Here is a 129337-nt window from a genome sequence, read left to right as displayed (position 1 = left end):
CCCGCGGCATGAAGACAGATGGCTGCAGATATGTTGAAAGTTGACCTTTTCCCTCAACTCTATAATATTTTTATTTGGGTTTCAGTAAAAATTTTATGCAGAGACACCTCTAATTCCTTGTAGTTATTAACCTGTTGGCGTAATGAAACCATTTCATTTTTCAATATACGAATCTGGTTTCTTAGGCTCTCGTTCTCCATAAGTATTGACGATGGTATTGCTTTATTCCTTCAATAAAAATATTTTGCTTGTATTAAGTATTTACTAAGATCACGGGAAACTTAAGGAATGTACCGAAAAGAAACTGCACACTTTCTTTCTACTATAACTTTCATGTTTTTGATTCGATTTCAATTTTTCTTTTTGTTTTTATAGCAAAACTTAAACTTTCAATTTTTATAAACAGAATTTAAAAAAAATTAACTTCTTAAGTTAAGTTAAGTTAAGCGAACTTTTCGCTTAACTCCTCTCATCAGGTTCTGCACACCCTCCTTGGTGACCTTGCCGGCTGCACGCATCCAGTTTTTTTTCATTTCTTTGTTATTTTGGGAGAGACTACCATTTTTTATTAAATTTCGCTTAACGATGGCCCAATATCTCTCAATGGGACGCAGCTCTGGGCAATTTGGTGGGTTCTCCTTTTTTGAAACAAACTTGATGTTCTCCGCCTCAAGGAGCGCCAATGTTGACCGGGCATAGTGCGCTGACGCTAAGTCTGGCCAAAATATTGTCGACACGTTGTGCTTTCTATAAAACGGTATTAAACGTTTTTTAATGCACTCTTTTTGGTAAACCTCTGCGTTTATTGTGCCATTTGTGAAAAATGGGCTGGTTTTTGGGCCACATGTGCAAATTGCCTGCCATATCAGGACTTTCTCCCCAAATTTGTCCACTTCTATTTTGGTGACCGAGTCGCTAATTGTTTCACCTTTGGCTTTTGTGTAAAATTGGGGGCCTGGTAATGTTTTTGAGTCCAATTTTACATATGTTTCGTCGTCCATTACGACGCATTCCACTGCATCAGTGAGCAAGCGATCATAAAGCTTGCGTACTCTCGTTTTGCCGACTTCTTGTTGGCGCAAACTTTTTTTTGGCACTTTTTGTTTTTTATAAGTCTTTAGGCCATGCCGTTGTTTTATGCGCTGCACCATACTTACACTCGTTCGCGCTTTTTCGGCCAAATCTCGAACTGACGTCGTGGGATTTTTCTCAATTAAAGCTAGCACCTTCTTATCGACGCTGGCATCCCTTGGACCTTTTTTTCTGCCAGTTTTTGGCAAATCTTTTAGAGAACATGTCTTCCCAAATTTGATAATAATATTCTTAACACTATTAACGCTTACTTTATAGCGTTTGGCTAAGTTTCGGTACGAAACACCGTTTTCTGTGCAGTAATTGTGCACAATTTTTTGACGGACGTGTTCTTCAATACGAGGCATTGCGAAATGTGCAAAACAAATAGTGAAAAGAGAACATGCAAACAACGCAGAATTAATAGAGCTTTCTAACGGTGCACCGCATGGCATGATCGAAAGCTCCCACTGAGAGCTTTTCACAATTGAAAGTGTGCAGTTTCTTTTCGGTACATTCCTTACTCTGTCTGCGAGCTTGCGTTGGCGTAGCCTAATCTTTCCACTGGTTCAGGCTTCTCCGGAACAGCATCACGGATCAGTCGCCTTCTTTTAGCAGGACTTTCTTCACTAGGTATCTTCCATTGTGAAGAATTAAAATGCGTATCACAAATTCTAGTATTTACATACTTCAAGCCTGCATTTAAGAATTTGCTCCCCCGTCTTTCGCCGAAATTCACATTTAGGAGTTCTTATCAAGTTTGCTTTAACGTTTGTGCCACAAAAATTTCAGTAAGACATATTATTTTATTTTTTTACTAACTCAGATTGACAGGAATAAAATGTGTACACACAATCTACTCAACCCATTGAGTTCATCTCAATGAATAAACACGAGCTGTCAAAATAAGCCCTAAAACTCGAACATTTGCGACCCGAAGAGACTACCTTGTATAATTCTATCATGTATATGATATAGTTGTCCGATTTTCATAAAATTTATACCAAAATTCTGAAATAATAAAATAAGCTTATATCTCAGAGTAGATGAAAATACGTTGAAAAACAGCCAAGTTATATTATCAGGAAGCTCAAGCAGGACTAAAACATGTTATAGCCAACACTTTTGCCCTGTTGTCCTGTGATGGACTTCGCTTCCAAATTATATATATAGATTTGTCAAAGTGTACACATCTAACCTTTCATCTAATTGTCGAAAAATTGTAGAAAACTTTAAAATTTTAAAGGTGGAAAAAAATTTGATGGCCGTTGTGGCAGACGGCAATTTAGTCAATTAGACGTTAACTGCCCATATCCCAAATGTCCCTCTCCTATGGGACGCTTTGGATTGCAAAGCAGTTTTGGAGAAACAATTCCCTAATCATTTAATTAAACTAAATTACCTGTTCAATAAAATGTACTCAACATTCAGCAGATCAAGTTTTATTGATGAAATTCTAAAACTTAAAACTGAAGTGAGAAATTTCTGCCCTTCAAGCCTTGAAGACACACTCATAAGTGAGATATCAAAAATTGAGTTAATTGGTGAAAAGTATTTTACTTTTTGTCCAGAAGACAATATGCTCGATATAAGATTTGCGAAGAACGATGCTCTTGAGGCAACAGGGCAAAAATGGCGTGATGCGTTGCGCGAGCCCATAAAGGCATTCCCGAGGCAAATGCAAAAATCGGAAGAATTCTTTGCCTACATCCTCGGAGTATTGGCCAGTCTCACGTTCCGTGAGTTATACTCTTCTAACAAGTGGAATAGGCCTCCTGGGGAAACCACTAAAAAAAAAACGCGCCAAATCTCTCACGTTTATTGCAGAAAGCAACGATTTCTTGCGAGCAACCCTGGAGGAGTACTTGTGCCGCAGAATGGTTTGTCGGATTGTTTCGTGCGAAACAACAAGGTCACACTCTTCCTGAAGCTCATGGGCAAGAGCAAAGACAATACAATTTAACTCTATTGTCTTTGGCAAGAGTTCTCATCGAAATTTGAGGATTTTGGAACACCTTTCGCATAATTATCCGGTCTGCTCGTTCTCCAATCTTTTTGCGGTGATGATTATAGAAAATCAGCTGGGTGGTCTCGAAGGTCAATCTTTTGCCAGGCATTCTATAAATGTTTTAATGCTACTTTTTGACGCTCACGTTGGCCTATTTCGCAACCAAATGAAAGAGAATGCCAAAATGACGCTACCTACTAGAGTTGTGAAAAAATCGATTCTCAGCGAATCGATTTTTTTCGATTTTATAGAAAACCGACCAAAAAGAAAGAATCGATTTAATCGATGTTGACATCGATTTTTTCCAAGCTCTAATATACATTCATTAAATCAATAACAGTGTATTCATACCTGTAACGAAGTTGCATTATTAATTTTCTTATATTAGGAGCACTTTAATTTTTTTCTCAAACGCATATCCCAATGTAAATCGTTATCCAAAGGGATATGCGTGATTTCATCCTTGAAAATTTCAATTTCAATATCTGGCGGTATAATTTTCTATTTGAGAGAATTAATGGTGGTTATCAATTCATTTAACAATTTTGAAGATTCCGACTGTTCGCTTTGAAATATCTTGTTGAGCTTTTGCATATCGCTTAAAATTGGCTTTAAGAATAGGAAATATAGCAAAGTTACGTCATCGGAATATAGCTCATGTAATAATTTAGCCTTTAGTAATTTTAGCCAATTACTGTAACCCTTACTTTCCAAACTATGTGTGTTTTTGTTGTCGACTTTGGAGACTAAATTACTGTCAGCTTCAGTCAAGATGCTGTGCGATTTACGTATGTATTTCTTGTTCTGGTTGGGGTTGTTGCAAATATTTTTGCATTCCCAAGGTAAGTATTATAAAAATTACGTAGCCACAGCGAAAAAATCAGTCATTTTATTAAATATTTTATTAAAATCCCTGGATTTTTAGCCTACTAAAATACATTTAGGTATATTTGTGTTATTTTTAATGCTACGACTCTGGGCACACTTACATAACTGTAGCTTCGTTTGCTTTTGCGTGTTTGACAAGTACAGTCGAAAAGTGAAGTGAAAAAAAGGAAAGCGGAAAAAAGTGAAAAAAGATATGAGTGATTACGATGACGACGACAATAAACTTAAGAGATTGCTTGACATGTGGGACTTTGGTGACATATTGCCCTTATTTCTTGGTAAGTAGTAAACTGTCCAATTTCAACCGAATAAGATCTGCAAACATTGACTTTAAAGCCTAGTACTCTGTTTATTTGGCTCGATAACCAGTGTTACCAAAAAAATTAAGGAAAAGCTGTGAAACGCCATGAAAAGGGTAATACTAAGCAGCTGTTTGCTGTTTGTAATAGACGTCTGCATGAAACCACTCACAACATAAAGACAAAGGAACATGGACGAAAACCAAGGCAGGAAAAGAAGCCGACGAATCTGTATGTATTTGTAGTCTGCCTTATATTTATTTTGTTTTAGTTTAATGTTGTTTTAATTTTTATATAATTATAACAATTTGTTTTTTTTTCGTGCGTAGATATTAACATGCGTTTAGTATTAACCAACGTGACCTGTCCATAAGTGTTTTTTGTGTTATATTTTTCAGAGTTAATTTAATTTGTTTGAAAAATATAGGTTGTGCAAAGCGCGGTGGATGTTAAAGAGGAAATTAAAAGTGGTATGTACAATCTTGATAGAAAAAAGAGAGGCAAAAGCGAAGTTTGGAAATTTTTCTCCAAAATTAAAAACTAAAATGGAGAAGAATTGGTCGATCTTGTAGCTTGTAAGATGTGCTACACTGTTGTAACAGAATGGGTACTTAAGAATTCAGTCCACTTAAAATTATTGACGACTCTGGCATTAAAATGTTTTAATAGTTTTTAATTAATGTTGGAGCAACATATGGTGCAAATGTTGACGTTAATAAGCTGTTACCACATTGAAATTGAAAGATAGAAAGCCTTTGGGTACGCTATAACGAGTGACATATGGACGGCCAACTATTTAAAATCTTCATATTTGTCGTGCACTGTACATTATATAAGGGAGGGAGTTTTGGTTGTTCGCCTTATGGCCATGAACTCAATGAAGGGCTCGCCCAGCACAGGTTTGTTAACCCCAACTTTATGTGTACAAGTATAATTCCAATTTATTCTTTATCAAGGTGTCATATACGGACAAAAATAGAGGCAATATTGAAGGATTTTGGATGTGACCTCGATCTTGACAAACCCGTAGTCGTAACTGTTCGTGGGTCGAACATGATTAAAGCTTTTTCGGACTCGGAGAAAATTCATTGCGTCAACCACTTGCTCAACAACGCTGTTGAAAAAGCTATTAATGATATTCCTGAGATGAAAAATATTGCCTCAAGTTGCAGCAAGTTGGTAAAATATTTTTAAAAATCTGGAAATAATTCATCGTTAGGAGTGTCTTTAAAGGACTTTTGTCCAACTCGGTGGAATACCGTCTACTACTTGGTAAAGTCAATTGGGTAGTGCTAAGAGATATTTTAAAAGAAAAAAATCAGGCCTGCAGAGGTGAGGGCATTAACATTAATTGTTTAGGTTTTTAAAAAAGTGTCGAAAAAACTTCTAAACGCCCAACTATTCATGTCATTTTGCCAAAATTAAATACCACACCGCTCAATAAGTTCCCGGCTTAAGAAGGAAAAACACATTTTTTCTGAAAATTTAGTTTTATTCATCAATGTAGTTTCCATCTATGGCTACACACTCAGTCCAGCGCTTCTCCAACCTTTTGATGCTATTTTTGTAGAAGGCTGAACTTTTGCCCTCGAAATAGGCCTCAGTATCGGCAATCACCTCCTCATTTTTCGATATCTCTTGCCTTGGAGGTGCTTTTTGAGATCTGAAAAAAGCCAGTAGTCGCTGGGGGCCAAATCTGGAGAATAGGGTGGGGTCGGCAGTAGTTCGAATCTCAATTCGCTCAATTTTAACATTGTTGCTACAGACTTGTGGCGCGGTGCATTATCCTGTGAAACAGCGGTTTCTTCTTTGCCATATGTGGACGTTTTTTCTTGATAGCTTGGTCCAGTCGATCCAGCAGCTTTATATAATATTCGCTGTTGATTGTTTTACCTTTCTCCAGGTAGTCTATAAACAAAATCCCATATGCATCCGAAAATACGGACGCCATAACCTTACCCACCAATATTTGACTTTTGGGACGCTTCGGGCGGCTTTCACCGGCTACCACCCACTCAAAAGACTGACGACTGGATTCTGGAGTATAGTGGTGTATCCATGTTTCGTCCATTGTTACGTAACGGCGAAAAAATCGGTCCTACAGCGCTTTAACATGCTTAAAAACGTCTCGGAATCATCAATTCGTTGTTGCTTTTGGTCCGGTGTTAGCAATCGCGGCACCCACTTTGAGCATAGCTTTCTCATATTCAAATGTTCATGGAATATCGGAAACACACTGCCTTCTGATATCTTTGCTGCATTAGCTATTTCCTTTAATTTCAATTTGCGTTCGGCCAATACCATTTTTCGGATTTTGGCGATATTTTCTGGCGTAACTGCTGTTTTTGGGCGACCGCTACGGTCAGCGTCTTCGGTGTCCACATGACCACGTTTAAATTCATTGTACCATTGATTTTCCTGGAGAAGAATCCGGGTAATGCTTATCAAGCCAAATTTTGGCTTCTACCGTATTTTTTCCAATCAAAAACCGTGTTTATGTAGACACGAAATTCTTTTTTTTTTTCCATATTGTAGAAAAACTCAAAGGTTGTTTCACTTTAAAATTTATAACTTGAAAGCACGTGGTCGCAGAGTTGTAAAATATTTACACAAAGCTTATGATAAAAGACACTATCAATAAAAAAATATCGATGTTTGGTTAGTGGAGTGGTGTAGTAAGCTAAAGAAAGCCTGCAAGATTGAATACTATGACATATACATAGGGTAAGGTGGGGTAAAGCCGACCTAGTAAATGGTTTTGGCTATAACATGCTTATTTTACATCGGATCAAGTCGTTATATATACCAAATTAAAGGTTAGACTTCTGCGCAACTTTCTATGCATAGCATTTTATTCATACCTTTGAAAAGTTTTGAGATACAAGCGTTTTACGAAAAAGTTCATTTTTGCTATGTTCAAAAATGATGGGGTAAACCCGACCGCCTATGTTTTTGGTTGATTTAGTACAGATATAACCTAAATATAGGTTTTGCAATGATAAATCAATCAATGTTATATTATATAATGGTAATAAAAGATAATAGAATTAAAAAATTGAAAATTGCAAAATAATTAATCAGTATCATCTGATTCGCTGCTCAAATAGCTTGCTGGCGTTTTTTGGTTCGAGTTGAACGTCTGGTTGGCTGCGATGTTGATGGGTTTGGTGTGATTGTGGTTTTTTTTTGGATTTTTTGCGTCAGGATTTACCCCACTATTTAGAGGTCGGATTTGCCCCACCACGTAATTTTTCATAAAAACGCAATTAAAAAAGAAATTATGAAAAAAAATGAACCAAACTTATATGCACTTTGTAGGACTTTATTCAAAGAATCTAAATCCACTTACCTTTTCATGCGATAACTTTGACAAAAAGAAATATCCTGCAGTTAATTATGCACAAAAATGAAATTCAAAATTGTGAAAACAAACTTGTTGTCGTTTGACCATCTCAATGTTGACTAATAAAATGCTGTCATACCACCATTTTCATTGTTTTCGATGCTCTACACGACAACACTAATATTAGTTTGCGTAGTGCTTCCGATTTTGGAAAACAGAGGGAGGTCGGGTTTACCCACACTGTCGGCTTTACCCCACCTTACCCTAATTAAAAGACTATAGTTGGAACTCAATAGCCAAATTTTAACAACTGTAACTCCAAATTTGTCAAAATACCACAACATAGCCTTGTTCCTTTTTCCCCCAACAAACAAACTTATACAATTTACACCGACTGAAAGAGCAGAATTAACGATTGCAAAGTTATTATGAATCACTTTCTCCAAAATAATTGCGAGATTAACAATAACGAATCCCAGTTGGTAGACGATGAATTTGCTGATTACTTAGAGGTCCCCAAATGTGAGACAATACAAGACAAGGTGGAACAAGAGATTGCTGGATATATGAATATCAATGTTGCATACACGATGGACTTTTGTGCTTTAGCTTGGTGGCATCTGAACAAGCAATTTTATTCGCTGTTGCACTAGACAAGCTGCAAAATATTTTGCATTCCAGAGAGCAGCGCGGCTTCGGAACGCACATTCTCAAACGCGAGAAATTTAATTACCGAAAAGCGTTTCCAAATAGCCAGCAACTAGGATAATATTACAAAATAATGTTTTTGCATTCAAATTAATGTTAGGTAAATTGTTAATTTGAAAATAAGTTTAAGAAAAACTATAAATTTATATTTGAATTAGTTAAATTATTGATAATTTAGAAATTTCTTTAAGAGAAAACCATGAAATTATTAATTTAATTTTTTGCCACTCATGCAGACGTCTAGTTTGTAAAAAAATAAAGATGAATTCAAACGGATTGGATTATGGCGTTTTCTTAATGTATTTCGCCGCTAAAGAGCTGAAGGCCTGAAGGCTCCATCTGAGGCCTGTAAGAATAAATCAAATTAATTCTGTTTACATCATGATATCAGCTGTTTACTCTCTTGATCTGGCAACGCCATTCAATTTTCGCAAGCATCATATTCGTCGTAAGAGTACCTGTAAAATAGACGAGGCACAAATTTCCGCTTCCTCCTTTTTTCACACCGTTTTTTTTATATGGAGCTTGGCCGCTTTAACACGTGTTACAGCGAATTTTCGTCGTCAGAATACTAGGCTTATACTGTCTTCCCACACAGCGCATCTGTGAGGAACGTTTGGGATTTTTCGCAGATGCGAAACTCGTGTTCCCACAGAGCTGCATCCAAGTGCATCTGCATCCGAACAGCTGATCGATCAGCTGTGGCTCATGAAAACGTAAACAAAGGCGGTCGAATTGGCAGTTGCAAATTTGAAATGGAGCATTTACCAACTATTTTGGCTGTTGTACAACAGCAAAAGGCACAGATTGCGTCAGAATTTATCCGCAATAAATTTAAATAAATTAAATGACAAGGAATTTTAGTTTTTCTAATGATTTTTCTCTAACAAAGAGCAAATTCCCCGAAGAGTGTCTATAGGTGGTATAGGCATCCAAAATCTTTAAAATAAGGTAGAGGTAGGCGGTTTATATTAAATAGTAACAATTGGGGACATATTGGGGCAAGAATATACAGAAAAAACGCCAACATCTATTTTGGGCATGCTTGTAGCTTTGGCGCCACGTTTTAAATTCCATATCTCATTTGTTTCTCGCCAAGTGTGTATACACTTTCGTAGTGATGGTCAAATTTTCAGAGTTGCACCGAAGAACTATCGCCAAACAAACGGTCGTTACATTTAGATGCGCTTTGATGCAGGGCCAATTGGGAAAATTCGGAACGGCAAAACCTTATGGACCGTTTGTTCAACGGATGCCAGATGCGCTTTGACGGTGTGTGGGAAGACCCTATTAACGTAAAATAACTGTTCTAATATTTTGCACTGCGAATCAAAAATTGGTTTATTGTATTAGTCATTCAATTGAACATTTTACACAAAACCTGTAAACCTGTAAAAATGGCATTCTCATAAGTTTGCGTACAGCAAAGAAGATCGTCATTTTTTTACAGATTAGTAACTTGTTGGGTAGCCCTTAGTTCTCAAAACCTCCCTCAGACGATTAGGGATCGATTACACTAGTTTTCTTGTATCCTCTGCTGTTATTTTCTGCCAGTCCTCTAAGATTACAGCCTTTAGCATAGGGTTGGATGTAATGATGCATTCCGTATACGACGCCAAAAGATCCCACAAATGTTCGATTGGATTCAAGTCTTGTGATTGTGGAAGAGTTCGCAACTGTTTTTTTGTATTATACAGAAGCCAAAGCTTGACATTGTAGGCAGTGTGTTTCGGGTCATTATCTTGTCCCCTTCCAGACCTAACCGTCTAACACTTTTAACCAAATTAGCCTTCAGTATGTCAATATAGGCCCTATGGTCCATAATTGAGTCTGCAAAGGAAAGATTTCCCACGCCGTTGGCCCCATACATCCCCATATCATAACTCCGCCTCCTCCATGTTTTACGGTAGGCATTAAGTTTTGCTTTCCAAGGCAGTACCACTCTTCCGCCACACCATTTTTTCCTCTTAATGCTGAAAATGCAGAACTTGCTTTCGTCCGAAATAATGACTTTATTCCAAAACTCGGATGGCTTCGTTATGTGGTCATTTGCAAAATCCAATCGCTTTTCCTATTAGAAATAAATGGTTTCCTTCTGGCCACGCGGCTTTTGTATCCACCTTGTTTTATTGCCCTTCGTATGGTATTATCTGATACGGAGAAAAAAACCGTTCCTCAACTTACAGTTTAAGCTCGTGCGCTGTTAATTTTTGATTGTTCTGGACTAGTTGGAGAATTTTTGATTTTTCTCTTTTCGTTAACTTGCTTGGGCGGCCAGATCTGGAAAAAAGAAAATGTAAGTAATATGTTTTGACTGTTTTCTATAATTTAAATAAATAAAATCAAAACATTTGATTTAGGAACTTAGTAGCCTAGGTAACAGTGCCATAAGTCCACCAACTGTGGATTTATACAATTTAGACAGTGGAAAGGACCTATTTATGAGTATCGTTTTATATTACACAGGTCGACAGCTTTTTGGAACCATGAACCGGAATACACTTTTCCGATTGTAGGGAAGTCTATATGATAAATACTATAATACTATTAAGCGATTAAAGAAGAGCGGCGAACGATTGTCTTCTTTCGATTGTTTAGTAGTCCAGGATAAGGATACAGGCCTGCTCCGGTAATCGAAAACGGCAAGATTTTTTCGTTTTCGTTTTTGAAAACGAGAAATTGGTGCTCCGGTAATCGAAAACGAAATATTTTTTCGATTTGAAAAACGGGCACCTTTTTCTGGCCGGAATGAAAAGTAAATGGTTTTTTTTATATGAAATCATATCTTATACTGTCTTCCCACACAGCGCATCTGTGAGGAACGTTTGGGATTTTTCGCAGATGCGAAACTCGTGTTCCCACAGAGCGTCAAAGTGCATCTGGCATCCGAACAGCTGATCGATCAGCTGTGCGCTCATGAAAACGTAAACAAAGACTGTCGAATTGGCAGTTGCAAATTTGAAATGGAGCATTTACCAACTATTTTGGCTGTTGTACAACAGGAAAAGGCACAGATTGCGTCAGAATTTATCCGCACTAAATTTAAATGAATTAAATGACAAGGAATTTTAGTTTTTCTAATGATTTTTCTCTAACAAAGAGCAAATTCTCCGAAGTGTGTCTATAGGTGGTATAGGCATCCAAAATCTTCAAAATAAGGTAGAGGCAGGCGGTTTATATTAAATAGTAACAATTGGGGACATATTGGGGCAAGAATATACAGAAAAAACGCCAACAACTATTTTGGGCATGCTTGTAGCTTTGGCGCCACATTTTAAATTCCAAATCTCATTTGTTTCTCGCCAAGTGTGTATACACTTTCGTAGTGTTGGTCAAATTTTCAGAGTTGCACCGAAAAACTATCGCCTAACTATCGCCAAACAAACGGTCGTTACATTTAGATGCGCTTTGATGCAGGGCCAATTGAGAAAATTCGGAACGGCAAAACCTTATGAACCGTTTATTCAACGGATGCCAGATGCGCTTTGACGGTGTGTGGGAAGACCCTATTATTTACAAAAGGAAAAAAATAGTTTACTCAGTGGTCTATTGATGTTCCACACCACCACAACATCATTCTGGCAGGTAGTTATTTCTTTTTAAATTTATTTCTGACCGACCCCTCCTCAGATTTGACAACAAACTTTTTGCCGTGTTCAACTAGTTTTCTCGTTTTGGGGATAGGTCGATAAGTCCATCGCAAAAAGTTATCGCCATGGTTGCCATATTGTTGGTGGAAACAGCCAGTTAAAAATACTTGTAAAATATAAATGAATACATTAATAACTTTAAAGGTCCGCCAAAATGGTTGTTTATAATTAATGCTATTTAATTCTTAAATGGTCCAAATTAACCAAGTAATTATTTGAGACCACTGGAATTAAAACTGTGAAAAGTGTGGCAGCATCTTAAATGCCTAGATTTACTTAACTCTAGCATTTTTTGCATTTTTCTGGCTTATAAAAAGCGCAATTGTAAATATAATATGCAATACTTTACGTTGTTTGCTTATTACCAGAAACACAAGTTAGCTGCTGAGCAGTGAGAAACGATGAGAAAACGAAACATTCCGATAGCAGAAATTTGCCGAAAACCGGAGCAGCTAAAAACGAAAACGGTTCGTTTTCGCCCAAAACGAAATCGAAAAAATTTTACGATTACCGGAGCAGGCCTGATTTAGTATGGCCTCCTTTGGTAGCCAGAACGTCCTGCAATCGCGTTTTCATCGAATTGACCATCTTCTCCCATTCCTCCAGTATCACTTTTTTTATGTCATTCTTGTTTTTTGGGCTTCGTTTGGCCACTTTCTTCTTTAAAATTGCCCAAACATTTTCAATTGGGCTTAAGTCTAGACTCTGGGCAGGTGTGTCCAGCACTTTTTGGCAATTGTATAACAACCACAGTCTCACGAAATTCGCCTTGTGCTTAGGGTCGTTATCTTGGTAAAATTTGAATTTCAGCTTGTTTTCTTCAATAAATCAAAATTTTGCCGCACTGCTCTGCAGATTGTCTTTTAAAATGTCCAGATACTGCTTGGAATCCATTGTTGTTTCGATGAAGGCCAATTTCCACACTCCTTTGCTCGAAATACAGCCCCACACCATTATAGAAAGTTATCCAAACTTAACAGTCGGAATAATGTGTTAAGCCTGTAATGCTGTTAATAGTTTTCGCCAGACTCGGAAAGGGTTGTCATTGTAGTACAACATCATCTTTGTTTATTCTAACGGGATCTGTTCTAAAGCCTAGTACTTAAGGGGTTATATACAGTTGTACCGCGCAAAAAAATGACATCATAAAAAATATTTATGAAAAATGTTTTGCCGACGTTGTTTAGTACATGTTTCTGGGTACTTTATAAAATTTTTTCATAAAAAAATATTAAATATTAAAAATGTTATGGCCGAATTCCAAGATCGTCTTTTTTTCGATGGTGAATTGCGGTGGACATCATATCCCGAGAACGGTTCATCCGAAATCAAAAATTCAAAAAAATTTCGTTAGTATATTGTATTGCCTAGTCCTCTGGACCATGGATTTGTAAAAATTTTGATTTAAAAAAAAAAATGGCGACGGTTTTAACAAAAAATTTACTTTTTCAAGGTATAAGATTTTCAATTTTTATTCTCTAAAAAAAAAAGTATTAAAAAAAAATTAAAAATTCTTCGTTAGAGTAGCTAGTCCTCTAGTCCTCCTCTTGTTATAATAAATAAGTGGTCAAAATTTCGTGTTGATCGGATAGTTTTTTAGTAATCGTGTCCACCGCAAAGGTAATTTCGAAAAAACAAGGTTCTGAGATAATCGCGTTTAAAGTTTCAAGTTTGTTCAAGCCGATGTGCAGGTCGTGCACTATAAATAGCTACAACTTCGGTTCTAATGCTCCGATCGTTATGAATTTTTGTGAAAATATTCTCAACAGTATATACTTGAAGAATATGCAATAAAAAAGGTCGATTTTATAAGGCTTTATTTACCGCTGATGTCAAAACACTTTCTTGACAGTATAAATTCTGAATGTTATACTGTCTTCCCACACAGCACATTTGTTAGGAACGTTTAGGATTTTTAACAAATGTGAAACTCGTGTTCCCACACAACATCAAAGCACATTCAACATCCGAACAGCTGATCGATCAGCTGTGGCTCATGAAAACGTAAACAAAGATTGTCGAATTGGCAGTTGCAAATTTGAAATGGAGCATTTACAAACTATTTTGGCTGTTGTACAACAGCAAAAGGCACAGATTGCGTCAGAATTTATCCGTACTAAATTTAAATGACACGAAATTTTAGTTTTTCTAATGATTTTTCTCTAACAAAGAGAAAATTCCCCGAAGAGTGTCTATAGGTGGTATAGGCATCCAAAATCTTTAAAATAAGGTAGAGGCAGGCGGTTTATATTGAATATTAACAATTGGGGACATATTGGGGCAAGAATATACAGAAAAAACGCCAACAACTATGTTGGGCAAGCTTGTAGCTTTGGCGCCACGTTTTAAATTCCATTTTTCTTTGTTACTCGCCAAGTTTGTTTACATTTTCGTGGTGAATGGTCAAATTAAGAAGAAGAATCAGAGTTGCACCGAAAAACTATCGCCTAACTTTCGCCAAACAAACCGTGTTTAGATTTTAATGTTGATCTAACGACGGCCCATTTGGAAAAATACGGAACGGCAAAACCTTATGGACCGTTTGTTCAACGGATGTTGAATGTGCTTTAATGTTGTGTGGGAAGACCCAATTACTTGTTTTTTTTAACAGTTACCAAATGAAATGTTGTTATTTTTTCTCATTAATTAGAACTTACTTAACTACAAAATCAAAATAAAATTTTTAAATTTTTTAAAACGCTGATTACTTTCTTTTTTTGACATGTAAACATAAAAAACCAAAACAGTTTTCCTTGTCAAAACACTTTCTTGACATACTGTATTGGGTTTTGACCATTTGAGTAATAAAATTAAAAAGCATTATTTATAAACAATCATTTATCGCTCCTTTTAAGATATTAATGTATTCATTTATATTTTAAAAGTATTTTTAACTGGCTGCTTCCTTCCACCAACAATATGGCAACCTTGGCGATAATTTTTCGCGGTGAACTTATCGACCTATCGCCAAAACGAGAATACTTGTTGAACACGGCAAAAATTGTGTTGTCAAATCTGAGATGGGGTCAGAAATATATTTATTATAAAACCACTACCTGCCAATATGATCTTGTTGTGGTGTGAAATAAATAAGATCAGATTTTGTATAAAAAAGGCCATTTACTTTTCCGGCCAGAAAAAAGGTGCCCGTTTTTCAAATCGTGAAAGTCTTTCGTTTTCGGAAGCCGGAGCACCGCACACTGTGCGGCTTGTATGGGGAGAGCGGCCAAAAATACTTCTAGTTGAGGTAGGGACTTGAAACTTGGCACAACATTTTTTTATATTTATCCTAAAATAATATGTAAAAATCAGCCAGGTCGGGCAACTGTATCATATAGCTGCTATATGAACAATCGGTATGATATTCAGTTTTTATATGAAAAACTATTGTTTTTTATTTTGATGCAACAATACTTTGAAAATTTTCGTATATAACCTAGAAAACTTCAGTAAAAATCTAGATACTATAGGTTAAAGCTGACATAGAATCAATTAGTGTAAAACGAGTTTTCGCCCGGAAACTATTTCGCATTAAAATAATAATGACAGAAATTATAAATGTAATTAACAAAAACGAACATAAAATAAATCAAATTTTTTTCATTTATATGCTTTTCTTATCATTTTTACAATTCGACAAATGAATGTAAAAAAAAAATCATATTTTACATAGTTTTGTCCAGTAAAACAATAGCTGATTTAAGTAGCTTGGATTTTGGTTTGCATTGAAGTTTTCTTTGGCCCGCAATAAAAGGTTCAGAACTTAAAAGTAATCAGTTCAATAAATCGGTATTCGTCAGGACCCTTGACATTTTCCGCGTATTGTTTAGGCTGTAAAAATATCGATAGTGCCCCTACCACGCTCTTTCTTAATAAGTTATCTTTCTATTCTCTCGTTGTTACACCTTTACTCTTCATTTATTTCCATACTCGATAGACTTGGAGACTTGCAAATAGTCATTACATCTAGCATTTCAAAGTAATCTGCGACACGGCCTTCCTGACTATAACACGACCTCGTGTTAGTTCTACAAAAATAGGCCTCAAGCTTTATTGCAATAACTTCGCAATTATCATTACTTAGCTTCTTTACTCATACTGCTCAACTTAACTCTTCAAAACCAATTAGCTTACACTTCTAGTGTCTTCAAATGTTAGTTTGGCGGGATAATCTTTCGCAACCACAGAGTACAGGCTCTCTTCCGCACAAACTTAACAGTTTGGATATCAATTATGCATTCCATCAGACATTAACTTAGCAGGCTATTCCTTAACGCACCATTTAGAGTACACGCTCTCTTCCGCTCAAGTTCAATTGTCTGGCTACCACACGTACATACCACAGTACCGAACTCTTGCAAGGCTCTTGCTGCACACTTTGCAACGCTCACACGCACCTCTTGCGTCACGGCCTCTCTAGACCCATATAGCCCTATAAAGATTCCACCTACGAGTGCCTCAGTCGGCGTTCTCTCGCAGTGATTCCTACGAGTGCTTCAGTCGGCGATCTCTCGCATCGAGTCTATGGTACCTACGAGTGCCTCAGTCGGCGATCTCTCGCATCCGTCTGCATCTACCTCAACAGACATACCACGCAACTGCTCATGGGCATACTTAAAAGTTCGCTTACTTGACAGATATCTCAAAACACATCTGGTGGCAAGCTTTTCTATAATGACAAAGGGTCCTCTTTGTACCCAGCTCTGTTTGGTGCCGTTCTTCCTTTTCATTTTCCATCTTTATTTCCTTGTCTCTTTCTTTCTCATTTTTACCAATTATTTCCATTTTAAATCAATCTTACCTTATCAATATTAGTGCTCTTCCAACATAACTTTAAATTTTTCTTTGTCTATACTTTTCTCCCTGTCATGTGGTGGCACCAAGCCCAAAGGATGGGTCCGATTGCATCTGTTAAGGGCTTGCATTGGTTGCCCTACTAACTATGCAGTTCGCCGCAATTTTGTAGCGTGTTGCCTGGTTGGTGTTCTACGACAACATATTGGTAGTTTTCGACTGATCAGCGGCGGTGGGACCCATAAAACGGTAGCTGATTCCGGGTGGGGTAGGTTCTTGCTGACGTCTAAACTTGACACTACGAACTTTAAATTTAAGAGTCCCTCAACAAAACAATAAGCCTACTCATAAGCGAAAAAGGTGGAATCGAAATTACATTTAGTCTATGGAGATATGAGTAAGGTCTTCAACGAACTGTAAGGGGGTGGCGTTGATGGTAGATGCCACATGTGTTCTTAACCCTCCCGACCATGTCTTTCCCTAACTGGGGAAACCCAAATGTTTATGTCCCTTCTTTTTATTTAATTTATACCCCCATGTCTAAAATAAAACTTAGAAATTCATTGTTAATTCCATACTAAAAATGTTTGTTATATTCATTTTCATCATATTTTCTTTTTTTTTTTCAATTCATCTTTTCCTAAACATCCATTTTTACAATTCAAGCTTTCTGTTTCTTTTCATTAGGTTGTAATAATTTCCAAATTTATATGTCTTATTTATGTTTTAAATGGTTGAATAATATTTTTATATCTACATTTTGGCTTTTAATTAATAAAAATAAAAATTAAGATTTAAGTTTTAAATTGTAGAATAATATTTTTGTGGGATTGGAGTAAGTAGGAGTATTAGGGACAGCCTTAATAAACATGGAGTGTACACACTAATTCCTATTTCACCATAACCGCCACTATTTCATCAGCAAAGGAGTACAGTATTGTTGTCCCACTCCAAACTCTGATCTGCCATCACTCTTTCTTTCATAATTTCCATAACCCTAAATTCGTTGAGTCGAAAATCAGTCGCTGTAGAAAACTGAACGAGGCAAGTCGAGTGCGTCCATAGTGCGAAAGAAGAATTTTCCCTAAATAATTTAAACATTTATAATCTTGTGAACTTTACCCTAAAATAAAATAAACTTAATTTGTATTATCCCTACAAATTATTGGGGGCTCGTCCGGGATAAGTCCAAGAATAATTAAATAAATAATAATGCGTTAACGCAAACAGCAAATAAAAACTAGCTAAAACGACGGAAAATTGATCAAGACGGAGTCACCAAAATTTCGAAGCATTGAAGAAACGTTGAAGAAGCAAAACCATTAAAAAGAGTACTCGAAGAAGCATTTTTTAACTGAAAAGGTGTATTCCTGCATGTATTGGTAGACAGCGAAGTCACGTACGCACAAACGCTCACAACGCAGACGAAAACCTCATTGTAGTGTGTGTGTGAATTCTCGAGAGCGACGAAAAAGAAGAACTGGAGTACAGCAGAAACCGAATTCGACGAAACAAAACTGGAGGAACTGCTGCAAATATTTTTGGACGAAGTGATGGCAGATGACAAATAGACCCTGTGAATAGAAACCTATTGCAACGACGGCGTACTTGTGAAAATTTTTGGACACTTTGAAGACGTGTCTGAACAGGAATTTTCCGTGTTGGAAAACGAATGGATGAGCAGATGAAGAGCTGGTGAAATAGACGACGAATTTCACAGCAACAACAAATCGAGGAGAGCAACGACGAATAAAGAAGAGCAGCGACGAGTACGAGCTAGAGAGCAGCGACGAGTACGAGCTAGAGAGAAGCAGCGACGAGGTGCAGAAAAGTATACTATATAAAAGCAGAAAAGTATACTATATAAAAGCAGAAGAGACAACGGCTACGTGAGCAGCAGATCGACGACGTTAGACAAGCAGTAGCGACAACTACAGGAAGCAGACGACGTAAAGCAGTAGCGACAACTACAGAAAGCAGACAACGTAAAGGCGAGAGAGAGAGACGTGATCCATAACGTAAAGCTAATTGAGGTTGCGGAAAAGACGAATTTCGCAACGAAAGAGAGCTTTACTACGACAACATTGAAGAGACGAGAAGAGCGGCAGAAGAGAGTCGTAAGCACTGGCTCTGGGTGAGCTGGAAACGGAGTGTTCAACAAATTTGTTTTCTTGAAATTGTTTAACGTAATTGCATTGCTTGTTTACAATTATTGAATTCTATAATTTAACATATAAAAGTATTTTTAATCGGCTTACGTACTAAGTGCCAGTGCCTCTATTAAGAGCAAAATTATCCGAATTGGGTTTGGATACAAATGGAAGAAAGAGTGCTTTGCAGGATAGATTGTTTGATCACTTTGGCTTAGATGTGGGCGGAGAGGCGGATGAGGATGCAGTGAGTGTCTCAGGTTCACCAAATTATCAGGAGGCTAGTTTGAACGTAAGCTCGAGATTTACTCTACGCGATGTCCAAGACAGTATTTCATCTTTCTCTGGCTCCGAGCAGGAAGATGTCAATCATTGGTTGTCCGAGTTTGAGGATGTTGCAGTAACTGTAGGGTGGGACCATTTGCAAAGATTTATTTACGCCAAACAACTATTGATTGGAGCCGCCAAGCTTTATATCAAAAGTACAAACGAAGTTAGGGGTTGGGAAGAGTTAAAGAAAGCTTTAAAGGAAGAGTTCGGTAAAAAATTATGCTCAGCTGAGATTCATAAGATTCTTCGGCAGAAGCAAAGACAACCAAAAGAGACATGTATTGAATATTTGTACAGTATGATGGAGATCAGCAAATCGATTAATCTTGATGAGGAAAGTTTGGTTTCGTATGTTGTTGAGGGCATACCAGATGGCAAGATAAATAAAGCTGGATTATATCGCGCTAAAACTGTCAGAGAGCTGAAGGACGAAATTTCTATTTACGAAAAGATTAAAGGAAAGGGAAATAGTAAGGAAATTTTTAAGAAACAGGTAACAGTTAACAAAGCACATGGTAACACTCAGAGAAAATGTTTCAAGTGCAACAATGAAGGTCACATTGCCAGAGAGTGTAAAGGAGAGATAGTTTGTTATCATTGCAACCAGAAAGGGCACATCTCAAGGAACTGCACGCAGAAGAAAAACGATGTTGTCGTAAAGAGAGAACAGGCGAATGTTGTTGGAGTTAATACAGAAAAAGGGTCAATTTACAAAACAGTAGTAGCGGAAGGCTTGACATTTGTAGCTATGATAGATTCGGGGTGCGACTTATGCTTGATGAGGGAGGATATTTTCAGAAGTTTTGAAGATTTGAAACTCAAGCCTGTAGTTAAACATCTTAGAGGTATCGGAAAAGGCGAGCTTAAAACAATTGGATGCTTTGACCTTAACCTTCAGGCGGATGGCGTATGCTTCACGACAACTTTTCATGTAGTCAAACAGAATGAGTTGGAGTACGCAGCCATTGTAGGAAATGACGTGCTACAATCTATTGATGTAATGTTAAGCTCGAAAGGAGTTGTATTTAAGGCAAAAGAAAAAGAGTTCGCTTCGGCATTCAAAGGAATGCGTGTCACAGAGATAATCGATGAAACCTCAGTCCTCGATAAAATTGATTTATCTCACCTGGGAAATAGTCAGAAGCTAAAAGTAGAAAGTCTCGTTAAAAATTACAAGCCAGCAAAGTCTTTAGTGTCTCCGGTTAATATGAAGATCATATTGGAAGATGATGTTCCGGTTTATCAACGCCCGCGACGCACTTCGTACGAGAACAAATGTTTCATAGAAAAGCAGGTGCAGGAATGGCTTTCGGAGGGAATAATTTTACCAAGTTGCTCAGAGTACGCATCACCTGTAGTATTGGTCTCAAAAAAGGATGGATCGAAGAGATTTTGTTGCGACTATCGAAAACTCAACCAAAAAATCAAGAAAGACAACTTTCCAATGAGCCTGATTGACGATGTCCTGGATAGACTGCAAGGGTCGAAAATCTTTACCACCCTCGACATGATGAACGGTCTTTTCCATGTCCCAATTGACAAAGATTCGAGAAAATATACAGCTTTTGTGACTCATAACGGACAGTATGAATTTACGCATGTTCCATTTGGTATCTCAAACTCTCCGGCTGTGTTTTGTCGTTATGTTTCAGCAGTCTTGCGAGAACTTATTCAAAATCAGACGATCGTTGTATACATGGACGATATAATCGTGCCCAGCAAGGACGAAACAGATGGAATAAAGGCTTTGGAGATCGTATTAAACGCAGCATCGAAGGCAGGTTTACGAATTAAGTGGGAAAAAGCACAGATTTTGAAAGGCAGGATAAACTTTTTGGGTTATACGATTGAAAATGGAACCATATCCCCAACTGACAAGAAAATCAAAGCGGTCGTTAACTTTCCAGTTCCTCAAAGTAGGCAAGCTTTGCAGAGATACTTAGGTTTAACATCATATATGAGGCGCTTTATCAAAGACTATGCCTTGGTAGCAAAGCCTTTGAGCGACATGCTTCGGAAGGAATCAAATCAGAAAAACGATAGGACCATCGTGATGACTGAGCAGGGTGTCGTTTCCTTCAACCACTTAAAACAACTATTGGTATCAGCACCAGTACTCAAACTGTTTGATCCTTTGGCTGTAACGGAAGTGCATACAGATGCGAGCAAATACGGCTTTGGCGGCGTTTTGATGCAAAAGGACCCAGATGATCAGCAATTTCACCCGATCGAATTTATGAGCCGCAAAACAAATGCTTGTGAGGAAAAGTACAGTTCGTATGAGCTTGAGGTTTTAGCCATTGTGAACGCAATGAAAAAGTGGAGAGTGTACTTGTTAGGGAAACCCTTTACAGTAGTTACAGATTGCAACGCTTTTGCAATCACCATCAAAAAAGACGATCTACCCCCTAGAGTTGCAAGGTGGGCCATGTCTTTCCAGGAATTCGAGTTCAAAGTAGAACACCGAGCCGGAACGAAGATGAGGCATGTTGATGCGCTCAGCCGTTTGTCTTGCTTTCTTATTACGGATTCCACAAAATCACGTTTAATTGAAGCACAGAACAGAGACAATTGGATAAAAGCCGTTAAAGTAATATTGGTCAGCAACAAGGAGCACGAAGATTTTTATTTACAAAATAATATCCTTTACAAGGACCCAGTAAATGAACTGCTTGTCGTTCCCGATTCAATGGAAGATGAGATTATTTCCATGACACACAAGGAGGGTCACTTCGGAGTTAAAAAAACCAGAGACGTACTAGAGAAGTCTTACTTCATTCCAGGAATTCAGAGTAAAGTAGAAAGAGTTGTTAGAGGATGTGTAGAGTGCTTGATTATAGACTCAAAGCGCGGGAAAAAAGAGGGATTACTATCGCCGATCGACAAAGCTCAGGAACCACTCGGAACCTACCACATCGACCACGTCGGTCCACTTACCGACACGAAGAAGAAGTATAACCACATACTGGCGGTTGTGGATGGATTTTCAAAATTTGTCTGGCTTTATCCGACAAAATCGATAGGAACAGAAGAGGTTATAGAAAAACTTCAGAAGCAAGCAGCAGTTTTTGGGAATCCTCGCAGGATAGTCACAGACAGGGGAACAGCATTCACTTCAGGATCTTTCACAGAGTACTGCAATCGCGAAGGCATTCAGCTACTTCACATCACAACAGGTTTACCCAGAGGCAATGGACAAGTCGAACGAATTCATAAGATCGTAATTCCGATGTTAGGGAAAATGTGTCAGGAAAACCCTGTAAACTGGTATCGCCACGTAGAAAGAGTCCAACAGATAATAAACAATACTCCTCCTCGAACAACTAAGTATAGTCCGTTTACAATTTTGACAGGATTGAAGATGAGAATTAAAATAGATGATATAAAAGAGCTGCTAGAAGAATTAGAAATAGAAAAACAAAAAGATGAGAGGGATGAAATTCGAAAGAAAGCACAGGAAAATATAGAAAAGGTGCAGCAGGAGAACAGGAGAAACTTTAATGAGAAAAGAAAAGTCGAAACTGAGTATGAAGTAGGAGACTTGGTTGCTATAAAGAGAACTCAGTATGGAACAGGTATGAAACTTCGTCCAAAATTTTTCGGCCCGTATAAAATAACAAAAAAACTAAACCACGGTCGATATGAAGTTGAGAAAGAAGGGAACCAGGAAGGACCTAAAGTTACCACAACTGCAGCAGAATATGTTAAAAAATGGAGTTCATTCAGGGGCGAATGAATATTCAGGATGGCCGATTGTGGGATTGGAGTCAGTAGGAGTATTAGGGACAGCCTTAATAAACATGGAGTGTACACACTAATTCCTATTTCACCATAACCGCCACTATTTCATCAGCAAAGGAGTACAGTATTGTTGTCCCACTCCAAACTCTGATCTGCCATCACTCTTTCTTTCATAATGTCCATAACCCTAAATTCGTTGAGTCGAAAATCAGTCGCTGTAGAAAACTGAACGAGGCAAGTCGAGTGCGTCCATAGTGCGAAAGAAGAATTTTCCGTAAATAATTTAAACATTTATAATCTTGTGAACTTTACCCTAAAATAAAATAAACTTAATTTGTATTATCCCTACATTTTTATATCTACATGTTGGTTTTTAATTAATTATAATAAAAATTTAGAATTAAATTTTATAGTGTAAGAAATAATTGAACATCTTTGTTTTCTCAGTGTATGTGGTTTAGCTTCATTGTTTTCTTTTTACTCTATATTAACTTGTTTCTTTTATTCTCACAATCACATCAACAGGCCGTGCTTTGTTTAATTCATAATTAATTTCAACTATGCGAGAACATCAAATCATATATATTTGCTATCGGCCAAACCAATGTACACGAGCTTCCATTATCTCTCAACGAAACTGGATAATCAAAACAAAAGCTGCGCTTACGGCGGAATTTTTTTTTCACGACTTAAACGTCACAATTAAATTGGTTTGGATTATCACTTTGCACAAAATATTAATTATGATTTACATGTTCATTGGTTTGCTCGATCACTTCCACTTTTTTAATATGTTGCCGAATAAAAACTCACCCACTCTTGTTGCTTGATGAAGGCCTTCATGTTGCTCCAGAGGAGATGGTTAAAAAGCTGTGGGCTTAGAAGCTTTCAAATTATATGATTAAGGTTCTCCATAAGTACACTTAGAGAAATGTTGATCGGCGTGTTGTGATGGCGGATTTAAGTTAATTAATTTTAGTTTTAAGTTTTAATCTGTTTTGTCTTTTTTTTTTTTTTTTTTTTTGTATATAGGTTATTTAGGATTTTATTATTTTAAGGTGTTGTTGTATTGTTGTAATTTTTTTAACAATCCCACGTGGCCAGTTTTTCTGCTACAATTTTGCTTTTGTTGCATTTCTCTCCTTGATCCCTAAAGGCTTTTCCTTTTCTGATGGCAAGAACGTTGTTGCGAGAAACTAAAGAAATTTTTCTCAGTGAAAAGAGTATAAGCGACAGGTTATGGTAGGACTTACGTAAGTCGATTTTTCGGGTCTGCCCAATAACAAGGGTTTGCAACCAGGTTGGCAAAAAGAATTTGGCTACGGCCACGATCACGAGAACTGTTGGTCTTGGTGGATCCAGTGGCTATTAGAGGGTCAAAGGTTAGAATTTATATTTTCCAACATTTGCACAAAATAGTTACCGTATAAGTTTAACCAGCAACCGAAAGGTAAAATAAAGCTGACCGAACAGCGGAGCACTTTCCGTATCGCGAGATGCGAGCAGATTTGAATGCCTGGACTTTGAACTTTAAAGTCAAATTTTCTTGGCAGCGTGCAAAAATAATAATTAAATAAGAGCGATACGAACTGCTCGTAGCACGACTTAAAACGGAAAGACCAATTTCTGGGCTTATGAGCTTTTTATAGGTTCTCAAGCCGAAGAAGGGGTGCATTCTGATTATCACTTTTTTGTCATTCACAGGTAGTTGTCAAAAAAGATTAATAGTGGGTCCTACTATGGCGGGATATGACAAGATTTAAAAAAATCTAAGTCAAATAAAAAACTTTTCTTTCCCAACGTTCGTAGAGAAAAGAAAATATTTTGGCAACTAAGGCGACCACTACAAGTTGCACCTTGCCAAGAGCATCATGCCATCACCCCTGCGGTCTTGGTATCCACCCAGGTGACTACTTCCAGCTTTACACATTCCTTAAACATACTTTGTAATTTTGAAAATCCGATAATATTGGTAAATCTTGCTGAGTACCTTTCTTTCAACCAAAATACATATCCTTGCTTAATAACCGACCAACGAAATTTAAGGGACACTATTGGCAAACAACACCACCTCACATCTCCATGTATCTTTCAAAACCCATTTTCTTAGCTCAATTCAATTTTAATTATTTTATGTCAAGTTCACAAAATATATCAATAATTTCCAATCCTGACGTTGATCAGTCAGTCATTTAGGATTTCTGTTCCACACGCTTCTTCATCACCCCAGCTCTACTCACTGAAGTTGAATCCAGTCACGTCATTTCTGGGCAAAAATCCACAATCGCCTTGCGCTCTCCTTTCCTATACTTCATTCCACAATCACACGATTGCAAGTATGCTCATCGATGATGTACTTTAGTTCAATTTTTTTTGCAGTGATTACAATTACAATAGGTATAGACAACAAATTCTCATCTGAGCAAGTAATGCCGAAAATGTTAGACTTATTGTACGCCAGCCAAAATTTTCAATTCATATAAATGGTATTTGGACTCTACAAGGAATATAGTTTCACTAAAATACTCCACCAACATAAGGATCGCCATTCATCAAGTGTCCCAACATTGCACCATATCCACAAGAGCCTACCTCCGTATATAATTCTATCGCATGTTGCGAATCAACAAACGACGATCAAAGACTTACTTGCAACTATATTAAAAATGTTCGTTCTAATTTCTGAAAATCGTCATTCCATTTATAGATACTTGAAGTTTGAAGAATCTGATCTGAGAGAATAAAGACACAAATTTATAAAAATAAGACGCAAATTCAATAAATGGTCTTACGACGGTCCCTACTTATTCAGATTGAAAGGACGGATTTTTAACGTAAGGATTTTCGAGGAATTGGGTCTTATTTTTCCTAGTCTCGCACCTCATAGCCCAGATACTACGTATTAGGTTCGAGAAACCCACATTTGGCAATTAAATGATAACCCTGGTATAGTCAACACATGTAACACATTTTCAGTCTTTGAAAATCCTATTCTTCCAAATTTGCCATGATTAGAACGTCATCCATGTAAACTATTGCAAACAATTATGCTAAACCCCCAAACGCTTTAACAATTGCATGATGAAGATAGAAGATGCATTCTTCAGAACAAAAGGCATTGCTAAAAATTCTTATTGACCATCCGTGGGTAGAAATGCAGTTCTTTCTATCGAATCCAGATGAATAGGTACCTGATGAAGACCACTGGCCATATCCAAGTTTAAAAAAATGTTTTCCACCACGCAGGCGAACAATCTAATCTGAAATAAATGGCAAGGATATTCATCGGATACTTAATTTTTGTTTAGTTTGCTATAATCAATGCACAATCTTTCACTACTTCAATTTTTAACCATTAGCATTGGGCTAGCGAAAGGAGAAAAACAAGGTCTTATCACTTTTGCTTCCAAAATTTGCTGAATTTTCTCCCTTACTATTTGCTTTTCGTTCCCACTGAGGCGATACGGCGGCCTCTGAACCGTTTTTTTTTTTTTTTTTTATTTATGTACAGTTTGAGTTCTATAAATATCGAATTTGTTACTTTCTAACAAAAAAACCAAGTTGAAAAATATCTTGTCCAATTATTATTTCATATTTAAGACAATTTTCATCAACTACATACGTGAAACAATAATTCAAAGTTAAATCCTGAAATTTGTACGGTGGACAGAATTTTCAAATTGCTTTTGACAACGTTGTCGCCTATGCCTCTCAACACTACCAGATTATGGCATCTCTTTTCGGCAAGGTTCTCGCTGATGCTTTCTTTCACCAACGAGCATTCGGAACCCGAATCGAAGAAAAATGGAAAGCGCTCACCAAATTGTATTGCAGTTCCTTTAGGCTGAAGTACCGCACACATGTCCTCTCTCCTTTCGATGGTTATATTCGGTGATGCTGTCGTACACACTGATGCGATGTGACCAATGTTGCCACACCTATAACATGTCACGGCTTCTCTGCTGTTGCTAAGGGCTGTTCTCCTCCTGTTTCTTTCCTCTGCTTTCCTTTTGCGGCACTTCATTGCTTTGTGTCCGAGTTTTCCACAACTATGGCATCTTATTGGCGTTTGCGTTTTGAATCTCTTCTTTTCCGGGCTTTGCTGCTTTCCAGAGTATTTAGATATTCTGGCGAACTTATGAGCTTTTAATTGTTGTTGTAGCACCGCACGTGTTTTTAGATTTTTTGTAAACTCTAAACTCTGCAGTCTGGAATCAATTTGTGATGTATGAGCTAGTACCAATGATAAAGCCATTTTTTCGTGTGTCATTGCTTTCCACTTGGTCAAGAGTGATGTTACCAACCGGACAAGGATGCATCGTCTTGCGAATGTTCAGATAAAATCATGTTCGCCGTTTAGCACCATGGTGCTGCGTCTCCGTCGGCAGCTTCGGTGTCGAAAAATGGTAGCACTGCAGAAACGGCACGTGTGCCAGGCGTCGACGTGGAATGTGCAGCTTTTAAAAGTTCTGCAATCACTTTGCTTTGCGCTTCTAGAAGTGTGCGCCAGCCATTATCCGGGTTGCCTTGTAGGGGTGGCGATCCCACTTCTGATGTAGGAGATGGGGGGTCAGCGTTGTCGGCCATTGTCGCTTCCTCTACTTTTACGTAGCGCAGTGAGTCGCAATGAATTCTATAGTTCGTTCGTTCACTCCGTCAGTCTCGCTCAAACTGACTTGCACTTTCCTTTTTTCTACTTTTCTCGTTCTTCTCTACACGTCATTGCGCCACACTCAGTAAGGAGTACTCTCTTCTTCCCTACCACGCTCTTTCTTAATAGGTTCTCTTTCTATTCTCTCGTTGTTACTCCTTTACTCTTCATTTATTTCCATACTCGATAGACTTGGAGACTTACAAATAGTCATTACATCTAGCATTTCAAAGTAATCTCCGACACATACATATACGTACACTAATGAATTATATTGATTTACCTGCTTTTGTTGCCAAGAACTTGTCCATTTTTCACTTTTCATAGATTTTTCGTTCTTTCTGGAACCATGCTTCTACAACTAGTGATGTTAAATAAACGCGATACATAGATGGAGGAAAAAAAATCGAGGTATCGCGCAGCCCAGCCACTATCGATAATATCGATAGTACTATCGATGCTTTTACAGCTCTAGGTTTACCCTATATAATTTAACCCTCTAGTGCCCAAATTTTTTTTTTCAAAAAAAAAAATTATTTTTGGATTCAGTATGTATCAAAAGTGAATGTTTGTTTTGGAAAAAATTTTACTTTTGCTCGGATCGAGTTTTATAAGACTAAAACCTTGGACCGCATGAAGGCAGTTCTGGGAAGATAGGCCAACAAAAAATTAGGTAAAAATTTTTTTTTGTTTAAATGTTTATTATAAATGTCATTGAGACTGTCAGCAACACAGTACAATTTTTTTTCTAATTTATTTCCAATTTTTAAAAAAAGTATTTACATGTTTTATTTCCTACAAAATAATGAATGAAACGCAACGAACTTAATTTTTGGACTTTCCTGAATTAGAAAAAACGGAAAACCGTGTGAAAAGGAATGAAAATAATAAAATAACGGTGTTTTTAACATTGCCCGTCTAGAGGCGGTCTTGGGCACTAGAGGGTTAAGGGTCCATTCTGGTTAGTTGGGCCAAAAAATTGGCCATTTTCAGAAATTTTTTGTGGACAAAGGAAAAGACATAGAAAGTTCAAACTTTGCACGTTTATTTCTCATGGTTTAGAGATAATTTAGCATAGATTTTCAAAATTTTTAGAGCATGTTCTGAAGCAGGATACAGGACGACGTAAGCCTCTGCAAAAGAAAGGTACCCCTCTGGCGACCGTCCTGCAGGACGTAATAATCGACTGAAACAAAAAATTCAAAGATGTTCTTGTTTAGAATTAATGTGGTTATGTAATAGACTACAATTTTAAAAATTTAATAAAAAATAAAAAAAATGGAGGCGTTTTAAAATTTTTTTTCGTTTTTCTGAAAATTTTCTTCACTTTTTTGTTAATAAAAAATCCAATTTATAAGCTTCCAATATAATTGTAGTCTATTCCATGGACACGTTAATTACGCATATTAAAAAAAATAAAATCATTAAGATTCGTTAAAAATTGACTGAGATAGAACGGTCGCCAGCTCGAAAAACGTAGTTTTCCAGAAAACGCGTTTAAAGTTTTATGTTCGGTTTTTTCGATGTAAATGTTTATATCTGTATACTTACAGCTAATCAGCTATTCCAGGACCATATAGTAGACCCTCTGCTTCCTCAAAATTGATCTGATCCTGCAACCTTTCGGGCAGTTATTTTTTACACTGACTGATATGTCGATCGCCGCTCCGCGTCGGCGATACGCTCTTGGTCGCGAGAGCAAGCGAAATTGTGGGCATTTGGGCCGATGGTGATTCCCATGACGCTCATAATTTTTAGAATAGGTTGAAAACCTTCATTAAATATGCAGGTGGCAAGATATGCTGCAATGCACAGTAGCGCCTTTTCTCATTTAGCGTTGCAAAAATCATATCTTTTGAACCAAATAAGGTAATCGAATAATTTAAACGGCATTGGACAAGTAATTGTTGTAAAATATATATATGTGCTGCATAAAGTACCACGCCCACAAATACGCCTTTTTAAAGGGTATCAAAGTGAAAAAATAATTTTTTTTCAATGAAAACAATTTTTAAACAAAAATTTTTATTTAATTTTTTATGTTTATTTATATGTATTTGCTCAAATAAAAATAATTTGAAAACTGAAAAAAAAATTTTTTTTTAATTCGAAGTGTAACCGCCACGCGCTACAGTTAGTATATTTCTTGAAATGTATGAAATTGTGTCGGTATTTTGGTATATTTTACCCTGAGTTGTTTTGGTTTTTTGCGTCGCATTTCCGCAGACGCAGCTCGACGCAGCCGATGAAAGTTAATTCTGGTCCAGGAAAGATCCACGTAACTTGTAGACATAGTGTAGTCAGTGGCTTTCATTGGCGTCAGAAGATATAGACTACTTTAGGCAGAAAAAGGTGAAAAAAATGGACACCTGGCAGGTAGCGATTTACCTGTAGAAGCCCAAATAAAAGTGTCGTTTTTTTAGGTTCTTTAATAGTTTATGAATGTATCTATCATTTAAAGTAAAAACCATGACCATTGGTTTTATGGTTTTTGTGTAATATTACCTGAAAGTCGACCAATTTACACATTTTTTTTTGTATGATGCAAAAAACGAAACAAAGTTCAACTTTAAATGCTCATAACTTCTACAAAAAAAATCTTAAAATTGATTTTATTGCAGATTCTGAATCCTTGTTAAATTTCCTGTCGAATAAGTATGGTTAAAATCGTTTTTGCGAACATGACTTTTTTGATTTTTGCAACGCTAATTGTTCGAGAGGCGCTACTGTGCGTCGGCGATACGCTCTTGGTCGCGAGAGCAAGCGAAATTGTGGGCATTTGGGCCGATGGTGATTCCCATGACGCTTATAATTTTTAGAATAGGTTGAAAACCTTCATTAAATATGCAGGTGGCAAGATATGCTGCAATGGTTATAATGTTAGAGGAGCAAAAAAAGTGTTGTGACGTGTAACGCACAAGTAAATAAATAAATATTAAGAAATAAGAATAAGAGACAACACATGAAGACACAAAATATCTATTAAGAAATAAAGATAAGAGACAACACATGAAGGATAATAAAAACAAAGAACAACAAACCAAAATAAAATGAAGTCAAACGAGCGCCAGTTTAATTTAAATACGCGCGCGCGCCATGAGCAGAGACAAAGGGTCACACTGGCCCGCTAAGGGTCTGGCCACACTATTATGGCAAATTTCTTCGGGTGCGACAGCCACACTCGATCGCTCCAGAGCGCTATATAAGGCGAGCTCCAGTCCTTGGGAGACATTCAGTTTTTCGGCCAGCGATCGGCCAAATCCTCTACAGGAGCAAGGGTAAGCCAACAGGAAGGAGCCGCCTAAGGAGCAAGGACGAGTAAGGTATATTGGTAAAGTGGTAACTAATAGTCGGACCCCGACCATACCTTACGTATATAACTTGTGGAAGACCTTAGGGCCTCTCTGTACGTCTCAATATTGGAAGACCTAAGGGCCTCCCTATAAGTCTCTATATAGCTCGGTAGACCTTAGGGCCTCCGTGTACGTCTCAATATTGGAAGACCTAAGGGCCTCCCCATAAGTCTATATCTATCTCGGTAGACCTTAGGGCCTCCGTGCACGTCTCAATCTTAGAAGACCTAAGGGCCTCTAACAACTTCTCAATCTTGGAAGACCTAAGGGCCTCTAACCAACTTCTCGATCTTGGAAGACCTAAGGGCCTCTAACAACTTCTCAATCTTAGAAGACCTAAGGGCCTCTAACCAACTTCTCGATCTTGGAAGACCTAAGGGCCTCTAACAACTTCTCAATCTTAGAAGACCTAAGGGCCTCTAACAACTTCTCAATCTTAGAAGACCTAAGGGCCTCTAACAACTTCTCAATCTTAGAAGACCTAAGGGCCTCTAACAACTTCTCAATCTTAGAAGACCTAAGGGCCTCTAACAACTTCTCAATCTTAGAAGACCTAAGGGCCTCTAACCAACTTCTCGATCTTGGAAGACCTAAGGGCCTCTAACAACTTCTCAAGCTTAGAAGACCTGAGGGCCTCTACAACCTTCTCATCTTAGAAGACCTTAGGGCCTCTAACTAACTGCTCATCTTAGAAGACCTTAGGGCCTTTACCCACTGATCTCTTGGTGGAAGATCTCAGGGCCTCCGCATATTTCACTAACTTGAAAGACCTTAGGGCCTTCACTGATTACTCTCGCTCCTCTAGGAAGCTAGACCACTAGAAACCCCACCACGAACCCCAGGGCGACGGAACGCATCTCGAAAAGGACGAGCGGACGACGGACCACCGGGCGACGAAACGCATCCGAAGAAGGACGAGCCGGCGTACGGCGAACTGGAGCAGGTATTCTCAATTGCCAACACCAAAATCCCGTCTTACCTCTTTGTACCCTTACCTACAATAAATTGTTTAGTCCAAGTATAACCTAACTATCGGCCTTCTCCTCTGGAACCCGGATCGAGAACTTTCTTGCAGCAACCACCTCAGACAACAAATAAATATCTGAGACGAACCCTGGCCATCCTTGAGCCCCGAGGCATGACTAATCGTCACAGTGTTTTGGGCCGAACTGCCAAATAGTTTTGTTGAAACACTCGTTGTTGTTCTGAGTGAATCCCCCGCAGCAACGATTCAACAAATCTTGCGATGACAAATCTTCATAAATCGGTTTAATTAATTCCTGTACTTTCGAATCGAGAGGAGGAGGATGATTGTAGGACTGCAAAGTTCCAGCCGCTTCCGCTTGCCGCCACTTACACCATGAATTTGGTGCGCTTGGGCAATGATCATGCTGAGGAGTTTCGTTCGTCGATATTTTGTGATAAAATGTTGCCCATACGTCGTTGTTCATTTTTTCAACATCTTCTTCTGGATTTCTTATTGCAAGGCCATAATAGATAGTTAATTCATTAATTACCTTGTCTGTGAGCTTTCCAAGACCATGTCCACCGATTTTTTTGTTCTTTTTTTTTCACGTTACGTAAGCGCGAGCCCATCCTTTTCTGTACATGATTGATGCACTCCTTTTTTTGGATTCCCTGATGTTCTGCTAATAAAGCTTTAAACGTTTTCGTGTCTCCGTCTCCAATGTAATTCTGTTAATTCATTTTCATTATTTCCATTGGCAGCATTTTTTTCTTTTTCTTCACAACCTGCTTTTCTGATGATTTCTGTGAACACAGAACTTACAGCAATGAATATATTTTCAACGGCAGCGTAGTACATCGATATGTTAAATTTTTTCTCGAAATCCATCAGTCCGAGAAATGTATTAACACCGCTCAATCCAATGTCCAAAAGTCGCATAATAAATACAAATCGTCGATTTATTTCATAAGATCTGTTGTTAATTTTTTCACATGAATAAATACATTGCTCGTCGCACTTGCATAAAACAGAAAGAAAGGAACCCTAATCCTTGTTCATCTTTTTTTTCCAAGTTTTGACGTCTCCATTGCTTTTTTTGCACTTTAAAATGTTTGAAAGAGCGGAAAAAACTAGACTGAAATGTAATATCGCGTATACATTACTCGTAGATACGGGCGCTTCGAAGTCATCGCAACCGTCTAATTTCTTCGCCGAAGTGCTAGTGAATTCACTTTCGTTTTCATTTGTAGAGCGATTTCCACTAAATCTTTTCTTTGTTCGTTTCTTCCCAGGACGTTCTGAGCTGCTTTTTCCGCACTTTTTATCTGCATACATTGTTAAAACACTTAAACTTCAATTTTATAACCTGCAAGGCGAATAGCGTGGGAGACACCGAAAATAACATGTGTTTTTTGTTGAAACTGTTTTATTTCAATGCAGAAAGACTCCATCAAACGTCAAAATTAAAAAGCTTTTTGGTAAATGATATACCGACAGAAAGATCGATTGGCCATGTAAGTGCGCCGCTTGTCCCGTTCGACGTCCCCTACCAGCTCTGAGTTGGTCTAAACTATTACTTATTTCGATTTGTCCTTTTAGTGTGATATTCTAGGCACTTGTAGCTATCGATAAATGCAAAAATAAATCGATTTTTTTTCGCAACTAACCAGAATGGACCCTTAACGTCTTTATTTTTTGCCTCTGCAGCTTCCTCAGAAAGCTCTCCAATTGAAACTAAACCATTTTTAATTATGGCAGGACCATGTAATAATACTTTATGAACCGACGCAGGAAGGTAGGACCAAGGATATTTAATGAAAAGTAGTTTTGTTGTTTCTAATGCATACTCTCCGAATTTTGCAGAATTTATATTGTAGCCTAATGAAATGGCTTGCAAAATTGTTGAGCATCTTATTATTAAGTTCTCTTCAACACCTGTAATAATAGCAGACATATCAAGATTATTAAAAAATTCCATCGTTAGACGTTCCGCTTCCGCCTTGGCATTCATAAGTGGCTCCTAAGGAAATAATATGCATTTATTTTAAAGAAAAGAATATAAACAGAAAATATAACACAAAAATAACAACAAACGACAACACGAACCAACAAACGGCAACAAACAACAACACACAGCAGAAGCACGTGCTTTTTTTCAAATTGAGGTTAGGTTACCTTTTTGTATTGTGCAAGCCGCACGGCACCTTACGGCACTTGAACTAAACTTTCTTATATAATTAAAATGCTTAAGAATATTATACAAAAAGATTTGTGAATGCCAAAGACTGCCATCACAACTAAAACTCTAACCAAACACAGAAAAGACAAACTAAGAACGTCCACAATTATGTACTAAATACAACAGTGATTTACACAAAACACAACAAATACTATGTACATACATATACTTTTAATTGTAAAAAGAAAGTTAATACCTTTCTTTAAAATATTAATCACTTCCATGGCACAAACACTTGTTTTAAATATGTTTAACAAATTTTTTGTGGAGAGCTTCCCTTGCACGTTGCTTACGCTGCAATACACAATCGCGGACACAAATGCGGACAGACAGAGCAAAACAAAACGATGAATAAATTCAAATATAAATAATTATATATAATATATATAATATAATTATATATATATAATATAATTATAAATAAGAATTTGTACATTTAAAGTCAAAATTTGGACTTTGGTTTTTTTTATTTTTGGCCTAAGGGCTGGACCACTGTGCACCGTTTCGTTTTCAATTACCGGAGCAGGACTGATGTTGTAATTCCTCCAACTTTTGACTCGGCGTAATATGATCCCCTGTCACCCCTGAACACGCATGGGACCGTTTAAATAATGAAGTTCTTAGGTGGTAATAACACGGTCGAAGGAAGGGAGAGTCAATTATGGGCCAAGGTGCCTATATCAACATTTTGAAGGAAAACTTACAGAAGCACACGGCGCATAATACGAAGCTTTGGCTTCTACGTACACTAGTCGGCATAATTATTTTGACGAACAACAAATGATGCATATTTTTATGTAACTTTTCAATGGTTTAATATAACTCAATGATTGTTTTTTCTTTTTTACTTAGTGCTAATACAAACTTAAAAATAATGAATTGAATAATGAAAAAATATTTTAGTAAAATATGATATATAATTTCTTTTAGTTTCAATGACTTTGCAGACGTCACGGTACTGAATCAATTAAATTTCAGATGATCTCTGGAGATATTTCTTTCCAAAGGGAAGTGATCTCAGAAATGGTCTCCACTCTAGATGTATTCAACGATACTGTTCTTTTGCGTTATATAAGGGACCAGACGTTTTCAATTATATTTAAATCTGGACTTTGAGGTGGACAGTCGAAAGTGGTAACACCAACATCCACAAAAAATGTTGTAATAATCTTGGCTTTGTGGCGCGGATCGTTATCCTGTTGCAGTATAAAGGATTGTCCAATAAGCCTGTCTCCAGAAGTAAAGGCGTTATCATTTAGAACCGACAAATATTGGCGTTGGTTCATCGAGCCAGTGACAGGAACGAAGTCGTCACCCAGTCCATTATACGCCACACATCCCCAGAACATCACAGAGCCTCCACCGTGGCATACTTTCTGGCAAACGGGTCTCCTTTTTTGCCTTTGTAACATTGGCAATCTTACATAAAATTTATTTTTTGGTGAATTAAAATCAAAGAAGCTTTCATCTGTCCATAGAACGCTTCTCCAGAACTCCTTTGGCTTATGGAGATGTTCCTTTGCAAAAGCCAGTCTTTTAAACTTGTTTGCTTTTGTAATATATGGCACGTCCTTGGCTTTATAGGTCTTAAAATCACATTCGTTTAATCGTCGACGAACTGTGTGCTCACTAATTGGAGTCTTAGCAGTTAAATTAAATTGATGCTGCAGATTGAGGCTTCAGAAAAACATTTTTTTTACATTCTCGTACAAGGACTCGGTCTTCACTGAGATCTGTTTTGTGCTTAGCACCTGATTGTTTTAAATTACGCATGTCGTTATGGTTTTTAAACTTTTTAATTTGGTAGTGCACAGTTTGACGCGACACATTTTACTCATTGGCAATGTCTTTGACTGCTATTCCAGCGTTAAACTTTGCTACCATTGAAGATCTGGTCACCAAACTTAGCTCATCCGTTTTACCCATGTTATCTAATCATTTTCTATTTTAATACCAACGTTTAAGGGGGGACATCTGAGTAACTTTTTTAAAAATAGAAAAAATTTTTTTTTGCTTAACCCTTTCATGCCCACTGTTGCCTATAGGCAACATTGACTTTAAATTTCGGTTACGATTCAAAATTTGTGTGAACTTTTTTTTTATGGGGGATTCCCCTTATTAATGTTCTTTCATTTTTGGTAATTTTTGCGAATGCAGCTGCAGCGTGTTCTCAGTTATCACTAATTATTCGAAGCGACCACAGCTGCCGAAAAATTTTGCCTAAAAGTGTCCGTGAAAAAAGTGCGATTAACTAAAATTAGTGACAAATATTAAAAAAATAAGTACGTACACATCTTTAAAATTGGTAAGACTGTGATAAAGGTATAAAGTTGGGCTTGAAAATTGTTTTATAAAGAGTGTGGATGGACAAATGTTGCCTATAGGGAACATTGCAGTAAGGACATTCCAAAGGACTTAGAGTATCGAAAATCAAAATGAACGCTAATTGGGGCTCCTATTAATCATTTATGGCGTTAAATATTTTCTATGTCTTCCCAGTTTAATTTTGGCATGAAAGGGTTAAAAAATACTTCAGAGTCTTAAAAATAACATCAAAAGATAGAGTCCGGCAAAAGTTTCTAAGTGTCTAAATTTTCCATTCTTCGGCGATGCCTCACATGTAATCATATACGATTTTAAAATTTTAAACGCGTTTTTCTCAAAACCACTTTTTTTGAGTTGGCCGAAAACATAACTCGAACAAATCTTAACCGATCGATCTGAAATTTTGACAGTATATCCAAAATACCTATGGCTATCGACGCACGTAGGATTTTTTTTTTTGCTTACTTTTTTTTTATCAACAATTTTGTGACGTTTTTTTTTCATGAAAATTGAACATTTTATTTAATCACTCACCATTTTGCAAAATATGAAAATATCGAAAAAATCCTACGTGTGATATAGAAACTAACAAAATTTCATTTTTTTTTCTAAATCAAAAATTAAGGACGTTAGGTTTTCGGCAATTGACCCCCTTTAAAAAAAAATGGCCTACGAAGAAATGCTGCACAGCCGCCATTTTGTTTTCGATTTATTCCAAAAAACTGTATTTTGCACTTCACATATAACATTATTAAACCTACTTTAAAATTTTTCGATTGGCTTTTCATTTGGCCAAAAAAAATTCTAGAAAATCCGTTTTTTTTTTTGCCAGTTACTCAGATGTCCCCCCTTAATATTGATCAAAGTTAAACACAGAAGTTGTGTGAAAAAAAGTGTGAAAATATTCCCATAAAGATGCTGTCAATATACTTGTGCCACGCCAAAAACCGTTGTCTGCGTGTATTCTTATCAGCAGAAAGAGAATGCGTAAGGTGAACCAAAAAAAATTTGGCATACACATACATGTATCTAAAAATAGATTCTTTGTTTTGCGCCTCATTTTCGCACCGTTATTTGACGATTTCAAGCTACGCTAAATTCAATAGTCAAAAAGAGGTTTCATCAAAATAATTATGCCGACTAGTGTATATAATGCTAAAAATCAGCTGCGAACACCTCCACAGAGTCCTGACCTCAACCCATTTGAACATTTGTGGGATCAAGATCCGGAAACACACCATAACATCTAAAAAATGCTCAAGGATGCCATGGAGGAATGGGGCAAAATTACAGCCGAGGAGTCGAAAAAACTGATAGATTCCATGCCGAGGCGCCTTACGGAGGTGCTAATGGCAAATGGATACCCTTCTAAATATTAAAAGATGTAAGTAAGTAAGGCTTTAAGTAGTTTTTAGTTAGCTGTGCGCAGACTTTTGAGTGTACACTTTTTCCTAGCGTTAAGTTTAAAATTAAAAATAAATTATGACATTGTTAGAAATTTATTTAAAAAAAACGTAATTGAAGACAATTAAATGAAGTTCTGTTGAAAAGTTCACTTTTGCCAAGAGGTCGGTGTTTCCGTGATCTTTATAATCAATAAACAACTGGACCATTTTAAATAAAGTCTGTTACTTTATCGTCGTAAAACAATTTCGGTTTTAACAACTGCATTGTCCTTACCGCTTATGGCTGCATCGCTTGAGAAATTGTGCTAGCGTATTTTGTATGTGGACCACTGTCTAGACTTTTTCAGTTATCACTTCAGCATTCGTTTTTTTCCCGAAGTTTGGAAAGAATCTTTTATCATTCCCCTTCATAAAAAGGTCAGTAAATCTAATATTGAACACAATAGAGATATAGCAAAACTTAGTGCGATTCCCAAATTATTCAAATTTTTAATTTCTCAGCTTCAGCACCAATGTAGCTTAATAATGCCCCCCTCACAGCACGGCTTTATGAAACGCAGATCAACGTCTACAAAATAACATTTAAAAATGTTTTAAAATAATATTTGGGGCCCCGAAAGTTTTGTTAATCAGGTGAAATAGTTTTTTTTTAATATGTTACAAAACAACAAAAAATGTAAAAGTGCCAAAATGTCTCACTTTTGGCCCATAGTCCCTTGAAAGCAACTCTTCGACAAATAAGTAGAAAGCCACTTAAATAAAGTGACCGGGAAACCCAAAGACAAAGTTTTTTAAACAGTAACAGATTCCCCGAATCAAAGGTTTTGCTAAAATCTTAAAAAAAACATATGTATCTTAAAGAAAAAGCGTGAAAAAACTGTCGATCTTTGCAGTTGAATAACTTAACAATTGTGAATCAAATAAAAACAGTTTCATATGGTTAAAAAGTCATGGTAAGTCAAAAAAGTTATGAGCTGGATATTTTTGTTATATGTATGTATGTATGTGTGGTGTTGTCCAATATTTCAATGTGTTGTTGCTATCTTTTTATGTCCCAACTAAAAAATGTAGATGTGTGTTTCTTGGAATGAAACTTACAAGTTGACGAGGGTTAACGCAAGGTGGAAGCTGAAACTTAACAACTAATATTATCTGAACACAATAAAGCTCTCTTGCTCCTTTTGTTCCATTTTGCAATAATTTGATATAAGTTGCACTTGAGTTAACGTTGCTTGATGTATGGAATGACAATAACCGGCAACAAGCTCCAGTATATACCTTTATAATGGAAAATATGGGCGAAATCGTTTTAAAGGATACTCAGTGAAAATTGATTTAAAAAAAAAACTGAAGCAACAGAAATGGAGACAGCTGCAAATCAAAACATCTACATTGGCTCGCGTCAAATTTAAAAATTGGTGTAATAGAAAAGGACGTGACCCATGATAATCCTGGTCGAAAATTGACGTTTGCTGAGGCAGGACCTAGACTAAAACGAAAATTAGCATCTGAATTGGCCAAAGAATTATTATTATTATTGTTGCATGCTGCTTCAGTCTCGGCAAAAAAAATCGATAGTGCACTTTCGCTACGAAACGAAAATACTAACGGAAATGTATAGAACACTAAGCAGAATGCTGTTATTAAAAGAGGTCCTGATAAGGCCTTAGCCTTTTTAATAGAAAATGGGCTAATAAAACAGCAATACATTAACATAAAAGCCATATCTAAGCAGCATGGATGCGATATCTATCCACCGTATTGTGCGCTTACTCAAATAAAATTAAAATGTAGACCCAAGCAAATTATTTATTCTGAAACAGAGGCAAAAGTATTGCTTCAAGATTTATTAAATAATAATGCTGACCGCATATTAGAAATTCAAGAAGAATTAATTGTTAATTACACATTACGCATTGTAAACTAATTGCCAGCTATGGCCTTGATGGGTCAAACGGGCAAAGTGTATATAAACAGCGATTTAGTGTAATTAACGATTATTTTAATTTTACAGGGGTATACACAAAATTAAATTTTAAAATATATTTGTGCAGCAATTAAAAATATGCTACGAAACTAGTCAAATTAAAATTGTTCTAAGTATCAGGTTGTTTGGTAATGACATACCGGTTTCTTTATTGATTTTTGACGACGATTTTAACATAATTAGCATTGTCCGATTTAAGTGCTTTATGTACCGTTGTCAAGTTTATTACGGTGCAACAAAGATTCGCAGATTGATACACGGTCGAAAAGGTTTTTTTGGGATAACTCATAAGGCACCCTTACATCGAGCTTTTTTGTTAAATTTTTCGACTTTAAATGCCTATGGACTGTTTCCGTGCTTAGTTGCAGCTCCTCTGCGATGGTTCTAATAGTCGATCTCGATCCACTATTTCCATGATTTTATCCGTATCAACGGTCACTGCACTATGTGGAATTTGACCCGTTTTTGTGGCCAAAATTAAAATTTTTTAAATTAACAAGATTTTTCACTTCAGGTTTCTTGTATAATGATAATTATGACTATAGGAAGGTATTTTAGAAAAGTGGGCGTGTCAACGCCCCCCCCCCTCTGCGCCCACAGAAATCGGAAAAAAGGGAAAATTTTAAGCAATTATAAAGTTATAGACTCCAATTTTGGAACACAGGATAAATGTCCTATTATAAATGTGTCCTGCAAATTTGGTCCAGATCGCATTATAAATATAGAAGTTATTTAATAAGACACATTTTTTTTTATTTTCAACATCAACTTCATTTTCGACTTCAATGTCTTCAATTTCATTATTATTATACAAAAAATAAGTATTGTCGCCTTCCCTTTCGTCGATATCATTTGCAGACTCATCTGCCGTTTCAACTGCACAAGCCAACAGCTGGATGACTGGCAAAGCAAGTCTCTTATGTTTTTGGATCCTATTTAAATTTAAGGATGATATTATGGGGTCGGAAGTATCCATTGCCCTGTTAAAAAGTCTGTAAGGTTGTGAATTCGGCTGTTTTTCCTTGCATGATGGAGTCTATCGGATTTGTATATTTTATTTCTGGACTCAGCTGCTTCATCACCAAAATAACCAACTGGAAGAACAGTGTTTTCCAATATAACTCTTGAGTGGACAAGAATCTTGTGAACCGTCGCTGTCATTGGTAGCCATGGATATTTGTCGATTATAAGGTGACCAGTTTGATGGCAAAGTTCTTCAAATTTTTCGGCATTTATTGGCAGCTGACAGGATAATGATATGAGTATATTCCTCATGTTAAAAATAAGCTGTGTATCGACGCAGGTTATTTCTGCAAAAGCTTCATATTTGCTGAATGCACGGCGTGCTGTATTCCCGACATTTGTGCTTCCAAATCCTCCTTGTTTTGGTTGGTCAACTTTGAGGGACAACTTTTCCCAAAACATTCGCTGAATATATTTTTTTTTTTTGCAACACAATGTTTTTGTCGTCTTGGCTTAAAATTCGCCATTTCTTCACATCCATTTTATACCCAGCATGAAGTACAAATTCAAAAAACCTAATCCAACAATGTAATGGACTTAACCCGTATTGAAATAATACGCTTAATTGTCACTCCCATGTTTCCCAGACCAATCACAAAAAAATTATATGTTTTCACTTTATGATGTTTGATATTTTAATTGATTATTGTTTTATTTCTTACGCACACACGACCAGCCACATTCAAGATCAAAAAGAAGAGAGAGAGATGTCAAGCCAGTGTGGCCGTACATTCCTCATTCAAAAATACTTTTATGGTAATTTTTGTTTAACATGGCATTAGGGGATTTTGCTATGTTATATCCAACAACCCGTATTTTAGGTTGTGCATAATGGGAACAAATTTATTGCACTTAAAATTTTTGTTACCTAAAAAATCTTTGGGTGTCGCAGTGCAGATTGGGCAAGCTTGGGAAGATTTTGTATCTGTTAGGGCATTCAGAACTTTGCCATCAATTACTGTCAAATACAAGCTAAATCTTACATACATGTATATGCATTGCCTTTCATTAAGCTTAACTTTAATAGCATTTAATGCACCGATTTCGCTTTCCATACGTTTATTTTCATTTTTAATTACTTCTATGGATTCTTTAAGAAACTCCAATTTTAAAGGTCTGCAAAAACGTATGCTCTGCGGAGTTTGATTGTTCCACAATATATTGCCGGACGAATCGATCAGACGAAGTGGTATAACTGTCGTGGCAAACAGTGAAGAGTCTGCATCTTGGGACTGGCCGTTAGTGTAAGCTTGATTATAGTTAGCTTGTCCCGTGCTGCCATCGAAGCTATAACTTAATATCAACTCGGCAGATAATAAGTCAGACTGCTGGATGTTCAGTGCCGTTGCAATAGCCTCTTTTTGATACTCCACTATTCGACATGTTGTGTGATTTAATAGGTCTTGCAAAGAAACTTTTGCTACGGTGTCCGTTACATCAATATTGGGTGGCCGGCAGTCCTTTTTCTTTTTACCTACATCATGATAATTTGGATATATATCAGCTTTCCTGCATTTTGCATCCTCTCGAATTGCGCAATATTGTTCCGTTGTGAAACCCTGATACAGAATCAAAGCCACCGCCTCTTCAGCGGAAGATCGCAAAGGGCGTACCACGGGCTTGCTTATCATTTTGCGAATAGTGAAGGCTTTTCCAGGGTTTAACGCGAGTGATCTTAATAGGACAGCAAGATCAACTAGCCCTTTCCTACGAGCAGCTATGCTTGCCGCTTGAGTTAGTAGTCTTGCGTTATGTTTTTGTCCCGCGGAGAGCTTAGCTGCTTGCCTTCTTTGAGTTCTTCTACCTTTCATATCGAATGTAGTTTTTGGACGTCCAACTGGTTTTTTAATTATTCCGCCTTTGGATTCCTTTCTAGTTAACTTAAGGCTCATATAACCTTCCATCCAATTGGAATATGTCTTTTTGAAAACATCCACCTTCCTACTGCATTTTTGCCAATTTCGACATAAATTTGCACAAAAAGTTCGGACTTTATCTTTTAAATACGGATGATTTTCTTCCAAAACGCTGCCATCAATTTTATCACTGAAGCCCATTTGTTTCCGCCACACTTCTAGCAGATCTGCATTGCTGATTAAGAGGTTGCTTCCTAAAAAATCAAATAACGCAAAAAACGGCAAAAAGCGCACAATGAGCTTAATAGTTCTGAGTTCAGAATTGACTACTCTACAACATGTATATGGACACTCACCGAAACAACTTGAATTTTGTTTTTAAACTCTTTGGAAAGTTAAACTTTCTTTCCAAAAATAACAAGGGGACATCACTTGCTAAATACACAAATTGTTAGAAAACTACGAACGAAACACGCAACATATTAGTATCAACACATAGTACTAACCTGAAGAATCAATATTCATTTTGAATAGGATTATTTATTGTCTTCTGGCCTGAGATATGCCAATTTGAAAATGCACCGCAAAGTTAACCTTAAATATAGCACGCGTTGTTTACATGCAGCAGCTGACTTTAACAGCTGTTATCTTAACACTAAACTGTTAAGTTAACATTTTAGGTATGTAACATAGCATTTTGATCATTTCTTAACATGGTAGTGTTGAAAAAACGAGAGTTTTAAAAAATGAGTTTTGGCCACAGAAACGGGTCAAATTCCACATAGTGCACTGGTCGTCAGGAAAGCTTCGGTGTTTCGGTATCAAAATTGCCACTTCGGAATCGCCTTAACCACTGTTCGACGATTTGGATCGAAAGATTGTTATCTCCTAAGACAGCAAAAATCTGTCGGCGAGATTCCGCAGCAGTTTTTCGCTGTGCGAAATAAATTTTCAAAATTGCCCGAATTTCTGCGTTTGTGAATTCCATTTCAATCGATTGTAACTTTTTTAAAAACCGGTATGTCATTACCAAACAACATAATATTATTGAAGACTATTTTAAATTATTTAAAATATATTGAAAGGGGCGTTACAAAAGGCGTGGTCAAACTAATATACAAAAATATATTGTAAATTCGATTACAATTAAATGTTGAAAGTTTTAATCGTGTATCTTAAATGCCTAAAAACCAAAGACTGTTTGCAAAAATCTTTAAGGGGGCGGAACGGACGGCGTGGTCAAACTGCAAAAAAAAACCGAAAATCTTTTAGGAATATCTGCAAAGTTTCAAGCCTCTATCTTCACATTCAAGCCTCTATCCAAAAAAAATCTGTTTCTTACCCATAGTGGAAAGGGTTCATTTTCAAACCTTGTTCACGTGATTTCTAGAGTTCCTCAAGGGAGCCACTATTTGGCATTTTTATAAATGATCTACTCTGATGATGTTAAACTATGGTTGCCTCTTGCGAATCCTGACTCTCCCAAGCTTTTGCAAGCTGATTTGAACAACATGTTGTCCTGGTGCACTCACAATTTGTTGTTTCTTAAAAACTCTAAATGATTTGATGAACCCTACACCACAAAACTTCTATACATATCTCTGGTTCGTCCCATTCTCGAATATTATATACATGGTTCAGACTGGGACCCACTTCGTCGCCTCCCTTCTTATGCCGATAGACTACGCCTTTTGGACCTGCCCTCTCTTAAGGATCGTCGGACCTGCCACGGCGTGGTGTTCCTTCATAAACTAATATTTTTTCCAGTCAGCTTCTGAGTCAAACACGTTTCTCAGTTCCTGCAAGGCCATCATGTTACTTTCGGCCTATAGCTTTGGATATTTGTAAAACAAATTTCGAGGCAGATAAATACAAAGATTCCGTCGAGGACACAATCGGCTATTGACAACATTTCTGTTTTGCTTTAATAAAAACAATTTAAAAATAACACAAAAAAAGTATCATTTATTGAAGCATTTTTGATATTGTTAAAGCTATTTATAGCACATTTTTTCAATCAATTTAGCTATTTAAGCCCATGCAATTCTGCCAACACTGCTTCTCTCTAGATAGTGATCGCACCTCTTCGATCATGCACGGTCGATAACAATATCGAGTGCACGTGTTCTTATAGATATTTACATTTGATAGTTTCGTAGAGTTACCTTATTATATATTATTTACTCTATTTACATAATATTAAGTTTCATTACATTTACGAATACCTATTATATTTAAAGCAGGCACCCAAATAATTATATTTGGACAACAACTTCAGAAATAAACTTTTGTATACGTTACAAATTGTATTATTTTTTACGTTTTTAAGGGGGTCTTCTCATTCAAAAGCCGTTTTTTGGACCCTTTTTAAAAAAATTCTTATTTGAAAACGCAAAGAATAATTGAAAACTTTTTTTATTTATTGTATTCAAAAATGTTCAAAGTAACTAAAAAAGTTGTTCTTGCCTCGATACGAGGGTTGTTCAAAGAGTAATGAGACTTCAAACTTGGTGGTCGAAAAAAAAGGTGTCGTCCTGGCGGCCACGATTCAGGGTCTCCAGAGCGTCCGAAATTAAAAATAAAAACGGGGTTATAATCAGAATTGATGTCATTTTCGGGTGACGGAACAGATTTTTTTTAAAATTTTTTTAAACAAAATGGCGGCCATTCAAAAAAAAATTTTGATTTCGGGCTTTTTTTTTGTAGTTTAGTGTAAAAAAAAAAATAGAAAAAAAAATTTTTAAAAAAATCTGTTCCGTCACCCGAGAATGGTGACAATTCTGCGTCGACTCCACTTTGTTTCATGAAAATCGGTTCAGTTGAACTGGAGATATCATGGCCGCCAGTTCGAAAAACGTGGTTTCGAGATAAACGCGTTTGAAGTTTGAAAAAAGCTCATTTTGCGAAGAACTTGCTTCACAAAAAAGGCTGTATCTTCTAAAGTATTTCGAATTTCTAAAAATCCTTTTGGGGACATATACACACCATCCCAAGCTATAAATAAATGCAAAAAAAAAAAAATCGAAAAAAAAAAGTTGCCCAATGAGAAGACCCCCTTAAATCAGTGTAACCGTACTCGAATTTAAAAACACATTTTTCTAGTGTACATAAATGTGTTTTTAAATATATAGTAGCAGCGTTCTGCTGATAAAAATGCCAGCAAGCAACGATTTTCGCAGCGGCATATATATTTTGTCATTGCGTGATTTAGTTGTTTCTAGGCAAGCTGAAAGTTTTGTTCAAGAAAATTATTACACGTTTTTATTAATTTTGCATAAAGTCGATTTTTTTTTAATATTTAAAATGGTTAAAAAATCTGAGCTGAGCACCAAAATTAGATCAGAAATTGTGATCAAACATAACTTGGGTGTTTCTGTAATAAACATCGCTAAGGAATACAATTTGTCTCGTCAGACGGTTTATTACCAAATCAATAAATATAAAAAATGTAACAAAATGTCAATGTTCGCCGTAAGGGCAGAAATCGAAAGACAGGAGCTGAAGCCGACCGTCTCATCGTCCGTGCTTTTAAGATGGACCCTCTAAAAACACCGAAGGCTGTGTTCTTGGAGTGGAATGCGACTTCATCCACTTCCATAAGTGAAAGAACCATACGCAGGCGTTTGATTGAAGCAAATATGAAAACATATATTGCAAAGCCAATACCATTTATCACCCCAAAAAATAAATTAAAGCATTTGGAGTTCGCGAAAAAGTATATCACCAAGTCCGCTTCATTTTGGCGTAATGTCCTGTGGACGGATGAGAGCAGTTTTGAATTCCACGCATCTCAGAAGAAAGTTTTTGTGAGAATGAACAAGACTTGTCGTAAAAAAATTGCTCCTGGGTGGAAGCGTAATGTTCTGGGGCGCAGTTTCATACAATGGTGTGGGAGACTTGGTTCCCATAGACGGATCCATGAACCAGAACCGTTATTTAGAAACCTTAAAGGATAATGCGTTTCCCTCCGGCGAAAGATTAATAGGAGAAGAATTTATTCTGCAACAGGACAACGCTCCATGCCATAAGGCCAGAATGATAACCAGTTTCTTAAGAGATGTTGGGGTGGAAACCCTCGATTGGCCACCACAAAGTCCGGACTTAAACATTATTGAAAATGTGTTGTCGCTAATAAAGCGAAATAGAAGTACTGATCTGATCAGGATAAAACCAGAGACCATCACTGAGGTCACAATAAGTTGGCAAGAGATTCCCTTAAAATATCTTAAAACTTTGGTCGATTCCGTGCCGAATCGTCTCCATATCCGTATTTTTCAAGATTCTAGTGAAACCTCAAGTTAATGAAAATTTAAGTTGCTACAAATTTTCATTCCTTATTGTGTTTAAATATGGTATGGGTCGGAAGTGTTATTTTATTCTTTGACATTTTTTTACATTCAACGTGGAAAGTAATGTTTCGGAGTGTAAAATTTGCCATTTAACGTTTCGTGGCAACTACGTATGTAACTTGAAGCAGCACTTAGAATAGAAACACAAAAATGAATATATGTATGTATGGAAGCGACCGAAAACAATGAATCCGAAGAACAGGAAGTCTGTATTGCCTGTATTGATCTTGTGACCGCCGCAAAAGTTCCGTTGGCAGTACTGGACTCCAAAGGTTTTAAATCGTTAACAGCTCAAATATTTATGGGATTGGATATGCCGACCGTAACGTCAAGAAATGTCATGAATTTAGTTACGGAAAAATATCTCAAAATTAAGAGCGAAAAAGTTAAGACATTAAAAAACAGAATCCTCTGCCTAAAAATCACGGAGTTTTGTGTGTAAATGTGCAGTTTATACATAAATGGTGAACTTTGTGTAAAAACTTTGGGCTTAATAGAGATAAAAAAAATCGCACACATCGCAATATATTTGCAATGAAGTAAAACCAATATTGAGTGATTCTACCATAAGCAAGAGACGAATTTATACCGTCACGAGTGATAATGGACGAAACATCAAGGTCAAGGCAGTGGAACAGAATAACATAACTGATGAAAGCTACGATGCTTGATCCTCGTTTAAAAAAATGTACTTCGATATGCCTCTTAAAGTAAAAAATGTCACTGATAAAATTATTAAGCAGATGGTTGAAAATAAACAAACAGAAACACTGCCTTCGTCTGAACGAGAAAATGGATTGCGGAGAAGAGGATATGATCGCTTTAAGCATACAGGAAAGTTTTCTAGATCTGCACAACAGAACTATAGAACTTCGAGACTCTGTAGTCAAGAGTTCCGAAAGAAAGGAAGCAGCTTTTCTTTAGTATGCCATTTTGTAGTTGGGAAACAAAGCCTATGGAATTCTGGATCTCACAAATGTCAACTATGCCCATGCTAGCGACGCACAGTAGCGCCTCTCGAACAATTAGCGTTGCAAAAATCGAAAAAGTCATAATCGCAAAATCGATTTAAACCATAAGAAATCGACAGAGAATTTCCCAAGGATTCCGAATCTGTAACCAAAATTTTCAGATTTTTTTTGAGGAAGATATGAGCATTCAAAGTCGAAATTGTTTTCCGTGTATGCGTCAACAAAAAATAGGTAAATTAGTCGACTTTCAGGTAATATTACACAAAAACTACATAACCAATTTTTTAAATGACAGGTATATGCATTACCTCTTATTCAAATTAAAAGAAAGGGTAGTTTCGTGTGGGCTTGTACAGGTAAATCGCTACCTGCCAGGTGTCCACTTTTTTCACCTTTTTCTGGCTAAAGTAGTCTATAACTTCTGAAGCTGCCCAGAGCCGGCGACTACACTATGACTACGCACTGCGTGTATCTTTCCTGAATCAGAATCCGTTTAGAAAGTCTGCGTCCAGCTGCGACTCTGGCATTGCGAAGCAAAACACTGAAACAACTCAGGGTAAAATATACCAAAATACCGACACAATTTCATACAAACCAACAAAAAATACTAACTGTAGCGCTCACGGTTCTGTGGCGGTTAAACATAGAACAAAAAAAAATTTTTTTTTCCAGTTTTCAAATTATTTTTATTTAAGCAAATACATTAAAATAAAGATAAAAAATTAAATAAAAGATATTTTTAAAAAATTGTCTTCATTGAGAAAAAAATATATTTTATTTCCAATACATATGTTAATTTTACAACAATTACCTATCAAATGGCGTTTAAATTATTTAGTTATCTTGTTTTGTTCAAAAGTTATGATTTTTGCAACGTAAAATGAGAAAAGGCGCTACTGTGCGACGGTGGCATTAAGTTGCCTGATCACTCCAGGTAGTTCGGTTTCATCTGAACGGTTTGCTTCTGTCATAAAGTGTGTTGTTTGTGACTGCCGTAGTCGTATGACAGACCAGCATGTAACCGAACGAGTTTTAAAAATCGATTTGTATTAAATAAAATTAAAAAATTTTCATTGTATTCTTTAATTTCGGTTTAAAGCATTTTCATGAGGACATTTTATTGGATTTATTAAACGAATAAAACCGTTTTTTTTGGTTTTATTATCTACTCCTATTTGCTGTCAAATTTCAAATAAGTCAAGGCAACCTATAGAATGCGAGTAAATATGTATCTTTTTTTATATAATATAAATTTAGATTTATATTAAATAAAAAGGTCTTCCGAAAATAACATTTTTAGACAGCTTAGTAGCCAGCGATAATCCTTACATATATAAGTTTAGTCAAAAAGAAAAAATGGCCCCAAAAGACTCGTGTAAGTCATCTCCAAACAATTTTTGCTATGTTTGCGGATTATTTATTTCAATCAAAAGAAGAAGACCAATAAATCAAACAATATACAAGAATTACAAGATTCTATTCAAAATGGAAATACAAAATCACGATAAAACCTGGGTTCCCAAGTCATGCTGTGACAAATGCAGACTTGATATGAAAGCAGCACGCAAAAATATTAGGCAGATGCCATTTTCAAGACCTTCAATATGGATAGAACCAAAAGACCACATCGAAGACTGCTTCTTTTGCTTGACCAACATTAACGGTTTCAATGAAAGTTCGAAAGCCCCCATTATTTATGCAAAGGTTCAGTCCCATTCGCGACCAGTTAAAGCCATGACGGTTAAGAGTGAGTCATCAAATGAATATCCGTCGAATTCAAATCTTATGGAAAATGACGACAGCTATGAACCAGAGGACTCGGCTCCCAAACTTATTGATCAACAGACGCTTAATGATCTAAAAAGGGATCTGGATTTAGCAAAAGAAAAAGGTGAACTGCTTGCCTCCAGACTTATGCACTGGAATTTGGTAGAATCGGAAGTCAAAATATCCACATATAGAAGCAGACATTTGATTTTTTAAGATGCATTTCCAAGGAAAGTGGAGTCCATCAATGTTGGCTGATTACTGCTGGGGATTATTAAGGGAATCTTATAATTTCTATTCACTTTTAAAATTAAAAATAGTCTATGATGTCTCAAATAGTTCTTATTTGTTGTTAATGGTTGATGAAATCAAATATAATGATTTTTAGGCTAAAAATTCACCCAACTTTTCAGAAACAGGAAATATTTACTAGTTTTGCTAAACATTAAAAAATATCAATAAAAATCGATATATCGATATTTTTTTACGACATTTTTAAATATCATCGAGTCATATTTTTTTTAAATATCATCAATACGATATTTTTTCCGTGAAATTCCTGTTGGCATGCGATGCAGTCACATGCAGCATTTACTTGGACCCAAGAATACATCAAGTAATATTGCAAAATCCTGTCGCGCTAATGCTCTCCAGGTCACAATTAAAACTGCTTTTTTTAAGCTATTTAATTTAAAGGAACCCGTTAGTATTTCTTTTTTATATAATTTATAAGTTTTTAATATACATATATATTTCAGACTAGTGCAATAGCGAAGATACCTTGAGCGCATCAACGTCGTTTGAATTTGAGGATCCATCGCAAAGCTCAAACACCTCTTCTGTGTTAGACGATTTCTTGCAATCCCTCGAAGTAGCTTCAGAAGATGAAACTGAAGAGCATCCAGATTACATAAAAAAAGGATTTCCTGAAATTGATGGCTATAGTGCAAAGACAACTTCCTCGACCTTCAATATTATCGAGTATTAGGAGGAAAAGAAATTTCAGTATCCAAACCTCTATCAGCTGGTCGAGTCAAAAAGTAACTTTTGCGACTAACTACTTAACAGAGCGCTGTCGAACGCCAAGTCCCTTTCCAAGGGTTGTGGGCCGCTTTATATAGGGCCTGGCGAGGATTAGTGTGCCCGCCGCTGGCAATTAATTTGCCCGTATAGTGTGGCCAGCACCCGTTCAGTCAAGGGACCCTCTGTTCACGATAGTTTTCGTGGACGCGTATTTAATTCAAATCCTTAAATTTCGCAAATTGTTCATATTATTTATCCAATTCATTATAAATATATATTTGTGCTCGTCATACATTTTGTATGAACAACTTTTTTTTGAAGATATATTAACCAAACTTACAATATTCTATGTATAATGCAGTATTAACATATCTACCAAATCTAGTTTAAATCATATAACTATACCTCATAGCGCACACCTGTTTTTGAATAAAGTCGACTGTTATAATGTTGTTATAGATTTTTGAGGTTTATAGGGAGTTATAGGGAATCTCACGAGTCGCCTCCAAAAAAAGTTGGTTTGCGGTGTACATCCTAACTGTCCACAGAATCATCCAATCTAAAATAATTATACCTCATTCGTTAAAGGATGAGTGTCCCGAGGTATTCACGAGGCGTTTTATTTTAAACAATTTTTCCCGATTTTTGATCAAAATTGGAAGTCAAAACCCCGATTTTTGACTAAAAAATTAAGTTAATTTGTTAAATAAAAAATATAATAAAATTCAAAATTAAAAAAAGGTCGACATGAGTACCTGTAAAATTATCTGAAGAAGTTACATATGTTCAAAGTAGATTGGTTCAGTAGATTTTGATTTATCGTGTACACCGATTTTCAAAATTGCATTTTTCAGGAGAGCGCTTTAAGGGGGTCTTCTCATTGGGCAACTTTTTTTTCGATTTTTTTTTTGCATTTATTTATAGCTTGGGATGTTGTGTATATGTCCCCAAAAGGATTTTTAGAAATTCGAAATACTTTAAAAGATACAGCCGTTTTTGTGAAGCAAGGTCTTCGCAAAATGAGCTTTTTTCAAACTTCAAACGCGTTTATCTCGAAACCACGTTTTTCGAGCTGGCGGCCATGATATCTCCAGTTCAACTGAACCGATTTTCATGAAACAAAGTGGAATCGACGCAGAATTGTCACCATTCTCGGGTGACCGAACAGATTTTTTTTAAAATTTTTTTCTATTTTTTTTTTACACTAAACTACAAAAAAAAAGCCCGAAATCGAATTTTTTTTTTTTTTTTGAGTAGATGGCATTTTGTTTAAAAAAATTTTTTTAAAAATCTGTTTCGTCACTCGAAAATGACATCTATTCTGATTATAACGCCGTTTTTTTTTCATTTCGGACACTCTGGAGACCCTGAATCGTGGCCGCCAGGACGACACCTTTTTTTTCCACCACCAAGTTTGAAGTCTCATTACTCTTTGAACAACCCTCGTATCGGGGCAAAAACAATTTTTTTATTTACTTCGAACATTTTTTAATACAATAAATAAAAATTCTCAGCTACAAAAAGCGTCTAAAGAAAACGATAAAATATAAGTCGGTTAAGGAAAATTAGAACAAGAAAGGAACCTAACTTCGGCACGCCGAATCGAATAAGAATCGATATAAAACTTGTATAAATATACATGCATAAATAAGTTGGTTTTGATAAAATTAAAAATAGGGTTTACCGTATAAAAGACCTTTATTTTAGATTTTTAATATAAATAAAAAAACATAGTACTATCAAGTTTCATTACATGTACCTATGTATACTTATTATATTTACAGTTTGACAGTTACCATTTTACTTTCGCAGCTTTACATTTTCCTCTACATCTGTTCGTTCCTGATGTTTTTTTTAGCGATGTTTTCCGATGTTTTTCGATGTTTTTGTTGATATATATGTTAACCGATGCATCGATGTTTGACAAAACATCGGTCTCTGATTCCACAATATTTAATATTTATTTATAAGTCTATGGATAACATGGGCCTATGGATAACATCTTACAAATTAAAAGACTGCTATAAAAGATTTGTTATATATATATATATATATATATATTTGTTATAATTGTTATATTTTTTTGCCTATATGCAGCTATATAATATATGCGTCTGATTTTCAAAAAAATAAAACTGAAATTCTGAATAAATAAAAAACACCCATATCTCAAAGAAAATAAAAAATATAAATATGTCGGAGACCTAGGAGGTGGTGTTGGAGACATCGGTTCATCTTCCATGATTCAGCAGTTTTTCTGAGTTTCGCACAGCAAGTCGCCTGGGTGTGTTCCTTGTCCGTTCTGAAGTGAATAGCCATTCACCTCCATTGCCATTCACCTGTCATAGGTCTCTTTTCCTATCTCACCACACCAGTCAATTATCTCACCATGCTTTCACAGCACACTACTCAGCTGAACACCCCAGGCGCCATGCTCACTTGAGTTACACTCAAATGATGCTCACTCAACTCATCAGAATATTACACACTTCTTTATTCTACATGGGGCTCATTATTTTGGTTACATTCGAATTTAGCGTAGTTAGATTTACGAATCTACGACACGGCCTTCCTGACATTTCACGCGTCCTCGCGTGTCGTGTCTTCTAATTACTCTAGACATGACAGTAATTTTAATTAGTTCTCATTTGTTTCTCCATTTGGTCTAAACTTAACACTTCATTTTATTCGTTTCTTTCTTATCAAATAAACATTACTTTCCTATCAAACATTGTATTTCAAATCAGTAATATCAAAATTATAAAATTGTTTAATTAATTTAATTATTTTAGCGTCCCGTGCCTTGCTCAAATTTCTTTATTTTTTTTTTGTTGTCTCTCTTTGCTTTCATTCTCTTCTCGTACCATGACTCTTACTCAACATCTCGTCAATTGGTACTCTCAGGCTCTTGCTGCACACCCGGCAACGCTCACACGCACTTTTCGCGTCACGGTCTCTCTCTCTGGACCCTCATAGCCCCCGCCATGTAGTTTCTGCGCAGCAACTACATGGTGCGGCTGCAGCCTATCAACATTCAACTTACGAGTGCCTCAGCCGGCGATCTCTCGTATTGATCTTCATCCACCTCAACAGGCATCACATTCATCTACATCCACCTCTGCAGGCATCGCTCGCAACTGCTCGTGGGCATACTTATAAATTCGCTTACTTGACAGAGATTTTAAGACATACCGGTCACCATCAAGCTTTTCTATTATCACAAAGGGTCCTTTAAACTTCGGATCCAGCTTTGTTTGGTTCCGTTCTTCGTTTTTGAGCAAGACATGGTCGCCCACCTTATAACTAACAATCTTAGCTTTATTTTTATCAAATCGTTGTTTTTCATATTCGGCATTTTTTTCTATATTTTGCAAGGCTCTCTCTCTACTACATTCAGTATCAATTTCTTCCTCCTCCACCAACGGCATCATCCCCATAGGCCTGGCCTCTTTGCCAATCAATAATTCTAATGGACTAATTTTTGTTACTCTATTGGCTGTGCAATTCATGGCCAACTGCACCTCTTTTAAAGCTTCTTGCCAAGACCTCTCACTCGTCTCTACCGCTGTCAACATTGCTTTCATTGTACTCATGACGCGCTCTACCTGACCATTCGCGCGGCTAGCACCTGTTGCTATCAGGTGTAAATCGATTTTTAGTGATGAACAAAACTGCTTAAAGTCATTACTAGCAAAGCTACGGCCTTGGTCGGCAATCACACGACTAGGTACTCCAAACATGCATATGGTAGACTTTAGTGCCTCAATGCAGCTATTTGTGTCAAGGCTAAGTGTGTGATGAAAATGAACATATTTTGTGAAGGCATCGATTTGCACTATCACATACTCTTTTATGTCACTTTTACCACTCAACTTGCCACTTATATCCATATGCACTGTATGCCATGGTATACAGACTTTTGGTATGGGATGGAGTTCTATTTGGGCCTTGCCCGAAGTTGATTTTGAAATTTTGCATGTAATGCAATTCTCAACAAACTTTCTCACGTATTTGGACATATTCGAAAACCAATACTGTGTATACACCTTGTCCAAGGTTTTCTCCCAGCCTAAGTGCATTATGGCCTCATGAACGTGATTGATTACTGACCATCTAAATGCTCGCGGTATCACCGGAAGACATCGATTTCGTCCATTTCTTTGTATCTTCCTATACAACATGCCAGATCGCAATTCATACGTTTTCGCGTCTTCATGATTCAGTTCGTTATTTTGCAACTTTGTTATTAATTCTGAAGTTTCCGAATCTCGATGCTGCTCTGCGAGTAACCAGTTATCTGTGATGTCTGCTAGTTCTACGCGCACCTCGGCTACTTTAGTGAAATTGGTGGCCTTATTATCCGGTAGTGGATTTCGGGAAAAAAAATCAACATGTGCCATGCTATTTCCCTTTCTATATTCAACCTCAAACTCAAAGGACTGTAAATATGCCCACCAACGATGAACCCTCGGCGTTAAATCTTTTTTATGTCGACTAGCTTTGAGTGAGTTGCAGTCTGTGAACACCACAAATGGGCGGCCATGTAAGTAATGGCGAAAATGCTTGACTGCATTATACACAGCCAGTGTTTCCAGTTCGTATGAATGGTATCTGGCCTCTGCTCCGGTTGTGCACTTGCTAAAATACTCTATGACTCTCGGTTTACCGTTAATCTTGTGCATCAATATGGCACCATAGCCGTCTGCACTAGCGTCAGTGTGAAGTTCGACTGGAAGCTGCGGGTCATAAATAATGAGAACGGAATCACCAACTAGCACGGATATTATTTCTTGACGCACCTGCTCGTGCTTATCGCGCCACTCAAATTTGCTGTTTTTCGACGTTAGCAAGTACAAAGGTTTCATTAGTTCGGAAAATCGGGGGACGAATTGTCGAAAATAAGATGACAAGCCAATAAATTGTCTCAGTTGAGTAACAGTTTGTGGTGGTGGCAATGCGGCCAATGCCTGAATCTTCCGCGAGTTTGGTCTTATTTCACCATTCTCAATTTTATACCCTAAGTACTCAACACTTGATTGTAGAAAGGAGCACTTGCCTATATTGTAAGAAAACCCAGCACTAGTCAGTCTTTGCAACACCTCCTGAAGTCTCGTAAAAGCCTCCTCTTTTGTAGTAGCAACAATTAGGACATCGTCAATGTAAACAATCGCATACGAATATGCCACTTCGCCCAATGCTCGCATTATAGATCGCTGAAACACTGACGATGCATTCTTCAAGCCAAAGGGCATGGCTACGAATTCGTATTGACCTTCTGTTGTAACAAATGCCGTGCGCTCAATCGAGTCGGGATGTATTGGTATCTGATAGAAACCGCTTGCCATGTCAAGACAGGAGAAATACTTGCCACCGCGCAATCTATCGATTTGGTCTGATATTAGGGGCAAAGGGAATTTATCTGCGACGGTGTTAGTATTTAACTCTCGATAATCTATACACAAACGATCACTACCATCCTTCTTTTTAACTAGCAACATCGGACTCGCAAAAGGGGAGCAGCTTGGCCGTATAACTCCGCAAGCTAAGAGTTCTTGTATTTTGTCCCTTACTAGTAATTTTTCTTCCACGCTCAATCTATACGGACGCCTCATTACCGTTTTACAGGCGTCAATCAGACGGATTTCTAATTCACCCGTAGTGACTCGACGATTAGGTATGCCATTTATAAACGCTGATGCATGCGACTTTAATATTTCCGCTAGTACAACTCGGTCTGACTGACTTAAATTTACAACTCCATTTACTGTATCCATGAGATTCAATTCAGCAATGCTCGACACGGTGTTGACAGTCCTGATCCTCTGTAAAACAAACTTATTAGCATCTATGGTTACACCAAAGTCCTGACCTAGAATTTCACGGCCAATCAGCACATCATACTTTAAATATTTGTCCATAACAACGTGAAACAAAATCTCGATGGAAAATTCACCTATTGTTACAGTAGAAAGAATTTGAACTGTACTAATCACAGAACCATGACCTATGCCACTTATATGTACAGTATTATTTAGCCTCTTGCCCGTGAACTTATCAGCTAATTTTTCTTTTAATAAGGAACATTCGGCTCCTGAATCAAAAAAGTATGAAACGGGCTCACCGTGCTGGTATAGGGTCCCCTTCGGATCGACTACGGTGCACGCATCCACTCGCTTCTCGTATGTGTTGCCCTTGGTTGACGATGATGTGACTGTACATTTGCTTGCAATATGGCCCGGCTGGCCACACTTGAAGCAGGTTACAACCGACATGTCCCTCTTCGGTATGGTGCTGCTGCGAGTCAGGTTACTTTTTGAGTCACTTCCGCTTCCAGAATTTTTGATGCGGCAGTCCGCCACCTTATGGCCAGATTTGCCACAATAGTGGCACTTCCCTTGCCACGACGATCGCTGCTTCTTCCGCTCTGGGCCACCAGTGTGGTCTGGTGTGTTGCCATCACTGCGCTTTCCAAAAGAATAGGCGCGCAATTGTTGCTCCAGTTCAGTGCGAGTTTTAATATTCGTGGTGAATAATAAATGCTGCAGTCGTTTGTCTATTTGCGCGGTGTGTGCCAGCACGACAGATACCGCAATTTCTTCGTTGCTCATGTTCTTCCATTTCGATTGCAGCGATGTTACTTGTCTACTGGCATACACAGAGACACATTCGTTTAGCTTTGGTCCACTGCTAAACATGTTCAATAAGGACGCGGCTGGGGTCTCTACACCTTCATATTGCTGAAGAAACAATTCACGGAACTCTGGCCACTTTATTCCAGTGTAGCAGATATGAGACAGCCATTGGGATGCTCCTCCTTCCAACGAGTTGCTCAGCGCCATAACGAGAGCGCTTCCCTCAAGCATGTTCTCCGCCATGATGATATCAACGGTTTTGCACCAAGCAGCCGCGTCTGCATTCGCGTTGTCAGGGCAAAACTTTGGTAGCGTCACTTTGTTGTTGGGTTGCGTCGCCATTTTGTTGGTTTGCATGGATTTGAGTAAGTCCATGAAATTTTTGTTTTGCGCTTCCAATAAGGCACGCAATTGGTCGTTCGACAGGCTTTGTGGCACGGCCGATCCCACTTCTGATGTCGGAGACCTAGGAGGTGGTGTTGGAGACATCGGTTCATCTTCCATGATTCAGCAGTTTTTCTGAGTTTCGCACAGCAAGTCGCCTGGGTGTGTTCCTTGTCCGTTCTGAAGTGAATAGCCATTCACCTCCATTGCCATTCACCTGTCATAGGTCTCTTTTCCTATCTCACCACACCAGTCAATTATCTCACCATGCTTTCACAGCACACTACTCAGCTGAACACCCCAGGCGCCATGCTCACTTGAGTTACACTCAAATGATGCTCACTCAACTCATCAGAATATTACACACTTCTTTATTCTACATGGGGCTCATTATTTTGGTTACATTCGAATTTAGCGTAGTTAGATTTACGAATCTACGACAAATATATTTTCGACGTATTTTCATCTACTCTGAGATATAAGCTTATTTTATTATTTCAGAATTTTGATATACATTTTATGAAAATCGGACAACTATATCATATATGTAGCTGTCATACAAGCGATCGGTAAATGTATAACATATGTAAAGCTGGGAATGCAAAACTGTAACTGTCAAACTGTAAACATATTAAGTATAGGTAAAATGTAATGAAACTCTGTTTTGTGAGTGTTTTCAGCATTTAAATTTATAATATAAACATCAAAACCAATCTGCAAGGGTATACAAACTTCGGCGTGCCGAAGTTAGCTTCCTTTCTTGTTTAGTAGTAACTTTAATTTTACTTATAACTCTTATTTGCGATCCCTGTTTTTGACTCGATTATAGAAGTCGCTGTCGGCATGTTGATGAAACTTTGATGATAGTGGCATATTGATGACTTGTGATACTGCAGGGTACTATTTAATGTATGCATGATCAATGCCAGTTTGGATTGTTTGGGCATCAGACTTTTAATTAAACGCAAAATACACTGAAACTTTTTGAATTATTATTCTTGTACCTTGTCCCTATGTACAGACGGAGAATGATTCCCACCTGGAAAGTTACGAAACGAATATCCATTTAACTTTAACTAGTTGATAACTTTTGTTAGGCCGGGCAGCTGCCGAAAGCCAAGAGCTCAATTACGTAATTTTATTTTTGGAGCACAAAAAATGTTTTATTTACTCTTTTGCCTCTCTTATTGCCTTTGGAGCTGGTCCGGGCTGTGAGCCAAGGACCGAGAACCAAGGGCAAGGACCAAGACAGCCACAGTATTGTAATTTGGCTCCCAGTCAGCAAGAAAAACCAAGAAAAAAAACAAAGAAATCAGCGAAAAAATCTACTTTGTGCAAATAAATGCAAAATAATATTACGAAAAGTTGACCGTTAAAAGATGCCGGCCCAGTCGAGCAAGCGGAGATTGCACGGAGTCAGTGCACTCCAAGTGGATGGTCCTCATGCCCTCCTCCGTCATACTCCTCCGCTCCCCTGCGCCTAAGGGAACGCACTTCATTTCTAAATGGAATTTGGTCCTTTTGGCGCGGGCCAAAAGTTTTTTGCTTGCCTTTGCCTGTTACTTGGCCATTGATTTCAATTTCATTTCGCCCATTTGCCTTGGCATCGCTATTTGCGAGCCCCGCTCCGGCCTTTCCCAAGGATATTATTTAATGTCCAATTGGTAAAATATGTAAATTTTTTGTTTCTAAATTGGCAACCTGAAAAATATGCTTTAGGTCTCAATTGAGTTTTCGTGAATAAATTTTATTATTCCATATGCAGGGACTTCTAATGGTCTAAGTATTAAAGGAAGTTAAGAGCAGGATGCCGGCGATGGGCAGATTCTACTTCCGCGTGTACTTTCAGGATCAATTTGGTTCAATGTGCCTAAGTCAGAGAATCTAGTGGCGGTGGCGGTATCGGAGGCGACGCACGGTCTTGTAACGGTATCCGTCCTTGGCCAATTCGGTTCCATCCTCGGCGGCCTTGGGTTCGGCCTCGGCAGGAGATGGAGCGGCGACCTCGGCGGGTGGCAGGTATTCACCATTTGGAGCGCTCTCGGCGGCGGCGGCGCTCTCCTCAGCGGCGGCTTCTCGGCGATGACGGCGCAGCTTCAAGCGACGCACTGTCTTGTAGCGGTAGCCATCGTCTCCCAGAACAGTCTTAAGCTCGGGGGCCAGGGCAACCTCTACGGGCGGCAGGTACTCGTTGCTGGGCTCAGCGATCTCGGAGACATCGCGGCGGTGGCGGGCGCGGAACTTGAGCTTGCGCACGGTCTTGTAGCGATAACCATCATCGGCCACCTTGGTGTCCCCTATGGCGGCGGCATCCACTGGCGGCAGGTACTCCTGGCTGGGGGCGTTGTCCACGGGTGGCAGATACTCCTGGCTGGGCACCTCACGGCGGTGGCGAAGCTTCAGCCGGCGCACGGTCTTGTAACGGTAGCCATTCTCGGAGAGCTGGGCGGCCTCCGCCTCTCCAACCGGCGGTAGGTACTCAGCGGACGGCTCCACGGCGGCAGGATCTGCCGATTGGGCGGCGACCAGTGCCACCAGGCAAAGGGTGAGGGTTCCAATGAAAAGTTTCTGCATAGGAATGGATCAATGAGTCAAGATTATGCTAAATGCCTGACCACGAACTGATCGTTTTGGTTTTGCTTGTAATCATCTGAAATATTTCAGATCCTTTAAGGGTTTTGTGCTTTGAAAAACTCACCATTCTGAAGCTATTGACTATTCTGGCAGGGACTCGTAGAATTCTAGAGCTGACCAAATGTGCTGCTGTGTCGAAGGTATTGAACCCAATGATACCTTGCTCCAACCTGGCTCGCACATTTATAGCCAGACTACGGCCCGACGAAATCAGGTTTTCATTTCCAATCTCGGTGGTACACAGAATAAAATCAGAAGCGAGACAAGTACACATCAAGCCTCCAAAATCAGACTCAAATAACCACTTGAACGATGACTGCGGCGATGGCTCTGGCTAGTCGAAATCGTTGGGTCGTGATCCGATCGAGAAAGTCCGCCTACGATTCCCTACTGGCCACGCACTCAAGGCTATAATTATGTATGTTTCGATATGGTTTTCGCTGTGAAGTGCCTCCCTATTGGGAGGAAGCATTGATTCGGAATAGCATCATTCTGATGGCAATAAGGGAAAGCATCTGCAATGGCAGCTCTCCGTAAACTTATCTTTTGGTGATATAAAGTTTATGTTTCGACAAATAAAGATTAACAACGCGTGGTCAGTATTTCGATCATTTGCCTAGGCCACTTTACGAGTTCTCGGCTTGAGCATCTCAACGAAGCACTTGAGATATTCTCTGACCTTGGGCTCTGCTACATTTTCGGCGAATCTGTTTCCCGCTTTCTCGAGAGCCTCTTGAGGTGCTTATGATCGAGGGTCTTTTGAAACAATAGACGTTACCTAAGCGAAGTGATGACGGAATATTCCGCCATCCCCACTCGGAGTATATTTTTGGCAACTTTTAAACTATTTATAAAGCACCTCGCCGCGATGGCTAAAGGGGGGGAGCACAAGCATTCTGGGAACTGGTGCATCTGTTGAACAACTCTGGTCAGCACTCGACAAGCACAGTCAACATGCAAACACAAATGATGACAACGACAATTGGCCGTAACAATAACATGCAATTTGGCCAAAAATTATATATTAAGCAGGCTTCTGGCATTCAATTGTCTCTGTGCCACCGTCCTCTCCTTTGCAATTATTTGATTGCCGGATAAAGCGAAATTGTTTGCGCTCCGCATAAGGACAATGCCTGGCGGCGTTCGCTCTGCAATGGGAAGGACGGACACTTTCATAGGATATGAGGTGCATTAAAATGAAATTAAATGGATGCGACTACATTGTTGTTGTCTCTGTTGATACTGTCATTGCTGTAAAAAGCGATGCTCCTGCTGAATATTTTATCACCAGTCATCATATGTGACGAGGCTCCTGCTTTTCCGCCTCTGCAAGGCAATTTTAAGTGCTGTCAGCGTTTTACGGACATAAAAAAAATATATTTTTTTCGTTGCTCTCTTAAAGTCTAAGAATATTTTTACCATTTAGTAATGTAATTTATTTTTGAAATTATAGTAAATTAATAGAAGCTCAGCGTTTTTGTTACTTTAATCTTCTACATTAAGTAATAATAATTTACTATTAATAAATTAAGCAATTAGTCAGATTTAATATTGTCTGAAATCGAAAAGCAGATTGCAGCACTTATAGCGACTCAATTTTGATACATGCTACAATGGACATACCGGGCGGAACAGGACTGTGTACCTTTGCCTTTGACAACGCTGCCAGTCATGATAATATGTCATTATATTAAGAGCCTTGCAAACACAGCCTCAGACCCACCCAACTTGGCGGCGCCTGGGCTGGAAAATTCATTAGCGTTTCTGCTTTGTGGCCGTGTTGTGTTTGCCCATAAAACTAAGACGCCACTGGGAATGAAAATGCATACATGTGTGCTTGCGCCTGTGCTTCGGCGAGACTGTTTGTGTGAGCCTTCAAGTGTTCCCAGTTCGCCATAAAGTAGGCAATTAATTTGTTAATTGGCGTGAATATTGTTAGGCAAATTGATGGCAGTTGACAAGCAGACTCAAGCCTGGACCGGCTGCAGAACGAGCTATTTCCGGAGCAAATTGAATTTTCGCACTGGAAACTGGCAGAGAGACAGGGTAATTCGGTCAGCTGAGTGGATTGCAAATAGTCGAGGCCAACATTGGATTAATAAATGGGCGAGCTGCAGTAGGTTTTGACTTCCGTCCCGATTTGCACCTCTTCAAAGGAGATCGCTGCTACCCCCATGTGCACAACATAATGCATTTAAAGGTCTTTTTATGTTCGATGCGACAATGTTTAGCCCTTCATTTCGAGCTACGCACGTGTTGGCATTTAAAGTTTAAACATGTTTTGCTGGTTTCGTTTTTATATTTTTTTTTATGACTGCCAATGAGTCCCTTTTATGAGCTTTTGATCTTATCACGATGGCTCACACAAAAGGCTTAACGCCACAGTTCCTTTATTCCGTCGATATGATTTATTTTCCAATATGGCCCTGTTTGCCGCTCGCATATTTTCGGATAAATCAGGCCTTGCAACAGCGCGTACTATAAATTTGGTTATGAAGCTCGATGAGACAATGTTTTGAGGCTATAAATAAAATGCACTTTAAGACAGAACAGAAAATCATAATGACGGAGAAAATTATCTTATTCTCTTTCTGTTTTGAATAAGCTAACAACTTACCAACCTTGCTTTAGCTGACATCCCCTACTATTTCTGTCATCTTTGTTTTACCAAAATCCGGAGTTAAAAAATGGGAGTGTTAAAAGCTCACATCTTTCCAACCCGATTACCATATGAAAAAAAGGATTGACCGATTTATTAAAAAAATCCTTTGATGCCCGTCCTCGTCCTTTTGTGGAGTATTTTTTTCCTGCCTGGTCAATGCCAACAAAACATTTACATACTAGTCACACTCGCTTTTGCATTCACGTAATGACCGGATTATTTTCCAAATTGATTTTGATCGTCCCATTATGCGCACATTGGACCCACCAACTAAGAACTGTGCCACGGTTTATACAGAAAATGTGATTTTAAAAAACTATTCCCCGGCTCTGCGGTTGTAGAAAATTTATTCGCGCTAAAAGTTAATTTCATTTTGTTGACCGCATGTAAAATTTTCAACTTTCTGACTTTGACAAAATTCGTGCATTCCACAAATGCATGGAACAGGTTGAGGGCGGCTGGGTGACCGGAATCATTAGCAATTTTGGTTTTCTATTCTATTCCCCGATGGACATTTTCAGTTAATTGGTTTGAAGGGCGCAAAAATATAACCTACTGGGGCTCGAGTGTCACATAAAAATGCACTCTTTATGAGGGGTACTATGGGTAAAAAAAATAAATACAGAGGCAATCTTTTAGATTTTAGCGCACTAAAAGCCATCAGTGTCGCCGGAACCTCTGCTAACTCGTCCAATTCGGTGATAGGCTTATGAAAAATGCATCATGCAATGCTCAATGCCGGCCCACTCCTGGGCTCATGCGCTTCCTGTTAAACTTTACAGGATTAAGCACTTAACTGCTATTTTACGCACGCATTTTAAATGAATTATGCATTATTTATAACTAAATGAAATGCACACGCATCGAAAACTTTGCAAATGAGGGACGGTCTGTCCAGCTCTCTCGGGCTCCCTGGCTCCCTGGCTGGGTTATGTGGTGTTGAAAGCCGCAGGACGAACATGTTGCGCTTAAAATACTTTGCTAATTTTTCGCTAATATTTGCCAGGTGGTCTGATGCCAGGGGAAATTTCCGGCTTCGCCCTTGTGCATCTATGTATGTTGTTGTTTCCCTTGATGCTGGTGTTGTTGTCTCTGGTCGTTTGGTTTGTCAGCTTGTCGGAAATAACAAATATTTAAACGTATTTAATTAAAACTCACAAATGAAACCACAAACGCAGCGTGCGCGCAATAAACGGCCGAAATGCAGAGTCCCGCTTCAGCCCGGTCCCTCTTGGCCCTAATCCCATTTAGCCCATCTCAGGCATTTATTGTTTATTTATTTACCTTTACTGCAGCTCGCAGCTCTCTACTGTTGGCCGGAAACTTTATGTGAGCTCTTGTGTAGCGCGAACCGTGTTGCATATTCGGATGCGCTTACGGTCGGCGTGGGCGGTTTGGTGAATCGATAAAATGAAAATTGCATCCGCAAAAACAGCGGAACATGCCCATTTAATCTCGCTATCTACTTACACACGTCAGCATTTTTAAACGACACACACCCCATCGAACCTGACCGTGTTGGAGGAGCCAATATCTGATAGGCGCCACACAGTTTGTCTTCTGGACCATGTCATACCTTTAGGATTACACTCAGGCCGATCCCAAATTTAACCCTAATAGCATACTTTCAGGGATTGTGTATTTGACACATAATTAATTATTTTACTACATAAACAATTGACATATCACTTCAAATAAAAACATTACTATTACAACACATTATACTCCTCCTTGATACAACTTTGGACTCCTTATAGACTTTTTATTTATTTCCCGTTAGATTAAGTTTCTACAGACCAAGGAAACAGTACACTAATCCTAATAAAAGCTACTTTTTTTAAGAACAAAAAAAAAACTACAAATACATTACCTTAAAATAAGGTAAGAAAATAATTGTATACCCTAGAAGTAATAAGCTACTCGGTGATGGAGTCATTATAATAATAATTATATTATAATTTCAGTGCATATATAATATGATAGTATGACTCGGTGGAGGAGTCATTATAATATATATATATATTTATACCCTTGCAGGGTATTATAATTTCAGTCAGAAGTTTGCAACGCAGTGAAGGAGACGTTTCCGACCCTATAAAGTATATATATTCTTGATCAGCAGCAACAGCCGAGTCGATCTAGCCATGTCCGTCTGTCCGTCTGTCCGTCTGTCTGTCTGTCCGTCTGTCCGTCTGTCCGTCTGTCCGTCTGTCTGTTTCTACGCAAACTAGTCCCTCAGTTTTAAAGCTATCTGAATGAAACTTTGCATATAGTCTTCTATATACTCTCACTGCTATATATGTCGGAACGGGCCGAATCGGACGACTATATCATATAGCTGCCATACAAATGTTCGATAAATTTTTAGAAAAAAAATTATAACTTTGCTGTTTTTCAACATTTTTGCACCATTTTTTAGATATGGCCATTTTATATTATTTCAGAATTTTGGTAAAAATTTTATGAAAATCGGACGACTATATGATATAGCTTCCATAGGAACAGTAGGGAAATTAATAGGAAAAAAATTATAGCTTCGTTGTTTTTCAACGTATTTTTATATACTCTGAGATATAAGCTTTTTTTATTATTCTAGAATTTTGGTATCATATAGGTGCCATATAAACCGATCGGTAAATGTATAAAATATGTAAAGCTGGGAATGTAAAACTGTAACTGTCAAACTGTAAACATAATAGGTATAGGTAAAATGTAATGAAACTCTGTTTTGTGAGTGTTTTCATCATTTAAATCTATAATATAAACATCAAAACCAATCCGCAAGGGTATACAAACTTCGGCGTGCCGAAGTTAGCTTCCTTTCTTGTTTTTATATAATATAAAAATGAAGAAGTATTTATTTATAATATATAATAAAATATCGCAATGGAGAAATACATTTACTATAATTAGCCCTTTACAAGGTGGTATTGCAGTTCAGAAACATACAGTTTTAAGTCGATTATTTAGAATGCATTATGAAATATTTAAAAAAAAAACGTATCCAATCTTAACATTTTTTAAATAAAAGGTTCTGGTTATATTAAATTATGTTTGGTATTCAACACCCTAACACCTTATCTGTTAATTTTGTGAATGTTCTAAATTAGTTGGTTTTGCTTTAAGTCATTTTCGTTCATATGAATGTACATATGTGTATGTTATAAAATATCCAGTTTATGTGTTTGTGCTGGAGTTAATTTTTTTTAAGGACATTTAATTAAAAGACTCATAGTACCATAAAAGAAATCCGATTAAAAATCATGCAATTCTGTGTTATTGTTATGTAAAGGGTATTAAAAAATACTGGTCAAAGACTGTACATATGTATATGCATATATGCTATATATATATATTGGAAGAAAGACGCCAAATCATTTCTGACGCGGCTAAAAGGGAAATGAAGGCAATCCCGTCGAAAGGCTTACGTTCACCATGGCATTGCAATGGTAGCATGTGAAAAATAGCATTTTTCCGCATTTGTGCACTGAAAAGACACGAAAGTCAAATTACAATTCCGTCGCAATATCCTCCTCACTCGTCCGCCCATTCCCCTCACCTTTTTGGCTTTTAAAATGCATAAATTAGTGCCGGAGAGAGATTGAAATAGAAGGGGTTAAAAAAATCCGGGCAAAACAATTGTATTTTCCCATCGGACGCCTTTGTTGACCATCCAACGATGGTATGAAGCTCTCCACTTGGCATATTCAGGATCCCGGCGTCCCGTCCATTCACATGTGATTGCAGCAGTGTGTTTGTTTGCATTATCCCAGCAACTTTTGTCTGGCTTTTTGGCTCTGAGTTGCGATTTTTTTCGGCTCGAACCGACCCAACCCGCCCCCACTATTTACTCTTGAAGTTTCCCAAGGCTTAGAAATTAGAGTGGGAAATGAAAAACAGCCAGGAAGCAAGAAACAGGGGAAAAGGGACTACATTCTTTGCCATTTAACTAAGCCGGTTAGCAAACAGAGTGGATTCTGGACTCGGAGGAGCACATGAAGCGTCTTCACAATCCTTGCGCCGGAGCTTTGCTACTGGGCGAGCCACCTAAGTGCACTCCCAAGTTGCGAATAAGGAATAAAACTCGAAACCCGACTACAACAGTCCTCGGTTAAATACAAAAGAGACCAGTGCTCATCTCCAAATAGGAACCCAAGAATTTAGGCGGTTACCAATTTAAATTACAAGACACATTAAATCAATGCATTTTTATTAATCAAGCAAAGGGCGAAATTCGTTTGTTTTTTGGCTGGTAATAACAATGTAAGAGGCTTAGCAACTAAGAAACTTAAACACTAGATGCGCCTTGGGTTCGACATAAAATATTATGATACAAAATTCCATTTACATTACGATAATAATTGTGACAAATATACAAATACTCGATCAGTAAAATCTACATGTTATAAGTATATTTACAAATATCACAAAAAACGGGGCATTGCAAAAGAATCGGTTGACGGTTGAAGGTAATTTAAAAATACAGTAAAATGACGGAGCGAAGGGTGAAATGGTAAAATAGAGTCTGTTGGGAACTCTCTGTAGAAGTCCTGAGGCGCATAGAAATAACAGATCCGCACGGTGGGGCACGCCGGCAAAGTGCAGATCCATTTAATTTCAGTGCGCAATCTATTCATCTCTCTCACATAAACGTGCTAGCTAAGAAGGCAGAGGAGTCTTTGTTCTATTCAGGGAAAGATGCGAAATCGAATGGAGTGTAAACGGTTCGGGAATGGGTCTATAATACTTTGGCTACAATCGCGCTTACAACTTTTCGGAGTACTCGTACGGAGGGGGCAGGCGCCCGTTTTCCGCCTTGGAGTCCGGCTCGAAGGCGGGATTCTCGTGCTGACCCATGTTCTGGTCTCGCAAGGCATTGGACGCAGCCTCGGCGTGGTTGCGAGCCCGGGTGATTTGTGTGGAATTCCGCATTCCGTAGCAAAAGTAGATCACGTATCCGATTACGATCCAGATGAGGAATCGAATCCAGGTGTTCAGGTCCAGCTGAAACATCAGGTACAAGTTCGCGAACACGCTGAGGCAGGGCACAAACGGCACCAGCGGCACCTTGAAGGTGAGTTCGATTGTGGATACGGGCTGCATTGCGATCACGATGCAGATGAGGATCAGCAACGCCCCCACCAGGCTTAGAGCGACGATCCCGCCAGTGCTGTCGAGGTCGAACACCTTCTGGAATGAGCACCACACCAGGCAGACGATGGCAAACACCACAATCCCCACCTTGGTGATAGCCGAAGTCATTGAATTGGGCTCCCTGTAGGAGTTTCCGTTAAAGAACTGCCGGATCACATTCGGGGCCTTCACGGACACCACCTTGGACATCTCTTCATCCTGGTAGCGCAGCACCAGCACGCAGATGGCCACTATGGTATAGGCGAGCAGTGTGCCGATAGACATCATATCCACGAGCTGGTCCAAGTTGAAGAGCAGGGCCATAATGGCTTAATTGAGATTAAAGCGGAAAGGGAAAAGTCAGAAGTTGTATGAAAGGAAACCATAGGAGAGAGGAAACTTACAGGCAAAGATTCCGGATACAATAGTGGCCAGCAGTGGAGTCTTAGTATAGTTGTGCACCTTGGACAGCTTTTTGAAGAGGATGCCATCGTTTCCCATGGCGTAAAGAATGCGAGGCAGCGGGAACATGGCGCCCAACAGACTGGTGCAGAGCGCGAACACCGCTCCGATTGTCACTATCCACTTGATGGTGTACCACTCGACAGCGTCAAAGGCGTGTGGAAACGGGGCGTCCTTGTCCTGCAGGTAGTAGGGCAGCATCATGGTCAGCACCGTGGACACTCCGAAGTAAGACAGGAAGATAATTATCAACGATACAACGATCGAGAGTGGGATATTTCGCTTTGGATTGATGGCCTCCTCGCCGGTGGTGGCTATGCAGTCGAAGCCTACAAAGCCGTAGAAGCATTTTGCGGCTCCAGCCATGACTCCGGCAATTCCGAAGGGCATAAATCCGCCTGTTCCGAAGCCCTCTGGCACATCCTTCTCGGGAATGCGCCAGTTGTCGACGTTGGCGTTCATGGCTCCAGCTACTAGGACAATGGCGATTGTCACCAGGTTAACGGTAGTAAAAATGTTGTTCAAGAAACTGGACTCCTTGGCGCCAAAGGCCAATATGCCCGCCAGCAGCAACACCATGCCGAAGGATAAGAAGTCCGGATAGTCACCCAGGAAGTCAACGTCAATGTGCATAGACTCATTCAGCGCCTTCGACATGTCGTTATTGATCAGCGAGTCAAAGTATCCGCTCAAGCCGCGCGCCACAGAGGCCGTACCAATTACGTACTCCAGGATGAGGTTCCACCCGATGGTGAAGGCCACAAACTCGCCAATGGTCACGTAGCTATACACGTAGGCGCTTCCCGCCTTGGGGACACGGGCGGCGAACTCCGCATAGCAGATGCCAGCGAATGCGGATGCAACGGCTGCAATCAGGAAGGATATGGTCACAGCCGGACCGGCTATGTTGAAGGCCACCTGACCGGCGAGAACGTAGACACCCAGGCCCAGTGTACTGCCCACTCCTAGAGCCGTCAGATCGAAGAGATTGAGGACTCGTGCCAGCTTAGACTCGCCTTCGTTGACATCGTCCGTCTTGCGCCGGGTAAGTGCCTTCCAGAAATTGGTCATGGCTGAAATAAAATTGAATTTGAAAACAGCTCGGTTTATATATTTGAAATCAAACTAGTGTGATTAATTTGTAAGCAAATTAATTCTTAGTTTTTTAAGTTCTATAATTTACAGATTTTTATCGTTGTTATCTTGTACATATGTATTGTACATCCAATACATCTTAATACGTATATTCACATCAGATTGGCGTTTCGAGTGACAAGCTTTAAACCCGGCAAAATAACACCATGAATGATATATTTTGGGAAAGAATATACTTCAAAGCACACGGAATCTCAAGATTAGCTCATTCTCATCGATAAGTTCAAGTGTGACATCAAAGCGAAATCAAAAACAGCACCTATCCTGCTGGCATTTTCTACCTAATTCATTTACTTTTATTAATATTAAAACAATATTACTATATATGAAACCGCTAAGTCAGTGGCGGTCAGCCGATCAATGACACAGAGTGTGGGAGACCGATTTACATATCCTGATTCACTATCCCTTAGACGACTTGCTTTATCTTTGATTTGTTGTGCATGAAAGAACTCGTTACGCTAAACTTGTTCCGTACAGGGCAATAACATCTGTGCATACATATACAAATATATATAAATTTATATATATATACATATGTATATAATAAAAAAACGTTGAATACATTTCAGCAATTGTCATCAGCTGAGAACCGCGCTCTAAGCATTTTCTCATTTTGTTTTGCTTATTTAAATTAATACACGTTAAACAAAAAGCATGGATTTTGCAAAAAAAATATATATATATATTTATTTTAATTTGGTGTTTTTTTTTTTTTTTTGCGTTAAACAACCAATTTGAATCAAAATAAAAAAATATTAATTGATTTTTAGGTTTAATAAAAAAAAAGTACTTATTACAATTTCAGTTTACAACCGAGTCGAGCTACCCAAGTTCCAGCTATGTATCTACATTTAGTATATCTTTCGACTATATATTATATCAGACATTTTTACGATTAAATTGTATGTGTATCCAAAACTGAAAAAGTAGTAACTCTAAGTTGTTGCAAACTGAAAGTGTAAAAACTTCTTGTTTTACCTTTTAAGTCGCAGATAGTGAGATATTTTTATTTAAATTATGAGATAATTTTGAAATGCATTTCATATTTCATATCACATGTTGGTTTTAAAACATTGCAAATATAGTTGAAATACTTATAAAGAACAGGTGTGCTTTTCCGTGTGCTGCTAGTATCTTTGAAACGAATAAAGGTGTACAAACGATTGCCAGTTGATAGCTCGAGCGGGAATACCGAGTCATAATTTTAAAATTTACAACTTTCGCTCTAATCAGGCTAATCAGCTAACGATTCTACAGCAATTTCACCTTCCTTGGCTTTACCAAGCCCCACAGGTCGATAAGCCGCTTCAGGGGACACAGAAACACGCGCCCGGGCTTATCTTATCGGGAATGGTTCAATGATGGAAGTACAGATTAACCCTTGAAATCGGTGTAAAAGTGCGGAGCACTTGAGTGTACGTTCAAGAGCACTGCAGATTTAAGACGGCTCTGGGCGATTTCAAGGGTGCCAAGCGAAAGTTATTCCATCGGTTGTACCCCGATAGCAAACTCCCCAATCGTGTGTTTGTGAAGTAATTACAATTGAATTAATATTGGAAACCTGTTTTTGCCGCCTTACTTATCTATCAAACGAACGCTGACAGCTCGGCTATAAAAACAAGAGTTTTAACAGAGTTATATTATAGTTGAATCATCTATGCGAAGGTCGCCCATCCGACAGTATTCATTCCGCTATGGTATAGGTCATTAAGGCCCAATTAATTTCAATCTGTCACTAGAACACGAAGTTTGTTATATACCAAGGCAAAAGCACAATAAAACTGCGGAACCATATTCATACATCTGAATTTAAAAGGCAACAAACCAAAAAAGCCAACAATTTGGAATCTGTCCCCAAACCAACGAACTGTTCCTTGAGCATGCAAAGCGAGCGTGACTTCTTTTAGTGTTTTTATAATTTATGTTAATATTTGCAGGCTTTCTTTGATAAAGCTCACGTTGAGGCGCGTTGCAATTGTAAATTACACAATTTTATTAGCAGGGCAATAGCTTAACAAGCATTCTCTTTGCTTGGGCTTTTGGGCGGATTGGGGATTAGCCATGCAGATAACAAAATTAGCCGCGATTCGCCACGCTTAACGGGTCTGTTTGTTTCACTTGACAAGGAGACGAGTCCTTGCTAATGTTTATAGTGTCCTTGCTCTACTTGTCCCTGAAATTAACATACTTTTCCTCGTTTTTTTTTGCCGCGGAATCGATTTGAATTGCTCGCCGTTTCTCCACGGTCTCACTCACTCGCAGAAAAAGCTGACAAAAATAACTACCGATCAGGTAACCGCGCGCGACGCGCTCTAAAGTGCTTGTGATCGTGGGTCGCTGGCGGCGGATCGGTTAAAGCTTTGGTTTTCGCTTTTGGCCCGCAGCTGGCCGACGCGTCGGCAGATTGTTAACAACTTTTTCCCAAAGAAACGAAAGCAGCTGCGACGCCGTCGCCCTGGGTTTCCGGTTCAATCCGATTCACGCCCGAGGGCACTTTCGAAACGATCGGATTGGCCGAGAATCGAGAATCGAGAACCGAGTAACCGCGAGACCAATGATTCGGACTTGAAGCCGAATGTTGAACTCGGCCAAAAACAACTTCTACTTACAGAAGTACGGCGGCGCTGATAGCCTGTGTTAGCAGGTGTAAACGGCTAATCGCTCTGACGTCACTTCGATAAGGCGCTCTCGGCCATCGCTTTATGGCCCTAGCCGCGACCGCCTGCGCTCGTGCCATTGATTAGCCATTAACAAGCGGTCCGGGCCCCACATCCAACTGGGGCTTGTTGGGCACACACTCATCGGCCCAGCTCCCACGCCTCTGGCTCTGCTGATAACTGAACAGACGCCTCAGGCCTTAGGCATGCAGGCACGTCCACGTCCGCCGAAAAATGCGTTGAACGAGCTTTGCCCCTCGCCGACCGTTAGCCATGATTTTCAGTAGCGAACTCGTCGTAAACAAAGTGGCTGTAACTTGCTTAGAATTCAGGCGATTGCACGCAAGTGGCAATGATCACGATCGCCCGGCGAGCGGCGACCTTGACCAAGTTGGCCGGGCATAGCACCATCCTCTGCGGCTCAGGCCGAAAGATTCGTCGAGAAGTCTGGAAACACTTGGCAGCTGCTACTGAGTGTGCTCAGCTGAGTCTGTCGCCCCGAACCGCATACATTTGTTATTTTCCATACCATAACTGGGATTAGACGCTTTTCAGCGGATTGCGACTAGTCGATTTGTCAAATTTTAGTCAGTTACACAGGAAAAAAAAGATGTACATATATGATAACAAGTTGATTAATTATAAGAAATCAACGTCAAGGAATCAACTTGCAGCTAATCGCCTGCCCATCGTGATTAAAATATGTATATATGTAGGGGTCGTCCATAAGACATAGGATACCATCGAGGAAACGCGTTAATATCATTTATATACATGTGCATATGTATGTAAATTTGAAAGCCAACTTTTAGCCAACTCAGTTCAAGGAAGCTACTGTTGCAAAGAGAAGACTCTATTTATGCTAGTTGGAGGTCAGCTTGACTTGACTTGACTTGCTTGACTTGTGTTGAAGCCCTACCTTATATCAAAAAAGCTCAATTAAAAAATCGAAAATAACAACAATTTTATCCGGCACGATGACTTTCTGCAAGATTTTTTATTTTTAGAACGGGGCATGGCTTTGTTATCTATGCGGACGAGTTGTAAACGGTAACATAGTGGCGTGGAATGCATCGCTTCTGCTTAAAAACGACATGCAGATTGTGGTTTGATATTATTTTCCAATCAGAAAAACATTGCTGCGTAATTAAGTCACATAGTGGCCTAGAGCTTGTATGTATGTTAAATTCGATATCAAGTGCTTTGTTTTCCGTGTAGAGTTGATTGCTCTGAAATCATTATAAATTCCTAGCTCCAGCCAAAGCCGAAGACCAGGGCAAGACCAATGACTTGTCAAAATACTTCTCGAATGCCAAGCCTGAGAGCCACAAGCCAAAAGAGACCCACTTGCAGACTACGAACCGATAGACCGGCTTTCAGAGGGACGGAACTGAGGGCAGGGACGGAGTTGGTGCTGGTGTCGGTGTCGGGTGCGAATATGCTAGTATAACTTGAAAAACAAATCACGCAGCGCCGCAAATATCTGAAAATCTCGTTTGCTGTCCACAGCCCGGCAGTGGGCCTAGTTAGCTGCAACGTGAATCCCCAGCGAGACATCGGAGCTTCGATTACCCATGTACATATGTCCCCACACACTGGTGCGGATGTGTGCCAATGCACTTCGATGGGGTGGGCGGGAATTAATTGAATGGTGACTGCGGCGACTCCGTCACGACTTCTTTATTTGGGGTTTCATTGAAATCCGTACCACTCTCCGCATTTCCTCGACGCGACACTTTGACGTCAGATGGTCTTGGTATGACGGCTCTTCTGGCTGCTAAACGATGCCAATCAAAGATGGCCTAATTGATCGCTAACTCAATCTGATTGCCCACCAATATTTAAACTATCCATTGACTGGATAAATATTTTCGCACCTCTACTGAACGTATTTGGTAGCTACAGTGGTACGAATTATTGTACACATTGTATACATACACAGAAAAAATGGTAGAACGAAAAAATCAAGAATATTTTTCTTGATTTTTTCGATGTGGTGGATTAAAATTTTTAAGTACGATTCGGGGTTAGACAGTCGAGTTAATCCCGTTTCGGGATTAAATGACAAATTAAGCCTAAAAATTCTTGAATCAATCCCGTTTCGGGATTAAATGGCAAATTAAGCCTAAAAATTCTTGAATCAATCCCGTTTCGGGATTAAAATTACCAATTAAGCCTAAAAATTCTTGAATCAATCGCGTTTCGGGATTAAAATGACAAAATGAGCGTAAGAATTCTTGAATTAATCTCATTTTGGGATTATAGAGGCATAATAAGCCCAAACATTCTTGAATTAAGCCTAAATATTCTTAAAAATTTGGTGAGAGCAGCAAATCTATTTTTAGCTCAGAGAGAGAGATAACATTTTTGCTCTTTCCTTGAAACTGTATGTATTCGGGTTCCCGACATTAGCTTTTGATTTGACTCAGTGGCCCAGTTGGTAAGCGGACGGTCTGTGATTTCTGAGACATGGGTTCGAATCCCGACCGGGAACTAGGAAAAGTAAGTTTAAGTGGCTTTTAATAAGATTTATACATTAATATAATTAATTTAATAACCATTTGTAGCTTTATAATTACAGATTTAAATAAAAACTTCTCTTTCACTTCTCACTAAGAACTTTAGAGGGGTTAAATCAAGGGTTTTTGGGATTAAAATAATTAAGAATTTCGGGGACTAAATCGAGAAAAAAAAATTTTTTTTTTTTTAATTAAATTTAAATTTAAATTTTTAAATTAAAATTTAAGAATTTTTGAGATTAAATTAAGAAAAATTGGGATTGAAATTTTTAAGGTTAGCGGGATTGAATCAAGAATTTTCGAGATTGAAAAAATTAAGTATGTTCGTTCTTATATTAAGAAAATCCGACCTTAGCTCGAAATCATGCCCACTTGGGATTGATTTTGGCGACTTTATCCCGGATTTTTTTTTCTGTGTACTTGAGATTATATTTTCAGGCTCCAAAGATGTATATCTCATTTGATTTTGTTTTTAACAATTAATACATTTATTAAGCCTGATTATGTGGTGTTAAAAAAATAGACATACAAAATTAAATTAATTAATTAAAATAAAATTTTTCATGTAGATTTAGTATATGTATCCTCCTGAGGCCTTTTTCCTTGAATTTTGTTCTTGCTTTTATAACTTTATATATTTGATTTATTATATTGTATTCAAACATTTTGGTAAAAACGCGCGTGGCCAATTGCCAAAGTCAAAAAGTTTTTATGTTCAAACATACACAGAAACTTTACTGTCAAAAAAAACTTTATTGACCGTTTCACTGATGATACTGATCTAGAGTATATAGCCCCTATCGGTTAAAATGCCTCCATTATCAGTTACCACTAAGCATTAATATCCTTTTATCCTCTACGTACCGGATATATTGTGTCAGCGGCAAGAATTGCCGTCGGCATTCAAAGTGTCGATACCTGATACCTGTCATTTTCATCATCTCATTATACCTTATTTAATATGTTCTAGTTTTTTAACTAGAATGGAAGCTAACTTCTAACCTTTGTAGTTTGCAATTGGATCATTAAGAATCGATCTCAAAAATTATGAAAATATGTTGAAAAACAGCCAAGTTATAATTTTTTTCTAAAAATTTATCGAACATTTGTATTGCAGCTATATGATACAGTCGTCCGATCCGGCTTGTTCCGACATACATATATAGCAGTGAGAGTATATAGAAGACTATATGCAAAGTTTCATTCAGATAGCATTAAAACTGAGGGAATAGTTTGCGTAGAAACGAACAGACGGACATGGCTAAATCGACTTCGCTGTTGATACTTATCAAGAATATATGATACATATATACGTTATAGGGCCGGAAAAGTCTCATTTACTCCTTTGCAAACTTCTGACTAAAATTATAGCAATGCAAGGGTATAAAAGCCGACAAAGGGCGGTATTTCGTCCAATCAAACTTGATCTGCATAAGAATGTTATCACAAAATGTGGTTGCTCTAGCTCTTAAAGTCTCTGAGATCTGGTGTTTCATACGGACAAAAGGGACTTGGCGAAATAGAATGTTATTTATGAAGCCAAAGGAGCCTGCTTTTGCCTGACTCAGATATCTTGAATTGGCACTCACACTTGTTTGTAGTAGTCTCATCTTGCTCTTTTGCATCTATATACATATGTATGACATGCATGACTAGATAATGACGACCGGGAAATCATCACCGCAAGGCGCCTCTCCGTGTCTCTTCACGTTGTGGAGCAACTGTCGGGTGATATCGTGGGATTGTAAAGTAACCAGTCGATTTACGATGCACACAATATATTTGCTCTTTAATTTATGATACTTCAATGGGGTCTGGGTTTTACGATCTATGTACGTACGATTGCGCGTTGAGGCTATAGAACGCGACCTGCTCCCGCTAACGTAGCCTCTCTAGCACATTCCTAATCGACATAAAAATTCGTCCATTGAGGACTACTTCACATGGACCCTTTATGCCCCACAATTACCGATCCAGGATTGTAAATATTTTCTCAATTTTATTTGATCTTTCCTTTTCCACTACAGAGGATTAGGTCACGTTTATAGCTTCTCCCAGACGGGCGATAAAAATCAGTCAAATTGTTTAATCCCGCGAATTTTTGAGCTTACGTACATACATTATCTTTCTCCGGTCGCCAGACGTTTGCAGATTAATCGCCGGAGAATTCTCGGGCACTCATGCGTTGGCTTAGTGCAAAGTCGGCCTCTGCTCCGTCGGCGGAGCCATATAATTTCATTCGCCTTATATCTGATGCAATTAAAGTAGGTCCTCATCCATTTAGCAAGACTCGTGATAAGAGATAACTGCACTCAATATGTATGACAGCTTGCCGCCGCTCGAGAGTTCACCTTTCCTAACGGAAAGTGAGAATGTAGCCCAGGTCTGCTTGGCATTATCTTCCTCCCCATGTGCCATTATCTGGCATTATCTAAGCTGTGTTGACACTTGGAATGAACATTGAGTTAGATTCCGCGCTGAGGTGCGGAGACCCATTTATGTATGTAATTTACTCACTCTTGGTGTCTAAAGTCTTCTGGCAGTGTCTTATAGACTTATTTCATATTTCTTTCAATCGTGGAAAAGCTTTGAAATTAGTGTAAATACTAAACGTAAACTGAGAACATAAGTAAACATAATTTGATTGCTTATTGATTACTAATTTTCAGGAATAATAAAAATAGAATATGAGGTGTTATTGTTGTTTCTTAGTTAGTTCGTCCTTAGTTTCATCTTTTATTACTTAGGTTAGTAGTTATGATGTGCAGCAATCGATTGATCAACATCACTAATAGAGCTACTATATAAGAAATTTATAGATGTCAGTTCGCCATATCTCACTCGATCTTTTGTGATTACAATGTAAGGGGCGCCGATTAAAATTTATTGACTTTATTTTCGCTTATCTCACATAGGTGAATTCTAAGAACCCACTCAAGATAGCCAGCTTAAATTATTGATAGAAATCTGGCATTGCGGACTACAACGAATAACTCCTAGTCCTGCAATGATTATTTCATCAGTTAGTTTAATCAGTTTCTGTGTCCAGAGTTGTTGCCATGGGGACTTTTTCCCTCCGAGTTATCAACTCGCCATTTTCAGAATTGATTCAGATGGTATAAGGACAAGCCGAATGGTAAACATCCTGTGAGTTAAGGACTTGTGACCAAATCGTCTTTGGAAAGACCGTAATATTGTTCTTAAATTGAAATTAGTTCTAGTTATCCCCATTGCAATTAACAAATCTAATCATATCCTTTTGTTCTGTATTTGTTCTGTATTTCTTAATAAGATAAAAACGTCTATTGTAAGACATGGGAAAAACGTTAAAGCAGAATAATTCGACTACGAGATACCCGGCATTCAAAAGCATCTACTACTTATTTATTTTGTAATCATTATTGTTTAAATGTAATTTCTTAAGTATTAAGTATTTTTAAATAAAATGTTTAATCTGCGTGAAAATAAATGTTTTTTTTTTTTTAATTGGGTTTTATTTTTTTTTAGAAAATGTGACCTAAATTTCTCAAAAGCATTTATTAAATTAAAACGTATTGTAATTATATTTATTCACAAAGCATTTAAACCTAAAGAACGTTTTTTCAATCATTTCTATTAATTATACCCTTGCAGGGTATTATAATTTCAGTCAGAAGTTTGCAACGCAGTGAAGGAGACGTTTCCGACCCTATGTATAAAGTATATATATTCTTGATCAGCATCAACAGCCGAGTCGATCTAGCCATGTCCGTCTGTCCGTCTGTCAGTCTGTCCGTCTGTCTGTTTCTACGCAAACTAGTCCCTCAGTTTTAAAGCTATCTGAATGAAACTTTGCATATAGTCTTCTATATACTCTCACTGCTATATATGTCGGAACGGACCGGATCGGACGACTATATCATATAGCTGCCATACAAATGTTCGATAAATTTTTAGAAAAATAATTATAACTTTAATTTTTTTAGATATGGCCATTTTATATTATTTCTGAATTTTGGTAAAAATTTTATAAAAATCGGACGACTATAAGATATAGCTGCCATAGAAACGACCGGGAAATGAATCGGAAAAAAATTATTGCTTCGTTGTTTTTTAACGTATTTTTATCTACTCTAAGATATAAGCTTTTTTTATTATTATAGAATTTTGGTAAAAATTTTATAAAAATCGGACAACTATATCATATAGCTGCCTTACAAGCGATCGGTAAATGTGGAGAAAATGTAATGCTGGGAATGTGAAACTGTAACTGTCAAACTGTAAACATAATAAGTATAGGTAAAATGTAATGAAACTCTGTTTTGTGAGTGTTTTCAGCATTAGAATTTATAATATAAATATCAAAACCAATCTGCAAGGGTATACAAACTTCGGCGTGCCGAAGTTAGCTTCCTTTCTTGTTTTATTATTACTTTTATTTACAGATGCATATGGATTTTTATTTTTCCTATTATATTGTTCGTTATTGGTCTTGAATACCCTTGAACTCTCCCAGAACGGGATATGACCAAACACCTAAATAATTGTATGCCAGCATAGTATACATACGCAGTGAAATCAAAACTTCCGACTCAATAAAGTACACATATTCCTTGCTCCTCCTTCTTCTCTGAGATATGGCAATTTTAAATAATTTGAAAATAACAATTCAGATTTTATTTAAAATATATTTATATAAAATATATTTATATAAAATATATTTATATAAAATATATTTATATAAAATATATTTATATAAAATATATTTATATAAAATAATACGAATATATTATGAAGAACTACAAACCTTCTCTGTGTTTAAATGGCTAAGGATATTGTAATTGTTATATACGATCCCTATTTTTATAGTTTGGTTTGAATTGCAAGCTTAGGGTATAAAAACTTCGGCTTCCAAAAGTTAGTTTACTGTTGTATTAAACATGTACATATGTATTATGTAAATGTTTGCGGTTATTGACTGTACTTAATTTTTAGAATCTATAAATATGAAAAAGCTCCTCATAAAATTAAAAAATACCCAGTTAGACGGCAGTCACAACGAAATCATAAGTACATACATATATGTATATAAATACATAAATACTTATAAATAAGAAAACAAACAAAAAACCCGAGCCGCAATAAACGTTCAGAATAATGGAGAAATGAGGCAAACGAAAGCGGAATTACCGTTTAAGTAAAACTTTCTGGGTTTCAGGTCCAATATGTGTATAACTTTTGCGAATGGGAAGCAACTCGAATTAAGATTACAGCAAACGACACGCACGAGACGACACTTTAATCGAAGTATTTCGCGTAAATTATCCGCGCTTTATTTTATACTGTACGCTTGATACGGATTCAGGGACAGCAAACCACACTAATTGATTGAACTCTCATTTCCGAGCGCTTCTCAGCGACCTGTATTAAGCTAAAGACGAAGTAAAATAAACTGAAGACGCACACCTGAACCACAAATAGTGATAGCAAACAGATAAAGCAATAGACTGATGATCGTAGGAGAAAGGAACGGGGCAATACAGTGAGCATTCATTAGGCCAAATGCATAAAATGATAGCATACGGGAATATATAAATATTTTGTATATTGAGGTATCAGAATAACAGAACTCATGGTTCCTTAAGAAAACTTAAAATGGTATTATAGTTATAGTTATAGTTAGATATAGCAAAGTAGTATTACTTTATGTATAAAACGTAAACTTTGTATGAAATTTACTTTTAATTGATAATTCGCTTAAGTCAAGTACAACAGAAATGAGGGGATTCCGTCAAGGGGCGGGAGTTCCCTAGTGCGACCGGCCACGCTCCATGGAAAACAGGTTAAGGCTGTCACGTGCCGCCGCATATTGCAACCAACCAAGTTCGCTTTAACCCGACTCGGTGAAAAATTGCCTTCCTATAATATGTTCGTGCGAGAAGGCGTCTGGAGATTTGTATTAGTAACATTTAAACTGAGCAATTAAACCTTACTAATATAAATAATTACGTTGGACGAAGAATGTGTTAATTTACCGAAATTAAATATTAATAATTTATTTTCAGTTATTAAATTATTTAAATTACGATTTTCCGAAAGGCATATTAACTAAAAAGAACCAAACCGACTAGGATGATCAAATGGTGAATTAATTTGTTTACTAACAACTAAAAAATGGTTTGCTTTGCTTACATTAATTTAATTAGGAGTCAATTTAAAAAACGCAAACCTGCTAATAAACCTCACTCAACACCCCTTTCGACAGTCCACTTAGCAATACTTAAAATAAACCCAAGCAAAATGGGCTCGAATCGGTCCGAGCGCCCATCCCACAAAAAGTAATTACAGTGCTAATAAATCTTACATGCCTTCCGTTTCACGCATAAATATCTTTTGAATTTATTTTGGCCTGCACTGCGCCTGCCATAAAATGCATCACTCAAGGGAGTTTCATTATATTTTAATCAAGAATTGCAAATTACAGTCTTTCCTTGTAATCAACCATTTGCCAAAGAACTTTCAAACAACGAAAATGGCTTTGCCAAAAGCACAATTTTCATGGAAAATTATTTATATTGAGTCGGCCCTTTTCGAGGAAGAACAACAAAAATATGTAATTTAACAAGTGATTAGCCGCGTAAACTTTTCATCTTCAAAGTCTGCCATGCTCCCACCCCCCATCTCGTCCCCTGTAATACATATTCGACTCTTTAGCCACAAATTTCGGCGCTAAAATATTTTCCAGAAGGAATTTCCCTTAGCAATTATCCCAATAAAAGCTCTTGTATTTCTATGCTGCCTAAGTTGGGCGCCAATTCCGAACGTACGGATGTAGGCACTTTTAGACTCTACATACACATATTTATTATCCGATTCATTCTACTTTCACATTTCGATTTTTTAGCTTTTTGTGCACACGGGGCGCGATGCGGAAACGTCTTTATATTGCACAAATGCATACATTAAGTAGTCTAAAATGAATGTAAGCTCACACTTGTACAAGCTGCTGGGCTAGTCAGTAATTAACGAGATAATTTAAACTGTCTGACGGTCGTTTGCTGTGATTTGCGTTCTCACCGACGTCAGTGAATGATAATTTTTTATGCACCTGGAAGAGGGCAGAATTTGGGTTCCTTAAGAAAACTTTCAATTAGAGGGTTATATCTACATAGAAGAAATTAGAAAAAACGCCCCCATTTTTTTATTCAGGTAAATCAATTTCAATAACAATGATTCAAATCAAAATTCAAGCCTTGAACTACTATGTTTTCTAGAACTTAATTAAAGATGTTTAAATTCATTAAGAACAAGAAATGAAGCTAATTTCAGCACGCCGAAGTTTGTATACCCTTGCAGTTTGCAATTGGATCAATAAGAATCGATCCATTCTGGTCAAATTAATAGAGAGAAATAAAAGGAAATATATAAAAGTTGTATATTTATATATAGCATACAATAATTTGGGTTTGATAAAATAAAATAAAAAAGGAAATTTAACTATATTTTAGATTTAAATATCTAATATAATAAACATTATAAATTTAAATGCTGAAAACACACACAAAACAGAGATTCATTACATTTTTCCTACACTTATTATATTTACAGTTTGATAGTTACAGTTTTACACTCTCAGCCTTATATTTTCTCTACATCTACCGATCCTTCCTATATGATATATTAGTCCGATTTTCATAAAATTTAAACCGAAATTCTGAAATATTAAGAAATGGCCATATCTCAAAAATGATTACAATATGTTGAAGAACAACTAAGGTTTAATTTTTTTTCTAAAAATTTGTCGATTATTTGCAGCAATATGAAATAGTCGTCCGATCCTATAGAGATATATTTCTCAAGGCCTAATTCAGAGATACATTGGTCATTACAAGACTCCTGTTTTGGTGAGGGGTTATTTATTTATTTTTTATAATTAACAAGAAAGGAAGCTAACTTCGGCACGCCGAAGTTTGTATACCCTTGCAGATTGGTTTTGAGGTTTATATTATAGATTTAAATGCTGAAAACACTCACAAAACAGAGTTTCATTACATTTTACCTATACTTATTATGTTTACAGTTTGACAGTTACAGTTTTACATTCCCAGTTTTACATTTTCTCTACATCTACCGATCGGTTTATATGGCAGCTATATGATATAGTTGTCCGATTTTTATGAAATTTATACCATAATTCTAGAATAATAAAAAAAGCTTATATCTCAGAGTAGATAAACATACGTTGAAAAACAACGAAACTATAATTTTCTTTCCTATTTATTTCTCGACCGTTCCTATGGCAGCTATATCATATAGTCGTCCGATTTTCATAAAATTTTTACCAAAATTCTGAAATAATATAAAATATCTGAAAAATGGTGCAAAAATGTTGAAAAACAGCAAAGTTATAATTTTTTTTCTACAAATATATCGAACATTTGTATGGCAGCTATATGATATAGTCGTCCGATCCGGCCCGTTCCGACATATATAGCAGTGAGAGAATATAGAAGACTATATGCAAAGTTTCATTCAGATACCTTTAAAACTGAGGGACTAGTTTGCGTAGAGACAGACAGACGGACAGACAGACAGACGGACAGACGGACAGACGGACATGGCTAGATCGACTCGGCTGTTGATGCTGATCAAGAATATATATACTTTATAGGGTCGGAAACGTCTCCTTCACTGCGTTGCAAACTTCTGACTGAAATTATAATACCCTGCAAGGGTATAAAAATTGGTAAATACTCCTACTCTGGCTTCATCCTATTAGATTATTGGCCAACACTCAAATATAAACGATATATTGTTAAAGTTTCTTCCCATTTCTTTGCAAAGGTAACAAAAGTTAATTTACCAGGATATTTGCATATTTAAATTTCAAATTAAATGATTATTCTTGTCATCACAAATTGAAAGGGGATCAAATATACATACATTTGTATGTTTAATACCAATGAATGCCGTGTTTTTTTGGGCTTAAAAACTCCGCAATTAAATTGTTAACATCCCATAAACTCATTAATATCAGTGGCAGTTTAGCTGGGCTCAAACTAGTTTGATACTAGTTTAAAGCAGCATTATTTCGACCCGTAGTCTTTATGGAGTACCTACTCTTGCTTGCTCCAAAACGAAGTGATGTGATCTCTCGCTGATGGCTCGCTCTTTGAATTTTGCACACCCAGTCCGCCGACGTGGAAAAGAGAACTCGAGATCTTTGGGATCGAGTCGGAACTACAAAAAACACCGACCGAATGCGGCAAGCGCTAACTATGAACTCAAGTGGGCTTTCTACATAAGTCCACCAAGCTGGCATCGATAGGCATGGCGAGGCACCGAGAACCCAATAAACGAATGCGCAGTTCGTAAGCGGGCAAGACAATCAGACAGCAGTCAGAACAACTATTGTAACAATACTCCGCTCACCTTCGCAATTATTAAGCCCAGCACCGTATCTAAATTGATACAACTCACAAGCACCGGAATGAATTGAACTGATTCGGTTTCTAAGCGTAATTTGGCGTTTTTAATATCTATCTACAGCTAGTCAGTGTACAATGCACAATGCAGTTAAATGCCAAACTGGACGCGCTGCTTGGAGCTACCCGGATGCGCATCGTCCTCTCCGGGTTTGGTGGTCTGCTGGTAGACCAGGCCGTCCACACCCGGAATTGTATTGCAGCCGACGCAGGCGTGCAGGGTCTCATGGATAAAGATGTCGCAGTCGGTGCAGAAGAACTGCTTGCAAAAACTGCACTTGAAGACGCTTTTATCGGCGACAGGTCCGAGGGCCTTGGCACAAGCATAGCAGTCTCTGATTCCCCCGTCGCGGTCTTGATCGGATGAACCTGCCGACGCCGGCATCGACTCAAATGGCAGCTCCTCAAAGTTGGGCACTGGAAACAAATGGTGGTAGGATCGGGCGAGGTGCGGGGCTGAGACTAGAGTCAGACCACAGGACTGACACTCCACGGGCAGTTCGCAGTACTTGCTGTTGCACTGCGGACAGTGGTGACCAGTGGTGCTAAGCTCGCTGGGCTCTTCCAGGTTCTCAATGTGGCACATGCACATGGACAGTGGCGCGTCCTTGCCCTCGACTTCGCTTTTGGTGTGCGGGAAGCCCATTCTTATGAGCGAATTGTGCTGCGTTTTTGCTGCGGGTGGGGGATCCACCTGAGACATTAGCTGATCCCTGAAGTGGGCATCATCCAGTACAGCACCGAACGTGCCCATCGTCTGCTGTGTAAGGTAGCGGGCCACGCGGATCTCCGCCGACAACGAGATGACCGAGCAGCGTATGCCCTCCTTTTTTAGTTCATCGATGGTGAGATTGATATCCACGGGATCGCAGGTAGTCAGGGAGCCAATGATGACGACGATCTCTCGCGACGCGTGTGGAGGAACGACCTTCAGCGTTTTTAACGCCAGATCCAAGCCATTCTGCAATGATGGTTCGCTGGTCAGGGAGACGTTCGCCAAGCTGAAATAAAGCTAATCTTAATATATCTTTTATAAATGGCCATCTCCGTCCACCAACCTCTCCAACGCCTTGAGGTGCACACGCGACGTCCCGGTGAGGTCCGTAACCTTTTCGGCCCGCTTCGCCTTGAGCGCGATAATGCCGAGCTGACTGATAGGATTCTGATCGAAGAACTCTTCGATAAACACCTCCAGTAGCTTGACGGTGCAGCGCAATCGCGTGGGCTTTAAGTCCGGCACACTCATGGACTCGGAGCAGTCTAGCACTATGAACAGGTGGCGCATCATGCCCAGGCGGTTTTGCTTCGCCTTCTGCGCCAGCCGCTGGCGCTTGGCCTTCTGGATGATTTCTGCGATGGCTCCATCCAGCAGGCCGTCCTCATCGTCCTTGATGGCTTCCCTAAAGATTCCAAATTTGCGTTTAGACGTCGCACCACAAGTAGCCTACGCTCACCATGTCTTCTCGTAGCCTGTTTCCCAGCGGTACTCCTTCTGATCTTCGTGCTCGTCTTCGGCCATTCTGCGCTTCTGATGCTTTAAATGATTATTTTATTTCTGTTTTAAGCCAAACAAATTGCTACAAAATGCACAATTCGCCGGTAAATCAAAAAGTGTGTACACACCCAGTGTTGGCACTGGCAAGTGTTGCCAGGTGATGAGCGCCCGTATAAGCCAGATTTTTGAGAAAAAAAATCGGCTAAAAAAAGCTAAAATTAAAAAAAAAAAAATGCTTAAAATGCTACACCGAAATGAGAGAAAACATTAAACCTTATGTTTATGTGGAATGCAAAAAACAATATTTATGATTAGGTCTTCAAATTTTCATTAGGACAGTTTCCGAAAGAAAAAAACATCAATTCAAAGGTGATTGTTGATGCATTTATAATATGGTATGGTGAACAGTAATCTTATTAAATATGTTATTATTAAAGCTTTACTCATAAATATGTCCATGCAATTCAAATAAATTAGTTGTATTAATTCACCGATTTCGTCATCTTGATCATCATTTAAATATTTTTATTTATAAGCAAGATGTATATTTCTGGCAGGGTGTACTTATGGCAACATTTCCCACTCCAAATTGATTGATTAGGTCTTCTATGGCACCATAGAGTAGAAATTCACGATCATATGAAATAAAAAAAGAACAAGCTCTGATATTTTCATGCCATGAAGCATATTTTTCCAAAACAAATACAGTCAAAGCATACAGTTTCAAATATGCTAGAACTAGCTTACAATAAGCTAAACTGGCAACACTGACACCAAGGCAGAACTGGTGTTTTTGACAAGGTTGCCAGACTATTAAAATGCCCATATTCGAAAAAAATTGTTGTTAAACTTATATTGTATGCCTATGTTTACTTATATTGTATGCCTATAGTTTTACAGTACTAATACATATATCCCAAATAGTTTTGTTTTTAATATTTTGTTAGGCTGTAGGGCGCGCAAAGTTACCACATCGGTGCGCATTTTCACCACGGTGTTTCATTGGCTTACAAAGTGCACCGCCACGCGGGCGAACGAAATGTGGCGCTACACACCCCGTCCGGGCATTTAAGTTATATAATCAGTGATTATTAATCACACACAAAATTGTTTTATTATGTGAAAAGTGGTCAAACACAGGCTATATGTGAAGCTAGCAAGCCAAAAAGCTGTGAAAAATATTTTCCAGTCGATGGGCCCTAATGAGTGTTATACATATTCGGCATATGGCAGAAAGCGCACACAAATGTCGGGCTAGCCGGAACCAAATCATCACTGGCCCGATTTTTGTTCTGTCCGAATTCGCTTTTGGCATTCAGAGTTCGCGCGTACAATTGTTAGCAATAGCGGCACCACTGCGCGTGTTGAAGAATCGAAAAAACAGTTAAAATAAAACAATACTTGAAAACAATATTCATTTGTTAGAAAACTCGTTTATGAAGGTGCGTTCAATGCAGTTCAATTAACAATTTGTGCAGTGTGAAATCGAGAGCGAAGTAGTGTCATTTGTGGTGGCAATACTTGTATAGGTTTTAGCGGGCAACCAATTGTCAGAAATAGTAATATATTATTATAGTAATATACATATTATTCGGTTTAAAACGTTTACCCGCGTCGAGACACCAACTCTCAAGTTAAATTTGTGTTAGTAAAATGTTGCATACGGTTGTATGGTCATAAATTTTTAAATAAATAATTTAAAATTATTTCAGTTCGATAAATGTTTGGCCAATGATCTGCTCGCAGTCTTAAGACTCGTTGTAATTGTTCCCTTTTGTTTTTAATTGCATTATTTGTGTTGTATTTTCGATTGCTATTAATTTGCCGCTGCATTCTGCCCGTTGCAGATGTGCGGGGAATTCACCACACTGGGCACACACCGCAGACTTCCGTGCTGCCACTAGGTTCAAGTCGTTGCAAACCAAACACACCACGGCACTGTACTTTTTTCTGGGCCTGTAGACTATTTTGAAATGGAAAGCAAGGGGACAGACAGCCAAAACAGAAACGCTCGTTTAAATATCTTAATTACATCCACAGAGGATTAGGCGCTGGTGTCGTATATAATGTTGGCACAGGAAATTGCACCGACGGAGATTGGCAAACACGCAAACATCATCAGAGGTGAGAGTGGCGAAAAATATAGGAGTAAACATAGTGTACATTTTGTTGCCCTTCAGCTGCACAGGAAGACCTGGCCAACATGGACGTGCTTGTGTGTGGACGCTGTCTGAGAGCCTACAACTTTGTTGAGGAGTTTCAGGCGCACAAGGAGGACGCTTGCGAAAAGGAGAACGCCAACATGAAGGAGTCAATAGATACTAAGCCGACTATCTGGGCATTCACACTATGGAAGGCCACGCAACAACACTTACGGAAGGATGTCAATTCAGGAAACTCCTGGGCCCTGTATCAGCACTGGGTGAAGCTGGAGGAGAGCGTTCGGGAGCCTTGGATCGTGGCCGGAAAGACAATTCAGTCCTTTGGCAAAATTGCTCACGGACAGCTCCAGGATATGCCAGTGCGCATTACCAAGACTGTCGTCAATCCCAACAACAACAACACATCCAATAGCAACAAAAACACGAGCGTCTCCCCCGTCAAAAGTAATAAAATACCACAATGGAATCAAAATACTTGATTAAAGTTTAATTAAACATTGCACTTATGTATAATTCCAGAGTCCCCGTCCGGTAAGCTGCCCACGTTGGCTAATCAGCTGAAGGACACGGAAAACGAACGACCTAAGTCGAAGCCGGGAACACCAACACCTACGCTTTCATCAGCGTCTTCCGGCGGCGCAGTCAAGCCTAATAACCGGATAGCCATTCGAATTGATTCCAAGACTGAGCAGCGCACTGAAGAGCCTGTGGAGAAGATAGTTGCTAAGCGGTTTAATCCCCGTCGGAAGACCCACGAGTATTTGGTGAAGTGGGTGGATCGCTCGCATCATGAAAACACTTGGGAGGTTATGGCCAATCTTGAGCGAGTTCCTTACTTTCTGCAGATGTTCGAAAAGCAATTGGCGCGCCAGAAACTTACCAGAGAGAAAGGTCTGGATGCTTTGAAACGCTTGCAAACGCCTGGTACATCCTCAAAACCGGATGCTCCTGCGCCGCTGAGCCCAGCCCCAGCTCCAACCCAGATATCGCCAACTTCACGTCCCTCGCGCACTTCTAAAACAAAAGCCATGGACTCGTTCAAGCAGTGGGTCAGTGAAACTGGTGGTGGGGATGGTTCCACTTCTCCATCGTCGGCTAACGATGATGAATCTGCAACTGAACAGGAATGGCCACCGGCAACTGGGCCCAGCGGAGGAAAGCGTAAACTAGACCACACAGACTCCAGCTTGGAGGGAAGTGGGCTGAACGACTCGATGGAGCTTGAGGACCTCGAGGAGGATTTGCCCTCGCACACCGTGAAGCGTTTAAAAAACGGAGGAAGCTCCGTGCAGTTGAACAAGCCAAGAGTTCAGCCCACGGAAAAGCAGCAAACTAAAATCAATGGCAACTCAACCGTCGTCAACACGTCCGTCACTGAGCAAAAGATGGGTGAGATTATCTACACAGAGGACAGCACCAGCTCTGGAATGTTTCGGAAGCCCGAGATGCCAAATACCCTGCAACTGGTAAATAGTGCCAATGATGTTCCTGAGCGGCAGCAACTTACTAACGATCCTCTTCCCCCGTTGCAGAAAAAAGAAAAAGCCGAGTGTCCGGTACGTTATCTTTCGCGCTCTGAGATGGCCAGCAACACGAGAGGAGTTTTTAGGGTGGATAATGCGGAGCCGCCGCTCGCTCCTACCTCGCCTGCAGCACCAACGTTGCCTCAAAAGATTAGCTCCCTGCCTGTGAGCGGTGGTATTTCCAAGCGCCTACCCGTTGCTCGTGCAACAAATTCTCCCATTACAGTGGCTCAGCGTCAGCAGGTGCTGCGAACCCCTGGCCAGGGTCCCACGGGAACAGCTATCCAGCGCCGGACTGTCGTGGGCGGCACCGCACAGGTGCGGCAAAACCAACAGCTGACACCGGCCCGTGCTCATCCTGGTGGCCGGATTCTAGCGCGCGCTGGAACGCCTCAGCAACGACAACCGACTGCAACTCAGCAGGGTGGCAAAGCAGTGACTCCCGAACAAAAGATCCTTCAGCTTTCCAAGTCAGGTGATCTGAAAGTCACCCGAAAGGTGGTCACTCGGGAGGAGATGATAGCGCAGCGTGCTTCCCAGGCCCGACAGCAGCGGCAAGTGCAGGCCCAGCAGCAGCAGGTGCAAATACAGAAAGCCCCCGCAGGTCGTCAGAGAATAGCTCCCAAAGCGAACATCCAGCCGACACCACCTCAGATGGAGATAGAGGAGGAAGTGCATCAGCACCAGGCTCAACTGTGCCCGATTACCGGAAAGCTAATTGGCCAAGAAGAGACGCAGCTACAAATGGAGCAAGAACAGCAGCAAGAGCAACAACGTGAGCAGTTAGAGGCCGCGGCTCAGGCGCTATTGGGAGACCAATCAGTTCTTACTAATGAAGATGGATCGGCTTTGTTGGTGCGGGGCGAGGATGGTACCGTATACCAAGTGGCCGGCAAAAATGCCGAGGGCCAGACCATACTGGTGACCCAAGGTCCGGATGGCGAGCAACAGTTTGCTTATGTCGCGGCCGCTGAGGGCGATGACCAAGACGTTCTCTCTTTAGATCATGCGGTGGCCGAGGCCGTGCAGTCCGGCGAACAGGTTGAAGCGCACGGTGCGGCAGGAGCTGCAGCAGACGAGCAGATTCTTGTGTCTATGACAGAGGAGGAGCTGGCGCAGCACCAGGCCGCAGCGCTCCAGCATGCAGAGGCATCTGCAACCGGCACAGGAACCCCGGCTACGGCCCAAATTCATATAACAACCTCCGACAGCGATGGCACGGAAGCCCAGATACCGGCCGAAGTAGTCCAGGCGGACCTTCCTTCTCCCGGTTAGTTCATATTATAAAATGCCTAAAAACAGTGCGTTTATAACAATTAATTTCAATACCATTGCAGGGGGCACCCGACGCGTCGTTTTGCTGCTTCAGGACGGAACTTTTATGATGACTGAGATGCACGAGGAACAGTTCAAGACGCTCAACATCCCGACGTAAAGATATGTTAATATATAAATACCATTTAGGCGATTATTTAAGTGGATGATATTGAAGACACTTTGCTGCTGTTGGGTCAATAGTCCCACCTTCAGTTTAGCTTAGCCTAAGTCACATACTCTAGACCGCAATCCGGATCGTTCTGGAAGTTGAGTATATTGGAGATTAGAGTGCGGCCCTTCTAGCCAAACGAGTATTTGTCGGGCTAAATAAAGGATGGAAGTTAATAAAACCATAAACGCACGTCAATCATGGGGAAAGCATATGCACGGTTTTCCTGCTTTCAAATCGGCTGCATATTCGCATGAACAAATACAATAGCAACACATTTCACACTAATTATAAGGAAATATAATAAATAAAAGTAAATACGTCAAATAGTTCAATGTTTTAAGAACTGTGCGCACTTGCATTTTCAAATTAATCATTAAGGAAAGATAAATGGATGTATCTAAAGTTTCAAATAGACATGAATTGTAAACTATTTAAGTACCTTTAATTTAGGAAGCTATCAAAATATTTGTATGTTTATTCCTCTTAATCGTATTTGACAATTTGCAAATCACAATTTCCCTCATTCATAATTGCAAATTGTGGATAAAATGGATTTTGTAAAGAGCGTGCTTATAACAGCTGACCGTTTCCTCCTTTTAGCCTTCACGAGGGCATCGGAAAAAACATGTGCGCTTGCTCCATGAGCTGACACTCAGCTCTAAGCGTCGTAGATATGTATTTTGCCCTTTTGAGCATTTCCTCGAATCAGACCGATCTTTCAAAAACAGTACATACATGCATATATACATATATACGCCTAGATCTTACAAGAAGCATCGACATTTATTACAAATCAAACTCAAGAAGCCCCATCGCAGGAGCTGCTTAAGTAGGAAACTATAATAAATCGAATAAAATGAATTAAGTAATCAACTCATGCAACTTTCTGAAACTTGGCAATGAAAAAGCCAACGGTTTCGAAACCATCTCCGTCGAAGGTTCCGGGTCCGAAGCGTTGCAGCAACCGTGACTTGGATACGTCCAAATCGGGAAGTGAGAGTCCAGAACCTCCCCAGCGTGGTGTGGCATCCACCAATCTTAGCTCGGGGAACTTCTTCAACGCCCAGGCCACTATGCACTCGCACTCTGCCTCCGTGACGGTGCATGTGCTGTATACGAGAATACCGTCTGGACGCAGGAGCTCAACCGCCTGCGCGAACAAACGCCGCTGGACATGGGGATAGGACTGCAGTATCTTGGGCCTCTTGATGTTGCTAGACAGCTGGGGCCGATTGCCCAAGCCACTGCAAGGGGCGTCCAACAAGATGCGATCGAAGCTGGCTCTAGGAAATGGTGGATCGGAGAGCGTACTGGGTGTCGGTAAGAGATCTGCGGCTGCTGCCTTTGTTGAATCGAACACGTGCGTCGTAATGCTTTGGTAGCTGCATAACCTGGGTCTCATGTTGCGCACACGGCTCGCTGAGCTGTCTAAGGCTACAACAGAGCCGACGTCGTTCATTATCTCGGCTATGTGGGATGTTTTGTTGCCGGGAGCCGCGCACATATCCAACACGCGTTCCCCGGGTTGCGGAGCCAATACATGGACGCATACAATGGAGGGCAGGTTCTGCAGCAGAATATCGGAGTTGCTCAGATCTCCTAGTACAGGTACTCCACTGACGTTTGACTGCATCTCAACGGCGACGCCGGTTGCGGGCTTGTCACTGTTGTTGAAAAGCTGGTATCGCTGCATAAGAGTCCTGCCCTGCCCCACAAAGATCTTTTGGGAGCTGTCATAGCGCGCGGTTGACCCACGCTTGCATTTTCCAGACAAATCTGCGAAGACGTTCACCATTTCATTGACCTGCGTGTTCGACTCCATCGCGAGGACGCCGGGGGCGTATATATGGGCTCCACGGAGAAGAGCAGCTCCGCAGGTGGTGTCCACAATCACCTCCCTAAGGCCTGGATCAGGACGGATATTTTCGTCATCCAATGGGTCTATGCATAGCACATCCGTCAGCCTGCTTAGGGCGTATACCTTTGGAGCCTTTTGGCCGTATATAGCTGCCAGTTTGTCCACAACCGTCCGTTTGCATTCTTCGACGCAGGTGCGACGCGTGTTTACCCTGTACGTGGTGACCCGGGGCGTCAGGCACAGCCATTCAAGGAGTGGGGCAAGACCGGCAGTCTAGACAAAAACAGTCACAGTTAAGGGCACAGCAGCGTTGAGCCAATATTTTGGCGTGCACTTGGTAGGGCTTACATTTACTTTCAGGATCTCTCCTTCCAGCCCAGGATTGCCCACAAACGGAGATTTCGGATAACGCATGGTGCTGGCAAAACATCGGAGCACTATCTATTTTATCGATGTTTGAATTTTTTTTTCAGAACATCAATTTTTTTAGTATCGATGTTTTTTTTGGCTGGATTAAAGTAAGTAAAAGTTTTTAAATTAAAGTGAAAAGTAATAATGGTTTTTGTATAAATTCGAGAAAAAATAAATAAACTATTAAAATGATTTAATACATATATTTAAGAAAATCGATACTATCGATGTTTCGTCCGTAAAAACATCGACAAATCGATAGATGAAAATATAGATTTTTTGCCAGCTCTAGTACCTTTTCTACAACTTATCAGCGATCCCCACCTGGATTTTAAATTAAATTTTTGTTAATTTTTTAATATATAATATATTAATATTTAATATTTGTTTGGTCAGTTTTCAAAAACATTTATATTTTAATTTAAAAAATAATAGCAATTCAAGTTAACTTAAATGACTTTTTAGACAAGTTCTTTACTAAGATTTTAAAATCCTTGAAACTAGACAAATTGTGGTCCTTAAAACTAATAGATGCCATAATAAAATGTTTAAAACAATTAAAATTACAGTACAAGTAACGAGAATGCCCACCTTACGGTTCCATCAAAGGTGCCAAAGCCAGTTCCCAGTCGTGAGTCCATTGTGGCGGAAGAAGCAACTCAGAGCGCTTCTAAACAAAAAATACAATAAGTTCCGAAAAAATGCTAATTAATGTTTAAAACCCACTCGTTCTTAATATTCGGATACGGTTAACGCTCTAGTACTATCAGACTTTCCGTTAAGCGACCAAAAGTACCAGATTGGAGCACTATCGATACTATCGACAACACAAATTTTATCGATGATGCCACTATCATGTCTGGCCAGCTCTTGTTCTTCTTGATGTGGAACGAGACGTGGCAGCATTTCACATCTTATTCACCAGACCACCGCAAACTATGGCCATCTCTCTCTAACCCATGGGCCGGTCTAGCTGTGCCTGCGCTCATCTCTATTTATGGTGGTGAGTTTGCAGTTTTCTTAACGGCATAGTATTCTCGGTCAAGTTTTATTTTGCTCTGTGATTTTCGACATTTCCAAGCTGAAATTTTAAAAATTTCCGCTCAAAACCGTGTGCATTTGGTTCAAGTACTTGGTGCGTATGTGTCTTCGGGAGAAATCAAGGGCTAAAATCAATGAGCATGCTTATTCCCCGTTTTAAGAGCTTGTTCCGCAGCAATGTGGATCAAGTTTACGTGCTTGTATTGGTGCGCGACAAAGACCGCACACTGGCGACGGCGACTGTGGGGAGTAGTGTCAATTGCAGTGTTAGAAAATTTCCGAAATGTATCGTCATCGTATGGTTTTTCCCCTCTTAAGATCAGATAAGATCATGAATTATCCTCTGTTTTTGTTATCAGAGCCATTTCGGCGAAACCATTGCATAGTTTGCCTTATATAATTCAATAACATTTAAAAAACATGGGATTCCGAAGAGGGAGTGTTTATCGGGTATCGCACGAACCTGCTATCGATAGATTTTTCTTCATTATCTTTCTCTTCATTCGGTGTGTGGTGTGTTTGGTAGCAGAGAAAATTTAATCAAAGAAAAATTTATAAAAGAGGCTTAATTAGTCAGTGAACAGAGTAAAGTGTTGTCGAACAAATCGTACCGTACCCCAGTTCGTAGGTTCTCGATTAATATTTATCAAGCTCTTCTTGATGTCGACAAAACAGGGCCCAGCCGCCCTTGCATTTCACCAACCTGGAAGGGAGAAAAAAAAGCATACGTCACTCACACAGACACAGGCAAACCACGTATAGCAGTTGTCCGATCGGAATCGGGGGTCAGTTAAAACGCGCAATATATGGGCCAAAAACTTTTGCCACGATGGGTAGCCACAGCCCGGCATCAGTTTTGAGCTGTGAGCCTAATAATTGCGACATACAGGCTATCTAAGTGGCCCCTTGGCTCCTCTTCTTGATGTAGTAGGCAACTCTAGACGGCTGTGACGGTGGGTGTGTGCGTGGAGGGTGTTGGTGTGTTAGTGTGATTGCTCCGCTTCCCTCGCAGCAGCTTGGCAAATAAAAGTAGCTACGTGTAGTTTTCGGCTGCTGCCAGCCAAACTATCGCCGTTCCAGTGCAGCCAAAAGCTTCGGCTGCGTCCTCCAAGATGCAGGATTTTGAAATTGGCGATGCGTTTACTGTTGTCTCTTCATTTGCGCATTATGTTTCGTTGGCAACGCTTTACCTTTGCTTTGCCTTTTGCTAGCGGCGGCGTAGTTATAGCGGGTGTGGGGCGGGGGCATCCTCTTTCTTTTCCGATTAAATCTAAAAGCAGGCAGCCTGAAAATTCGAACCTACTGGCAAATTTGAGCGCTGACTCACTGCAGAGTTTGGAATTCACTCGCCCCGCCCCACTAACAGCAGTAGGTTCCTACACCTGTATAATGCCTACATATATAGCTCGACTAAGCGCTTCCCGGTCCGCACGTTTTTTGAATGGAACCGCGGGGGAGTGGTGGACGCAAATCGCCGTCACCGGTATATACTATAAATCGATATCTTATCAGCCTGAGGCAAGCTGAGTACTGAGCAGAATGTCTCGCACACATCCTCCCCGCATTACGGTTAATAAGTTAGCAATTAATTACATAAACAACTTTTGGGACTACCACTGTTTTAGTATAGCTTTTGAGCTCTTTCCAAAATGGTGTACTATTGCACTAAACAAAACGATATTTCGTTAGCCTCTTTTGATTTATCATATGTTTTCTGGTTTTCACTGTGAGTCAGCCGTGATGACTACCAACAAGTCAGTGTTGGTGTAAACATCGGCGATCGCCGAAGGCAAGCAAAGCCGATGTTAGATCCACGCAGTCCCAAACAACAATCAGACCAATAAACACCTTTGATATTGTTGTCATTTGCCTGGTTTACGTAGAACTGGGCCTGATCCATATGCTACAATAAAATTCGCGACTGTAACCCATCGGCTTTGTTAAATTTCTTTCAGATTCTCCTGGTCCAAGCACATAAATCCAGAGTGCGCATCGTTCAATCGGCACTGCAGTAACTCGGATTTGAACTTGTTAAAAATAATTCCAGCCAGCCAGTCTAGCAGCAAAGCAGGCAAATCCGATTTCCGACTTCCATCTCCTCCTGAGCATCCGAAAGACAACAGCAGCCGCTATGGGAAATGTATTTGCTAACTTATTTAAAGGCCTCTTCGGCAAAAAGGAAATGAGAATATTGATGGTCGGTTTGGATGCCGCTGGTAAAACCACAATTCTGTACAAACTCAAATTAGGCGAAATTGTTACAACGATACCTACCATTGGTGAGTGGATGTGAATATGATTGTGGTGCAGCGTTTCTCCCTATCTTGAAGCAGAGTCTCATATCTCTTTGTGTTTTTTCCCCGCAGGTTTCAATGTGGAGACTGTAGAATACAAGAATATTAGCTTTACAGTGTGGGATGTTGGCGGCCAAGACAAAATTCGTCCCCTGTGGAGGCACTACTTCCAGAATACACAAGTAAGTGGCCACAACAGCTGGCAGAAAGATCCCAGGCAATTCATAATGATGTTAACAACTTGTAATGAGTAACATTGTGATTATTCAAAGTTTATTTTGTTTCAAGACGGGACTGAATTGAGATCATAAAGCAAACTTTCGTTAAGCGACTATTGGACAGCTTGAGTAACGATTATCTAATGGTTTTTTGCAGGGTCTTATCTTCGTCGTTGACAGCAATGACCGAGAACGTATTGGAGAGGCGAGAGAGGAGTTGATGCGTATGCTGGCGGAGGATGAGCTGAGGGATGCAGTCTTACTAATCTTCGCAAACAAACAGGTAGGCACTACTAAAGCACATGCCGATTAACTGATGCGTTGAAAATATATTGCACTGTTGATAAGACAACTGCCTTTCTCCGCTATTGCTTTAATTTCATTGTTTTACCGTTAATTGTTACCAAGGATAATTTACCAATTCTAAAAACAAAAAACCTTCTCCCCTCTCCAATGTTTCCTGTAGGATCTGCCACAAGCAATGAACGCGGCCGAAATCACCGATAAGCTTGGCTTGCACTCACTCAGAAACCGCAACTGGTACATTCAGGCGACGTGTGCAACTAGCGGCGATGGGCTCTACGAGGGGCTCGACTGGTTGTCCAATCAGCTAAAGAATGCCAATCGCTAATTAATTACACTACAAATACAATAGAAACCACAACAATTTGAATACAATATGATTTCAAGGAAGCCGGAAGTGGCAAAAACCAGCAAACACCAACAGTAAACCAATCCGAAACCGTGGCTGAGGAACATCAAAAAGACGGCATCATAAGTAATTACTACAATTACAACAACAGCAGCAAAAACACCAACACCAACAACAAGAGCAGCAGCATCTTCGCATAACTTAAAAGGACGCCTCCTGTCCGTATTTCCAAACAAGATACTGAACTGTTTATTGTGTACCGTGCAAAAGCAAAACTTTTGCAAACAACATATAAAGAACGCTATATAATTTAATTTAAATTCATACATAATTATTGGATGTTTAAATGCAAAACGAGTAAAAGAGAATCCCCCAACCAATCACAAGCAAAAAGAAAACTAAAGTATATGGTATAAAACAATGTCTTTTTAAGTTATTTTTCTCCTCCCTCCTTTAAAAGCCCCCGCCCCTCATCAATATATCTTTCTTTTTAATTTTATAAATATAAAAGTAATATTAATGAGAAAAACGAAACTGTAATTGTAATTGCTCTTTAAAAATACAACAAACCCTTTTAATTTTTAACACTTTCGTTTCGTGACGTCGCTTGGCCAAGCAAAATAAAAAGAAATTTATGCATATATATAAAACTATATAAAAAAGGACAGTACTATTTGAGAGGTAATTCAAAATAAAAATTAAATACTAATTGAAACCTGTCTGACTGGCGTTTTTTCCAAAGCAGTTTCGAAAAATCCGCCACGGTTAAATCGATGATATCGATAGATTTGCCAGTTACTGACGTTCGCCTATCGAAATTGTGTAACACTGACAAAACGACATTGTTGTAGAGATGTCAAACTACCGGTATTCGCACCATCGGTAGTTTCGAGTTTTTTTTTTTGCAAACTATCGATACTATCGCGATAGTACCGACATTAAAAAATTTCTTAAAAAAGGGGATATTCCACTAATAAAAAATTCAAAAAAGTTGAGGGTATACCTTATTAATTTGAAAGAGATTTTTAAGAGTAAAGATATAATATAGTAAAAGTCTTAAAATATATAAAAATAGTCGGACAGTTTTAATTTCTTGTGATATATATATTTTTCTTCCCGTATTTCATTGTTTGGTTTCAAGCTTAATAATAACAAAAATAAAAAAATAACAAAAGATTCATATTTTATATCTTAAAATTGAAATAATATTAAAGCGGTCCTGCCACTATTCAAAAACATTGTATGAGATCAGAGTTAACGTTTAACAGTCATATATCCACCAATTTTTGTTTTTAAACAACAGTTTATCAACTATTTTTGGTTTCAAATTGGATCTACGATCGGAAATTATTTCTCCTGCCTTCGAAAACATTCTTTCCGACTCGGTTGACGTCGCTGGAACAAAAAAAAAAAAAAATTATATAGAGGCGATACTACCGCGATTGTTTTCAAACTACCGATAGTGGAAGCTGAATCCAAACCATCGGTACTATCGATAGTACCACCGGTAGTTTGACATCTCTACATTGTTGGACGTTTCACAACACTGAGCCACGACCAATTAATAAAATTTCGTGAAAAATTTTATTTAATAAAGTATCCATTTATATTAAATAAAAATAACATTCCAGAATGTCGGCAAAGCTAAATTCGAAGAAGTACAAGTGGGCTCTGGACTTCAACATCAGGTAACCGCGTAGCGTGCAATCGGACAGAACCGACACCCTCTCATACATACTTTTATTTTTGGTACAGCAAAAACGCTGACATGCCGTCGCCGCTGGGATACAATCCCTCTGCTCTAGTTAACCAGAGCGAGGTGGTGCGTGACCAGCGCCTGGTTATCAAGAAGTCGTGGGATCTCGCCCTTGGGCCGCTAAAGAACGTGAGTACAGCGTTTGACCTGGGCAACCAGCATTAAGACCTAACCTTTGGATTCCTCGCAGATACCCATGAACCTGTTCATTATGTACATGTCCGGCAACTCAATTTCAATTTTTCCCATCATGATGGTGGGCATGATGTTGATTCGCCCTATCAAGGCCATGTTCACCACACAGGTGACATCGAAGATGGCCGAGGGCGCCCAGGGCACGGGCCAGCGCATAGTCTACTTCCTTGGCAACATGGCTAACGTGGCGCTGGCCCTCTACAAGTGTCACAGCATGGGCCTGCTGCCCACGCACGCTTCCGACTGGCTGGCCTTTGTCCAGCCGCAGACGCGCCTTGAATATTACGGCGGAGGGATATCCTTCGTTTAGTTATACTCGTGTAACACCATTTTATTTGATAATAGATACATTTATTTAAACAATTGCACTTGTCAGTCCTTCAGTATCTTCTTAGCCTCCTTTTTAATGTCGTCTGCTAGTTGTTCGGGGAGCGATCTGTGAAAGGTGTGGATTTATTAATTACATGGTAGATTGTTGTCACGAATTTAAGAGATTCCGCAGCGTCCACGATACTAGTCCATCCGGGTGCCGTGCGCATGTGGTCTATATGGTAGTAATTACTCTCTAGCTTTAAGGTATACCAATTTTTCAAGCGTTACGCCGGGAATTGATTATATTTCTCAAATCGTTTTTACCAGCAATAATCGTCCTATGGCCTTGCTAGCAGGGCACGTAATCATTATAAGTGAAAAAATAAAAATCAACGATTAATGATTACACAGGAACACAAAATTAAACTTTGTGAAATTTCCACGAACCATTTCAAGTTTTCCATGATATTTGGGTGCTCCTGAGTAAAAGTCCCATACAAAATTATTTTCCATCACCTACAGGTTCCGCGGTATACCTAAGAATACAAAAAACCTATGTTTGCCGACATTTTGAATTACGTGGCCTATATAATTGGACTTACCTTTATTATTTTTGGTAGGACCTACTCTCAATACATCACAGCACTACTAAAAAATAGTCCCAATCGTGAACCATTGCCCATGTCTTTGGAATTCGACGCCAAAGTTGAAACTCCCAAAATTTTTAACATTTCTGTGATGAAAAAACAATTCTGAGAATTAAATCTTATATGGAACTAATTTTAAATATTCATTGAATCTATTGTTCATTGTATTCTTTAATTTCGGTTTAAAGCGTTTTCATGAGGACATTTTATTGGATTTATTAAACGAATAAAACCGCTTTTTTGGTTTGATTATCTACTACTCCTTTCTGTCAAATTTCAAATAAGTCAAGGCAACCTATAAAATAGTAGTAGATATGTTTCTTATTATATATAGTATATATTTAGTTTTATATTAAATAAAAAGGTCTTCCGAACATAACATTTTTAAGACAGCTTAGTAGCCAGCGATAATCCTTACATATTTAAGTTTAGTCAAAAAGAAAAAATGTATACTATATATAATAAGAAACATATCTACTACTATTTTATAGGTTGCCTTGACTTATTTGAAATTTGACAGAAAAGAGTAGTAGATAATAAAACCAAAAAATCGGTTTTATTCGTTTAATAAATCCAATAAAATGTCCTCATGAAAACGCGTTAAACCGAAATTAAAGAATACAATGAGCAATAGATTCAATGAAAATTTAAAATTAGTCCCATGGAAGATTTAATTCTCAGAATTGTTTTTTCATAACAGAAATGTTGAAAATTTTGGGAGTTTCAACTTTGGCGTCGAATTCCAAAGACATGGACAATGGTCCACGATTGGGACTATTTTTTAGTAGTGCCGTGATGTATTGAGAGTAGGTCCTACCAAAAATAATAAAGGTAAGTCCAATTATATAGGCCACGTTATTCAAAATGTCGGCAAACATAGGTTTTTTGTATTCTTAGGTATACCGCGAAACCTGTAGGTGATGGAAAATAATTTTGTATGGGACTTTTACTCAGGAGCACCCAAATATCATGGAAAACTTGAAATGGTTCGTGGAAATTTTTGGCTGTGTACCTGTGTAATTATAATTTTATATTTACTTCATCGCTCAAAGAATAATAATTATTATTTTGAGCGAAAAAAGTTCGATCAAAAAATAATGATCATTTTTTGAGCGATATTTTTTCGCTCAGAATTTCGCTCAATGTGTAATAGCTTCTTTTCCAGAGGGGTCTTCGAAAAATTTTTTACATGCTTCAATGAATCGAATCGTACGTTTTTGATCCATAGAAGCATGTAAAAATTTTTTCAAAGACCCCGCTGAGAAAAAAGATATTACACATTGAGCGAAAAAATATCGCTCAAAAAATGATCATTATTTTTTGATCGAACTTTTTTCGCTCAAAATAATAATTATTATTCTTTGAGCGATGAAGTAAAACTTAAAAATTAATTATTTAAATTGGTTTAATATATAAAAAATCTAGATTTTAGCAATCATTGGTTATCTTGAATAAGCATCTAAATTGTAGCCGATTGGTATAATTCGTTTCTTTGTGCGAATTTTCCAAGTGAATGATATTTTTGTTTAAAGAAAACATTGATAATCATTATTTACGGTCCCTGCTTGCTAGAGCTTGTTTAAAGGTTACCGATGCCTTGTTTTTTTGTCACTTGGCTTGGCAAAAAGTTATACATTTTGAAAAATAAGAGATTGAAATTATCAATGAAATTTAATTTGATAATCCAATCCAAATCCCTAAGCTGAAAAAATACTTTCAAATTATAAGACTTTTATATGAGAGTTGCGATTGAGATTTCCAAGTCTTCTGCATAGTTCTTTAAATAAATCCATTTGTGCTTGGGTATGCATCAAAATTTAGTGAAAGTTACATTATCAGACTCCTCAGAGAGTCCGATTTTAAGTCACGATCTGTCTAAATTTTGATAAAGATAAGAAAAGATTAACTTTCTAATACACAGTATACAAAATGTAACATACTGTTCTAGAAAAATATTAACATATATCTTTGTAGCGACAAAAACCCAGATAGCACTTTAAAACAGGGGATACTGCGGCCATCTAACTGTAAGCTTAATCAAACCCCTATTAAGTTGTTACTCTTTAAAGTTTGTAATTTCTAAAAGTGGCTCGAAAGATTTATTTTGAATTTAGTGACGCTGCTTCCCATGTAAAAAACTACCAAATGCCAATTACTTTTGCTTGGTTTTGTCCATCAGCTCCTTCACTTTCTCGTTCATTCGCTCCATCAACTTTTGCGGGTCGTCTACGCGTGGGACCTGTGGGATACGACAACGAAATTAGATGCAAGTCCAGAACTTTTCTGCGAATGATGCTCACCTCATAGTTCTGCGAGACGTAGATGCCCGTGTAGACCCCGGCGCCAAACGTCAGCTGAAAGGTAGGGAAGAAAGAATTAAAGCGAGTAACCACGTTTATTCAGGGGAAAGGCGGGGGTATGCGGTGAAGCTGTGGGCCTTAGGCTGACCGTGGAAAAGCTAAGTATGCGCTTGAATGTCCAAAATCGTTTCTTCGGGCAGCACGGCAGTGGCTCCTTTAATTTCTCCGGGCAGCAGGTGCTGGCCGAGCGGTTCTGCCCGGCAGCCCTGAGTCTCAATATGTTTGCCCCAAGTCCGAGGAGTTTCATTCTGGCTAACAGTTAAACGTTAAACTAAAACTATTGATTTGGCGAGCTTAGTGTTCGGGTACTCTTTGTACAATGAATGTCTGACCTCTGACACGACGTGATTCCCAATGAGCAGCTGATTTGTTTTGTTCCCAAGCTGTTGGGGCTGGCTGGGCGCCTTATATAACCCTGAACCCTGTGTCACACGGCCTGGCAAACAAATTGTTTGCCAGACCAGCCAGCAGCGTCATCGCCGCAAAAAGCGGTCCAACGCATCGCGAAGGCGGATGTACTTAAGTATGTGTGAGTGTATGTGTCAACGAATTTCTTCCTTTGGACGAGTGGAGATCGCAGCAGAGCAAGCCAGCCGATGCCATGAACTTACCAGAAACTTGAGCATTGTTGTGTAGTTGAAAGTGCCTTTGTCGCCCGCACCCGCCAGCTTAAAAGTTCTTACTGAGAGAAAGTTGAAAATGTACAAAGAGACGCGGAGCGGCCTGACAACAGCTGACGGGGCACACTGAGATTCTCTCCCGCTCTTCCGCAAGGGTTAGATAATCGATGATGAGTTTTGATAACTGCGTAAACTGACGGAAAGCTGGTCAACTACGGGAAGTTCGATCTTATTTGCACCTCTACCTCAAAATTTTGCAGTTACCAGCTTTTAATACGCACTACAAACGAATGAGCGAAAGTGGAACAAACACAACGGCTACGAAATAGACAAAGTATAAAACATCCAAAAATAAAACTGGTTGTTTTCGCTTGTGGACGGACCCGGGGGTGGGGTGGCGAACCTGAAATGCATATTTAAATGTAGCTCAGCTGTTTTTCGAATATTTGGAAGCAGTAGCGCGGCACTGAAACGACGTTATCCAACACTGTTAACCACCTTAGCCAACACCAACAAAATATGGACGAAATACAATTTATTTATTTTACAATTAAAGCTAGATGCACTGTTAACGACAATTACATTGCACTCTCCACAAATATAGCTCCTAATCTAGAACTTATGGCTAACACTTCAATCGTTTCCGATCAAGCCAGGACCGCAGGTCGCGTCTTAAGGTAGACGAACATCACCAGGAAGGCCGCCAACACACCAACCGCCGGGAGCACCACGGTGCGGATTTTGGCCTGGATCTCCAAGTTGTCCAGCTTGCGCTCCTGTTTCTGTTTCCGGGTCTCCTTGACCTTTCCCTTTAGTTGGCGCATCTTCGCTGCAGGCACTGTTCTGGGATAACCTGGTTTGGTGACGTGTAGTTCAGGTGCGTGCGAAGAAAGCGGTCCAAACGCAACAAGTAGCTTCTCGATGCCGAAGAAGAAGCAGAACCGAAAGTGGGTTGGTTGTAGTGTTGCCAATTACGCTTTTTCCCCGCTAGATCAAGGGGTTTTCAATTGTCAAAATTTTCAGTTTCAAATTTTAAAATAAAAGTTATTTGTCAATTTGTACTTTACTTATCATTTATTTAGAATCCCTGCTGAGAGCAGAAAAACCATAATTTTTTAAAATTTGAAAATTTGAAAAAAAAAAGTTTTCGAATAACTTTAATTTTTAAAATGGAAAATAAAAGTTAAATTGCCTATTTAAGGGATAATAATACAATCGTGGAGAGCAGAAAAACCATAATTTTGTTAAATTTTCAAATTTGAAAAATAAAAGTTTTCGAATAACTTTTATTTTTAAAATGGAAAATAAAAGTTAAATTGCCTATTTAAGGGTTAATAATACAATCGTGGACATAAGTATTTTGACACTGCTTATAGCTATATTCCAGCGCGTGTCTCTTTGTTTTCGTAAAAGTTACGGGATCCATTTCACATTCCAGTAAGAGATTCTATTTAAAAGTTTAAGAGAGCATAAGATGACACTGATAAGTTAATTAACTTCTTTGCTATGTCACGTGATGCGAGAGATTATGCATTTATGGGTGTACAAAAATATTTTTACATTGCATTCAATCAGTTCTCATTTCGTGCGCATTAAAGACAGTTTATTGTTATTTATACCGTTTGAAAAACTACCCAGTCGGACTTTTCCCTAGGAAAAGAGGACTATTTTCTCCGAGAAACGGGAGGAGGGAGTCCTACCTTTTTCTGTAAAAGTCTAATTCGCTTTTATACATGGGCGGCCGGGGTAATTCGTGTAATTTGTCTCCCGCCGTCGCTGCACGGGTGAGGAAGAAATTCTGGCCTTTTGAAGAACTTCTTCCTCCCCAGAGCGTATAAAAATCTGAACTTTTACGGAATTTCCCCTCCCAAGAGAGTATAAAAAATTGGATTTACGAAGAATCCGTCGCTGCTCGGGTGAGGAAGAAATTCTTCAAAATGCCAGAATTTCTTCCTCCCCAGAGAGTATAAAAATTTAGATAATAACAAGAAAGGAAGCTAACTTCGGCACGCCGAAGTTTTTATACCCTTGCAGATTGGTTTCGATGTTTATATTATAGATTTAAATGCTGAAAACACTCACAAAACAGAGTTTCATTACATTTTACCTATACTTATTATGTTTACAGTTTGACAGTTACAGTTTTACATTCCCAGCTTTACATATTTTATACATTTGCCGATCGCTTCTATGGCAGCTATATGATATAGTTGTCCGATTTTTATAAAATTTATACCAAAATTCTAGAATAATAAAAAAAGCTTATAACTTAAAGTAGATGAAAATACGTTGAAAAACAACGAAGTTATATTTTTTTTCGATTAATTTCCCGATCGTTCCTATGGCAGCTATAAGATATAGTCGTCCGATTTTCATAAAATTTTTACCAAAATTCTTAAATAATATAGAGTGGCCATATCTAAAAAATGGTGCAAAAATGTTGAAAAACAGCAAAGTTATAATTTTTTTTCTACAAATATATCGAACATTTGTATGGCAGCTATATGATATAGTCGTCCGATCCGGCCCGTTCCGACATATATAGCAGTGAGAGCATATAGAAGACTATATGCAAAGTTTCATTCAGATAGCTTTAAAACTGAGGGACTAGTTTGCGTAGAAACAGACAGACGGACAGATGGACAGACGGACAGACGGACAGACGGACAGACGGACATGGCTAGATCGACTCGGCTGTTGATGCTGATCAAGAATATATATACTTTATAGGGTCGGAAACGTATCCTTCACTGCGTTGCAAACTTCTGACTGAAATTATAATACCCTGCAAGGGTATAAAAAACTTTTTTATTTCTTTATTTGTTAATTATAAATTGTTTAAATGGTTATTAAATTACTTAAATGAATGTATAAATCTTATTAAAAGCCAATTAAACTTACTTTTCTTAGTTCCCGGTCGGGATTTGAACCCATGTCTCAGAAATCACAGACCGTCCGCTTACCAACTGGGCCACTGAGTCAAATCAAAAGCTAATGTCGGGAACGCGAATACATACAGTTTCAAGGAAAGAGCAAAAATATATGTATCCCTTTATCTCTCTCTCTCGCATTAAAAATAAAAATCCCCAAAGGGAATTTTCGTTCGAAAAAAGCCCACCCATTTGCAGAAGAATTTCATCCTCCCCTGTTCGCGTCCTCCCGAAAAGTCCGACTGGGAAGATAGTGCAACCTATAATTCAACGTATACCACATGGTGGCGGCAGTGTCATGTTTTGTGGATGTGTCTGCTTTAACGGGATCGGTGATTTGGTCCCCATCAATGGGACGATGAATTTGCATATCCTGATTGACCACGAATTGCTTACCGGCGACAGACTTAATAGGCAAGACTTTATCCTGCAACAGGATAATGTTCCATGTCATAAAGCAAAAATGATAACAACATTTTTTAGGGACTTGGAAGTAAAATCTTTAGATTGGCCACCCAAAAGTCCCAATCTCAACCAGTGTTTAAAAAACTGCAGTCGAATTAGCATAAGTCGCAATATTTTTGCTTTTCACTACTTCAACTGCGAGCGATATTATAAAATGAAAAAAATCATTCTGCTTCTGCTTCTGAACAAATCAGAAGTCGCAGTCAAAGCAAAGTCAAAAATCAAACAGCGACCAAAATCAAAAATCAGCAGCAGTCGCCGCTTTTCGTTTTCTTGCTTTTCGCTTTGCTGTTGCTTTCGTCGTAGACGTAAGTCGATGCTGTGGCATGCGTCGACTTTCGGAAGTCGTCGGCAGCTACAGTCGCATAAGTCGCTGCATTCGACTTTTTGCTACTTTTGATTTTGGTAGCTGTTGCTTTCGATCAGCAGCGTAAGTCAAAATTAGCAAGAATATGCAGATCGTGGAAGTCGCCCGAAACTGCCGTTGTTTTCGAGCGTCGCGACTTTTCATTTATGACCTACAGTGGCTCCAAGCTTATTTCGTGCAAGAATTTACAACAACTTCAAATTAGCACTGCCGCTAAACTAATAAGGATATTTTAAAAATTTAAACGCAGTATGTTAGAGAAAGTATTTGTTTATTTAATTAACATAAAATTATTTTCCTAATAATTAAAACAAATAATAAAATCATATAAATAGGAAAAAGAGTGCAATTCTCACACCCAAGCTTATTTCGTGCAGTTCAGAAAATATAAAATAACTTTTTTATTTTTAGATTTTACCATATTTTTTTTACCTATCTTCATTCTTTAACAACTTTCCAAATATTCTATACGAAAAAAAATTTTTTTTATATATATTTCTACTAGACTATTAAGCCATTATTTCCTTATAGCACCTTTGAGTTAATATTTATTTTATCTCTTTTTTTATAATGACTGAGTCTACTTTTTGGTTAAAATTTGTAGTAACACTTCAAAATGTTGATTTTTGTAATGTTTTTTATAAATTTTGTTCGTTTCCAGACGAGCCACGCCCTCACAAAGCCTGCCGAGCACGTATGATCTTAGTCTGATATTACCAAAAACGACCCCGTAGGCGCAGTTCTGCTGCCATTTTAAGCAAATTTTTCTTTAATTTTTAAGGAAACATATCGCCATTTACTATTTCATTGAAAAAAAATTGTTTCGTCACGCCAATTGACGCCATACAGGTCCAACAATGGAATGAATCCGGCTTGCTTCACAAATGCATTGAGGTGGTTATTTTACAGGCCGGAATTCAGTCACCACAGCACATATTTAAGTCCATCCAAAACTAAATTGGCTAATTTTTTACTTATATGTAAGGATAAAATCATTCCGAAAGAAAATCGAGTGAATTATAACCTTCTATGCAGATTTTAGACGATCCTTGCTGTAATGTTTGCTTATAAATGGCTGTTTTGATACTACTTGACCTCTTAATATGTGATCCTGCAACATAGGGCGCACCTATTTCACACTACATTTGTTACATATTTCGTGCTCAATATAATGCATCTAATTTGGGAACTGAAAGTATCTCCTGTTCCTTTATTATAAGGATAATACAACACAGCTCACTGAAAAATGTATAAGTATTTGTCTATCTCGACCCCAATCTGCCACGAAACTCCTACAAAAAAATGATTTAATTATGTAATGGAATGCAGTAGGGGTTAAGGAAACCATATCGGAAAAATCACGATGATATTTGTCACTTTTAAAGTGATTTTGGAGTAATTTCCATTGATCACTCATGGTACATGGTACTGCCACAAAGAATTTCTTATATATCCTTAAATATGTAGGGCCAGCATCTAAAACCAATAAAATATGTATTGACTAGTACTTAAAAAAGTAATATAGAAAAAAAATTTCGATTTTAAAGTCTAAAATAGCTGTTTTTTGTTTTTAAAATATTTGCACGAAATAAGCTTGGGTGTGAGAATTGTCACATTTTTTCTATTTATTTAATTTTTTAATTTATTTTAAAGATTAGGAAAATAAAATTTTGTTAGTTAAATAAACAAAGTGTTTCTCCAAAATACTGCGTTTAAATTTTAGAGATATCTTTGCTAGTTATCCGGCAGGGCCGATTTAAAATTGTTAATAATTCTTGCACGAAATAAGCTTGGAGCCACTGTATGAGTTTGATTAATTTTTTGGCAAATAATAATTTCGTACTTCTTGTACCTTTTTGTTCATGTTTTTTATCTTATTTTTTAATTTTAACGAAAAATAACACAATAAATCAAAAATGCGAGTAATTCAATATAAATAAAAACAAAATTAATTAAAATAAAAACATAAAAACAGTTTGAGTATTAATAAATTTATTCATTTTCATTTTCAAACAGTGGCAAGGTGTCAATGGCCACATCCAAAAAGCTGGGATTTAACTTGACCAGCAATATGTTCTCAAGAACATCCTGGCTCAAACGATTGCGGTAGTCGGTAAGCACCAGTCTCAGAGTGGAGAATGCTCGTTCAATCAATTCAAACTGTTATTAAATAAATAAATAAATAACAAAACTTCAATTATTTATGCCATTTTAATTTACTGAGTTGGCGGTACAGCAAAGCAAACATTACTTATTGCGTACAACTCCTGATCGGTATCCTGTTTACCTTTCCAATACGATAGCACGTCTATATCAATCCTTTGATACGAAAGTTGAAGATTTTCAATTTTTGTATATACGTCCATAGAACTGTTCACTTCCGAATGAACGCCTTGCGATAAATATGCTTCTAACAACTCATCTTCCTCATCAAAAATGAAATTGTCCATTTGATTTAAACTGGAATTCGGAGTTGAGCACATATGGCCAAGAGGGTTTAGATTATATAATCTGTCCCAAATAGATTTCAAATGATTTGTAGCATCACTTTTTTGTTGCGATGACAATATACATATGTTAAAAGCGAGGTTCCAGAAACAAGCAAGAAACTACGAATTTATTATTCAACAATGTTTTTGTTCGTATTTCTATAGAATTCAAAATTTTATTTCCGATAGTTTTTGTTAAATCCTGAGTTGAATCCTTTACCATTTTTTCTGTTGATATTTTAAGCTTTAGCCATTGGGCGTAAAAGTTACTGTAATGTAATTGCTCCTCTTGAATTTTTTTTATTGATTTTTGCAAGGGACTAAAAACATTGCAATACGTCTCAATGAAATCCCAAAACGAGGAATCCATGTCAAAATTATCCTCATCCGTTTTGTTTTTGACCGATTCAATTTTTTTTAACAAGTCCTTAGCTTCCAACAAGTTTTGTAGCATTGTGTAGGTAGATCCCCACCTGGTTGGACAATCTAGTTGTGGCACTTTCAATTTTTTAAGCTCAAAAGTTTCGCGATATCCATTCGATGCTTTTCTTATGTATTTTGTCAAATTTCGACAATTGAGTAAGAACTTAAGTATGTCCGGTGATTTATTTACATCAATTGCAACCAGCTGTGCTGTATGTGCAGCACGACAAACTTGAATATTACCTATTAATACATAGGGCACTTTTTCTATGAACTCAATTTTTTGTATATAATCGTCGTTGGTGCACTCTTCGTCGTCCTCTTCATTGTTTTGTTCAGAAAGATATGATAAAATATTTGTAGTTTTAACCATATTGGCACCGTTGTCAGAAGTAATTTGATTTAAATTTATACAGTCACGGACAAAAGTCTACGTACGACCCCTTTTTTTGGGTTTTAGCCACTCCTATAGATTTGACAAGAAAAGTAATGATGCAGTCTTGTTTTAAATGCTATTACTATACTACAACTAAAATTTCATTTGAATTCAACATTAACTTCTAAAGTTATAAACAATAAACGGAAAAACGACAGTGACAAAAGTGTACGTACGATTGCTTATTATGCACTTTTATGGTCTAATAATGATATAAGGAACAAAAAATAATATATTTTTGGATTACCATGGACATCAATAACTGCTTGTAAATGTCTGGGCATCAAAGCCACCCAATTATCCTGCTTCTTCTTCCTTACTTTAGTCCACTCCTCTTGTAGCCTCTATTTAAGGATAGGAGCACTACTTATTGCGTGTTTTCGACCTTTCTACTCAAAATTATTTCCAATATAATATATAATATTTAAGTCCTAAGTCCTAAACTAAAAATTAATTGCCGGGGACCATAATACACCAGCGAATCCCTCACGATCTGCGCCGTACGCTCGTCCTGTTTGAAGATCTAGCCCGTAACGGGGCATAATTTGTCCAGATATGATGTCCAACAGTGATCGAATATGGTGTTTTCCTACAAACGATCCATTTTACACTCGACAAGGACCAAATTTTCAACTTCCGGGGCTGTAGCTGCTACCGACACCATGAAACTTCCTACCACCACGGAGCACCGTGCTTTTCCATAGGAATTAGATGCTTGGTGGGAGTTTCATGGTATGGGGCGTAGTTAATGCCTCGGGAATAGGAATTTAGGCCTTCAGCGAGTGTAATATGGATCGTTTGTAGGAAAACACCATATTCGATCACTGTTGGACATCATATCTGGACAAATTATGCCCCGTTACGGGCTAGATCTTCAAACAGGACGAGCGTACGGAGCAGATCGTGAGGGATTCGCTGGTGTATTATGGTCCCCGGCAATTAATTTTTAGTTTAGGACTTAGGACTTAAATATTATATATTATATTGGAAATAATTTTGAGTAGAAAGGTCGAAAACACGCAATAAGTAGTGCTCCTATCCTTAAATAGAGGCTACAAGAGGAGTGGACTAAAGTAAGGAAGAAGAAGCAGGATAATTGGGTGGCTTTGATGCCCAGACATTTACAAGCAGTTATTGATGTCCATGGTAATCCAAAAATATATTATTTTTTGTTCCTTATATCATTATTAGACCATAAAAGTGCATAATAAGCAATCGTACGTACACTTTTGTCACTGTCGTTTTTCCGTTTATTGTTTATAACTTTAGAAGTTAATGTTGAATTCAAATGAAATTTTAGTTGTAGTATAGTAATAGCATTTAAAACAAGACTGCATCATTACTTTTCTTGTCAAATCTATAGGAGTGGCTAAAACCCAAAAAAAGGGGTCGTACGTAGACTTTTGTCCGTGACTGTATTATATCTGTTGAGGACTTTGATTACTTCGGCGGCAAGATTATTAGATCCACTTGATCCTGCACCTCTTAATTCAATCATTCCCAGAATAATTGACTTTATTTGAGCAGCTCTTATGTATTGCGCACTTATTCCAAAAATACTTCTGGACATTCGGGTTGCACTATCTATTTTTAAGGACAATAATGTGCTCTTAAGTTCACTTGTTATGTGAGATCTTATATTATTTGCGACAACTTCGAGTGTTTTTTTGCAGTTTAATGCATTTAATTTCATTATTTTGCCATCCGCAGTCTTCAGGCCTTCGCATATTGGATCGAGAATATTCCTCATATTTGGTGAATTTAAGACATTAAAAGGGATGCTGTCTTCTGTTACCAGTCCTATATAGGATCTTATTAGTTGTTTTTTATTAACTTCTATTTTAATTTTTTTTTCTGATTGTTTTAATTAAGGAACTCGTGGATGACGTTTCAATATTTTCAAGATTTTGCACGTTTAAATTAATTTTGTGTTGTTTTATTAAGTGTGTTTTTAAATTCGAAAGTCTATTGTTTTTAAGAGAGTTATTGCATACATTGCATATTGCTAAACCCTCGTCTGCCTTATTTTCGAAATACTTCCACACTTCACTTGGAGCCATGGCCATGATCGAAAGCAACAGCAACCAAAATCAAAAGTAGCAAAAAGTCGAATGCAGCGACTTATGCGACTGTAGCTGCCGACGACTTCCGAAAGTCGACGCATGCCACAGCATCGACTTATGTACGTCTACGACGAAAGCAACAGCAAAGCGAAAAGCAAGAAAACGAAAAGCGGCGACTGCTGCTGATTTTTGATTTTGGTCGCTGTTTGATTTTTGACTTTGCTTTGACTGCGACTTCTGATTTTTTCAGAAGCAGAAGCAGAATCAAAATCATGCGAAATGAAACTTACCACAGTTTTTTAAACACTGATCTCAACATAATAGAGAATGTGTGGGTTTACATAAAACGTAAGAGGGGTCCAAACTTAACAAAAACTCGAGAGGAGACAATTGATGAAGCCGAAGGACTATGGAAGGAAATTTCCCTTGAAACGCTTCAAAATTAAGTAAAATCTGTTCCAGCACAATTACAAAAGTTAGTAGATGCCAAGGGAGGGTTTATTTTGTATTAATTTCTATTACATTATTAACATTTTTGACGATTCAGATCAATTTTCTAACGAATTATGTTATGTCAAAATACATTTGGCCTCCCACTTTAATGAATTTGTATTTTTAGTTTATAAGACGTAATATGAAATGTAATATTATTGTTGTTTTTTATTGTCTTATTACACTATTGTTATAAATAAATTTCATTAATATTTTTTGGGTAAATAAATTAGAGTTTGTAACACAAAATGTGAATTTTTATTTATGTCAAAATATTTATGTGCACGATTGTAAATGGGCATTTCTATGCAACATAATAATATATGTTAATTGTAGCTCTTGCATAGGTCTATAATTGGTGCAAGGGTTGATTTTAAACATTTGCTCGAATACAAGAAATTAAAAAAAAAAAATTAAGGATATCGCACGTGAGAAATACAGAAGTTACTTTCGCGGCGAGCTGTTTAAATACTGATTTCAGCGAAACGACGATTAAAGCATCTGGTTTAAAAGTTATTATCAAAACACAACATGCCCATTTTTATGATGTTTTTCACGAAAATTAGGAAAAATAGCATTTTCTCGAATTGTCATTCGAATATTTCAAAATATGTTTTAGATTTTGCTTATTTCTGTCAATGTTTATCAATTAGAACACTTCTCAATGTGACTATTTTTAAAACAAAGACAGATTTTAGAGGAGCTTTACTGTGTTGGCTGAGGTTGACATTTTTATAGAAATGCCCATATTCTTGGTCCTATAAAAATATGCAAATTTCAAGCACTATATACCACAAACAAATAGTATTGAAACGTAGATTAATTATGCATATAATTATTTTTTTTTAATACACCGCCCAGTTTAAAAGTTATTGCAATTAAACTTTTATTTTCAATTTTTAAAATAACAGTTATTAGCCAAAAATTCAAATTTAAAAATAAAAGTTATCTGTCAACTTGAATAACTCTTATTTGCGACCCATGGGTTTTAGAGCGAATATGGCGTATTTTTAGCATTCTAATAACCACTACTAATATTAAAAAATGTATTTTTTTTTATTTGGTTATACGTGCATATTTATCATTTTTTTTTTATTTTTTAGTTTCTATTAATAATTAGTATTTATATAATTAATATTCAGGCAGAGTAGGTAAGTAAAATTTTTTTTTGAATTTTGCGCCAATTATCTATTAGCTAGCCCGCCCTAGCTACATAGCTAGGTCGCTCGGACCGAAAAGTCTGATCTCCTCACAGTGTTGAACAACAAACCGACGTAAGTGCTGCCCATTTGGGGGTGGTTGGGCGCACGATTCAAATATGTTGTTTGCCAAATTGGCAACAACAAATTGTACAAATTTTTATACCCTTGCAGGGTATTATAATTTCAGTCAGAAGTTTGCAACGCAGTGAAGAAGACCTTTCCGACCCTATAAAGTATATATATTCTTGATCAGCATCAACAGCCGAGTCGATCTAGCCATGTCCGTCTGTCCGTCCGTCTGTCCTTCCGTCTGTCCGTTTCTACGCAAACTAGTCTCTCAGTTTTAAAGCTATATATGTCGGAACGGGCCGGATCGGACGACTATATCATATAGCTCCCATACAAATGATCGATAAATTTTTGGAAAAAAAATTATAACTTGGCTGTTTATCAACATTTTTGCACCATTTTTTAGATATGGCCATTTTATATTATTTCAGAATTTTGGTAAAAATTTCAATCGGACGACTATATCTTATAGCTGCCATAGGAACGATCGGGAAATTGATAGAAAAAACATTATAACTTCGTTGTTTTTCAACCTATTTTTATCTACTCTGAGATATAAGCTCATTTTATTAGTTCAGAATTTTGGTATAAATTTTATGAAAATCGGACAACTATATCATATAGCTGCCATATAAACCGATCGGTAGATGTAGAGAAAATGTAAAACTGGGAATGTAAAACTGTAACTGTCAAACTCTAAACAATAAGTAAAATTTAATGAAATAATATCTGCAAGGGTATACAAACTTCGGCGTGCCGAAGTTAGCTTCCTTTCTTGTTTTTATCTAATCTAAACATAAATAGACATATGTATATATAGAAAGCCTTGCTTGTTTATGGCTAGACACAAAACTTTTTTTCTTAATACATAGTTTTCTATAAAAAGAAAAAAGTTCAAAAAAAAGTATCCTTAAAATGCGTTTACAAATGTTGAAAAAAGTTCTGACTTTGGCTTAATATAGTAAAATGAATAAATCTGTGAAATGCAACGGAATAAAATAAAGTAAAAATGTACTTTTAAGTGTAATAATGCAAGTATGTAAGTACATACTAAATGCATGTACAAGAAAATATGTCCAGTTAACACCCATAGGTTTTAGGCACCCCTTGTACCCTAGGGTTGCTAGGTGCCAATCGAGAATTTACATACATATGTAACAGGCAGAAGGAGGAGGCATCTCCGACCCCATACAAAATAAATGGGTGTTTCTATAACGTCGAACCCGACATTCGTACGCATTCAAAGTAAAAATAGTATGAAAATTTAAAATATTTCTGTATAATAAATGGCCACTAATAGCCTTTGCCTAGGACTATATTTGGTGCAAGATTTAAAAGATTTGCTAAAATTCAAGATAATTAAGGAAGGAGAAATATAAAAGATATATATTTATACAGTAAATTTATTTATTTGGTTTTGATTCAATTTCAAATCTATAATTTTTAAATCTTATAAAGAACAATATTTTAGATATAAAATATTTAATAAAATTGAAATTATAAATATATATCCTGAACAAAAACAATCAACTTTTATTATACATATTTACCAATACAAATATTACAGTTTTACATTTACACAATGTAAAAACATTTACAGCTTTACATTTCTGAAATAATAAAACATGGCCATGTCACAGAGAAGATGAAAATATGTCGTTGGCAGCTACAGTCGCCCAATCTGGAACGATCCTTATAAACTAGTGAGAAAAGTCAGAAGACTACATATCTGCAAAGTTCCATTGAGAGCTCCAAAACTGACGGACTAGTTTGCGTAGAAAAGGACAGAGAAGCGGACGAAAAGATGAACGAAGAGACGGACATGGCCAGATCGACTCGGCTGTTGATGCTGACCAAGAATATATATACTTTAGGGGTCGGAAATGACTTCTTCAGTGCGTTGCAAACTTCTGACTAAATTCATAATAAAAGATTAAAAAAAAGGGTATATAAACTAATAGAAATAATTTAAAAAAAAATAAAGAAATTGTATTTTAACTTATAACTTTATTGAGGTTATCAAGTTTGAATATGTAAAAATTTAGTCGGCTGTGGGTTTTTTTTAAACACATTTCTGTTATCGATTTAATATCGTTGCGAAATAGACTTAATATGCACTTGCTCTCATATCTCTGCGTACAGGACAATAAGAAATCATAACATTGACTTTAATGTCTTTGCTGTTCGCAAACTTTTGAGACTGCTATTTTTAAAGGGGTTTGGGTAAAATGGTCATGGTAAGAAAACCGCTAGGCTCATAATTCTGCAAAAATAAAGAGGCGACGTCAATTAAATGACTAATAGATTGAACCACTTTTAGATTCGCAGTGCAAAATATTTGCAGAGTTATTTGACATTAATATCAATGTTATGAATTTTAATTGTCCTGTACGCAGAGATATGAGAGCAAGTGTATGCCTTTTGACAATTGAAAAAATATTATTTTAGTTTGTATTAAGGTGTAACTTTTACGAAATTAAAGCTTAGAAACAATTTTTAAAATATCATTTAAGTATTATGACTCCTGACAGGTCACTGTCTGTCTGCTGCACATGCAGTCAAGCTGGGTATTACCGACAACGCCAAATGCCGGAAATGTGATAAGTCCGAGGCAACCGAAATCTTGGAGCATCTCGTTGCAAATGTCCGGCCCTAACGAGGGCAAGAATGAGATACCTAGGCTCTCCAGTTCTGGCATCGCTAGAAGATGCCTCCAGAAGGAAGCCAGGCGAACTCCTTGCCTTTGCGAAAAACACCTTGATATTCAAGGATCTCGAACCCCGCACAAATAGTCTCTAGGTCCATCGAGGAGTTTCCCCGGATAGCTATGGGCCATATTGGCCTATGTGTGGCCCCTCGAGGGCCGTCCGGACTAACCTAACCTATTTAGTCCTTTTCAAAATGTCTATTATTAATTATTGCCTATTTTATTATTATTTATAGGGCGTGGGCAAAGATCGATAAGCGATAGAAATGTTGTCACCGAATTTTGAAACTATGTATAGCTTTTGAAGTCTCTGAAACGTATATATAAACCAGTAACATATCGGTTAAGAATATTTATCCTTCGCCTATTACACATACGTTATCCCTTTTTATTAACATTGTGCCCTAAATATGGGTACAGGGCTTAAAAAAACAAACAATTCTTGTTCGACATTTCAGTCAAGTTATAGTATCAGGTTTTTACTTATACGAATTTAATTTTCTCTTGGCATGTGAACGTAGAATCACGAATCTAACCCATTTTTCTTTAAAAAGCCTGCCGCCGCACAATGGGGTCTCTAGCAAAAGTTCACTTTACATGACAGGTTTGACATTTTAAATAAACTTTTCAAATATACGCAGTTTTAGATATGTGTTCAAGTTTCAAGTAGAATAAGTATTTTTAGTTCAAATATATTCTATTTATTTGCGTTGTTAATTTATAACTATTTTTAAATCTTTCAGAAAATATTAATAATTATGAGTTCTGCTGAATAATTTTTAACATTCTCTTTGAGTATTCGTTTACCTAATTTACCATTCCTGTTGCCTCTTCGGCTCTTACGGTAATGATGGACAAATTATAGATGAAATATAATAAACTATTTTTAAATTTAAACTGTACAGAATAGAATAATTATATGAAATATATTATATATACTCTGCTTAGAGAATGAAATTACTTTTACTATAAATCTAACCCACAGAAAGTAGAGGTTTTAAACTCCATTAAACATTGGTGGAAGGGAAACATATTTTACATATGTTCTATGTCAATAGAAAACCTTTCAGAAAAAACGCTGGAGTGCACTTTTTATTTTATTTATTATAACTTTTAATTTTGTGTTTTTGAATGAAAAAACCCAAACGGCCCCACTGTTCTTCGGGTAAGCCCTTTGGTTATTCTGCACGGCCCGGAGACATCAGATATGTTGCCAACTGTTGCACCTTAACCTCCAAATGCGATTGCGAAAATGTTTGAGCAGTTCCAAATGCTCTTACAGGTCGGGTCTCTGACGTCCGCTGGCCAGTCACTGCTTAGGCTTCTGCCGATTATGTTCCGGATAACTGTTGAACACTTGATGAAGCAATAATAGTGCAGAGCGCTGGCCGGAAACCGTGGCCAATCAGTCGGGACGCACGGCCAAGTTTGTGCTCCGGTAACGAGGCCTGGCAAGCCGCCGCTCATTTCGGCATATAATTTCGTTTATTACCATAAACGGCAACCCGATCAGTTTGGACACAGATTATTGGCAACTATTTAGTCGGGACCCAAAAAGGCCGCGAGCTGCCATCCGAGCCGAGTCTTCTCGTCAGATTGGGCTCGATGTGCATGCTGCTGTCCGAAAGCCATGTTTCCTGGCCATGCCCAATCTGCGTTCTGGTTAGCGATAACATGGCTCTCGGCCTGTTCGTTAGCCGACTAGCCAACAATGTATGTATGTTCTTGTTGATTGGCCAGGCCGGAGACCATCCGCCACTCCGTCCCGTCCAGCCAGTTCGGTCCTACAGCCTATCTCTTAGTTAAACTCCTTGTTTTGATTGCAAAGTCGTAAAATGATGGATTACCGAGTTGGGATTTATTTCTTGTTACGGTCATAATAGATTATCTTTGCTCACTCATTGTCAAAGCTGCTGCTGCGCTTTGGAGCCCCTCCCAACTGCAAGTTCCTCCGCCATCCATCCACAGACCCTCCTCCGAGCCATTCGTCAGGCTCTGACAGACAGTCAGAGCCTACCGTTTGGTAAGCTGCCTTCTGCCGGCAGCAGGTTAGGATTCGCAGTCGTATAGATTTGGCTTGTTGATGGAGCATGCCTAATACCATGGTCATGGATCGCGAGGAGCCAACGAGCAGGCGCGCAATTAACCGCGAATGTATCTGCGAACGGTGTCCGAACCCCAAATAGAACTTTCGGCCGTAACAATCAACTTTTATTGCCCAAATGCTTAGCCCAAGTAGGCGGCGTAGTACTGGGGCGTGGCCCCGTAAGCGGACGCCGGCTGGGGTGCGGCGATAATTTTAGCAAAAGTCGCCGGGTGAACGAATCCAATGGCTCCGGCCGGATAGTAGGCAATGGTGGGAGTCCCCGCGATGGCTGGAACTGCAGCAGGGACCGGAGCTGGAGTTGGAGCTGGAGCGGCGTTGGGTCGCGGGGTCAACTCCTCAGCGGCGTCATCGAGGTCCTCCTGCGCTTCGCTGTTCGCCACCAGGCGAGCAGGCTTCGGCTGAGCAGCCGGCAGTCTGAACTGTCTGGCTGGCTTGTAGCCGGCTGACGGGTAGGAAGCCCCCAGCCGATGCTGCCTTTGGGACAGGCCCACCTCCGCACGCACCAGGCCGAGCAGAAAGAGACCGGCGAGCAGACAGACAACCGTATAGGTGAGTGCCATTGCGCTGACTACATGGCGCTGGGGCGGCGGGTCCGGAATTTATACGATCCGCTTAAAATGCGAGTTGTGTGGCCATCCGAAAACAAGGCTGACATTGACCCCAAAAGCAAAACAAAGGCTGAAGTTCGGAGCAATCACCTGATGCACTTGCGGAGCAATGCAATAGTCGCCACATCAATATGCAACCAATGTTCTAATGCTCGCCTGCTGGTTGTCACACATGGGCATTTTCCAGTGGTCGCTGGATCACGCGGATGGTGGCAGCAGTTAAGTCACGTCCCGATCGAAGCCGTAAATTAAGCCATTTGCGAAGGGGAGTAAGGGCACCTGGCATAATTTATTGGGTCAGTCCACACGGCCTGCCCTGGGAAAGGGCTTAGATCGTTCGGACCGCCGCGGTTGCTCGCTAATCAATACAAAGCGCCTCAATTTGCACCCGTGCCCGGGGGACATGTTTGAGCCATAAGTTAGGCTCTCCGCCAGGGAACGGCGATGAGAAATACTCCACAGCCCCATGCGAAATGGCTGCCCAAGCTAGCAATATTAACAGCAATTTCAATAAAAATGCAGCAACTAATTGATATAATCAATTTATTAAATTACATTCCCACTCTTTCCCGCTCTCCTGCTGCGTATCGGGACTTATAAGGGGACGGAACACTCAGAATAAACATCGCTCAGACTCAGCAAAAGGCTGGTATTTTAAGAATTCATTCAAATATTAATTAAACTATGTGTGACTTTTTGTTATATATATGTATGTGCATGTGTCAATGTAGAATTATATATATAAATAAATTTAGACAAGGTGCATTTCAAATTCATAATAAAACTCTAAGAATTTTAAACTTACTTTAGGTCTAATCTACAGAAGAAACTTGTTCTGCTTGCAATTAATAGTTAACATGCCTCTTTATAAAATACTGTTTTTAAATAAAGTCTTATATCCTTACATAAAAACTGACATACTTTATAAAATTGTGGGAGTGCCATAATTAATACTTAGACCACACCACCAATACTTAAAATAAACTTCATCCGCAAGAAAGAGATTTAAATGTTGGTAGCTCTAGCTCATACAGTCTCTGAGATCTGAACAGACGAAGTGCCTAGCTAAATTGAATCGGCTGGTGATGCAGCATTTATGTTTATTAACTATAATAGAATATAATGAATTCATTCGAAAATGACACCTTTCTTGCTTTAGTTTAAATTAACTAATTTTAATGTGGTAAGCGGATAAGAATCAATTTGTGCATTTTAGGGTAAGAAATGTTATACTCCTCTGCCGTATTTTATACAATCTCAAAGGTAAAAGAGCATGTTTTTTCCTCAAATTGCGTTGTTTCTTTCTCAACCAATGTACAATTTCCTCTGTGTATGCATTTTTTTGCCAGAGAAACGGCGTTTGGACCGAGAAAGGAAGCGGAGGTGCAGGTGCGGCGTCATTAGCATGGAGCCGGTAGCCAGAACGCAGAGCAACTGTTTTAGAGGTCGATTACCGTTCTGCCTTTGTTAATTGGCAAAACTAGCATCCAATCTACGGTCAAGGATTGGTTTTCTTCAGCATTGTCTGAAGAGAGAGCTGGAGGTGCGTAATTGCGTCAAATTCTAATCTGGTTCGCATGCAGCTATGTGGCTATCCGGCTCATTTGCACAAATCGAGGCTGCCGCCCATGTCTGCGGCCATTCTCGGAACTCCAGCGGTGTCCACATCCATATCCATGCTGAAAACTGGGCGTCATATTTCAAAGGCAATCGGAGGCCGCTCCAGAGTCGTGGTGTGGCAGGCGTTGTTGCTTCCAGCTCTCCTGCCCAAGCTCATCCGCGGGATTTGTGTGGACTCTGACTCTCGGAATTGATGCGCCCGGTGCATTCACAATTAATATTCGCGCAGGCCAAGGAGACGGTAGTTGATAGTTGGTAGCTGGAAGCTAGCCATAGGATTTCCTTGTGCCCGCCCGGTTTGCAGGCGCTGTCTCGTGATTTATTTTCGCTTTTAGTGCGTTTTATTTTTATTACTTTTAATTTATGCAGCCTCAATTTCACATATGTATGTATGTACATAAGTCTAAGGAGTGTACTGCATACCATATATTATAAACATACATATCAATTGGCGCGTGGGACTCGATAAAGTGGCCCAGGAGTTATGCCTTTGCTCTCTAAGTAGTGTAAGCAGTGTATAGTAGCGCTCACTACTGTACTACTACTGGTGATCATCACCGCGGCTCCCTGATTGACTTCGGTTGTGCTGCTCGTCACGTTCCTGGCTGACGACGATCTGCTGACTCAATATTCCTCTGCAGCTGGACAAGAAGTGACAGAAATAGACAAAGGCGGCGTTAACGGCAATTGCGCGCTAATTATCGCCTTGTGCGCCTCACAGGGATGCGGAGCAGCTGCCGGGGACGGGCCTGGGGTCTTTTGCAGACATTCCTGGCGGGCGTGAATTAAATTCCCTGCATCATGGCGACGACGATGGTGATGAACTACCGCCTTTTCACTGGTAACTACTTCATTTGGAGACGGCTTGGCACAGGTGTTGGCGGGGTCGCGATTTGATTTATGGCGGGGAGAATAAAAGGTGCGCACACTTCTCCGGCCGTGAGTTGCAGGAATGTGGCTAACTCATTAGCCAGACAATGCGTTGGTATTTGGGTCCGTCATGGTCACTAACGGCGAGGGCTAACACGGAAGCGTGTGGCTCAGGATAATTGCATTTGAATGGGCTGAGGGCCCCGCCTCCCCCAGTGCGCTGCGTACCACCAGAGCTTTCTGCAACTGCAGTCGCATCCCAGGAAAAACAACCAACCTGCCCTGAAAACAAGAATTACATTTACATAAGTGGGCTGATGTAAGGTGTCAGTTATTGTCATTGGCAACTGTCAGTACTATAAGACCACACATGTTCGAGTCCAGATCTCGAGCCCGATCCTGATCTCATCTTCCAAAACAAGACTGAGACACGCAGCTTTTCAATTAGCTCGCATGCAACGGGGGGCGGCAAGGGGAGTGACTGGAATTCGCAGATACACAATACTATTCTTAAAGAATTGTGTACCGCGTATGTACTTGGTCGGCACAGCTAGATTTGCCTGAGGCGAAAAAGGTGTTATGCCTTCTCTGGCGGAGTCTCTCGGAGTGGGCCAGACCTAATTAGCCACTTGACAGGAGGTCAATAGAGCGTGGACAAACCTGCCTGCCACGTGCCCTTTTCCGGCGGCGTGTTAACTCAAGTGTTGCCACCGTCCCTGAGGGTTGTCACTTGAGACCGCAGGCATCATGCGGAGCCATTGTCACAGCCTGAATTTATATCGTCCCGGTTTGCTTAGGTTGACTTTCTGACTGTTTTTAATTCTACATCATATGTTGCAGAATAACTTTGAAACTATTTTAAGACCGGCTGCTAAGCAGCGACTACGCATCTAATGGAAGTTATGATGTGACTTTTTATCAAATTAAGATTTGATCGTCTACCGTGTCAATGTTTATGATAAGAGAGACCCAGACTCCGCGGAAAATCTTAGTCAGATGTGCAAAAACAGCTAATTTAAAAAATCTAACTAAAGAAAAATAGAATGCATCATTTTAGTCAGAAGTTTGTAACGAAATCAAGTAGTCCTTTCCGACTCTATAAAGAGTAAATAAATATAAATAAATAAATTCTTGATAGGCATCAGATAAGTTCCATCAATCAATTCCAAACTCCAAGGGTATATAAACACTTCGGCGTCCCGAAGCTTATTATTAATTTTTTCTGGAATTTAACTAACTTGTAACAAATAGGCGTACATTTTAAATTTAAAACTTATAGTTTTGATTTTAATTCAATTGATAAACAATATTTATTTATCCAAATGTTTTTAGCCTAAGAAGATAGGCAACAAAATGGACGGTTGATCCCACACGTGAACGTTTTCTAGTTCAAAGTATTTATTTTTAAATGTTAAAATTCGTTTTATTTATTTTCACATTATTGCCATTTGGTCAATGGGATTTGAAATTTTATAGCAACTTGTTGAACGTTACCTGAGCAGCAACCTGAGCTAAAACTGGATTTGAAGGCTGGTTGCCGCCAAATTTCGCTGTCCTGCCCACTTGGTGTCACGAACTTGCCAATTCATTCCGGTGAAAACCAACTAGGAGGAATGGCTGTTGAAGGTTTTTTGTTAGCGGCTCTGTAACTCAGGAGAGATAGACCATTAAGAGAAATTCTTTAACGAAGCTCTACTTTTGAGTCAACATCAGAAGATGGGGGTAGTGGGAAGTGCATAAACTCATAGGAGGCAAAACGCAATCCCTATTTTCAGTTATAACAAAAAACACCAGCAATCTGGTTTAGTTTAACTGGTTTATTTTAGTTAAAATACAAATTATTATAATTAACATTTAATTAATGAGATCAAAGAAAAATGTTTTAGTTTTTCTTTTCGCGTGTATTTTTCAGAGACCTTAGTTCTTAGTAATTTGCTTTTTTTTTAAGCAGGTGAACAAGTGTACAATGCAAACTCTTGTTAACCCTTGTCCTTTTCCAAAACCACATGCCTAGCTATTCCCCAATCAGCATCCCTGACCTTATACCAGGGGTGTTAGTTGAAGTTTGCCGGTTTTACTGTTGGTGCCGCTAGCCGTACTATATACATTTGTATCATTCGGCATATGTGTCATTTTTTTCTGTTGACATTAACCTAAAGAAATACACAAGTCGCATTCCGTCAAAATAAAAACATCATACTTTTTTACCTTAGTGAGTATGTCGAGTTTCGTTCCAAGTAAATCGAATTTGCGGGACCCATGTGGTGTCGTGAAATTCAAGTTTTTAAAACCTTGGTAAAATTGATAAAAATGATCGCTACCGACAACAAATTATCAATTTGAATAATACGTTGATCGAAAAACTGCCGGAATGGGCCCGAAAACATGGCAAAGTTATCTTGCAACATGACAACGCGCCGTCTCATACCGCTAAACTGACGATGGACACACTGAAAGGACTTGATTGGGAAATATTATCGCACCCGCTGTACTCTCCAGACCTCGCCCTGTCCGACTATCACCTTTTTGCATCGATGGGACACTCACTGGCAGAGCAGCGCTTCGCCAATTTTGAAGAAGTCGAAAAATGGCTCGTCGAATGGTTTGCTTCGTAAGAAAAAAAGTTGTTTTGGAATGGTATCCATACTTTGCCTGAAAGATGGGCGAAATGTGTAGAAGCCAACGGTCAATACTTTGAATAACAAATTTTTCACATTCTCTTGAGAATTGAGTGTTTTCTTTATCAAAAAAACCGGCAAACTTCAACTAACACACCTGGTAGTCCAAGAGATAGCCCAAGCTGCATGTCCGAATTACATATGGATTCTAGGATGCTTGCATATTTGAAATGAGGGGTCTATGAATTGCAATTACATATGCGGTGACATGCGGAATGCGGACAAAAACCAATGTTTTATGTCTTGACAAAAGTCATGATCATTATAATAGCCGTTTTTTTTAATGTTGCTTTTATTTTTTTCCGTGAGCAGCTTAATTGAATTTATCCAATGAATTTTGTAAAATATTTTGGCTTTCAGGATAGTCATTAATAGGTCAATATGCTGTCTAGAAACGAAGCGAATTTTACTAAATTATTCCTCCATATCCTGCTTAGTTACCCCTATATTTGGTTTTTTTCCGAGAACGATAACTCGATCAAGTGGAGATTGGATTTATATATATTTATATATATAGGTTAGGCAACGAATACCGTTAAATACCCGAAGAGGGGTAGAGAAATGCGAAACATTTTCTTTCAAAGGCATCAATTGCAGAAAAGGAGAAGGGGAGAAGTTGGCTACCGGCAAGCGGCACTTATCTCGAATACGCCAAGTATGAAGAAAATGAAACACCGGAGAAAACGCTGCGTATTTAATGGACTGTAATTACTTCTTACTGAAGAGATGCTTGCCTCTTGTCTTCTGCAGAAAATAAAGGGCTGACTCTGCGAGTGCAAAATTTACGACGTGTTTACGATGGCACAAATTATTGGTTGTGCTAATGCGATGCAACAACGCGAACTTAATTAAACTAACTAAGCTCCCGGGTCGGTTATCACGATCTCAAACACACACCGCAATCACTGCCCACCGAAGGGGCTAGGAGACAGCAAAGAGCCCTGTCTGTGAGAAAAGGGTTGTAACTTGGGATCTAAGCAATATATCAGTATTGTTTCGAGACTATTGATTTTGGTACGTAAGATAGTAGTTAATAATTACTAAATTATTCGTAGAATGGAAATGGAACGTGATTTGCCTACCGAAGATGCTTCCATGGAGTTAGATGGCGGGGGAGATGCCCAGCCATCGAAAAGCCAGCTCACCCTAAGGAGCAGTTGGAGCCAAGACACTATGACTGTGTCTACGGATGAACTGCCTAGATCGTCTGAACTTTGCTGTGATGCCATCCATCTTGATCTTCTAGTGGAGGTTAGTACGCACACAACTCAGCAGAGATCAGTAATCTGTAATCAAGCTCCGCAGAAGGGTTTGATCGAGTACGACATGCTGGATCAGCAAACTGAGGACGAGGCGGGCGACTATTCGAGACGCTTAACTAGTACTTCGGATCTGGGGGGAATCGCGGACATAGTCAACGAAATGCGAAAAGAATTTATCGGCAAGTTAAGCTCAAATGCCAAGGGTCTTAAGAGAATCCTGATACAGGTGGGAACAAGAACGATGTATGTGAATTTTAAATCCCTTAATCAGTTTCGTTTTAAAAGGGCATTATAGAGCCTGAGGAAGGTAGGTCAGTTCTTCGGGATCAAAATAGTGAGCTAGCGGCTAAGAATGTTTCAGAGGTTGAAATGGAAGTTCCCAAATTCATTAACGACAAGGAATGTCGTCAAGAGGAATTTTCAGCTGAAGACGTCAAACGGGATGATGACATTGTTCAGCTCATAAACGACATAAACCAATTTACCAGCGAGGTGGAGAGGGATCCCGATGGCGCGGACTGGTCTCAATTTCGAGCTAACCTACTAAAGATCCACAGGCACTATGTGCAAAGTCCAGCGACTATAGCCCCCTACCAGATTGGAGTCTCTTCTTCTGACATCAGCGTGCCTCTAGACGACCTTAAAAATCAAGCGAAATATTTGCGAAGAAACATTCAAGGCCTCGAATCTAAGATGCTCAACCTGGACCAAACCTTCGAAGAGTTCTCTGAAAATTGCAAATGTAGTATGATCAGCAAGGAGAGTGCAGAGCACGACATGGAGGCGCTTTCGATAATGCGGGAAAGAATCGGTCAAAGGCTCAGCGAGTTGGAGGATGAATTTCGAAGGGCTAGGATACACTTGTTCTTGGGGGCAAACGACGCAGACCAAAAGAATTAACGAGTTCTTTGAATAGGCACCACGGATCCCAAGTGTTTTGTGTGATATAATTTGAGTGCCGCGGGGAATATATATTCCCAAAAAACGGTATCCTATCTGTAATTAAGTCAGAAATAAAAAGTATTTCGATATCATCAAACATCAGGCATATAACTTATCCTACATATTATATTAAATATAAGTTCTTCTACTGCAAGAATATACAGACATATTTCCTATTCTGAACGTTTGGAAGCTCGAAGTCCTATAGCATAACCCGTTGAGTCGATTTAGCCATGTCCGCTTGTCCTATAAAAAACAAAATCTCACAGAGCCTTAAGAGCAAGAGCCACCAAATTTAGTACAGTATTCTAATCTGCTGTACTAAGGTCAAGTTTGTAATAAAATTTGGAACCTAAAAAAATAAAACTATAACGGTAAATAGTAAAAAGTAGAGTGTGCCATAGGCGAAGTGTCAATTTCGATAGCAGTAGGAGTAGAGCTCCAAAATTTTCGGATTTTTAGGTCCCCTTGAGGGATGTACCCATCGCCAGGCCCCTATCCGTGATTTGTCTCTGGTTCCGAAGGTTAGTAGACAAAAGGCGGAGAATGAACAGCGAACAATGCGAGTTTGACACCACGGGAAGGATTTTAAGACTGTTGCAGGAGTCTGCCCCATTGACGGCTGGTAGTGAATCAATAACCTGGCTGACGTCGAAAAATTCCCTACCTTTCTGGAGCCGGCGACTAAATTGCAATCTGCAGGGTAGTCAGCGGTGTCGCGGCGGTGATCGATATCGAGACTACGACATTGAAGTACCGGGTCGCGTATGGTCGCTTTGGGGTGGGCTGCATCCTAGGGCCCCCTTGTTTGACAGAAGGCTGCAGGGCCGTCAAGCTCTAGGCTGCTGTGTGGTAGCATGCTGCGTGGCCAGCACCTTCCGCCACCTCGGCGACTGGAGCGGAAAGCTGCTCGACGCGATTGTTGTTAATGGGGACCGCTACTACCGCGCTAGTGTGGAGAAGAGCCAACGACAGGACCTGCACCTGAGTGTGGACGACATGTGTGCCCAATGCGACTTTCAGGACCTCCGCTTTCTGGTGCAGATGGAGCTTGTGGCCTTCGGGTACTTGTACAGTGATCCAGCTAGCGCAACCATGAGCTTGCTTGAGGGTTTCAAGTACTTCTTCACACGGTTTCAATCTGGTGTGCTGCAGTGTGAGGATAGGTGCTTCGCCTTTGGGTACAACTTTAATCTCGACGGCGGTTACTTCTTTTTTGATTGCTCCGCATGGGGCAAGCCTCTTTTTCCAGACGATATGGGCGCCTCCTACGTATTGTTGGTTAAGCATCTTCAGGGGCTGTTGTACTGCGTTGTGGTCACGCTCAACGTGCGGCGCCGGAACGTAGAGTACCGGCTCTATAACGTGGACTTAGCTCACCTCTCCAGTGACCCCCAAAGAGCAATGACGACATCACTCAAGAGCCAATCAGCCATGCCTAGATCTCAATGAAAAAAACTTGGTAACCTTGCGGAACATTAATATATTAAGCAGAATTATATTCCAAATTTAGCTGAATAAAAACATGCAAGACATTCCCGCCATTTTAAAAACGTTAAAAAGGGAATGCAGAAATGCGCTGTAACTTCATTCCATTACAACAAATCGCAGGACCGGATTAAAAAAGGGCGGCCGTATAGCAAGCAACATGTTAAAAGCCTGTCTCGGCCAGTGAAAATCTTATGGCATTTTCTGCTTGGATGCTTTATTAGGAACACTGAACACTGAGAACACTTAAAGACTATTTATCCGACAATAGTCGACTACATAAACTCTTAAGTATGAAGTTATTGATTAGATGCTTTTTACTTTTGATTGCAAATAGCTTGAGGCACACATACATTTTAATGTCAGCTTTATAAGCAATTGATCGAAAGCTAAAGAATTTCGTTTTTATTTCTACCCCTGAAAAGAGCTAATTCAATCTCATTCCAACGTATTTACCACTCAATATCACGAAGCTTCAGCTC

General features: G+C 38.6%; 13 protein-coding genes and 1 long non-coding RNA gene across 23 annotated transcripts; 6 read left to right on the top strand and 8 right to left on the bottom strand.

Moving 5' to 3' along the window:
- Positions 1-56599: 56599 nt before the first annotated feature.
- LOC138928502 (uncharacterized) lies at positions 56600-58037 on the bottom strand. Its single transcript, XM_070285639.1, has 2 exons — positions 57021-58037; positions 56600-56721 (listed from the first exon to the last, which is right to left on the bottom strand). The coding sequence occupies exons 1-2, from the start codon at positions 58033-58035 to the stop codon at positions 56684-56686; spliced, it is 1053 nt and encodes a 350-aa protein (XP_070141740.1). The 5' UTR covers positions 58036-58037; the 3' UTR covers positions 56600-56683.
- A 1644-nt stretch (positions 58038-59681) lies between these two features.
- On the bottom strand, positions 59682-60689 carry LOC108083312 (uncharacterized). The gene is made up of 2 exons (XM_017179050.2): positions 60614-60689; positions 59682-60483 (listed from the first exon to the last, which is right to left on the bottom strand). Exons 1-2 carry the CDS (start codon positions 60614-60616, stop codon positions 59800-59802), a joined length of 687 nt encoding a protein of 228 aa, XP_017034539.1. The 5' UTR covers positions 60617-60689; the 3' UTR covers positions 59682-59799.
- A 6715-nt stretch (positions 60690-67404) lies between these two features.
- slif (cationic amino acid transporter slimfast) lies at positions 67405-84526 on the bottom strand. Of its 3 annotated transcripts, none has more exons than XM_041775284.2 (3): positions 84240-84526; positions 68749-69879; positions 67405-68673 (listed from the first exon to the last, which is right to left on the bottom strand). In XM_041775284.2, exons 1-3 carry the CDS (start codon positions 84439-84441, stop codon positions 67976-67978), a joined length of 2031 nt encoding a protein of 676 aa, XP_041631218.1. In that variant the 5' UTR covers positions 84442-84526; the 3' UTR covers positions 67405-67975. The 3 variants fall into 3 exon arrangements, with proteins under 3 accessions (XP_041631218.1, XP_017034554.1, XP_017034555.1); XM_017179065.3 differs by lacking the exon at positions 84240-84526 and adding an exon at positions 80310-80547; XM_017179066.3 differs by lacking the exon at positions 84240-84526 and adding an exon at positions 72153-72282.
- Positions 84527-84628: 102 nt separating this feature from the next.
- Positions 84629-86257, bottom strand: Ssl1 (general transcription factor IIH subunit 2 Ssl1). The gene is made up of 3 exons (XM_017179073.3): positions 86059-86257; positions 85663-86004; positions 84629-85605 (listed from the first exon to the last, which is right to left on the bottom strand). Exons 1-3 carry the CDS (start codon positions 86121-86123, stop codon positions 84696-84698), a joined length of 1317 nt encoding a protein of 438 aa, XP_017034562.1. The 5' UTR covers positions 86124-86257; the 3' UTR covers positions 84629-84695.
- A 1124-nt stretch (positions 86258-87381) lies between these two features.
- On the top strand, positions 87382-91599 carry Chro (chromodomain-containing protein chromator). Of its 2 annotated transcripts, none has more exons than XM_017179062.3 (6): positions 87382-87541; positions 88140-88223; positions 88280-88705; positions 88781-89727; positions 89794-91054; positions 91122-91599. In XM_017179062.3, exons 2-6 carry the CDS (start codon positions 88166-88168, stop codon positions 91217-91219), a joined length of 2790 nt encoding a protein of 929 aa, XP_017034551.1. In that variant the 5' UTR covers positions 87382-87541; positions 88140-88165; the 3' UTR covers positions 91220-91599. The 2 variants fall into 2 exon arrangements, with proteins under 2 accessions (XP_017034551.1, XP_017034552.1); XM_017179063.3 differs by having other exon boundaries at positions 87409-87541; positions 87947-88223.
- A 438-nt stretch (positions 91600-92037) lies between these two features.
- Positions 92038-93615, bottom strand: LOC108083321 (tRNA (cytosine(72)-C(5))-methyltransferase NSUN6). The gene is made up of 2 exons (XM_017179064.2): positions 93480-93615; positions 92038-93404 (listed from the first exon to the last, which is right to left on the bottom strand). The coding sequence occupies exons 1-2, from the start codon at positions 93543-93545 to the stop codon at positions 92148-92150; spliced, it is 1323 nt and encodes a 440-aa protein (XP_017034553.1). The 5' UTR covers positions 93546-93615; the 3' UTR covers positions 92038-92147.
- Positions 93616-94542: 927 nt separating this feature from the next.
- Arf1 (ADP-ribosylation factor 1) lies at positions 94543-98332 on the top strand. Of its 2 annotated transcripts, none has more exons than XM_017179054.3 (5): positions 94543-94677; positions 96539-96862; positions 96950-97059; positions 97253-97378; positions 97562-98332. In XM_017179054.3, exons 2-5 carry the CDS (start codon positions 96715-96717, stop codon positions 97724-97726), a joined length of 549 nt encoding a protein of 182 aa, XP_017034543.1. In that variant the 5' UTR covers positions 94543-94677; positions 96539-96714; the 3' UTR covers positions 97727-98332. The 2 variants fall into 2 exon arrangements, with proteins under 2 accessions (XP_017034543.1, XP_017034542.1); XM_017179053.3 differs by lacking the exon at positions 94543-94677 and adding an exon at positions 95081-95207.
- A 933-nt stretch (positions 98333-99265) lies between these two features.
- Positions 99266-100061, top strand: EMC4 (ER membrane protein complex subunit 4). Its single transcript, XM_017179057.3, has 3 exons — positions 99266-99435; positions 99503-99632; positions 99694-100061. Exons 1-3 carry the CDS (start codon positions 99380-99382, stop codon positions 100006-100008), a joined length of 501 nt encoding a protein of 166 aa, XP_017034546.1. The 5' UTR covers positions 99266-99379; the 3' UTR covers positions 100009-100061.
- Positions 100004-104034, bottom strand: LOC108083318 (uncharacterized). Of its 4 annotated transcripts, XM_017179060.3 has the most exons (5): positions 103883-104034; positions 103629-103830; positions 102958-103011; positions 102814-102896; positions 100004-100134 (listed from the first exon to the last, which is right to left on the bottom strand). In XM_017179060.3, exons 2-5 carry the CDS (start codon positions 103641-103643, stop codon positions 100071-100073), a joined length of 216 nt encoding a protein of 71 aa, XP_017034549.1. In that variant the 5' UTR covers positions 103644-103830; positions 103883-104034; the 3' UTR covers positions 100004-100070. The 4 variants fall into 4 exon arrangements, with proteins under 4 accessions (XP_017034549.1, XP_017034548.1, XP_017034547.1 ...); XM_017179059.3 differs by having other exon boundaries at positions 103629-104012; XM_017179058.3 differs by lacking the exons at positions 103629-103830; positions 103883-104034 and adding an exon at positions 103106-103371.
- Positions 104035-104155: 121 nt separating this feature from the next.
- Positions 104156-104586, bottom strand: LOC108083319 (single-pass membrane and coiled-coil domain-containing protein 4 homolog). Its single transcript, XM_017179061.3, has one exon. It carries the CDS (start codon positions 104459-104461, stop codon positions 104285-104287), a length of 177 nt encoding a protein of 58 aa, XP_017034550.1. The 5' UTR covers positions 104462-104586; the 3' UTR covers positions 104156-104284.
- Positions 104587-115457: 10871 nt separating this feature from the next.
- Positions 115458-115972, top strand: LOC138928626 (uncharacterized). Its single transcript, XR_011445027.1, has 3 exons — positions 115458-115612; positions 115667-115827; positions 115885-115972. It is a non-coding gene; the product is annotated as an uncharacterized lncRNA (long non-coding RNA).
- Positions 115973-119156: 3184 nt separating this feature from the next.
- On the bottom strand, positions 119157-120034 carry LOC108083305 (cyclin-dependent kinase inhibitor 1C). The gene has a single exon (XM_017179042.3). The coding sequence runs from the start codon at positions 119945-119947 to the stop codon at positions 119507-119509; it is 441 nt and encodes a 146-aa protein (XP_017034531.1). The 5' UTR covers positions 119948-120034; the 3' UTR covers positions 119157-119506.
- Positions 120035-126146: 6112 nt separating this feature from the next.
- On the top strand, positions 126147-127464 carry LOC108083310 (uncharacterized). 3 transcript variants are annotated; one of them, XM_070285799.1, is made up of 3 exons: positions 126147-126414; positions 126469-126651; positions 126721-126906. In XM_070285799.1, the coding sequence occupies exons 1-3, from the start codon at positions 126220-126222 to the stop codon at positions 126766-126768; spliced, it is 426 nt and encodes a 141-aa protein (XP_070141900.1). In that variant the 5' UTR covers positions 126147-126219; the 3' UTR covers positions 126769-126906. The 3 variants fall into 3 exon arrangements, with proteins under 3 accessions (XP_070141900.1, XP_017034537.1, XP_070141899.1); XM_017179048.3 differs by having other exon boundaries at positions 126150-126414; positions 126711-127464; XM_070285798.1 differs by lacking the exon at positions 126147-126414 and having other exon boundaries at positions 126513-126651; positions 126697-127464.
- Positions 127465-127757: 293 nt separating this feature from the next.
- Positions 127758-128902, top strand: LOC108083309 (uncharacterized). The gene has a single exon (XM_017179047.3). The coding sequence runs from the start codon at positions 127914-127916 to the stop codon at positions 128817-128819; it is 906 nt and encodes a 301-aa protein (XP_017034536.1). The 5' UTR covers positions 127758-127913; the 3' UTR covers positions 128820-128902.
- The last annotated feature ends 435 nt before the right edge of the window (positions 128903-129337 follow it).

Source organism: Drosophila kikkawai, chromosome 3L (assembly GCF_030179895.1).
Source record: "Drosophila kikkawai strain 14028-0561.14 chromosome 3L, DkikHiC1v2, whole genome shotgun sequence".
NCBI classification, from domain to species: domain Eukaryota; kingdom Metazoa; phylum Arthropoda; class Insecta; order Diptera; family Drosophilidae; genus Drosophila; species Drosophila kikkawai.
Note: the sequence above shows the minus strand (reverse complement) of the source record. Positions and strands in the feature narration are given on the sequence as shown.

Coding starts and splice junctions, on each gene's coding strand:
- LOC138928502 (XM_070285639.1), bottom strand. CDS start 58,035: ATGGAAGATGAACCGATGTCTCCAACACCACCTCCTAGGTCTCCGACA. Junction 56,722..57,020: donor GGGGACCCTATACCAGCACG/GTGAGCCCGTTT, acceptor TTTGTTTTACAG/AGGATCAGGACTGTCAACAC.
- slif (XM_041775284.2), bottom strand. CDS start 84,441: ATGCCAGCTTGGTGGACTTATGTAGAAAGCCCACTTGAGTTCATAGTT. Junction 69,880..84,239: donor TCGTTTTGGAGCAAGCAAGA/GTAGGTACTCCA, acceptor ATTTTATTTCAG/CCATGACCAATTTCTGGAAG. Junction 68,674..68,748: donor TGTATCCGGAATCTTTGCCT/GTAAGTTTCCTC, acceptor ATCTCAATTAAG/CCATTATGGCCCTGCTCTTC.
- Ssl1 (XM_017179073.3), bottom strand. CDS start 86,123: ATGGCCGAAGACGAGCACGAAGATCAGAAGGAGTACCGCTGGGAAACA. Junction 86,005..86,058: donor ACAGGCTACGAGAAGACATG/GTGAGCGTAGGC, acceptor TGGAATCTTTAG/GGAAGCCATCAAGGACGATG. Junction 85,606..85,662: donor CACCTCAAGGCGTTGGAGAG/GTTGGTGGACGG, acceptor GCTTTATTTCAG/CTTGGCGAACGTCTCCCTGA.
- Chro (XM_017179062.3), top strand. CDS start 88,166: ATGTTGGCACAGGAAATTGCACCGACGGAGATTGGCAAACACGCAAAC. Junction 89,728..89,793: donor TGCCAAATACCCTGCAACTG/GTAAATAGTGCC, acceptor CCCCCGTTGCAG/AAAAAAGAAAAAGCCGAGTG. Junction 91,055..91,121: donor GGCGGACCTTCCTTCTCCCG/GTTAGTTCATAT, acceptor ATACCATTGCAG/GGGGCACCCGACGCGTCGTT.
- LOC108083321 (XM_017179064.2), bottom strand. CDS start 93,545: ATGCGTTATCCGAAATCTCCGTTTGTGGGCAATCCTGGGCTGGAAGGA. Junction 93,405..93,479: donor GAGAGATCCTGAAAGTAAAT/GTAAGCCCTACC, acceptor GTTTTTGTCTAG/ACTGCCGGTCTTGCCCCACT.
- Arf1 (XM_017179054.3), top strand. CDS start 96,715: ATGGGAAATGTATTTGCTAACTTATTTAAAGGCCTCTTCGGCAAAAAG. Junction 96,863..96,949: donor TACAACGATACCTACCATTG/GTGAGTGGATGT, acceptor TTTTCCCCGCAG/GTTTCAATGTGGAGACTGTA. Junction 97,060..97,252: donor ACTACTTCCAGAATACACAA/GTAAGTGGCCAC, acceptor GGTTTTTTGCAG/GGTCTTATCTTCGTCGTTGA.
- EMC4 (XM_017179057.3), top strand. CDS start 99,380: ATGTCGGCAAAGCTAAATTCGAAGAAGTACAAGTGGGCTCTGGACTTC. Junction 99,436..99,502: donor GCTCTGGACTTCAACATCAG/GTAACCGCGTAG, acceptor TTTTTGGTACAG/CAAAAACGCTGACATGCCGT. Junction 99,633..99,693: donor CCCTTGGGCCGCTAAAGAAC/GTGAGTACAGCG, acceptor GATTCCTCGCAG/ATACCCATGAACCTGTTCAT.
- LOC108083318 (XM_017179058.3), bottom strand. CDS start 103,264: ATGAAACTCCTCGGACTTGGGGCAAACATATTGAGACTCAGGGCTGCC. Junction 103,012..103,105: donor GCATACTTAGCTTTTCCACG/GTCAGCCTAAGG, acceptor CCTACCTTTCAG/CTGACGTTTGGCGCCGGGGT. Junction 102,897..102,957: donor ACGTCTCGCAGAACTATGAG/GTGAGCATCATT, acceptor CGTATCCCACAG/GTCCCACGCGTAGACGACCC.
- LOC108083319 (XM_017179061.3), bottom strand. CDS start 104,461: ATGCGCCAACTAAAGGGAAAGGTCAAGGAGACCCGGAAACAGAAACAG.
- LOC108083305 (XM_017179042.3), bottom strand. CDS start 119,947: ATGGCACTCACCTATACGGTTGTCTGTCTGCTCGCCGGTCTCTTTCTG.
- LOC108083310 (XM_017179048.3), top strand. CDS start 126,220: ATGGAAATGGAACGTGATTTGCCTACCGAAGATGCTTCCATGGAGTTA. Junction 126,415..126,468: donor ATCTTGATCTTCTAGTGGAG/GTTAGTACGCAC, acceptor CAAGCTCCGCAG/AAGGGTTTGATCGAGTACGA. Junction 126,652..126,710: donor TTAAGAGAATCCTGATACAG/GTGGGAACAAGA, acceptor TCGTTTTAAAAG/GGCATTATAGAGCCTGAGGA.
- LOC108083309 (XM_017179047.3), top strand. CDS start 127,914: ATGAACAGCGAACAATGCGAGTTTGACACCACGGGAAGGATTTTAAGA.